General features: G+C 63.9%; 35 non-coding genes across 35 annotated transcripts; all 35 read right to left on the bottom strand.

Annotated features, from left to right (window-relative positions):
- Positions 1-1,583: 1,583 nt before the first annotated feature.
- On the bottom strand, positions 1,584-1,702 carry LOC142868568 (5S ribosomal RNA). Its single transcript, XR_012917514.1, has one exon. It is a non-coding gene; the product is annotated as a 5S ribosomal RNA (ribosomal RNA).
- Positions 1,703-5,238: 3,536 nt separating this feature from the next.
- On the bottom strand, positions 5,239-5,357 carry LOC142868567 (5S ribosomal RNA). Its single transcript, XR_012917513.1, has one exon. It is a non-coding gene; the product is annotated as a 5S ribosomal RNA (ribosomal RNA).
- A 3,536-nt stretch (positions 5,358-8,893) lies between these two features.
- LOC142868566 (5S ribosomal RNA) lies at positions 8,894-9,012 on the bottom strand. The gene has a single exon (XR_012917512.1). It is a non-coding gene; the product is annotated as a 5S ribosomal RNA (ribosomal RNA).
- A 3,545-nt stretch (positions 9,013-12,557) lies between these two features.
- LOC142868565 (5S ribosomal RNA) lies at positions 12,558-12,676 on the bottom strand. Its single transcript, XR_012917511.1, has one exon. It is a non-coding gene; the product is annotated as a 5S ribosomal RNA (ribosomal RNA).
- Positions 12,677-16,207: 3,531 nt separating this feature from the next.
- LOC142868564 (5S ribosomal RNA) lies at positions 16,208-16,326 on the bottom strand. The gene has a single exon (XR_012917510.1). It is a non-coding gene; the product is annotated as a 5S ribosomal RNA (ribosomal RNA).
- A 3,512-nt stretch (positions 16,327-19,838) lies between these two features.
- LOC142868563 (5S ribosomal RNA) lies at positions 19,839-19,957 on the bottom strand. The gene has a single exon (XR_012917509.1). It is a non-coding gene; the product is annotated as a 5S ribosomal RNA (ribosomal RNA).
- Positions 19,958-23,492: 3,535 nt separating this feature from the next.
- LOC142868562 (5S ribosomal RNA) lies at positions 23,493-23,611 on the bottom strand. Its single transcript, XR_012917508.1, has one exon. It is a non-coding gene; the product is annotated as a 5S ribosomal RNA (ribosomal RNA).
- Positions 23,612-27,123: 3,512 nt separating this feature from the next.
- LOC142868561 (5S ribosomal RNA) lies at positions 27,124-27,242 on the bottom strand. Its single transcript, XR_012917507.1, has one exon. It is a non-coding gene; the product is annotated as a 5S ribosomal RNA (ribosomal RNA).
- Positions 27,243-30,787: 3,545 nt separating this feature from the next.
- LOC142868560 (5S ribosomal RNA) lies at positions 30,788-30,906 on the bottom strand. Its single transcript, XR_012917506.1, has one exon. It is a non-coding gene; the product is annotated as a 5S ribosomal RNA (ribosomal RNA).
- Positions 30,907-34,445: 3,539 nt separating this feature from the next.
- Positions 34,446-34,564, bottom strand: LOC142868559 (5S ribosomal RNA). The gene has a single exon (XR_012917505.1). It is a non-coding gene; the product is annotated as a 5S ribosomal RNA (ribosomal RNA).
- A 3,571-nt stretch (positions 34,565-38,135) lies between these two features.
- On the bottom strand, positions 38,136-38,254 carry LOC142868557 (5S ribosomal RNA). The gene has a single exon (XR_012917503.1). It is a non-coding gene; the product is annotated as a 5S ribosomal RNA (ribosomal RNA).
- Positions 38,255-41,783: 3,529 nt separating this feature from the next.
- Positions 41,784-41,902, bottom strand: LOC142868556 (5S ribosomal RNA). The gene has a single exon (XR_012917502.1). It is a non-coding gene; the product is annotated as a 5S ribosomal RNA (ribosomal RNA).
- Positions 41,903-45,417: 3,515 nt separating this feature from the next.
- On the bottom strand, positions 45,418-45,536 carry LOC142868555 (5S ribosomal RNA). The gene has a single exon (XR_012917501.1). It is a non-coding gene; the product is annotated as a 5S ribosomal RNA (ribosomal RNA).
- A 3,542-nt stretch (positions 45,537-49,078) lies between these two features.
- Positions 49,079-49,197, bottom strand: LOC142868554 (5S ribosomal RNA). The gene has a single exon (XR_012917500.1). It is a non-coding gene; the product is annotated as a 5S ribosomal RNA (ribosomal RNA).
- A 3,522-nt stretch (positions 49,198-52,719) lies between these two features.
- On the bottom strand, positions 52,720-52,838 carry LOC142868553 (5S ribosomal RNA). Its single transcript, XR_012917499.1, has one exon. It is a non-coding gene; the product is annotated as a 5S ribosomal RNA (ribosomal RNA).
- Positions 52,839-56,370: 3,532 nt separating this feature from the next.
- On the bottom strand, positions 56,371-56,489 carry LOC142868552 (5S ribosomal RNA). Its single transcript, XR_012917498.1, has one exon. It is a non-coding gene; the product is annotated as a 5S ribosomal RNA (ribosomal RNA).
- Positions 56,490-60,022: 3,533 nt separating this feature from the next.
- On the bottom strand, positions 60,023-60,141 carry LOC142868551 (5S ribosomal RNA). The gene has a single exon (XR_012917497.1). It is a non-coding gene; the product is annotated as a 5S ribosomal RNA (ribosomal RNA).
- Positions 60,142-63,671: 3,530 nt separating this feature from the next.
- Positions 63,672-63,790, bottom strand: LOC142868550 (5S ribosomal RNA). Its single transcript, XR_012917496.1, has one exon. It is a non-coding gene; the product is annotated as a 5S ribosomal RNA (ribosomal RNA).
- A 3,532-nt stretch (positions 63,791-67,322) lies between these two features.
- On the bottom strand, positions 67,323-67,441 carry LOC142868549 (5S ribosomal RNA). Its single transcript, XR_012917495.1, has one exon. It is a non-coding gene; the product is annotated as a 5S ribosomal RNA (ribosomal RNA).
- A 3,528-nt stretch (positions 67,442-70,969) lies between these two features.
- LOC142868548 (5S ribosomal RNA) lies at positions 70,970-71,088 on the bottom strand. Its single transcript, XR_012917494.1, has one exon. It is a non-coding gene; the product is annotated as a 5S ribosomal RNA (ribosomal RNA).
- Positions 71,089-74,638: 3,550 nt separating this feature from the next.
- LOC142868546 (5S ribosomal RNA) lies at positions 74,639-74,757 on the bottom strand. Its single transcript, XR_012917492.1, has one exon. It is a non-coding gene; the product is annotated as a 5S ribosomal RNA (ribosomal RNA).
- Positions 74,758-78,331: 3,574 nt separating this feature from the next.
- On the bottom strand, positions 78,332-78,450 carry LOC142868545 (5S ribosomal RNA). The gene has a single exon (XR_012917491.1). It is a non-coding gene; the product is annotated as a 5S ribosomal RNA (ribosomal RNA).
- Positions 78,451-81,966: 3,516 nt separating this feature from the next.
- Positions 81,967-82,085, bottom strand: LOC142868544 (5S ribosomal RNA). The gene has a single exon (XR_012917490.1). It is a non-coding gene; the product is annotated as a 5S ribosomal RNA (ribosomal RNA).
- Positions 82,086-85,596: 3,511 nt separating this feature from the next.
- Positions 85,597-85,715, bottom strand: LOC142868543 (5S ribosomal RNA). The gene has a single exon (XR_012917489.1). It is a non-coding gene; the product is annotated as a 5S ribosomal RNA (ribosomal RNA).
- A 3,528-nt stretch (positions 85,716-89,243) lies between these two features.
- LOC142868542 (5S ribosomal RNA) lies at positions 89,244-89,362 on the bottom strand. Its single transcript, XR_012917488.1, has one exon. It is a non-coding gene; the product is annotated as a 5S ribosomal RNA (ribosomal RNA).
- A 3,569-nt stretch (positions 89,363-92,931) lies between these two features.
- On the bottom strand, positions 92,932-93,050 carry LOC142868541 (5S ribosomal RNA). Its single transcript, XR_012917487.1, has one exon. It is a non-coding gene; the product is annotated as a 5S ribosomal RNA (ribosomal RNA).
- A 3,534-nt stretch (positions 93,051-96,584) lies between these two features.
- LOC142868540 (5S ribosomal RNA) lies at positions 96,585-96,703 on the bottom strand. Its single transcript, XR_012917486.1, has one exon. It is a non-coding gene; the product is annotated as a 5S ribosomal RNA (ribosomal RNA).
- A 3,536-nt stretch (positions 96,704-100,239) lies between these two features.
- Positions 100,240-100,358, bottom strand: LOC142868539 (5S ribosomal RNA). Its single transcript, XR_012917485.1, has one exon. It is a non-coding gene; the product is annotated as a 5S ribosomal RNA (ribosomal RNA).
- Positions 100,359-103,887: 3,529 nt separating this feature from the next.
- LOC142868538 (5S ribosomal RNA) lies at positions 103,888-104,006 on the bottom strand. Its single transcript, XR_012917484.1, has one exon. It is a non-coding gene; the product is annotated as a 5S ribosomal RNA (ribosomal RNA).
- A 3,532-nt stretch (positions 104,007-107,538) lies between these two features.
- LOC142868532 (5S ribosomal RNA) lies at positions 107,539-107,657 on the bottom strand. The gene has a single exon (XR_012917478.1). It is a non-coding gene; the product is annotated as a 5S ribosomal RNA (ribosomal RNA).
- Positions 107,658-111,193: 3,536 nt separating this feature from the next.
- LOC142868580 (5S ribosomal RNA) lies at positions 111,194-111,312 on the bottom strand. The gene has a single exon (XR_012917526.1). It is a non-coding gene; the product is annotated as a 5S ribosomal RNA (ribosomal RNA).
- Positions 111,313-114,857: 3,545 nt separating this feature from the next.
- On the bottom strand, positions 114,858-114,976 carry LOC142868569 (5S ribosomal RNA). The gene has a single exon (XR_012917515.1). It is a non-coding gene; the product is annotated as a 5S ribosomal RNA (ribosomal RNA).
- Positions 114,977-118,507: 3,531 nt separating this feature from the next.
- LOC142868558 (5S ribosomal RNA) lies at positions 118,508-118,626 on the bottom strand. The gene has a single exon (XR_012917504.1). It is a non-coding gene; the product is annotated as a 5S ribosomal RNA (ribosomal RNA).
- A 3,512-nt stretch (positions 118,627-122,138) lies between these two features.
- Positions 122,139-122,257, bottom strand: LOC142868547 (5S ribosomal RNA). The gene has a single exon (XR_012917493.1). It is a non-coding gene; the product is annotated as a 5S ribosomal RNA (ribosomal RNA).
- Positions 122,258-125,792: 3,535 nt separating this feature from the next.
- LOC142868526 (5S ribosomal RNA) lies at positions 125,793-125,911 on the bottom strand. The gene has a single exon (XR_012917472.1). It is a non-coding gene; the product is annotated as a 5S ribosomal RNA (ribosomal RNA).
- Positions 125,912-128,831: the final 2,920 nt, after the last annotated feature.

Below are 128,831 nucleotides of genomic sequence, written 5' to 3'. Positions count from 1 at the left end.
TTTTCGGATGTTTTTGCCACTCTAAGGACCCGCAGGCCAGCTGGGCCTTCTGGCAGGACAGAGAGCCCCGGAATCCGACGTGGAGAGCTGGGTGTACGTCCCCACGAGGAGGCGGTCCCCACCTCCGCGGCTCTCCCCTTGCGGGGGGGAAAAGCAGCCACGGGGCCTCAGAGAAGACACCAGGCTGGGCGCCCGCCCCACAGTGGGGGCACGTCCCCCGCAGGCCACTTAGCGACGGCCGCCGGCCGGCGGACGGTTGGGTGGCGCGAGACGCTGCGGCCGCCCTGCTACCGGGTTCCTGGGAGGGCGTCCTGGAACCAGCGTCCACACCAAGCCCTTGGAAGGCCCAGGCGACGGAGGAGCCCCGTCAGGCAGGGGCCGAGGACGGTGACGGCCCGGGCGGGGAGGAGCGTGTCAGGCAGGGGCAGAGGACGGTGACAGGTGACAGGCCGGGCGGGAAGGAGTCAGTCAGGCAGGGGCCGAGGAGGAGACGGGGCTGGGTAAGGGTTAGGGTTAGAGTCAGGGCACAAGTCACAATCGCAAAGACCTGGAAGCGACCCGAGTGCCCATCGACCCACGAGTGCGTAAATGAAATGTGGCGCGTGGACACCACGGAGTGCTATTCAGCTAGGAGGAGCAGCGGTGAGAGGGCACCTCTCGTGGTTCTCCTGGCCAGAGCTGGAACCCGTTCCAGTAAGCCAGGTAGCCCAAGAATGGACACACGAGCACCACGTGCTCGCGCTCACCAGCAAATGGGTACGAACCGACGGACACCCAAGTGGACACAGAGGAATCACCTTCATCGGGTGGGTGTCGGGCGGGTGGGGGGAGGGGATGGGCATACACCTCCATTAGGAATGGGGTGGGTGCGCACCGACTGGGGGATGGGCGCACTTGAGGCTCTGACCCGAGGGGGGAGGCTGGGAGAGGGCAACGTACCCGACCTTAACATTGGTACCCCCACAATACGCTGGAACAACATCAGAGGTTAATGAATAAGAACACAGGGGGGAGGGGGGCACGGGCAACACATGTCACCTTAATACTTGGACTCCCATCATCTGCTTGAAAAGAGAGAGAAAAGAAAATGCAATCATAGAGATAAGGGACACTTTTTAAACATAATGAATCCGAAGAGAAAAGTAAAAGGAGGCCTGTGGAGCAGGTCTGGGTGTGACTCCGGATCCCCCAACATCAGGTGCCACCACCAAAGATTCCTACGTGTAGCCCATAGAACCCCAAAAGCAACGGGACGAGTTCTGGTCACATACTCCCTCAAAATGACATCCTGGCCTTCTTCTGGAACTCCCTCCCCTCTCAGACTCTCAAGGTTTCCTCCAGCGTGTCGGTTCCCACAGAGCAGACCTTTGGTCTGAGACCTGACAGTCCAGAAGCCACGCATGCTGCCGCGTGACGGCGGTGTCGCGGCTTGGGACAAGAGGAGGCCCCACGGTGCGGGCTGGGGCGCCAGGCACCGCGGCGGGCGCTGAGGGTGGGGGTGACCCCCGCCCGGGGCCGCCGCCTCGCTCCCAGAGAGGGGACAGAACAAGAGGCAAAACAAAAAAAAAAAAAAAAAAAAAAGAAGCCTACGGCACCCGGTATTCCCAGGCGGTCTCCCATCCAAGTACTAACCAGGCCCGACCCTGCTTAGCTTCCGAGACCAGACGAGATCGGGCGCGTTCAGGGTGGTGTGGCCCTAGACGGCGGAGGGCGCCCCTGCCCCGCTCAAGAAGCCGAGCCTCTCTGCGCTTCCCCGCCGCCTCCTCCCGCCCCAGGCCCCGCGCCGGCGCTGACCCGCACCGGGCGGGCCTGTTGAGTTCACCGGCCGGGTCCGGCGGGCTCCGAGGGACGGGGGTGACAGGCGGGGCGGGGCGGGGCGGGCAGGGAGCGGCGGGCCGGGGTGGGGGGCTGTCTCTCTATACACACACACACACACACACACACACACACTCACACTCACTCACTCACACTCACACAAGATGCGCCTCCACGGCTGGACTCGCCAAGGTGGAGACCTTCCAGCCCCCTTCCTCTCCTCGCCTGGCCCACCCCCAGCTCGTGGCCGCCCCCGCCGCCGCCGCCGCCGCCGCCGCCGCCGCCGCCGCCGCCGCCGATTGCGCACGCGCGGGTCGCCCGCCCTTTGACCCCAGGCAGGGGCCGCCCTCCCCGACAACCCCTTTCAGCTGCGCCCCCCACCCTGTGGGTGGGCTGCCGCCTATTCCCCCGGGCCCGGGCTGGGGCACAGCGCATGGGGGAGGGGAGCGAGTGTATGGGGCGTCTCTCTCTCTCTCTTGGGATGTGTCCCATGGGTGGGGTGGCGTGGTTAGTGGGGCGCTGAAGAAATCAGTCCCCTCCATCTCCTACCTCTGGAAAACGCCCAAGCCCTTGGAGAACTGCCGGCAACGCGACCGTGGGGGCCGGGACCCTCCTCTGTGTCCTCCTGTGGCCCAGTCCAAGGGGCCTGGGCCTGGCCGGGGCTGCATTGGACCCCGACCCCCCTGGCGTGTGGACTCGCTAAAAATCGGCGATTAGATATTGGATTCCAGCTTCATTGAGGTCATTTCACTAATGAGTGCACCGGAAAGAGTTTCCTAATCCATCTGTGAGGGTGGCAACTGAAAGAGAATTTTAAAGCTGACAGAATAGGCGAGGAAAGGCATAGGAGATTTCCACACCCAGTAAGGAAGCCTTTCCCGAAATGGAAGAAAGAAACGAGCAAACAGAGACACGGGTAGCCCGCCAGGATCAGAGTCTGCCCCCGAGAGAAAGTACCCTGACCAGGTTCACCCGTGGGTGGGTGGCGAGCTAGCGGCATTCAGAAGAGCGAGGCCCGCAGTCTGTGCAGAAGACACCTGCACTCGGGTGTGTGTGGCGGCACGATTCACAAGCAGCTCCAGATGTTAAGCCAAGGAGAAGCCAGGGAGTTCCCAACGCCCCAGGTGTCCTCAGCCCACGACTGGCTGCTGGGGGAATGCGAAGCCCGGCTCCTTGTCTCAGAGCGGGACAACCAGGAGGTGTGACGTACACCCCGGGGTTCCCAGGAGGATCAGGCTGAAGCTGGGACTTGGCCTCAAAGTGTCCCCTCGCACGGCCACCCCCTTCCCCTTCCTGCTCCTCTACTCCTGGTGCCCCTCCATCCAGGGGCCAGACCTTAAAGAGTCACCCGCAAGAGAATCCTGGTCCCAAAGGAGCCTTCTGGGGGACCCGTGCTGAGAGAGGTTGTGGGCATGGCCCGCTGGGGCTCTGCCCGACCCAGGGCTGAGAGATGCAACCTCCCAGCTCTGGGTCCCTGCAGGGGAAGCGTTGGCAAGCACAGGGCCAGTCCTCCAAAGGCCCAGGTGCAGGGAGCCCAGGCCAAGCAGCCTGTGGAAGAAGCCACCCCGGGAACACGACTGCAGGCCACGGCCCTTCCCACCTCCTCCTCCTCCTCCTCCTCCTGCTCCTCCACCCCCCCCACGACCTCCCACCCCCACCCCCGACATGGCGCAGGGCTCAGAGACACCTCAGACACTTGCTACCCAAAGTGCAAAGGGCATCAGTTGCTCCTCCAAACCCCCCCCCCCCGCCCAGCAGACCGCGTTGTCCAGCCAGCCCCCGGGCCTCCCTGGGGTGCCCAGCACAAAAGTGCAGACAACCACCGGACCCTCAATCTCAGTTTTCGGATGTTTTTGCCACTCTAAGGACCCGCAGGCCAGCTGGGCCTTCTGGCAGGACAGAGAGCCCCGGAATCCGACGTGGAGAGCTGGGTGTACGTCCCCACGAGGAGGCGGTCCCCACCTCCGCGGCTCTCCCCTTGCGGGGGGGAAAAGCAGCCACGGGGCCTCAGAGAAGACACCAGGCTGGGCGCCCGCCCCACAGTGGGGGCACGTCCCCCGCAGGCCACTTAGCGACGGCCGCCGGCCGGCGGACGGTTGGGTGGCGCGAGACGCTGCGGCCGCCCTGCTACCAGGTTCCTGGGAGGGCGTCCTGGAACCAGCGTCCACACCAAGCCCTTGGAAGGCCCAGGCGACGGAGGAGCCCCGTCAGGCAGGGGCCGAGGACGGTGACGGCCCGGGCGGGGAGGAGCGTGTCAGGCAGGGGCAGAGGACGGTGACAGGTGACAGGCCGGGCGGGAAGGAGTCAGTCAGGCAGGGGCCGAGGAGGAGACGGGGCTGGGTAAGGGTTAGGGTTAGAGTCAGGGCACAAGTCACAATCGCAAAGACCTGGAAGCGACCCGAGTGCCCATCGACCCACGAGTGCGTAAATGAAATGTGGCGCGTGGACACCACGGAGTGCTATTCAGCTAGGAGGAGCAGCGGTGAGAGGGCACCTCTCGTGGTTCTCCTGGCCAGAGCTGGAACCCGTTCCAGTAAGCCAGGTAGCCCAAGAATGGACACACGAGCACCACGTGCTCGCGCTCACCAGCAAATGGGTACGAACCGACGGACACCCAAGTGGACACAGAGGAATCACCTTCATCGGGTGGGTGTCGGGCGGGTGGGGGGAGGGGATGGGCATACACCTCCATTAGGAATGGGGTGGGTGCGCACCGACTGGGGGATGGGCGCACTTGAGGCTCTGACCCGAGGGGGGAGGCTGGGAGAGGGCAACGTACCCGACCTTAACATTGGTACCCCCACAATACGCTGGAACAACATCAGAGGTTAATGAATAAGAACACAGGGGGGAGGGGGGCACGGGCAACACATGTCACCTTAATACTTGGACTCCCATCATCTGCTTGAAAAGAGAGAGAAAAGAAAATGCAATCATAGAGATAAGGGACACTTTTTAAACATAATGAATCCGAAGAGAAAAGTAAAAGGAGGCCTGTGGAGCAGGTCTGGGTGTGACTCCGGATCCCCCAACATCAGGTGCCACCACCAAAGATTCCTACGTGTAGCCCATAGAACCCCAAAAGCAACGGGACGAGTTCTGGTCACATACTCCCTCAAAATGACATCCTGGCCTTCTTCTGGAACTCCCTCCCCTCTCAGACTCTCAAGGTTTCCTCCAGCGTGTCGGTTCCCACAGAGCAGACCTTTGGTCTGAGACCTGACAGTCCAGAAGCCACGCATGCTGCCGCGTGACGGCGGTGTCGCGGCTTGGGACAAGAGGAGGCCCCACGGTGCGGGCTGGGGCGCCAGGCACCGCGGCGGGCGCTGAGGGTGGGGGTGACCCCCGCCCGGGGCCGCCGCCTCGCTCCCAGAGAGGGGACAGAACAAGAGGCAAAACAAAAAAAAAAAAAAAAAAAAAAGAAGCCTACGGCACCCGGTATTCCCAGGCGGTCTCCCATCCAAGTACTAACCAGGCCCGACCCTGCTTAGCTTCCGAGACCAGACGAGATCGGGCGCGTTCAGGGTGGTGTGGCCCTAGACGGCGGAGGGCGCCCCTGCCCCGCTCAAGAAGCCGAGCCTCTCTGCGCTTCCCCGCCGCCTCCTCCCGCCCCAGGCCCCGCGCCGGCGCTGACCCGCACCGGGCGGGCCTGTTGAGTTCACCGGCCGGGTCCGGCGGGCTCCGAGGGACGGGGGTGACAGGCGGGGCGGGGCGGGGCGGGCAGGGAGCGGCGGGCCGGGGTGGGGGGCTGTCTCTCTATACACACACACACACACACACACACACACACTCACACTCACTCACTCACACTCACACAAGATGCGCCTCCACGGCTGGACTCGCCAAGGTGGAGACCTTCCAGCCCCCTTCCTCTCCTCGCCTGGCCCACCCCCAGCTCGTGGCCGCCCCCGCCGCCGCCGCCGCCGCCGCCGCCGCCGCCGCCGCCGCCGCCGATTGCGCACGCGCGGGTCGCCCGCCCTTTGACCCCAGGCAGGGGCCGCCCTCCCCGACAACCCCTTTCAGCTGCGCCCCCCACCCTGTGGGTGGGCTGCCGCCTATTCCCCCGGGCCCGGGCTGGGGCACAGCGCATGGGGGAGGGGAGCGAGTGTATGGGGCGTCTCTCTCTCTCTCTTGGGATGTGTCCCATGGGTGGGGTGGCGTGGTTAGTGGGGCGCTGAAGAAATCAGTCCCCTCCATCTCCTACCTCTGGAAAACGCCCAAGCCCTTGGAGAACTGCCGGCAACGCGACCGTGGGGGCCGGGACCCTCCTCTGTGTCCTCCTGTGGCCCAGTCCAAGGGGCCTGGGCCTGGCCGGGGCTGCATTGGACCCCGACCCCCCTGGCGTGTGGACTCGCTAAAAATCGGCGATTAGATATTGGATTCCAGCTTCATTGAGGTCATTTCACTAATGAGTGCACCGGAAAGAGTTTCCTAATCCATCTGTGAGGGTGGCAACTGAAAGAGAATTTTAAAGCTGACAGAATAGGCGAGGAAAGGCATAGGAGATTTCCACACCCAGTAAGGAAGCCTTTCCCGAAATGGAAGAAAGAAACGAGCAAACAGAGACACCGGTAGCCCGCCAGGATCAGAGTCTGCCCCCGAGAGAAAGTACCCTGACCAGGTTCACCCGTGGGTGGGTGGCGAGCTAGCGGCATTCAGAAGAGCGAGGCCCGCAGTCTGTGCAGAAGACACCTGCACTCGGGTGTGTGTGGCGGCACGATTCACAAGCAGCTCCAGATGTTAAGCCAAGGAGAAGCCAGGGAGTTCCCAACGCCCCAGGTGTCCTCAGCCCACGACTGGCTGCTGGGGGAATGCGAAGCCCGGCTCCTTGTCTCAGAGCGGGACAACCAGGAGGTGTGACGTACACCCCGGGGTTCCCAGGAGGATCAGGCTGAAGCTGGGACTTGGCCTCAAAGTGTCCCCTCGCACGGCCACCCCCTTCCCCTTCCTGCTCCTCTACTCCTGGTGCCCCTCCATCCAGGGGCCAGACCTTAAAGAGTCACCCGCAAGAGAATCCTGGTCCCAAAGGAGCCTTCTGGGGGACCCGTGCTGAGAGAGGTTGTGGGCATGGCCCGCTGGGGCTCTGCCCGACCCAGGGCTGAGAGATGCAACCTCCCAGCTCTGGGTCCCTGCAGGGGAAGCGTTGGCAAGCACAGGGCCAGTCCTCCAAAGGCCCAGGTGCAGGGAGCCCAGGCCAAGCAGCCTGTGGAAGAAGCCACCCCGGGAACACGACTGCAGGCCACGGCCCTTCCCACCTCCTCCTCCTCCTCCTCCTCCTGCTCCTCCACCCCCCCCACGACCTCCCACCCCCACCCCCGACATGGCGCAGGGCTCAGAGACACCTCAGACACTTGCTACCCAAAGTGCAAAGGGCATCAGTTGCTCCTCCAAACCCCCCCCCCCCGCCCAGCAGACCGCGTTGTCCAGCCAGCCCCCGGGCCTCCCTGGGGTGCCCAGCACAAAAGTGCAGACAACCACCGGACCCTCAATCTCAGTTTTCGGATGTTTTTGCCACTCTAAGGACCCGCAGGCCAGCTGGGCCTTCTGGCAGGACAGAGAGCCCCGGAATCCGACGTGGAGAGCTGGGTGTACGTCCCCACGAGGAGGCGGTCCCCACCTCCGCGGCTCTCCCCTTGCGGGGGGGAAAAGCAGCCACGGGGCCTCAGAGAAGACACCAGGCTGGGCGCCCGCCCCACAGTGGGGGCACGTCCCCCGCAGGCCACTTAGCGACGGCCGCCGGCCGGCGGACGGTTGGGTGGCGCGAGACGCTGCGGCCGCCCTGCTACCAGGTTCCTGGGAGGGCGTCCTGGAACCAGCGTCCACACCAAGCCCTTGGAAGGCCCAGGCGACGGAGGAGCCCCGTCAGGCAGGGGCCGAGGACGGTGACGGCCCGGGCGGGGAGGAGCGTGTCAGGCAGGGGCAGAGGACGGTGACAGGTGACAGGCCGGGCGGGAAGGAGTCAGTCAGGCAGGGGCCGAGGAGGAGACGGGGCTGGGTAAGGGTTAGGGTTAGAGTCAGGGCACAAGTCACAATCGCAAAGACCTGGAAGCGACCCGAGTGCCCATCGACCCACGAGTGCGTAAATGAAATGTGGCGCGTGGACACCACGGAGTGCTATTCAGCTAGGAGGAGCAGCGGTGAGAGGGCACCTCTCGTGGTTCTCCTGGCCAGAGCTGGAACCCGTTCCAGTAAGCCAGGTAGCCCAAGAATGGACACACGAGCACCACGTGCTCGCGCTCACCAGCAAATGGGTACGAACCGACGGACACCCAAGTGGACACAGAGGAATCACCTTCATCGGGTGGGTGTCGGGCGGGTGGGGGGAGGGGATGGGCATACACCTCCATTAGGAATGGGGTGGGTGCGCACCGACTGGGGGATGGGCGCACTTGAGGCTCTGACCCGAGGGGGGAGGCTGGGAGAGGGCAACGTACCCGACCTTAACATTGGTACCCCCACAATACGCTGGAACAACATCAGAGGTTAATGAATAAGAACACAGGGGGGAGGGGGGCACGGGCAACACATGTCACCTTAATACTTGGACTCCCATCATCTGCTTGAAAAGAGAGAGAAAAGAAAATGCAATCATAGAGATAAGGGACACTTTTTAAACATAATGAATCCGAAGAGAAAAGTAAAAGGAGGCCTGTGGAGCAGGTCTGGGTGTGACTCCGGATCCCCCAACATCAGGTGCCACCACCAAAGATTCCTACGTGTAGCCCATAGAACCCCAAAAGCAACGGGACGAGTTCTGGTCACATACTCCCTCAAAATGACATCCTGGCCTTCTTCTGGAACTCCCTCCCCTCTCAGACTCTCAAGGTTTCCTCCAGCGTGTCGGTTCCCACAGAGCAGACCTTTGGTCTGAGACCTGACAGTCCAGAAGCCACGCATGCTGCCGCGTGACGGCGGTGTCGCGGCTTGGGACAAGAGGAGGCCCCACGGTGCGGGCTGGGGCGCCAGGCACCGCGGCGGGCGCTGAGGGTGGGGGTGACCCCCGCCCGGGGCCGCCGCCTCGCTCCCAGAGAGGGGACAGAACAAGAGGCAAAACAAAAAAAAAAAAAAAAAAAAAAGAAGCCTACGGCACCCGGTATTCCCAGGCGGTCTCCCATCCAAGTACTAACCAGGCCCGACCCTGCTTAGCTTCCGAGACCAGACGAGATCGGGCGCGTTCAGGGTGGTGTGGCCCTAGACGGCGGAGGGCGCCCCTGCCCCGCTCAAGAAGCCGAGCCTCTCTGCGCTTCCCCGCCGCCTCCTCCCGCCCCAGGCCCCGCGCCGGCGCTGACCCGCACCGGGCGGGCCTGTTGAGTTCACCGGCCGGGTCCGGCGGGCTCCGAGGGACGGGGGTGACAGGCGGGGCGGGGCGGGGCGGGCAGGGAGCGGCGGGCCGGGGTGGGGGGCTGTCTCTCTATACACACACACACACACACACACACACACACTCACACTCACTCACTCACACTCACACAAGATGCGCCTCCACGGCTGGACTCGCCAAGGTGGAGACCTTCCAGCCCCCTTCCTCTCCTCGCCTGGCCCACCCCCAGCTCGTGGCCGCCCCCGCCGCCGCCGCCGCCGCCGCCGCCGCCGCCGCCGCCGCCGCCGCCGCCGCCGCCGATTGCGCACGCGCGGGTCGCCCGCCCTTTGACCCCAGGCAGGGGCCGCCCTCCCCGACAACCCCTTTCAGCTGCGCCCCCCACCCTGTGGGTGGGCTGCCGCCTATTCCCCCGGGCCCGGGCTGGGGCACAGCGCATGGGGGAGGGGAGCGAGTGTATGGGGCGTCTCTCTCTCTCTCTTGGGATGTGTCCCATGGGTGGGGTGGCGTGGTTAGTGGGGCGCTGAAGAAATCAGTCCCCTCCATCTCCTACCTCTGGAAAACGCCCAAGCCCTTGGAGAACTGCCGGCAACGCGACCGTGGGGGCCGGGACCCTCCTCTGTGTCCTCCTGTGGCCCAGTCCAAGGGGCCTGGGCCTGGCCGGGGCTGCATTGGACCCCGACCCCCCTGGCGTGTGGACTCGCTAAAAATCGGCGATTAGATATTGGATTCCAGCTTCATTGAGGTCATTTCACTAATGAGTGCACCGGAAAGAGTTTCCTAATCCATCTGTGAGGGTGGCAACTGAAAGAGAATTTTAAAGCTGACAGAATAGGCGAGGAAAGGCATAGGAGATTTCCACACCCAGTAAGGAAGCCTTTCCCGAAATGGAAGAAAGAAACGAGCAAACAGAGACACCGGTAGCCCGCCAGGATCAGAGTCTGCCCCCGAGAGAAAGTACCCTGACCAGGTTCACCCGTGGGTGGGTGGCGAGCTAGCGGCATTCAGAAGAGCGAGGCCCGCAGTCTGTGCAGAAGACACCTGCACTCGGGTGTGTGTGGCGGCACGATTCACAAGCAGCTCCAGATGTTAAGCCAAGGAGAAGCCAGGGAGTTCCCAACGCCCCAGGTGTCCTCAGCCCACGACTGGCTGCTGGGGGAATGCGAAGCCCGGCTCCTTGTCTCAGAGCGGGACAACCAGGAGGTGTGACGTACACCCCGGGGTTCCCAGGAGGATCAGGCTGAAGCTGGGACTTGGCCTCAAAGTGTCCCCTCGCACGGCCACCCCCTTCCCCTTCCTGCTCCTCTACTCCTGGTGCCCCTCCATCCAGGGGCCAGACCTTAAAGAGTCACCCGCAAGAGAATCCTGGTCCCAAAGGAGCCTTCTGGGGGACCCGTGCTGAGAGAGGTTGTGGGCATGGCCCGCTGGGGCTCTGCCCGACCCAGGGCTGAGAGATGCAACCTCCCAGCTCTGGGTCCCTGCAGGGGAAGCGTTGGCAAGCACAGGGCCAGTCCTCCAAAGGCCCAGGTGCAGGGAGCCCAGGCCAAGCAGCCTGTGGAAGAAGCCACCCCGGGAACACGACTGCAGGCCACGGCCCTTCCCACCTCCTCCTCCTCCTCCTCCTCCTGCTCCTCCACCCCCCCCGACCTCCCACCCCCACCCCCGACATGGCGCAGGGCTCAGAGACACCTCAGACACTTGCTACCCAAAGTGCAAAGGGCATCAGTTGCTCCTCCAAACCCCCCCCCCCGCCCAGCAGACCGCGTTGTCCAGCCAGCCCCCGGGCCTCCCTGGGGTGCCCAGCACAAAAGTGCAGACAACCACCGGACCCTCAATCTCAGTTTTCGGATGTTTTTGCCACTCTAAGGACCCGCAGGCCAGCTGGGCCTTCTGGCAGGACAGAGAGCCCCGGAATCCGACGTGGAGAGCTGGGTGTACGTCCCCACGAGGAGGCGGTCCCCACCTCCGCGGCTCTCCCCTTGCGGGGGGGAAAAGCAGCCACGGGGCCTCAGAGAAGACACCAGGCTGGGCGCCCGCCCCACAGTGGGGGCACGTCCCCCGCAGGCCACTTAGCGACGGCCGCCGGCCGGCGGACGGTTGGGTGGCGCGAGACGCTGCGGCCGCCCTGCTACCGGGTTCCTGGGAGGGCGTCCTGGAACCAGCGTCCACACCAAGCCCTTGGAAGGCCCAGGCGACGGAGGAGCCCCGTCAGGCAGGGGCCGAGGACGGTGACGGCCCGGGCGGGGAGGAGCGTGTCAGGCAGGGGCAGAGGACGGTGACAGGTGACAGGCCGGGCGGGAAGGAGTCAGTCAGGCAGGGGCCGAGGAGGAGACGGGGCTGGGTAAGGGTTAGGGTTAGAGTCAGGGCACAAGTCACAATCGCAAAGACCTGGAAGCGACCCGAGTGCCCATCGACCCACGAGTGCGTAAATGAAATGTGGCGCGTGGACACCACGGAGTGCTATTCAGCTAGGAGGAGCAGCGGTGAGAGGGCACCTCTCGTGGTTCTCCTGGCCAGAGCTGGAACCCGTTCCAGTAAGCCAGGTAGCCCAAGAATGGACACACGAGCACCACGTGCTCGCGCTCACCAGCAAATGGGTACGAACCGACGGACACCCAAGTGGACACAGAGGAATCACCTTCATCGGGTGGGTGTCGGGCGGGTGGGGGGAGGGGATGGGCATACACCTCCATTAGGAATGGGGTGGGTGCGCACCGACTGGGGGATGGGCGCACTTGAGGCTCTGACCCGAGGGGGGAGGCTGGGAGAGGGCAACGTACCCGACCTTAACATTGGTACCCCCACAATACGCTGGAACAACATCAGAGGTTAATGAATAAGAACACAGGGGGGAGGGGGGCACGGGCAACACATGTCACCTTAATACTTGGACTCCCATCATCTGCTTGAAAAGAGAGAGAAAAGAAAATGCAATCATAGAGATAAGGGACACTTTTTAAACATAATGAATCCGAAGAGAAAAGTAAAAGGAGGCCTGTGGAGCAGGTCTGGGTGTGACTCCGGATCCCCCAACATCAGGTGCCACCACCAAAGATTCCTACGTGTAGCCCATAGAACCCCAAAAGCAACGGGACGAGTTCTGGTCACATACTCCCTCAAAATGACATCCTGGCCTTCTTCTGGAACTCCCTCCCCTCTCAGACTCTCAAGGTTTCCTCCAGCGTGTCGGTTCCCACAGAGCAGACCTTTGGTCTGAGACCTGACAGTCCAGAAGCCACGCATGCTGCCGCGTGACGGCGGTGTCGCGGCTTGGGACAAGAGGAGGCCCCACGGTGCGGGCTGGGGCGCCAGGCACCGCGGCGGGCGCTGAGGGTGGGGGTGACCCCCGCCCGGGGCCGCCGCCTCGCTCCCAGAGAGGGGACAGAACAAGAGGCAAAACAAAAAAAAAAAAAAAAAAAAAAGAAGCCTACGGCACCCGGTATTCCCAGGCGGTCTCCCATCCAAGTACTAACCAGGCCCGACCCTGCTTAGCTTCCGAGACCAGACGAGATCGGGCGCGTTCAGGGTGGTGTGGCCCTAGACGGCGGAGGGCGCCCCTGCCCCGCTCAAGAAGCCGAGCCTCTCTGCGCTTCCCCGCCGCCTCCTCCCGCCCCAGGCCCCGCGCCGGCGCTGACCCGCACCGGGCGGGCCTGTTGAGTTCACCGGCCGGGTCCGGCGGGCTCCGAGGGACGGGGGTGACAGGCGGGGCGGGGCGGGGCGGGCAGGGAGCGGCGGGCCGGGGTGGGGGGCTGTCTCTCTATACACACACACACACACACACACACACACACTCACACTCACTCACTCACACTCACACAAGATGCGCCTCCACGGCTGGACTCGCCAAGGTGGAGACCTTCCAGCCCCCTTCCTCTCCTCGCCTGGCCCACCCCCAGCTCGTGGCCGCCCCCGCCGCCGCCGCCGCCGCCGCCGCCGCCGCCGCCGCCGCCGATTGCGCACGCGCGGGTCGCCCGCCCTTTGACCCCAGGCAGGGGCCGCCCTCCCCGACAACCCCTTTCAGCTGCGCCCCCCACCCTGTGGGTGGGCTGCCGCCTATTCCCCCGGGCCCGGGCTGGGGCACAGCGCATGGGGGAGGGGAGCGAGTGTATGGGGCGTCTCTCTCTCTCTCTTGGGATGTGTCCCATGGGTGGGGTGGCGTGGTTAGTGGGGCGCTGAAGAAATCAGTCCCCTCCATCTCCTACCTCTGGAAAACGCCCAAGCCCTTGGAGAACTGCCGGCAACGCGACCGTGGGGGCCGGGACCCTCCTCTGTGTCCTCCTGTGGCCCAGTCCAAGGGGCCTGGGCCTGGCCGGGGCTGCATTGGACCCCGACCCCCCTGGCGTGTGGACTCGCTAAAAATCGGCGATTAGATATTGGATTCCAGCTTCATTGAGGTCATTTCACTAATGAGTGCACCGGAAAGAGTTTCCTAATCCATCTGTGAGGGTGGCAACTGAAAGAGAATTTTAAAGCTGACAGAATAGGCGAGGAAAGGCATAGGAGATTTCCACACCCAGTAAGGAAGCCTTTCCCGAAATGGAAGAAAGAAACGAGCAAACAGAGACACCGGTAGCCCGCCAGGATCAGAGTCTGCCCCCGAGAGAAAGTACCCTGACCAGGTTCACCCGTGGGTGGGTGGCGAGCTAGCGGCATTCAGAAGAGCGAGGCCCGCAGTCTGTGCAGAAGACACCTGCACTCGGGTGTGTGTGGCGGCACGATTCACAAGCAGCTCCAGATGTTAAGCCAAGGAGAAGCCAGGGAGTTCCCAACGCCCCAGGTGTCCTCAGCCCACGACTGGCTGCTGGGGGAATGCGAAGCCCGGCTCCTTGTCTCAGAGCGGGACAACCAGGAGGTGTGACGTACACCCCGGGGTTCCCAGGAGGATCAGGCTGAAGCTGGGACTTGGCCTCAAAGTGTCCCCTCGCACGGCCACCCCCTTCCCCTTCCTGCTCCTCTACTCCTGGTGCCCCTCCATCCAGGGGCCAGACCTTAAAGAGTCACCCGCAAGAGAATCCTGGTCCCAAAGGAGCCTTCTGGGGGACCCGTGCTGAGAGAGGTTGTGGGCATGGCCCGCTGGGGCTCTGCCCGACCCAGGGCTGAGAGATGCAACCTCCCAGCTCTGGGTCCCTGCAGGGGAAGCGTTGGCAAGCACAGGGCCAGTCCTCCAAAGGCCCAGGTGCAGGGAGCCCAGGCCAAGCAGCCTGTGGAAGAAGCCACCCCGGGAACACGACTGCAGGCCACGGCCCTTCCCACCTCCTCCTCCTCCTCCTCCTCCTGCTCCTCCACCCCCCCCGACCTCCCACCCCCACCCCCGACATGGCGCAGGGCTCAGAGACACCTCAGACACTTGCTACCCAAAGTGCAAAGGGCATCAGTTGCTCCTCCAAACCCCCCCCCCCGCCCAGCAGACCGCGTTGTCCAGCCAGCCCCCGGGCCTCCCTGGGGTGCCCAGCACAAAAGTGCAGACAACCACCGGACCCTCAATCTCAGTTTTCGGATGTTTTTGCCACTCTAAGGACCCGCAGGCCAGCTGGGCCTTCTGGCAGGACAGAGAGCCCCGGAATCCGACGTGGAGAGCTGGGTGTACGTCCCCACGAGGAGGCGGTCCCCACCTCCGCGGCTCTCCCCTTGCGGGGGGGAAAAGCAGCCACGGGGCCTCAGAGAAGACACCAGGCTGGGCGCCCGCCCCACAGTGGGGGCACGTCCCCCGCAGGCCACTTAGCGACGGCCGCCGGCCGGCGGACGGTTGGGTGGCGCGAGACGCTGCGGCCGCCCTGCTACCGGGTTCCTGGGAGGGCGTCCTGGAACCAGCGTCCACACCAAGCCCTTGGAAGGCCCAGGCGACGGAGGAGCCCCGTCAGGCAGGGGCCGAGGACGGTGACGGCCCGGGCGGGGAGGAGCGTGTCAGGCAGGGGCAGAGGACGGTGACAGGTGACAGGCCGGGCGGGAAGGAGTCAGTCAGGCAGGGGCCGAGGAGGAGACGGGGCTGGGTAAGGGTTAGGGTTAGAGTCAGGGCACAAGTCACAATCGCAAAGACCTGGAAGCGACCCGAGTGCCCATCGACCCACGAGTGCGTAAATGAAATGTGGCGCGTGGACACCACGGAGTGCTATTCAGCTAGGAGGAGCAGCGGTGAGAGGGCACCTCTCGTGGTTCTCCTGGCCAGAGCTGGAACCCGTTCCAGTAAGCCAGGTAGCCCAAGAATGGACACACGAGCACCACGTGCTCGCGCTCACCAGCAAATGGGTACGAACCGACGGACACCCAAGTGGACACAGAGGAATCACCTTCATCGGGTGGGTGTCGGGCGGGTGGGGGGAGGGGATGGGCATACACCTCCATTAGGAATGGGGTGGGTGCGCACCGACTGGGGGATGGGCGCACTTGAGGCTCTGACCCGAGGGGGGAGGCTGGGAGAGGGCAACGTACCCGACCTTAACATTGGTACCCCCACAATACGCTGGAACAACATCAGAGGTTAATGAATAAGAACACAGGGGGGAGGGGGGCACGGGCAACACATGTCACCTTAATACTTGGACTCCCATCATCTGCTTGAAAAGAGAGAGAAAAGAAAATGCAATCATAGAGATAAGGGACACTTTTTAAACATAATGAATCCGAAGAGAAAAGTAAAAGGAGGCCTGTGGAGCAGGTCTGGGTGTGACTCCGGATCCCCCAACATCAGGTGCCACCACCAAAGATTCCTACGTGTAGCCCATAGAACCCCAAAAGCAACGGGACGAGTTCTGGTCACATACTCCCTCAAAATGACATCCTGGCCTTCTTCTGGAACTCCCTCCCCTCTCAGACTCTCAAGGTTTCCTCCAGCGTGTCGGTTCCCACAGAGCAGACCTTTGGTCTGAGACCTGACAGTCCAGAAGCCACGCATGCTGCCGCGTGACGGCGGTGTCGCGGCTTGGGACAAGAGGAGGCCCCACGGTGCGGGCTGGGGCGCCAGGCACCGCGGCGGGCGCTGAGGGTGGGGGTGACCCCCGCCCGGGGCCGCCGCCTCGCTCCCAGAGAGGGGACAGAACAAGAGGCAAAACAAAAAAAAAAAAAAAAAAAAAAAGAAGCCTACGGCACCCGGTATTCCCAGGCGGTCTCCCATCCAAGTACTAACCAGGCCCGACCCTGCTTAGCTTCCGAGACCAGACGAGATCGGGCGCGTTCAGGGTGGTGTGGCCCTAGACGGCGGAGGGCGCCCCTGCCCCGCTCAAGAAGCCGAGCCTCTCTGCGCTTCCCCGCCGCCTCCTCCCGCCCCAGGCCCCGCGCCGGCGCTGACCCGCACCGGGCGGGCCTGTTGAGTTCACCGGCCGGGTCCGGCGGGCTCCGAGGGACGGGGGTGACAGGCGGGGCGGGGCGGGGCGGGCAGGGAGCGGCGGGCCGGGGTGGGGGGCTGTCTCTCTATACACACACACACACACACACACACACACACTCACACTCACTCACTCACACTCACACAAGATGCGCCTCCACGGCTGGACTCGCCAAGGTGGAGACCTTCCAGCCCCCTTCCTCTCCTCGCCTGGCCCACCCCCAGCTCGTGGCCGCCACCGCCGCCGCCGCCGCCGCCGATTGCGCACGCGCGGGTCGCCCGCCCTTTGACCCCAGGCAGGGGCCGCCCTCCCCGACAACCCCTTTCAGCTGCGCCCCCCACCCTGTGGGTGGGCTGCCGCCTATTCCCCCGGGCCCGGGCTGGGGCACAGCGCATGGGGGAGGGGAGCGAGTGTATGGGGCGTCTCTCTCTCTCTCTTGGGATGTGTCCCATGGGTGGGGTGGCGTGGTTAGTGGGGCGCTGAAGAAATCAGTCCCCTCCATCTCCTACCTCTGGAAAACGCCCAAGCCCTTGGAGAACTGCCGGCAACGCGACCGTGGGGGCCGGGACCCTCCTCTGTGTCCTCCTGTGGCCCAGTCCAAGGGGCCTGGGCCTGGCCGGGGCTGCATTGGACCCCGACCCCCCTGGCGTGTGGACTCGCTAAAAATCGGCGATTAGATATTGGATTCCAGCTTCATTGAGGTCATTTCACTAATGAGTGCACCGGAAAGAGTTTCCTAATCCATCTGTGAGGGTGGCAACTGAAAGAGAATTTTAAAGCTGACAGAATAGGCGAGGAAAGGCATAGGAGATTTCCACACCCAGTAAGGAAGCCTTTCCCGAAATGGAAGAAAGAAACGAGCAAACAGAGACACCGGTAGCCCGCCAGGATCAGAGTCTGCCCCCGAGAGAAAGTACCCTGACCAGGTTCACCCGTGGGTGGGTGGCGAGCTAGCGGCATTCAGAAGAGCGAGGCCCGCAGTCTGTGCAGAAGACACCTGCACTCGGGTGTGTGTGGCGGCACGATTCACAAGCAGCTCCAGATGTTAAGCCAAGGAGAAGCCAGGGAGTTCCCAACGCCCCAGGTGTCCTCAGCCCACGACTGGCTGCTGGGGGAATGCGAAGCCCGGCTCCTTGTCTCAGAGCGGGACAACCAGGAGGTGTGACGTACACCCCGGGGTTCCCAGGAGGATCAGGCTGAAGCTGGGACTTGGCCTCAAAGTGTCCCCTCGCACGGCCACCCCCTTCCCCTTCCTGCTCCTCTACTCCTGGTACCCCTCCATCCAGGGGCCAGACCTTAAAGAGTCACCCGCAAGAGAATCCTGGTCCCAAAGGAGCCTTCTGGGGGACCCGTGCTGAGAGAGGTTGTGGGCATGGCCCGCTGGGGCTCTGCCCGACCCAGGGCTGAGAGATGCAACCTCCCAGCTCTGGGTCCCTGCAGGGGAAGCGTTGGCAAGCACAGGGCCAGTCCTCCAAAGGCCCAGGTGCAGGGAGCCCAGGCCAAGCAGCCTGTGGAAGAAGCCACCCCGGGAACACGACTGCAGGCCACGGCCCTTCCCACCTCCTCCTCCTCCTCCTCCTCCTGCTCCTCCACCCCCCCCACGACCTCCCACCCCCACCCCCGACATGGCGCAGGGCTCAGAGACACCTCAGACACTTGCTACCCAAAGTGCAAAGGGCATCAGTTGCTCCTCCAAACCCCCCCCCCCCGCCCAGCAGACCGCGTTGTCCAGCCAGCCCCCGGGCCTCCCTGGGGTGCCCAGCACAAAAGTGCAGACAACCACCGGACCCTCAATCTCAGTTTTCGGATGTTTTTGCCACTCTAAGGACCCGCAGGCCAGCTGGGCCTTCTGGCAGGACAGAGAGCCCCGGAATCCGACGTGGAGAGCTGGGTGTACGTCCCCACGAGGAGGCGGTCCCCACCTCCGCGGCTCTCCCCTTGCGGGGGGGAAAAGCAGCCACGGGGCCTCAGAGAAGACACCAGGCTGGGCGCCCGCCCCACAGTGGGGGCACGTCCCCCGCAGGCCACTTAGCGACGGCCGCCGGCCGGCGGACGGTTGGGTGGCGCGAGACGCTGCGGCCGCCCTGCTACCGGGTTCCTGGGAGGGCGTCCTGGAACCAGCGTCCACACCAAGCCCTTGGAAGGCCCAGGCGACGGAGGAGCCCCGTCAGGCAGGGGCCGAGGACGGTGACGGCCCGGGCGGGGAGGAGCGTGTCAGGCAGGGGCAGAGGACGGTGACAGGTGACAGGCCGGGCGGGAAGGAGTCAGTCAGGCAGGGGCCGAGGAGGAGACGGGGCTGGGTAAGGGTTAGGGTTAGAGTCAGGGCACAAGTCACAATCGCAAAGACCTGGAAGCGACCCGAGTGCCCATCGACCCACGAGTGCGTAAATGAAATGTGGCGCGTGGACACCACGGAGTGCTATTCAGCTAGGAGGAGCAGCGGTGAGAGGGCACCTCTCGTGGTTCTCCTGGCCAGAGCTGGAACCCGTTCCAGTAAGCCAGGTAGCCCAAGAATGGACACACGAGCACCACGTGCTCGCGCTCACCAGCAAATGGGTACGAACCGACGGACACCCAAGTGGACACAGAGGAATCACCTTCATCGGGTGGGTGTCGGGCGGGTGGGGGGAGGGGATGGGCATACACCTCCATTAGGAATGGGGTGGGTGCGCACCGACTGGGGGATGGGCGCACTTGAGGCTCTGACCCGAGGGGGGAGGCTGGGAGAGGGCAACGTACCCGACCTTAACATTGGTACCCCCACAATACGCTGGAACAACATCAGAGGTTAATGAATAAGAACACAGGGGGGAGGGGGGCACGGGCAACACATGTCACCTTAATACTTGGACTCCCATCATCTGCTTGAAAAGAGAGAGAAAAGAAAATGCAATCATAGAGATAAGGGACACTTTTTAAACATAATGAATCCGAAGAGAAAAGTAAAAGGAGGCCTGTGGAGCAGGTCTGGGTGTGACTCCGGATCCCCCAACATCAGGTGCCACCACCAAAGATTCCTACGTGTAGCCCATAGAACCCCAAAAGCAACGGGACGAGTTCTGGTCACATACTCCCTCAAAATGACATCCTGGCCTTCTTCTGGAACTCCCTCCCCTCTCAGACTCTCAAGGTTTCCTCCAGCGTGTCGGTTCCCACAGAGCAGACCTTTGGTCTGAGACCTGACAGTCCAGAAGCCACGCATGCTGCCGCGTGACGGCGGTGTCGCGGCTTGGGACAAGAGGAGGCCCCACGGTGCGGGCTGGGGCGCCAGGCACCGCGGCGGGCGCTGAGGGTGGGGGTGACCCCCGCCCGGGGCCGCCGCCTCGCTCCCAGAGAGGGGACAGAACAAGAGGCAAAACAAAAAAAAAAAAAAAAAAAAAAGAAGCCTACGGCACCCGGTATTCCCAGGCGGTCTCCCATCCAAGTACTAACCAGGCCCGACCCTGCTTAGCTTCCGAGACCAGACGAGATCGGGCGCGTTCAGGGTGGTGTGGCCCTAGACGGCGGAGGGCGCCCCTGCCCCGCTCAAGAAGCCGAGCCTCTCTGCGCTTCCCCGCCGCCTCCTCCCGCCCCAGGCCCCGCGCCGGCGCTGACCCGCACCGGGCGGGCCTGTTGAGTTCACCGGCCGGGTCCGGCGGGCTCCGAGGGACGGGGGTGACAGGCGGGGCGGGGCGGGGCGGGCAGGGAGCGGCGGGCCGGGGTGGGGGGCTGTCTCTCTATACACACACACACACACACACACACACACACTCACACTCACTCACTCACACTCACACAAGATGCGCCTCCACGGCTGGACTCGCCAAGGTGGAGACCTTCCAGCCCCCTTCCTCTCCTCGCCTGGCCCACCCCCAGCTCGTGGCCGCCCCCGCCGCCGCCGCCGCCGCCGCCGCCGCCGCCGCCGCCGCCGATTGCGCACGCGCGGGTCGCCCGCCCTTTGACCCCAGGCAGGGGCCGCCCTCCCCGACAACCCCTTTCAGCTGCGCCCCCCACCCTGTGGGTGGGCTGCCGCCTATTCCCCCGGGCCCGGGCTGGGGCACAGCGCATGGGGGAGGGGAGCGAGTGTATGGGGCGTCTCTCTCTCTCTCTTGGGATGTGTCCCATGGGTGGGGTGGCGTGGTTAGTGGGGCGCTGAAGAAATCAGTCCCCTCCATCTCCTACCTCTGGAAAACGCCCAAGCCCTTGGAGAACTGCCGGCAACGCGACCGTGGGGGCCGGGACCCTCCTCTGTGTCCTCCTGTGGCCCAGTCCAAGGGGCCTGGGCCTGGCCGGGGCTGCATTGGACCCCGACCCCCCTGGCGTGTGGACTCGCTAAAAATCGGCGATTAGATATTGGATTCCAGCTTCATTGAGGTCATTTCACTAATGAGTGCACCGGAAAGAGTTTCCTAATCCATCTGTGAGGGTGGCAACTGAAAGAGAATTTTAAAGCTGACAGAATAGGCGAGGAAAGGCATAGGAGATTTCCACACCCAGTAAGGAAGCCTTTCCCGAAATGGAAGAAAGAAACGAGCAAACAGAGACACCGGTAGCCCGCCAGGATCAGAGTCTGCCCCCGAGAGAAAGTACCCTGACCAGGTTCACCCGTGGGTGGGTGGCGAGCTAGCGGCATTCAGAAGAGCGAGGCCCGCAGTCTGTGCAGAAGACACCTGCACTCGGGTGTGTGTGGCGGCACGATTCACAAGCAGCTCCAGATGTTAAGCCAAGGAGAAGCCAGGGAGTTCCCAACGCCCCAGGTGTCCTCAGCCCACGACTGGCTGCTGGGGGAATGCGAAGCCCGGCTCCTTGTCTCAGAGCGGGACAACCAGGAGGTGTGACGTACACCCCGGGGTTCCCAGGAGGATCAGGCTGAAGCTGGGACTTGGCCTCAAAGTGTCCCCTCGCACGGCCACCCCCTTCCCCTTCCTGCTCCTCTACTCCTGGTGCCCCTCCATCCAGGGGCCAGACCTTAAAGAGTCACCCGCAAGAGAATCCTGGTCCCAAAGGAGCCTTCTGGGGGACCCGTGCTGAGAGAGGTTGTGGGCATGGCCCGCTGGGGCTCTGCCCGACCCAGGGCTGAGAGATGCAACCTCCCAGCTCTGGGTCCCTGCAGGGGAAGCGTTGGCAAGCACAGGGCCAGTCCTCCAAAGGCCCAGGTGCAGGGAGCCCAGGCCAAGCAGCCTGTGGAAGAAGCCACCCCGGGAACACGACTGCAGGCCACGGCCCTTCCCACCTCCTCCTCCTCCTCCTCCTCCTGCTCCTCCACCCCCCCCCCGACCTCCCACCCCCACCCCCGACATGGCGCAGGGCTCAGAGACACCTCAGACACTTGCTACCCAAAGTGCAAAGGGCATCAGTTGCTCCTCCAAACCCCCCCCCCCCCCGCCCAGCAGACCGCGTTGTCCAGCCAGCCCCCGGGCCTCCCTGGGGTGCCCAGCACAAAAGTGCAGACAACCACCGGACCCTCAATCTCAGTTTTCGGATGTTTTTGCCACTCTAAGGACCCGCAGGCCAGCTGGGCCTTCTGGCAGGACAGAGAGCCCCGGAATCCGACGTGGAGAGCTGGGTGTACGTCCCCACGAGGAGGCGGTCCCCACCTCCGCGGCTCTCCCCTTGCGGGGGGGAAAAGCAGCCACGGGGCCTCAGAGAAGACACCAGGCTGGGCGCCCGCCCCACAGTGGGGGCACGTCCCCCGCAGGCCACTTAGCGACGGCCGCCGGCCGGCGGACGGTTGGGTGGCGCGAGACGCTGCGGCCGCCCTGCTACCGGGTTCCTGGGAGGGCGTCCTGGAACCAGCGTCCACACCAAGCCCTTGGAAGGCCCAGGCGACGGAGGAGCCCCGTCAGGCAGGGGCCGAGGACGGTGACGGCCCGGGCGGGGAGGAGCGTGTCAGGCAGGGGCAGAGGACGGTGACAGGTGACAGGCCGGGCGGGAAGGAGTCAGTCAGGCAGGGGCCGAGGAGGAGACGGGGCTGGGTAAGGGTTAGGGTTAGAGTCAGGGCACAAGTCACAATCGCAAAGACCTGGAAGCGACCCGAGTGCCCATCGACCCACGAGTGCGTAAATGAAATGTGGCGCGTGGACACCACGGAGTGCTATTCAGCTAGGAGGAGCAGCGGTGAGAGGGCACCTCTCGTGGTTCTCCTGGCCAGAGCTGGAACCCGTTCCAGTAAGCCAGGTAGCCCAAGAATGGACACACGAGCACCACGTGCTCGCGCTCACCAGCAAATGGGTACGAACCGACGGACACCCAAGTGGACACAGAGGAATCACCTTCATCGGGTGGGTGTCGGGCGGGTGGGGGGAGGGGATGGGCATACACCTCCATTAGGAATGGGGTGGGTGCGCACCGACTGGGGGATGGGCGCACTTGAGGCTCTGACCCGAGGGGGGAGGCTGGGAGAGGGCAACGTACCCGACCTTAACATTGGTACCCCCACAATACGCTGGAACAACATCAGAGGTTAATGAATAAGAACACAGGGGGGAGGGGGGCACGGGCAACACATGTCACCTTAATACTTGGACTCCCATCATCTGCTTGAAAAGAGAGAGAAAAGAAAATGCAATCATAGAGATAAGGGACACTTTTTAAACATAATGAATCCGAAGAGAAAAGTAAAAGGAGGCCTGTGGAGCAGGTCTGGGTGTGACTCCGGATCCCCCAACATCAGGTGCCACCACCAAAGATTCCTACGTGTAGCCCATAGAACCCCAAAAGCAACGGGACGAGTTCTGGTCACATACTCCCTCAAAATGACATCCTGGCCTTCTTCTGGAACTCCCTCCCCTCTCAGACTCTCAAGGTTTCCTCCAGCGTGTCGGTTCCCACAGAGCAGACCTTTGGTCTGAGACCTGACAGTCCAGAAGCCACGCATGCTGCCGCGTGACGGCGGTGTCGCGGCTTGGGACAAGAGGAGGCCCCACGGTGCGGGCTGGGGCGCCAGGCACCGCGGCGGGCGCTGAGGGTGGGGGTGACCCCCGCCCGGGGCCGCCGCCTCGCTCCCAGAGAGGGGACAGAACAAGAGGCAAAACAAAAAAAAAAAAAAAAAAAAAAGAAGCCTACGGCACCCGGTATTCCCAGGCGGTCTCCCATCCAAGTACTAACCAGGCCCGACCCTGCTTAGCTTCCGAGACCAGACGAGATCGGGCGCGTTCAGGGTGGTGTGGCCCTAGACGGCGGAGGGCGCCCCTGCCCCGCTCAAGAAGCCGAGCCTCTCTGCGCTTCCCCGCCGCCTCCTCCCGCCCCAGGCCCCGCGCCGGCGCTGACCCGCACCGGGCGGGCCTGTTGAGTTCACCGGCCGGGTCCGGCGGGCTCCGAGGGACGGGGGTGACAGGCGGGGCGGGGCGGGGCGGGCAGGGAGCGGCGGGCCGGGGTGGGGGGCTGTCTCTCTATACACACACACACACACACACACACACACACTCACACTCACTCACTCACACTCACACAAGATGCGCCTCCACGGCTGGACTCGCCAAGGTGGAGACCTTCCAGCCCCCTTCCTCTCCTCGCCTGGCCCACCCCCAGCTCGTGGCCGCCACCGCCGCCGCCGCCGCCGCCGATTGCGCACGCGCGGGTCGCCCGCCCTTTGACCCCAGGCAGGGGCCGCCCTCCCCGACAACCCCTTTCAGCTGCGCCCCCCACCCTGTGGGTGGGCTGCCGCCTATTCCCCCGGGCCCGGGCTGGGGCACAGCGCATGGGGGAGGGGAGCGAGTGTATGGGGCGTCTCTCTCTCTCTCTTGGGATGTGTCCCATGGGTGGGGTGGCGTGGTTAGTGGGGCGCTGAAGAAATCAGTCCCCTCCATCTCCTACCTCTGGAAAACGCCCAAGCCCTTGGAGAACTGCCGGCAACGCGACCGTGGGGGCCGGGACCCTCCTCTGTGTCCTCCTGTGGCCCAGTCCAAGGGGCCTGGGCCTGGCCGGGGCTGCATTGGACCCCGACCCCCCTGGCGTGTGGACTCGCTAAAAATCGGCGATTAGATATTGGATTCCAGCTTCATTGAGGTCATTTCACTAATGAGTGCACCGGAAAGAGTTTCCTAATCCATCTGTGAGGGTGGCAACTGAAAGAGAATTTTAAAGCTGACAGAATAGGCGAGGAAAGGCATAGGAGATTTCCACACCCAGTAAGGAAGCCTTTCCCGAAATGGAAGAAAGAAACGAGCAAACAGAGACACCGGTAGCCCGCCAGGATCAGAGTCTGCCCCCGAGAGAAAGTACCCTGACCAGGTTCACCCGTGGGTGGGTGGCGAGCTAGCGGCATTCAGAAGAGCGAGGCCCGCAGTCTGTGCAGAAGACACCTGCACTCGGGTGTGTGTGGCGGCACGATTCACAAGCAGCTCCAGATGTTAAGCCAAGGAGAAGCCAGGGAGTTCCCAACGCCCCAGGTGTCCTCAGCCCACGACTGGCTGCTGGGGGAATGCGAAGCCCGGCTCCTTGTCTCAGAGCGGGACAACCAGGAGGTGTGACGTACACCCCGGGGTTCCCAGGAGGATCAGGCTGAAGCTGGGACTTGGCCTCAAAGTGTCCCCTCGCACGGCCACCCCCTTCCCCTTCCTGCTCCTCTACTCCTGGTGCCCCTCCATCCAGGGGCCAGACCTTAAAGAGTCACCCGCAAGAGAATCCTGGTCCCAAAGGAGCCTTCTGGGGGACCCGTGCTGAGAGAGGTTGTGGGCATGGCCCGCTGGGGCTCTGCCCGACCCAGGGCTGAGAGATGCAACCTCCCAGCTCTGGGTCCCTGCAGGGGAAGCGTTGGCAAGCACAGGGCCAGTCCTCCAAAGGCCCAGGTGCAGGGAGCCCAGGCCAAGCAGCCTGTGGAAGAAGCCACCCCGGGAACACGACTGCAGGCCACGGCCCTTCCCACCTCCTCCTCCTCCTCCTCCTCCTGCTCCTCCACCCCCCCCACGACCTCCCACCCCCACCCCCGACATGGCGCAGGGCTCAGAGACACCTCAGACACTTGCTACCCAAAGTGCAAAGGGCATCAGTTGCTCCTCCAAACCCCCCCCCCCCGCCCAGCAGACCGCGTTGTCCAGCCAGCCCCCGGGCCTCCCTGGGGTGCCCAGCACAAAAGTGCAGACAACCACCGGACCCTCAATCTCAGTTTTCGGATGTTTTTGCCACTCTAAGGACCCGCAGGCCAGCTGGGCCTTCTGGCAGGACAGAGAGCCCCGGAATCCGACGTGGAGAGCTGGGTGTACGTCCCCACGAGGAGGCGGTCCCCACCTCCGCGGCTCTCCCCTTGCGGGGGGGAAAAGCAGCCACGGGGCCTCAGAGAAGACACCAGGCTGGGCGCCCGCCCCACAGTGGGGGCACGTCCCCCGCAGGCCACTTAGCGACGGCCGCCGGCCGGCGGACGGTTGGGTGGCGCGAGACGCTGCGGCCGCCCTGCTACCGGGTTCCTGGGAGGGCGTCCTGGAACCAGCGTCCACACCAAGCCCTTGGAAGGCCCAGGCGACGGAGGAGCCCCGTCAGGCAGGGGCCGAGGACGGTGACGGCCCGGGCGGGGAGGAGCGTGTCAGGCAGGGGCAGAGGACGGTGACAGGTGACAGGCCGGGCGGGAAGGAGTCAGTCAGGCAGGGGCCGAGGAGGAGACGGGGCTGGGTAAGGGTTAGGGTTAGAGTCAGGGCACAAGTCACAATCGCAAAGACCTGGAAGCGACCCGAGTGCCCATCGACCCACGAGTGCGTAAATGAAATGTGGCGCGTGGACACCACGGAGTGCTATTCAGCTAGGAGGAGCAGCGGTGAGAGGGCACCTCTCGTGGTTCTCCTGGCCAGAGCTGGAACCCGTTCCAGTAAGCCAGGTAGCCCAAGAATGGACACACGAGCACCACGTGCTCGCGCTCACCAGCAAATGGGTACGAACCGACGGACACCCAAGTGGACACAGAGGAATCACCTTCATCGGGTGGGTGTCGGGCGGGTGGGGGGAGGGGATGGGCATACACCTCCATTAGGAATGGGGTGGGTGCGCACCGACTGGGGGATGGGCGCACTTGAGGCTCTGACCCGAGGGGGGAGGCTGGGAGAGGGCAACGTACCCGACCTTAACATTGGTACCCCCACAATACGCTGGAACAACATCAGAGGTTAATGAATAAGAACACAGGGGGGAGGGGGGCACGGGCAACACATGTCACCTTAATACTTGGACTCCCATCATCTGCTTGAAAAGAGAGAGAAAAGAAAATGCAATCATAGAGATAAGGGACACTTTTTAAACATAATGAATCCGAAGAGAAAAGTAAAAGGAGGCCTGTGGAGCAGGTCTGGGTGTGACTCCGGATCCCCCAACATCAGGTGCCACCACCAAAGATTCCTACGTGTAGCCCATAGAACCCCAAAAGCAACGGGACGAGTTCTGGTCACATACTCCCTCAAAATGACATCCTGGCCTTCTTCTGGAACTCCCTCCCCTCTCAGACTCTCAAGGTTTCCTCCAGCGTGTCGGTTCCCACAGAGCAGACCTTTGGTCTGAGACCTGACAGTCCAGAAGCCACGCATGCTGCCGCGTGACGGCGGTGTCGCGGCTTGGGACAAGAGGAGGCCCCACGGTGCGGGCTGGGGCGCCAGGCACCGCGGCGGGCGCTGAGGGTGGGGGTGACCCCCGCCCGGGGCCGCCGCCTCGCTCCCAGAGAGGGGACAGAACAAGAGGCAAAACAAAAAAAAAAAAAAAAAAAAAAGAAGCCTACGGCACCCGGTATTCCCAGGCGGTCTCCCATCCAAGTACTAACCAGGCCCGACCCTGCTTAGCTTCCGAGACCAGACGAGATCGGGCGCGTTCAGGGTGGTGTGGCCCTAGACGGCGGAGGGCGCCCCTGCCCCGCTCAAGAAGCCGAGCCTCTCTGCGCTTCCCCGCCGCCTCCTCCCGCCCCAGGCCCCGCGCCGGCGCTGACCCGCACCGGGCGGGCCTGTTGAGTTCACCGGCCGGGTCCGGCGGGCTCCGAGGGACGGGGGTGACAGGCGGGGCGGGGCGGGGCGGGCAGGGAGCGGCGGGCCGGGGTGGGGGGCTGTCTCTCTATACACACACACACACACACACACACACACACTCACACTCACTCACTCACACTCACACAAGATGCGCCTCCACGGCTGGACTCGCCAAGGTGGAGACCTTCCAGCCCCCTTCCTCTCCTCGCCTGGCCCACCCCCAGCTCGTGGCCGCCCCCGCCGCCGCCGCCGCCGCCGCCGCCGCCGCCGCCGCCGCCGCCGCCGCCGATTGCGCACGCGCGGGTCGCCCGCCCTTTGACCCCAGGCAGGGGCCGCCCTCCCCGACAACCCCTTTCAGCTGCGCCCCCCACCCTGTGGGTGGGCTGCCGCCTATTCCCCCGGGCCCGGGCTGGGGCACAGCGCATGGGGGAGGGGAGCGAGTGTATGGGGCGTCTCTCTCTCTCTCTTGGGATGTGTCCCATGGGTGGGGTGGCGTGGTTAGTGGGGCGCTGAAGAAATCAGTCCCCTCCATCTCCTACCTCTGGAAAACGCCCAAGCCCTTGGAGAACTGCCGGCAACGCGACCGTGGGGGCCGGGACCCTCCTCTGTGTCCTCCTGTGGCCCAGTCCAAGGGGCCTGGGCCTGGCCGGGGCTGCATTGGACCCCGACCCCCCTGGCGTGTGGACTCGCTAAAAATCGGCGATTAGATATTGGATTCCAGCTTCATTGAGGTCATTTCACTAATGAGTGCACCGGAAAGAGTTTCCTAATCCATCTGTGAGGGTGGCAACTGAAAGAGAATTTTAAAGCTGACAGAATAGGCGAGGAAAGGCATAGGAGATTTCCACACCCAGTAAGGAAGCCTTTCCCGAAATGGAAGAAAGAAACGAGCAAACAGAGACACCGGTAGCCCGCCAGGATCAGAGTCTGCCCCCGAGAGAAAGTACCCTGACCAGGTTCACCCGTGGGTGGGTGGCGAGCTAGCGGCATTCAGAAGAGCGAGGCCCGCAGTCTGTGCAGAAGACACCTGCACTCGGGTGTGTGTGGCGGCACGATTCACAAGCAGCTCCAGATGTTAAGCCAAGGAGAAGCCAGGGAGTTCCCAACGCCCCAGGTGTCCTCAGCCCACGACTGGCTGCTGGGGGAATGCGAAGCCCGGCTCCTTGTCTCAGAGCGGGACAACCAGGAGGTGTGACGTACACCCCGGGGTTCCCAGGAGGATCAGGCTGAAGCTGGGACTTGGCCTCAAAGTGTCCCCTCGCACGGCCACCCCCTTCCCCTTCCTGCTCCTCTACTCCTGGTGCCCCTCCATCCAGGGGCCAGACCTTAAAGAGTCACCCGCAAGAGAATCCTGGTCCCAAAGGAGCCTTCTGGGGGACCCGTGCTGAGAGAGGTTGTGGGCATGGCCCGCTGGGGCTCTGCCCGACCCAGGGCTGAGAGATGCAACCTCCCAGCTCTGGGTCCCTGCAGGGGAAGCGTTGGCAAGCACAGGGCCAGTCCTCCAAAGGCCCAGGTGCAGGGAGCCCAGGCCAAGCAGCCTGTGGAAGAAGCCACCCCGGGAACACGACTGCAGGCCACGGCCCTTCCCACCTCCTCCTCCTCCTCCTCCTCCTGCTCCTCCACCCCCCCCCCCGACCTCCCACCCCCACCCCCGACATGGCGCAGGGCTCAGAGACACCTCAGACACTTGCTACCCAAAGTGCAAAGGGCATCAGTTGCTCCTCCAAACCCCCCCCCCCCCGCCCAGCAGACCGCGTTGTCCAGCCAGCCCCCGGGCCTCCCTGGGGTGCCCAGCACAAAAGTGCAGACAACCACCGGACCCTCAATCTCAGTTTTCGGATGTTTTTGCCACTCTAAGGACCCGCAGGCCAGCTGGGCCTTCTGGCAGGACAGAGAGCCCCGGAATCCGACGTGGAGAGCTGGGTGTACGTCCCCACGAGGAGGCGGTCCCCACCTCCGCGGCTCTCCCCTTGCGGGGGGGAAAAGCAGCCACGGGGCCTCAGAGAAGACACCAGGCTGGGCGCCCGCCCCACAGTGGGGGCACGTCCCCCGCAGGCCACTTAGCGACGGCCGCCGGCCGGCGGACGGTTGGGTGGCGCGAGACGCTGCGGCCGCCCTGCTACCGGGTTCCTGGGAGGGCGTCCTGGAACCAGCGTCCACACCAAGCCCTTGGAAGGCCCAGGCGACGGAGGAGCCCCGTCAGGCAGGGGCCGAGGACGGTGACGGCCCGGGCGGGGAGGAGCGTGTCAGGCAGGGGCAGAGGACGGTGACAGGTGACAGGCCGGGCGGGAAGGAGTCAGTCAGGCAGGGGCCGAGGAGGAGACGGGGCTGGGTAAGGGTTAGGGTTAGAGTCAGGGCACAAGTCACAATCGCAAAGACCTGGAAGCGACCCGAGTGCCCATCGACCCACGAGTGCGTAAATGAAATGTGGCGCGTGGACACCACGGAGTGCTATTCAGCTAGGAGGAGCAGCGGTGAGAGGGCACCTCTCGTGGTTCTCCTGGCCAGAGCTGGAACCCGTTCCAGTAAGCCAGGTAGCCCAAGAATGGACACACGAGCACCACGTGCTCGCGCTCACCAGCAAATGGGTACGAACCGACGGACACCCAAGTGGACACAGAGGAATCACCTTCATCGGGTGGGTGTCGGGCGGGTGGGGGGAGGGGATGGGCATACACCTCCATTAGGAATGGGGTGGGTGCGCACCGACTGGGGGATGGGCGCACTTGAGGCTCTGACCCGAGGGGGGAGGCTGGGAGAGGGCAACGTACCCGACCTTAACATTGGTACCCCCACAATACGCTGGAACAACATCAGAGGTTAATGAATAAGAACACAGGGGGGAGGGGGGCACGGGCAACACATGTCACCTTAATACTTGGACTCCCATCATCTGCTTGAAAAGAGAGAGAAAAGAAAATGCAATCATAGAGATAAGGGACACTTTTTAAACATAATGAATCCGAAGAGAAAAGTAAAAGGAGGCCTGTGGAGCAGGTCTGGGTGTGACTCCGGATCCCCCAACATCAGGTGCCACCACCAAAGATTCCTACGTGTAGCCCATAGAACCCCAAAAGCAACGGGACGAGTTCTGGTCACATACTCCCTCAAAATGACATCCTGGCCTTCTTCTGGAACTCCCTCCCCTCTCAGACTCTCAAGGTTTCCTCCAGCGTGTCGGTTCCCACAGAGCAGACCTTTGGTCTGAGACCTGACAGTCCAGAAGCCACGCATGCTGCCGCGTGACGGCGGTGTCGCGGCTTGGGACAAGAGGAGGCCCCACGGTGCGGGCTGGGGCGCCAGGCACCGCGGCGGGCGCTGAGGGTGGGGGTGACCCCCGCCCGGGGCCGCCGCCTCGCTCCCAGAGAGGGGACAGAACAAGAGGCAAAACAAAACAAAAAAAAAAAAAAAAAAGAAGCCTACGGCACCCGGTATTCCCAGGCGGTCTCCCATCCAAGTACTAACCAGGCCCGACCCTGCTTAGCTTCCGAGACCAGACGAGATCGGGCGCGTTCAGGGTGGTGTGGCCCTAGACGGCGGAGGGCGCCCCTGCCCCGCTCAAGAAGCCGAGCCTCTCTGCGCTTCCCCGCCGCCTCCTCCCGCCCCAGGCCCCGCGCCGGCGCTGACCCGCACCGGGCGGGCCTGTTGAGTTCACCGGCCGGGTCCGGCGGGCTCCGAGGGACGGGGGTGACAGGCGGGGCGGGGCGGGGCGGGCAGGGAGCGGCGGGCCGGGGTGGGGGGCTGTCTCTCTATACACACACACACACACACACACACACACACTCACACTCACTCACTCACTCACACTCACACAAGATGCGCCTCCACGGCTGGACTCGCCAAGGTGGAGACCTTCCAGCCCCCTTCCTCTCCTCGCCTGGCCCACCCCCAGCTCGTGGCCGCCCCCGCCGCCGCCGCCGCCGCCGCCGCCGCCGCCGCCGCCGCCGCCGATTGCGCACGCGCGGGTCGCCCGCCCTTTGACCCCAGGCAGGGGCCGCCCTCCCCGACAACCCCTTTCAGCTGCGCCCCCCACCCTGTGGGTGGGCTGCCGCCTATTCCCCCGGGCCGGGCTGGGGCACAGCGCATGGGGGAGGGGAGCGAGTGTATGGGGCGTCTCTCTCTCTCTCTTGGGATGTGTCCCATGGGTGGGGTGGCGTGGTTAGTGGGGCGCTGAAGAAATCAGTCCCCTCCATCTCCTACCTCTGGAAAACGCCCAAGCCCTTGGAGAACTGCCGGCAACGCGACCGTGGGGGCCGGGACCCTCCTCTGTGTCCTCCTGTGGCCCAGTCCAAGGGGCCTGGGCCTGGCCGGGGCTGCATTGGACCCCGACCCCCCTGGCGTGTGGACTCGCTAAAAATCGGCGATTAGATATTGGATTCCAGCTTCATTGAGGTCATTTCACTAATGAGTGCACCGGAAAGAGTTTCCTAATCCATCTGTGAGGGTGGCAACTGAAAGAGAATTTTAAAGCTGACAGAATAGGCGAGGAAAGGCATAGGAGATTTCCACACCCAGTAAGGAAGCCTTTCCCGAAATGGAAGAAAGAAACGAGCAAACAGAGACACCGGTAGCCCGCCAGGATCAGAGTCTGCCCCCGAGAGAAAGTACCCTGACCAGGTTCACCCGTGGGTGGGTGGCGAGCTAGCGGCATTCAGAAGAGCGAGGCCCGCAGTCTGTGCAGAAGACACCTGCACTCGGGTGTGTGTGGCGGCACGATTCACAAGCAGCTCCAGATGTTAAGCCAAGGAGAAGCCAGGGAGTTCCCAACGCCCCAGGTGTCCTCAGCCCACGACTGGCTGCTGGGGGAATGCGAAGCCCGGCTCCTTGTCTCAGAGCGGGACAACCAGGAGGTGTGACGTACACCCCGGGGTTCCCAGGAGGATCAGGCTGAAGCTGGGACTTGGCCTCAAAGTGTCCCCTCGCACGGCCACCCCCTTCCCCTTCCTGCTCCTCTACTCCTGGTGCCCCTCCATCCAGGGGCCAGACCTTAAAGAGTCACCCGCAAGAGAATCCTGGTCCCAAAGGAGCCTTCTGGGGGACCCGTGCTGAGAGAGGTTGTGGGCATGGCCCGCTGGGGCTCTGCCCGACCCAGGGCTGAGAGATGCAACCTCCCAGCTCTGGGTCCCTGCAGGGGAAGCGTTGGCAAGCACAGGGCCAGTCCTCCAAAGGCCCAGGTGCAGGGAGCCCAGGCCAAGCAGCCTGTGGAAGAAGCCACCCCGGGAACACGACTGCAGGCCACGGCCCTTCCCACCTCCTCCTCCTCCTCCTCCTCCTGCTCCTCCACCCCCCCCCGACCTCCCACCCCCACCCCCGACATGGCGCAGGGCTCAGAGACACCTCAGACACTTGCTACCCAAAGTGCAAAGGGCATCAGTTGCTCCTCCAAACCCCCCCCCCCCCGCCCAGCAGACCGCGTTGTCCAGCCAGCCCCCGGGCCTCCCTGGGGTGCCCAGCACAAAAGTGCAGACAACCACCGGACCCTCAATCTCAGTTTTCGGATGTTTTTGCCACTCTAAGGACCCGCAGGCCAGCTGGGCCTTCTGGCAGGACAGAGAGCCCCGGAATCCGACGTGGAGAGCTGGGTGTACGTCCCCACGAGGAGGCGGTCCCCACCTCCGCGGCTCTCCCCTTGCGGGGGGGAAAAGCAGCCACGGGGCCTCAGAGAAGACACCAGGCTGGGCGCCCGCCCCACAGTGGGGGCACGTCCCCCGCAGGCCACTTAGCGACGGCCGCCGGCCGGCGGACGGTTGGGTGGCGCGAGACGCTGCGGCCGCCCTGCTACCGGGTTCCTGGGAGGGCGTCCTGGAACCAGCGTCCACACCAAGCCCTTGGAAGGCCCAGGCGACGGAGGAGCCCCGTCAGGCAGGGGCCGAGGACGGTGACGGCCCGGGCGGGGAGGAGCGTGTCAGGCAGGGGCAGAGGACGGTGACAGGTGACAGGCCGGGCGGGAAGGAGTCAGTCAGGCAGGGGCCGAGGAGGAGACGGGGCTGGGTAAGGGTTAGGGTTAGAGTCAGGGCACAAGTCACAATCGCAAAGACCTGGAAGCGACCCGAGTGCCCATCGACCCACGAGTGCGTAAATGAAATGTGGCGCGTGGACACCACGGAGTGCTATTCAGCTAGGAGGAGCAGCGGTGAGAGGGCACCTCTCGTGGTTCTCCTGGCCAGAGCTGGAACCCGTTCCAGTAAGCCAGGTAGCCCAAGAATGGACACACGAGCACCACGTGCTCGCGCTCACCAGCAAATGGGTACGAACCGACGGACACCCAAGTGGACACAGAGGAATCACCTTCATCGGGTGGGTGTCGGGCGGGTGGGGGGAGGGGATGGGCATACACCTCCATTAGGAATGGGGTGGGTGCGCACCGACTGGGGGATGGGCGCACTTGAGGCTCTGACCCGAGGGGGGAGGCTGGGAGAGGGCAACGTACCCGACCTTAACATTGGTACCCCCACAATACGCTGGAACAACATCAGAGGTTAATGAATAAGAACACAGGGGGGAGGGGGGCACGGGCAACACATGTCACCTTAATACTTGGACTCCCATCATCTGCTTGAAAAGAGAGAGAAAAGAAAATGCAATCATAGAGATAAGGGACACTTTTTAAACATAATGAATCCGAAGAGAAAAGTAAAAGGAGGCCTGTGGAGCAGGTCTGGGTGTGACTCCGGATCCCCCAACATCAGGTGCCACCACCAAAGATTCCTACGTGTAGCCCATAGAACCCCAAAAGCAACGGGACGAGTTCTGGTCACATACTCCCTCAAAATGACATCCTGGCCTTCTTCTGGAACTCCCTCCCCTCTCAGACTCTCAAGGTTTCCTCCAGCGTGTCGGTTCCCACAGAGCAGACCTTTGGTCTGAGACCTGACAGTCCAGAAGCCACGCATGCTGCCGCGTGACGGCGGTGTCGCGGCTTGGGACAAGAGGAGGCCCCACGGTGCGGGCTGGGGCGCCAGGCACCGCGGCGGGCGCTGAGGGTGGGGGTGACCCCCGCCCGGGGCCGCCGCCTCGCTCCCAGAGAGGGGACAGAACAAGAGGCAAAACAAAAAAAAAAAAAAAAAAAAAAGAAGCCTACGGCACCCGGTATTCCCAGGCGGTCTCCCATCCAAGTACTAACCAGGCCCGACCCTGCTTAGCTTCCGAGACCAGACGAGATCGGGCGCGTTCAGGGTGGTGTGGCCCTAGACGGCGGAGGGCGCCCCTGCCCCGCTCAAGAAGCCGAGCCTCTCTGCGCTTCCCCGCCGCCTCCTCCCGCCCCAGGCCCCGCGCCGGCGCTGACCCGCACCGGGCGGGCCTGTTGAGTTCACCGGCCGGGTCCGGCGGGCTCCGAGGGACGGGGGTGACAGGCGGGGCGGGGCGGGGCGGGCAGGGAGCGGCGGGCCGGGGTGGGGGGCTGTCTCTCTATACACACACACACACACACACACACACACACTCACACTCACTCACTCACACTCACACAAGATGCGCCTCCACGGCTGGACTCGCCAAGGTGGAGACCTTCCAGCCCCCTTCCTCTCCTCGCCTGGCCCACCCCCAGCTCGTGGCCGCCCCCGCCGCCGCCGCCGCCGCCGCCGCCGCCGCCGCCGCCGCCGCCGCCGCCGCCGCCGCCGCCGCCGCCGCCGCCGCCGATTGCGCACGCGCGGGTCGCCCGCCCTTTGACCCCAGGCAGGGGCCGCCCTCCCTGACAACCCCTTTCAGCTGCGCCCCCCACCCTGTGGGTGGGCTGCCGCCTATTCCCCCGGGCCCGGGCTGGGGCACAGCGCATGGGGGAGGGGAGCGAGTGTATGGGGCGTCTCTCTCTCTCTCTTGGGATGTGTCCCATGGGTGGGGTGGCGTGGTTAGTGGGGCGCTGAAGAAATCAGTCCCCTCCATCTCCTACCTCTGGAAAACGCCCAAGCCCTTGGAGAACTGCCGGCAACGCGACCGTGGGGGCCGGGACCCTCCTCTGTGTCCTCCTGTGGCCCAGTCCAAGGGGCCTGGGCCTGGCCGGGGCTGCATTGGACCCCGACCCCCCTGGCGTGTGGACTCGCTAAAAATCGGCGATTAGATATTGGATTCCAGCTTCATTGAGGTCATTTCACTAATGAGTGCACCGGAAAGAGTTTCCTAATCCATCTGTGAGGGTGGCAACTGAAAGAGAATTTTAAAGCTGACAGAATAGGCGAGGAAAGGCATAGGAGATTTCCACACCCAGTAAGGAAGCCTTTCCCGAAATGGAAGAAAGAAACGAGCAAACAGAGACACCGGTAGCCCGCCAGGATCAGAGTCTGCCCCCGAGAGAAAGTACCCTGACCAGGTTCACCCGTGGGTGGGTGGCGAGCTAGCGGCATTCAGAAGAGCGAGGCCCGCAGTCTGTGCAGAAGACACCTGCACTCGGGTGTGTGTGGCGGCACGATTCACAAGCAGCTCCAGATGTTAAGCCAAGGAGAAGCCAGGGAGTTCCCAACGCCCCAGGTGTCCTCAGCCCACGACTGGCTGCTGGGGGAATGCGAAGCCCGGCTCCTTGTCTCAGAGCGGGACAACCAGGAGGTGTGACGTACACCCCGGGGTTCCCAGGAGGATCAGGCTGAAGCTGGGACTTGGCCTCAAAGTGTCCCCTCGCACGGCCACCCCCTTCCCCTTCCTGCTCCTCTACTCCTGGTGCCCCTCCATCCAGGGGCCAGACCTTAAAGAGTCACCCGCAAGAGAATCCTGGTCCCAAAGGAGCCTTCTGGGGGACCCGTGCTGAGAGAGGTTGTGGGCATGGCCCGCTGGGGCTCTGCCCGACCCAGGGCTGAGAGATGCAACCTCCCAGCTCTGGGTCCCTGCAGGGGAAGCGTTGGCAAGCACAGGGCCAGTCCTCCAAAGGCCCAGGTGCAGGGAGCCCAGGCCAAGCAGCCTGTGGAAGAAGCCACCCCGGGAACACGACTGCAGGCCACGGCCCTTCCCACCTCCTCCTCCTCCTCCTCCTCCTGCTCCTCCACCCCCCCCCCGACCTCCCACCCCCACCCCCGACATGGCGCAGGGCTCAGAGACACCTCAGACACTTGCTACCCAAAGTGCAAAGGGCATCAGTTGCTCCTCCAAACCCCCCCCCCCCCGCCCAGCAGACCGCGTTGTCCAGCCAGCCCCCGGGCCTCCCTGGGGTGCCCAGCACAAAAGTGCAGACAACCACCGGACCCTCAATCTCAGTTTTCGGATGTTTTTGCCACTCTAAGGACCCGCAGGCCAGCTGGGCCTTCTGGCAGGACAGAGAGCCCCGGAATCCGACGTGGAGAGCTGGGTGTACGTCCCCACGAGGAGGCGGTCCCCACCTCCGCGGCTCTCCCCTTGCGGGGGGGAAAAGCAGCCACGGGGCCTCAGAGAAGACACCAGGCTGGGCGCCCGCCCCACAGTGGGGGCACGTCCCCCGCAGGCCACTTAGCGACGGCCGCCGGCCGGCGGACGGTTGGGTGGCGCGAGACGCTGCGGCCGCCCTGCTACCGGGTTCCTGGGAGGGCGTCCTGGAACCAGCGTCCACACCAAGCCCTTGGAAGGCCCAGGCGACGGAGGAGCCCCGTCAGGCAGGGGCCGAGGACGGTGACGGCCCGGGCGGGGAGGAGCGTGTCAGGCAGGGGCAGAGGACGGTGACAGGTGACAGGCCGGGCGGGAAGGAGTCAGTCAGGCAGGGGCCGAGGAGGAGACGGGGCTGGGTAAGGGTTAGGGTTAGAGTCAGGGCACAAGTCACAATCGCAAAGACCTGGAAGCGACCCGAGTGCCCATCGACCCACGAGTGCGTAAATGAAATGTGGCGCGTGGACACCACGGAGTTCTATTCAGCTAGGAGGAGCAGCGGTGAGAGGGCACCTCTCGTGGTTCTCCTGGCCAGAGCTGGAACCCGTTCCAGTAAGCCAGGTAGCCCAAGAATGGACACACGAGCACCACGTGCTCGCGCTCACCAGCAAATGGGTACGAACCGACGGACACCCAAGTGGACACAGAGGAATCACCTTCATCGGGTGGGTGTCGGGCGGGTGGGGGGAGGGGATGGGCATACACCTCCATTAGGAATGGGGTGGGTGCGCACCGACTGGGGGATGGGCGCACTTGAGGCTCTGACCCGAGGGGGGAGGCTGGGAGAGGGCAACGTACCCGACCTTAACATTGGTACCCCCACAATACGCTGGAACAACATCAGAGGTTAATGAATAAGAACACAGGGGGGAGGGGGGCACGGGCAACACATGTCACCTTAATACTTGGACTCCCATCATCTGCTTGAAAAGAGAGAGAAAAGAAAATGCAATCATAGAGATAAGGGACACTTTTTAAACATAATGAATCCGAAGAGAAAAGTAAAAGGAGGCCTGTGGAGCAGGTCTGGGTGTGACTCCGGATCCCCCAACATCAGGTGCCACCACCAAAGATTCCTACGTGTAGCCCATAGAACCCCAAAAGCAACGGGACGAGTTCTGGTCACATACTCCCTCAAAATGACATCCTGGCCTTCTTCTGGAACTCCCTCCCCTCTCAGACTCTCAAGGTTTCCTCCAGCGTGTCGGTTCCCACAGAGCAGACCTTTGGTCTGAGACCTGACAGTCCAGAAGCCACGCATGCTGCCGCGTGACGGCGGTGTCGCGGCTTGGGACAAGAGGAGGCCCCACGGTGCGGGCTGGGGCGCCAGGCACCGCGGCGGGCGCTGAGGGTGGGGGTGACCCCCGCCCGGGGCCGCCGCCTCGCTCCCAGAGAGGGGACAGAACAAGAGGCAAAACAAAACAAAAAAAAAAAAAAAAAAGAAGCCTACGGCACCCGGTATTCCCAGGCGGTCTCCCATCCAAGTACTAACCAGGCCCGACCCTGCTTAGCTTCCGAGACCAGACGAGATCGGGCGCGTTCAGGGTGGTGTGGCCCTAGACGGCGGAGGGCGCCCCTGCCCCGCTCAAGAAGCCGAGCCTCTCTGCGCTTCCCCGCCGCCTCCTCCCGCCCCAGGCCCCGCGCCGGCGCTGACCCGCACCGGGCGGGCCTGTTGAGTTCACCGGCCGGGTCCGGCGGGCTCCGAGGGACGGGGGTGACAGGCGGGGCGGGGCGGGGCGGGCAGGGAGCGGCGGGCCGGGGTGGGGGGCTGTCTCTCTATACACACACACACACACACACACACACACACACTCACACTCACTCACTCACACTCACACAAGATGCGCCTCCACGGCTGGACTCGCCAAGGTGGAGACCTTCCAGCCCCCTTCCTCTCCTCGCCTGGCCCACCCCCAGCTCGTGGCCGCCCCCGCCGCCGCCGCCGCCGCCGCCGCCGCCGCCGCCGATTGCGCACGCGCGGGTCGCCCGCCCTTTGACCCCAGGCAGGGGCCGCCCTCCCCGACAACCCCTTTCAGCTGCGCCCCCCACCCTGTGGGTGGGCTGCCGCCTATTCCCCCGGGCCCGGGCTGGGGCACAGCGCATGGGGGAGGGGAGCGAGTGTATGGGGCGTCTCTCTCTCTCTCTTGGGATGTGTCCCATGGGTGGGGTGGCGTGGTTAGTGGGGCGCTGAAGAAATCAGTCCCCTCCATCTCCTACCTCTGGAAAACGCCCAAGCCCTTGGAGAACTGCCGGCAACGCGACCGTGGGGGCCGGGACCCTCCTCTGTGTCCTCCTGTGGCCCAGTCCAAGGGGCCTGGGCCTGGCCGGGGCTGCATTGGACCCCGACCCCCCTGGCGTGTGGACTCGCTAAAAATCGGCGATTAGATATTGGATTCCAGCTTCATTGAGGTCATTTCACTAATGAGTGCACCGGAAAGAGTTTCCTAATCCATCTGTGAGGGTGGCAACTGAAAGAGAATTTTAAAGCTGACAGAATAGGCGAGGAAAGGCATAGGAGATTTCCACACCCAGTAAGGAAGCCTTTCCCGAAATGGAAGAAAGAAACGAGCAAACAGAGACACCGGTAGCCCGCCAGGATCAGAGTCTGCCCCCGAGAGAAAGTACCCTGACCAGGTTCACCCGTGGGTGGGTGGCGAGCTAGCGGCATTCAGAAGAGCGAGGCCCGCAGTCTGTGCAGAAGACACCTGCACTCGGGTGTGTGTGGCGGCACGATTCACAAGCAGCTCCAGATGTTAAGCCAAGGAGAAGCCAGGGAGTTCCCAACGCCCCAGGTGTCCTCAGCCCACGACTGGCTGCTGGGGGAATGCGAAGCCCGGCTCCTTGTCTCAGAGCGGGACAACCAGGAGGTGTGACGTACACCCCGGGGTTCCCAGGAGGATCAGGCTGAAGCTGGGACTTGGCCTCAAAGTGTCCCCTCGCACGGCCACCCCCTTCCCCTTCCTGCTCCTCTACTCCTGGTGCCCCTCCATCCAGGGGCCAGACCTTAAAGAGTCACCCGCAAGAGAATCCTGGTCCCAAAGGAGCCTTCTGGGGGACCCGTGCTGAGAGAGGTTGTGGGCATGGCCCGCTGGGGCTCTGCCCGACCCAGGGCTGAGAGATGCAACCTCCCAGCTCTGGGTCCCTGCAGGGGAAGCGTTGGCAAGCACAGGGCCAGTCCTCCAAAGGCCCAGGTGCAGGGAGCCCAGGCCAAGCAGCCTGTGGAAGAAGCCACCCCGGGAACACGACTGCAGGCCACGGCCCTTCCCACCTCCTCCTCCTCCTCCTCCTCCTGCTCCTCCACCCCCCCCCCCCGACCTCCCACCCCCACCCCCGACATGGCGCAGGGCTCAGAGACACCTCAGACACTTGCTACCCAAAGTGCAAAGGGCATCAGTTGCTCCTCCAAACCCCCCCCCCGCCCAGCAGACCGCGTTGTCCAGCCAGCCCCCGGGCCTCCCTGGGGTGCCCAGCACAAAAGTGCAGACAACCACCGGACCCTCAATCTCAGTTTTCGGATGTTTTTGCCACTCTAAGGACCCGCAGGCCAGCTGGGCCTTCTGGCAGGACAGAGAGCCCCGGAATCCGACGTGGAGAGCTGGGTGTACGTCCCCACGAGGAGGCGGTCCCCACCTCCGCGGCTCTCCCCTTGCGGGGGGGAAAAGCAGCCACGGGGCCTCAGAGAAGACACCAGGCTGGGCGCCCGCCCCACAGTGGGGGCACGTCCCCCGCAGGCCACTTAGCGACGGCCGCCGGCCGGCGGACGGTTGGGTGGCGCGAGACGCTGCGGCCGCCCTGCTACCGGGTTCCTGGGAGGGCGTCCTGGAACCAGCGTCCACACCAAGCCCTTGGAAGGCCCAGGCGACGGAGGAGCCCCGTCAGGCAGGGGCCGAGGACGGTGACGGCCCGGGCGGGGAGGAGCGTGTCAGGCAGGGGCAGAGGACGGTGACAGGTGACAGGCCGGGCGGGAAGGAGTCAGTCAGGCAGGGGCCGAGGAGGAGACGGGGCTGGGTAAGGGTTAGGGTTAGAGTCAGGGCACAAGTCACAATCGCAAAGACCTGGAAGCGACCCGAGTGCCCATCGACCCACGAGTGCGTAAATGAAATGTGGCGCGTGGACACCACGGAGTGCTATTCAGCTAGGAGGAGCAGCGGTGAGAGGGCACCTCTCGTGGTTCTCCTGGCCAGAGCTGGAACCCGTTCCAGTAAGCCAGGTAGCCCAAGAATGGACACACGAGCACCACGTGCTCGCGCTCACCAGCAAATGGGTACGAACCGACGGACACCCAAGTGGACACAGAGGAATCACCTTCATCGGGTGGGTGTCGGGCGGGTGGGGGGAGGGGATGGGCATACACCTCCATTAGGAATGGGGTGGGTGCGCACCGACTGGGGGATGGGCGCACTTGAGGCTCTGACCCGAGGGGGGAGGCTGGGAGAGGGCAACGTACCCGACCTTAACATTGGTACCCCCACAATACGCTGGAACAACATCAGAGGTTAATGAATAAGAACACAGGGGGGAGGGGGGCACGGGCAACACATGTCACCTTAATACTTGGACTCCCATCATCTGCTTGAAAAGAGAGAGAAAAGAAAATGCAATCATAGAGATAAGGGACACTTTTTAAACATAATGAATCCGAAGAGAAAAGTAAAAGGAGGCCTGTGGAGCAGGTCTGGGTGTGACTCCGGATCCCCCAACATCAGGTGCCACCACCAAAGATTCCTACGTGTAGCCCATAGAACCCCAAAAGCAACGGGACGAGTTCTGGTCACATACTCCCTCAAAATGACATCCTGGCCTTCTTCTGGAACTCCCTCCCCTCTCAGACTCTCAAGGTTTCCTCCAGCGTGTCGGTTCCCACAGAGCAGACCTTTGGTCTGAGACCTGACAGTCCAGAAGCCACGCATGCTGCCGCGTGACGGCGGTGTCGCGGCTTGGGACAAGAGGAGGCCCCACGGTGCGGGCTGGGGCGCCAGGCACCGCGGCGGGCGCTGAGGGTGGGGGTGACCCCCGCCCGGGGCCGCCGCCTCGCTCCCAGAGAGGGGACAGAACAAGAGGCAAAACAAAAAAAAAAAAAAAAAAAAAAGAAGCCTACGGCACCCGGTATTCCCAGGCGGTCTCCCATCCAAGTACTAACCAGGCCCGACCCTGCTTAGCTTCCGAGACCAGACGAGATCGGGCGCGTTCAGGGTGGTGTGGCCCTAGACGGCGGAGGGCGCCCCTGCCCCGCTCAAGAAGCCGAGCCTCTCTGCGCTTCCCCGCCGCCTCCTCCCGCCCCAGGCCCCGCGCCGGCGCTGACCCGCACCGGGCGGGCCTGTTGAGTTCACCGGCCGGGTCCGGCGGGCTCCGAGGGACGGGGGTGACAGGCGGGGCGGGGCGGGGCGGGCAGGGAGCGGCGGGCCGGGGTGGGGGGCTGTCTCTCTATACACACACACACACACACACACACACACACTCACACTCACTCACTCACACTCACACAAGATGCGCCTCCACGGCTGGACTCGCCAAGGTGGAGACCTTCCAGCCCCCTTCCTCTCCTCGCCTGGCCCACCCCCAGCTCGTGGCCGCCCCCGCCGCCGCCGCCGCCGCCGCCGATTGCGCACGCGCGGGTCGCCCGCCCTTTGACCCCAGGCAGGGGCCGCCCTCCCCGACAACCCCTTTCAGCTGCGCCCCCCACCCTGTGGGTGGGCTGCCGCCTATTCCCCCGGGCCCGGGCTGGGGCACAGCGCATGGGGGAGGGGAGCGAGTGTATGGGGCGTCTCTCTCTCTCTCTTGGGATGTGTCCCATGGGTGGGGTGGCGTGGTTAGTGGGGCGCTGAAGAAATCAGTCCCCTCCATCTCCTACCTCTGGAAAACGCCCAAGCCCTTGGAGAACTGCCGGCAACGCGACCGTGGGGGCCGGGACCCTCCTCTGTGTCCTCCTGTGGCCCAGTCCAAGGGGCCTGGGCCTGGCCGGGGCTGCATTGGACCCCGACCCCCCTGGCGTGTGGACTCGCTAAAAATCGGCGATTAGATATTGGATTCCAGCTTCATTGAGGTCATTTCACTAATGAGTGCACCGGAAAGAGTTTCCTAATCCATCTGTGAGGGTGGCAACTGAAAGAGAATTTTAAAGCTGACAGAATAGGCGAGGAAAGGCATAGGAGATTTCCACACCCAGTAAGGAAGCCTTTCCCGAAATGGAAGAAAGAAACGAGCAAACAGAGACACCGGTAGCCCGCCAGGATCAGAGTCTGCCCCCGAGAGAAAGTACCCTGACCAGGTTCACCCGTGGGTGGGTGGCGAGCTAGCGGCATTCAGAAGAGCGAGGCCCGCAGTCTGTGCAGAAGACACCTGCACTCGGGTGTGTGTGGCGGCACGATTCACAAGCAGCTCCAGATGTTAAGCCAAGGAGAAGCCAGGGAGTTCCCAACGCCCCAGGTGTCCTCAGCCCACGACTGGCTGCTGGGGGAATGCGAAGCCCGGCTCCTTGTCTCAGAGCGGGACAACCAGGAGGTGTGACGTACACCCCGGGGTTCCCAGGAGGATCAGGCTGAAGCTGGGACTTGGCCTCAAAGTGTCCCCTCGCACGGCCACCCCCTTCCCCTTCCTGCTCCTCTACTCCTGGTGCCCCTCCATCCAGGGGCCAGACCTTAAAGAGTCACCCGCAAGAGAATCCTGGTCCCAAAGGAGCCTTCTGGGGGACCCGTGCTGAGAGAGGTTGTGGGCATGGCCCGCTGGGGCTCTGCCCGACCCAGGGCTGAGAGATGCAACCTCCCAGCTCTGGGTCCCTGCAGGGGAAGCGTTGGCAAGCACAGGGCCAGTCCTCCAAAGGCCCAGGTGCAGGGAGCCCAGGCCAAGCAGCCTGTGGAAGAAGCCACCCCGGGAACACGACTGCAGGCCACGGCCCTTCCCACCTCCTCCTCCTCCTCCTCCTCCTGCTCCTCCACCCCCCCCCCCCGACCTCCCACCCCCACCCCCGACATGGCGCAGGGCTCAGAGACACCTCAGACACTTGCTACCCAAAGTGCAAAGGGCATCAGTTGCTCCTCCAAACCCCCCCCCCGCCCAGCAGACCGCGTTGTCCAGCCAGCCCCCGGGCCTCCCTGGGGTGCCCAGCACAAAAGTGCAGACAACCACCGGACCCTCAATCTCAGTTTTCGGATGTTTTTGCCACTCTAAGGACCCGCAGGCCAGCTGGGCCTTCTGGCAGGACAGAGAGCCCCGGAATCCGACGTGGAGAGCTGGGTGTACGTCCCCACGAGGAGGCGGTCCCCACCTCCGCGGCTCTCCCCTTGCGGGGGGGAAAAGCAGCCACGGGGCCTCAGAGAAGACACCAGGCTGGGCGCCCGCCCCACAGTGGGGGCACGTCCCCCGCAGGCCACTTAGCGACGGCCGCCGGCCGGCGGACGGTTGGGTGGCGCGAGACGCTGCGGCCGCCCTGCTACCGGGTTCCTGGGAGGGCGTCCTGGAACCAGCGTCCACACCAAGCCCTTGGAAGGCCCAGGCGACGGAGGAGCCCCGTCAGGCAGGGGCCGAGGACGGTGACGGCCCGGGCGGGGAGGAGCGTGTCAGGCAGGGGCAGAGGACGGTGACAGGTGACAGGCCGGGCGGGAAGGAGTCAGTCAGGCAGGGGCCGAGGAGGAGACGGGGCTGGGTAAGGGTTAGGGTTAGAGTCAGGGCACAAGTCACAATCGCAAAGACCTGGAAGCGACCCGAGTGCCCATCGACCCACGAGTGCGTAAATGAAATGTGGCGCGTGGACACCACGGAGTGCTATTCAGCTAGGAGGAGCAGCGGTGAGAGGGCACCTCTCGTGGTTCTCCTGGCCAGAGCTGGAACCCGTTCCAGTAAGCCAGGTAGCCCAAGAATGGACACACGAGCACCACGTGCTCGCGCTCACCAGCAAATGGGTACGAACCGACGGACACCCAAGTGGACACAGAGGAATCACCTTCATCGGGTGGGTGTCGGGCGGGTGGGGGGAGGGGATGGGCATACACCTCCATTAGGAATGGGGTGGGTGCGCACCGACTGGGGGATGGGCGCACTTGAGGCTCTGACCCGAGGGGGGAGGCTGGGAGAGGGCAACGTACCCGACCTTAACATTGGTACCCCCACAATACGCTGGAACAACATCAGAGGTTAATGAATAAGAACACAGGGGGGAGGGGGGCACGGGCAACACATGTCACCTTAATACTTGGACTCCCATCATCTGCTTGAAAAGAGAGAGAAAAGAAAATGCAATCATAGAGATAAGGGACACTTTTTAAACATAATGAATCCGAAGAGAAAAGTAAAAGGAGGCCTGTGGAGCAGGTCTGGGTGTGACTCCGGATCCCCCAACATCAGGTGCCACCACCAAAGATTCCTACGTGTAGCCCATAGAACCCCAAAAGCAACGGGACGAGTTCTGGTCACATACTCCCTCAAAATGACATCCTGGCCTTCTTCTGGAACTCCCTCCCCTCTCAGACTCTCAAGGTTTCCTCCAGCGTGTCGGTTCCCACAGAGCAGACCTTTGGTCTGAGACCTGACAGTCCAGAAGCCACGCATGCTGCCGCGTGACGGCGGTGTCGCGGCTTGGGACAAGAGGAGGCCCCACGGTGCGGGCTGGGGCGCCAGGCACCGCGGCGGGCGCTGAGGGTGGGGGTGACCCCCGCCCGGGGCCGCCGCCTCGCTCCCAGAGAGGGGACAGAACAAGAGGCAAAACAAAAAAAAAAAAAAAAAAAAAAGAAGCCTACGGCACCCGGTATTCCCAGGCGGTCTCCCATCCAAGTACTAACCAGGCCCGACCCTGCTTAGCTTCCGAGACCAGACGAGATCGGGCGCGTTCAGGGTGGTGTGGCCCTAGACGGCGGAGGGCGCCCCTGCCCCGCTCAAGAAGCCGAGCCTCTCTGCGCTTCCCCGCCGCCTCCTCCCGCCCCAGGCCCCGCGCCGGCGCTGACCCGCACCGGGCGGGCCTGTTGAGTTCACCGGCCGGGTCCGGCGGGCTCCGAGGGACGGGGGTGACAGGCGGGGCGGGGCGGGGCGGGCAGGGAGCGGCGGGCCGGGGTGGGGGGCTGTCTCTCTATACACACACACACACACACACACACACACACTCACACTCACTCACTCACACTCACACAAGATGCGCCTCCACGGCTGGACTCGCCAAGGTGGAGACCTTCCAGCCCCCTTCCTCTCCTCGCCTGGCCCACCCCCAGCTCGTGGCCGCCCCCGCCGCCGCCGCCGCCGCCGCCGCCGCCGCCGCCGCCGCCGCCGCCGATTGCGCACGCGCGGGTCGCCCGCCCTTTGACCCCAGGCAGGGGCCGCCCTCCCCGACAACCCCTTTCAGCTGCGCCCCCCACCCTGTGGGTGGGCTGCCGCCTATTCCCCCGGGCCCGGGCTGGGGCACAGCGCATGGGGGAGGGGAGCGAGTGTATGGGGCGTCTCTCTCTCTCTCTTGGGATGTGTCCCATGGGTGGGGTGGCGTGGTTAGTGGGGCGCTGAAGAAATCAGTCCCCTCCATCTCCTACCTCTGGAAAACGCCCAAGCCCTTGGAGAACTGCCGGCAACGCGACCGTGGGGGCCGGGACCCTCCTCTGTGTCCTCCTGTGGCCCAGTCCAAGGGGCCTGGGCCTGGCCGGGGCTGCATTGGACCCCGACCCCCCTGGCGTGTGGACTCGCTAAAAATCGGCGATTAGATATTGGATTCCAGCTTCATTGAGGTCATTTCACTAATGAGTGCACCGGAAAGAGTTTCCTAATCCATCTGTGAGGGTGGCAACTGAAAGAGAATTTTAAAGCTGACAGAATAGGCGAGGAAAGGCATAGGAGATTTCCACACCCAGTAAGGAAGCCTTTCCCGAAATGGAAGAAAGAAACGAGCAAACAGAGACACCGGTAGCCCGCCAGGATCAGAGTCTGCCCCCGAGAGAAAGTACCCTGACCAGGTTCACCCGTGGGTGGGTGGCGAGCTAGCGGCATTCAGAAGAGCGAGGCCCGCAGTCTGTGCAGAAGACACCTGCACTCGGGTGTGTGTGGCGGCACGATTCACAAGCAGCTCCAGATGTTAAGCCAAGGAGAAGCCAGGGAGTTCCCAACGCCCCAGGTGTCCTCAGCCCACGACTGGCTGCTGGGGGAATGCGAAGCCCGGCTCCTTGTCTCAGAGCGGGACAACCAGGAGGTGTGACGTACACCCCGGGGTTCCCAGGAGGATCAGGCTGAAGCTGGGACTTGGCCTCAAAGTGTCCCCTCGCACGGCCACCCCCTTCCCCTTCCTGCTCCTCTACTCCTGGTGCCCCTCCATCCAGGGGCCAGACCTTAAAGAGTCACCCGCAAGAGAATCCTGGTCCCAAAGGAGCCTTCTGGGGGACCCGTGCTGAGAGAGGTTGTGGGCATGGCCCGCTGGGGCTCTGCCCGACCCAGGGCTGAGAGATGCAACCTCCCAGCTCTGGGTCCCTGCAGGGGAAGCGTTGGCAAGCACAGGGCCAGTCCTCCAAAGGCCCAGGTGCAGGGAGCCCAGGCCAAGCAGCCTGTGGAAGAAGCCACCCCGGGAACACGACTGCAGGCCACGGCCCTTCCCACCTCCTCCTCCTCCTCCTCCTCCTGCTCCTCCACCCCCCCCCCCCCCGACCTCCCACCCCCACCCCCGACATGGCGCAGGGCTCAGAGACACCTCAGACACTTGCTACCCAAAGTGCAAAGGGCATCAGTTGCTCCTCCAAACCCCCCCCCCGCCCAGCAGACCGCGTTGTCCAGCCAGCCCCCGGGCCTCCCTGGGGTGCCCAGCACAAAAGTGCAGACAACCACCGGACCCTCAATCTCAGTTTTCGGATGTTTTTGCCACTCTAAGGACCCGCAGGCCAGCTGGGCCTTCTGGCAGGACAGAGAGCCCCGGAATCCGACGTGGAGAGCTGGGTGTACGTCCCCACGAGGAGGCGGTCCCCACCTCCGCGGCTCTCCCCTTGCGGGGGGGAAAAGCAGCCACGGGGCCTCAGAGAAGACACCAGGCTGGGCGCCCGCCCCACAGTGGGGGCACGTCCCCCGCAGGCCACTTAGCGACGGCCGCCGGCCGGCGGACGGTTGGGTGGCGCGAGACGCTGCGGCCGCCCTGCTACCGGGTTCCTGGGAGGGCGTCCTGGAACCAGCGTCCACACCAAGCCCTTGGAAGGCCCAGGCGACGGAGGAGCCCCGTCAGGCAGGGGCCGAGGACGGTGACGGCCCGGGCGGGGAGGAGCGTGTCAGGCAGGGGCAGAGGACGGTGACAGGTGACAGGCCGGGCGGGAAGGAGTCAGTCAGGCAGGGGCCGAGGAGGAGACGGGGCTGGGTAAGGGTTAGGGTTAGAGTCAGGGCACAAGTCACAATCGCAAAGACCTGGAAGCGACCCGAGTGCCCATCGACCCACGAGTGCGTAAATGAAATGTGGCGCGTGGACACCACGGAGTGCTATTCAGCTAGGAGGAGCAGCGGTGAGAGGGCACCTCTCGTGGTTCTCCTGGCCAGAGCTGGAACCCGTTCCAGTAAGCCAGGTAGCCCAAGAATGGACACACGAGCACCACGTGCTCGCGCTCACCAGCAAATGGGTACGAACCGACGGACACCCAAGTGGACACAGAGGAATCACCTTCATCGGGTGGGTGTCGGGCGGGTGGGGGGAGGGGATGGGCATACACCTCCATTAGGAATGGGGTGGGTGCGCACCGACTGGGGGATGGGCGCACTTGAGGCTCTGACCCGAGGGGGGAGGCTGGGAGAGGGCAACGTACCCGACCTTAACATTGGTACCCCCACAATACGCTGGAACAACATCAGAGGTTAATGAATAAGAACACAGGGGGGAGGGGGGCACGGGCAACACATGTCACCTTAATACTTGGACTCCCATCATCTGCTTGAAAAGAGAGAGAAAAGAAAATGCAATCATAGAGATAAGGGACACTTTTTAAACATAATGAATCCGAAGAGAAAAGTAAAAGGAGGCCTGTGGAGCAGGTCTGGGTGTGACTCCGGATCCCCCAACATCAGGTGCCACCACCAAAGATTCCTACGTGTAGCCCATAGAACCCCAAAAGCAACGGGACGAGTTCTGGTCACATACTCCCTCAAAATGACATCCTGGCCTTCTTCTGGAACTCCCTCCCCTCTCAGACTCTCAAGGTTTCCTCCAGCGTGTCGGTTCCCACAGAGCAGACCTTTGGTCTGAGACCTGACAGTCCAGAAGCCACGCATGCTGCCGCGTGACGGCGGTGTCGCGGCTTGGGACAAGAGGAGGCCCCACGGTGCGGGCTGGGGCGCCAGGCACCGCGGCGGGCGCTGAGGGTGGGGGTGACCCCCGCCCGGGGCCGCCGCCTCGCTCCCAGAGAGGGGACAGAACAAGAGGCAAAACAAAACAAAAAAAAAAAAAAAAAAGAAGCCTACGGCACCCGGTATTCCCAGGCGGTCTCCCATCCAAGTACTAACCAGGCCCGACCCTGCTTAGCTTCCGAGACCAGACGAGATCGGGCGCGTTCAGGGTGGTGTGGCCCTAGACGGCGGAGGGCGCCCCTGCCCCGCTCAAGAAGCCGAGCCTCTCTGCGCTTCCCCGCCGCCGCCTCCCGCCCCAGGCCCCGCGCCGGCGCTGACCCGCACCGGGCGGGCCTGTTGAGTTCACCGGCCGGGTCCGGCGGGCTCCGAGGGACGGGGGTGACAGGCGGGGCGGGGCGGGCAGGGAGCGGCGGGCCGGGGTGGGGGGCTGTCTCTCTATACACACACACACACACACACACACACACACTCACACTCACTCACTCACACTCACACAAGATGCGCCTCCACGGCTGGACTCGCCAAGGTGGAGACCTTCCAGCCCCCTTCCTCTCCTCGCCTGGCCCACCCCCAGCTCGTGGCCGCCCCCGCCGCCGCCGCCGCCGCCGCCGCCGCCGCCGCCGCCGATTGCGCACGCGCGGGTCGCCCGCCCTTTGACCCCAGGCAGGGGCCGCCCTCCCCGACAACCCCTTTCAGCTGCGCCCCCCACCCTGTGGGTGGGCTGCCGCCTATTCCCCCGGGCCGGGCTGGGGCACAGCGCATGGGGGAGGGGAGCGAGTGTATGGGGCGTCTCTCTCTCTCTCTTGGGATGTGTCCCATGGGTGGGGTGGCGTGGTTAGTGGGGCGCTGAAGAAATCAGTCCCCTCCATCTCCTACCTCTGGAAAACGCCCAAGCCCTTGGAGAACTGCCGGCAACGCGACCGTGGGGGCCGGGACCCTCCTCTGTGTCCTCCTGTGGCCCAGTCCAAGGGGCCTGGGCCTGGCCGGGGCTGCATTGGACCCCGACCCCCCTGGCGTGTGGACTCGCTAAAAATCGGCGATTAGATATTGGATTCCAGCTTCATTGAGGTCATTTCACTAATGAGTGCACCGGAAAGAGTTTCCTAATCCATCTGTGAGGGTGGCAACTGAAAGAGAATTTTAAAGCTGACAGAATAGGCGAGGAAAGGCATAGGAGATTTCCACACCCAGTAAGGAAGCCTTTCCCGAAATGGAAGAAAGAAACGAGCAAACAGAGACACCGGTAGCCCGCCAGGATCAGAGTCTGCCCCCGAGAGAAAGTACCCTGACCAGGTTCACCCGTGGGTGGGTGGCGAGCTAGCGGCATTCAGAAGAGCGAGGCCCGCAGTCTGTGCAGAAGACACCTGCACTCGGGTGTGTGTGGCGGCACGATTCACAAGCAGCTCCAGATGTTAAGCCAAGGAGAAGCCAGGGAGTTCCCAACGCCCCAGGTGTCCTCAGCCCACGACTGGCTGCTGGGGGAATGCGAAGCCCGGCTCCTTGTCTCAGAGCGGGACAACCAGGAGGTGTGACGTACACCCCGGGGTTCCCAGGAGGATCAGGCTGAAGCTGGGACTTGGCCTCAAAGTGTCCCCTCGCACGGCCACCCCCTTCCCCTTCCTGCTCCTCTACTCCTGGTGCCCCTCCATCCAGGGGCCAGACCTTAAAGAGTCACCCGCAAGAGAATCCTGGTCCCAAAGGAGCCTTCTGGGGGACCCGTGCTGAGAGAGGTTGTGGGCATGGCCCGCTGGGGCTCTGCCCGACCCAGGGCTGAGAGATGCAACCTCCCAGCTCTGGGTCCCTGCAGGGGAAGCGTTGGCAAGCACAGGGCCAGTCCTCCAAAGGCCCAGGTGCAGGGAGCCCAGGCCAAGCAGCCTGTGGAAGAAGCCACCCCGGGAACACGACTGCAGGCCACGGCCCTTCCCACCTCCTCCTCCTCCTCCTCCTCCTGCTCCTCCACCCCCCCCCGACCTCCCACCCCCACCCCCGACATGGCGCAGGGCTCAGAGACACCTCAGACACTTGCTACCCAAAGTGCAAAGGGCATCAGTTGCTCCTCCAAACCCCCCCCCCCGCCCAGCAGACCGCGTTGTCCAGCCAGCCCCCGGGCCTCCCTGGGGTGCCCAGCACAAAAGTGCAGACAACCACCGGACCCTCAATCTCAGTTTTCGGATGTTTTTGCCACTCTAAGGACCCGCAGGCCAGCTGGGCCTTCTGGCAGGACAGAGAGCCCCGGAATCCGACGTGGAGAGCTGGGTGTACGTCCCCACGAGGAGGCGGTCCCCACCTCCGCGGCTCTCCCCTTGCGGGGGGGAAAAGCAGCCACGGGGCCTCAGAGAAGACACCAGGCTGGGCGCCCGCCCCACAGTGGGGGCACGTCCCCCGCAGGCCACTTAGCGACGGCCGCCGGCCGGCGGACGGTTGGGTGGCGCGAGACGCTGCGGCCGCCCTGCTACCGGGTTCCTGGGAGGGCGTCCTGGAACCAGCGTCCACACCAAGCCCTTGGAAGGCCCAGGCGACGGAGGAGCCCCGTCAGGCAGGGGCCGAGGACGGTGACGGCCCGGGCGGGGAGGAGCGTGTCAGGCAGGGGCAGAGGACGGTGACAGGTGACAGGCCGGGCGGGAAGGAGTCAGTCAGGCAGGGGCCGAGGAGGAGACGGGGCTGGGTAAGGGTTAGGGTTAGAGTCAGGGCACAAGTCACAATCGCAAAGACCTGGAAGCGACCCGAGTGCCCATCGACCCACGAGTGCGTAAATGAAATGTGGCGCGTGGACACCACGGAGTGCTATTCAGCTAGGAGGAGCAGCGGTGAGAGGGCACCTCTCGTGGTTCTCCTGGCCAGAGCTGGAACCCGTTCCAGTAAGCCAGGTAGCCCAAGAATGGACACACGAGCACCACGTGCTCGCGCTCACCAGCAAATGGGTACGAACCGACGGACACCCAAGTGGACACAGAGGAATCACCTTCATCGGGTGGGTGTCGGGCGGGTGGGGGGAGGGGATGGGCATACACCTCCATTAGGAATGGGGTGGGTGCGCACCGACTGGGGGATGGGCGCACTTGAGGCTCTGACCCGAGGGGGGAGGCTGGGAGAGGGCAACGTACCCGACCTTAACATTGGTACCCCCACAATACGCTGGAACAACATCAGAGGTTAATGAATAAGAACACAGGGGGGAGGGGGGCACGGGCAACACATGTCACCTTAATACTTGGACTCCCATCATCTGCTTGAAAAGAGAGAGAAAAGAAAATGCAATCATAGAGATAAGGGACACTTTTTAAACATAATGAATCCGAAGAGAAAAGTAAAAGGAGGCCTGTGGAGCAGGTCTGGGTGTGACTCCGGATCCCCCAACATCAGGTGCCACCACCAAAGATTCCTACGTGTAGCCCATAGAACCCCAAAAGCAACGGGACGAGTTCTGGTCACATACTCCCTCAAAATGACATCCTGGCCTTCTTCTGGAACTCCCTCCCCTCTCAGACTCTCAAGGTTTCCTCCAGCGTGTCGGTTCCCACAGAGCAGACCTTTGGTCTGAGACCTGACAGTCCAGAAGCCACGCATGCTGCCGCGTGACGGCGGTGTCGCGGCTTGGGACAAGAGGAGGCCCCACGGTGCGGGCTGGGGCGCCAGGCACCGCGGCGGGCGCTGAGGGTGGGGGTGACCCCCGCCCGGGGCCGCCGCCTCGCTCCCAGAGAGGGGACAGAACAAGAGGCAAAACAAAAAAAAAAAAAAAAAAAAAAGAAGCCTACGGCACCCGGTATTCCCAGGCGGTCTCCCATCCAAGTACTAACCAGGCCCGACCCTGCTTAGCTTCCGAGACCAGACGAGATCGGGCGCGTTCAGGGTGGTGTGGCCCTAGACGGCGGAGGGCGCCCCTGCCCCGCTCAAGAAGCCGAGCCTCTCTGCGCTTCCCCGCCGCCTCCTCCCGCCCCAGGCCCCGCGCCGGCGCTGACCCGCACCGGGCGGGCCTGTTGAGTTCACCGGCCGGGTCCGGCGGGCTCCGAGGGACGGGGGTGACAGGCGGGGCGGGGCGGGGCGGGCAGGGAGCGGCGGGCCGGGGTGGGGGGCTGTCTCTCTATACACACACACACACACACACACACACACACTCACACTCACTCACTCACACTCACACAAGATGCGCCTCCACGGCTGGACTCGCCAAGGTGGAGACCTTCCAGCCCCCTTCCTCTCCTCGCCTGGCCCACCCCCAGCTCGTGGCCGCCGCCGCCGCCGCCGCCGCCGCCGCCGCCGCCGCCGCCGCCGCCGATTGCGCACGCGCGGGTCGCCCGCCCTTTGACCCCAGGCAGGGGCCGCCCTCCCCGACAACCCCTTTCAGCTGCGCCCCCCACCCTGTGGGTGGGCTGCCGCCTATTCCCCCGGGCCCGGGCTGGGGCACAGCGCATGGGGGAGGGGAGCGAGTGTATGGGGCGTCTCTCTCTCTCTCTTGGGATGTGTCCCATGGGTGGGGTGGCGTGGTTAGTGGGGCGCTGAAGAAATCAGTCCCCTCCATCTCCTACCTCTGGAAAACGCCCAAGCCCTTGGAGAACTGCCGGCAACGCGACCGTGGGGGCCGGGACCCTCCTCTGTGTCCTCCTGTGGCCCAGTCCAAGGGGCCTGGGCCTGGCCGGGGCTGCATTGGACCCCGACCCCCCTGGCGTGTGGACTCGCTAAAAATCGGCGATTAGATATTGGATTCCAGCTTCATTGAGGTCATTTCACTAATGAGTGCACCGGAAAGAGTTTCCTAATCCATCTGTGAGGGTGGCAACTGAAAGAGAATTTTAAAGCTGACAGAATAGGCGAGGAAAGGCATAGGAGATTTCCACACCCAGTAAGGAAGCCTTTCCCGAAATGGAAGAAAGAAACGAGCAAACAGAGACACCGGTAGCCCGCCACGATCAGAGTCTGCCCCCGAGAGAAAGTACCCTGACCAGGTTCACCCGTGGGTGGGTGGCGAGCTAGCGGCATTCAGAAGAGCGAGGCCCGCAGTCTGTGCAGAAGACACCTGCACTCGGGTGTGTGTGGCGGCACGATTCACAAGCAGCTCCAGATGTTAAGCCAAGGAGAAGCCAGGGAGTTCCCAACGCCCCAGGTGTCCTCAGCCCACGACTGGCTGCTGGGGGAATGCGAAGCCCGGCTCCTTGTCTCAGAGCGGGACAACCAGGAGGTGTGACGTACACCCCGGGGTTCCCAGGAGGATCAGGCTGAAGCTGGGACTTGGCCTCAAAGTGTCCCCTCGCACGGCCACCCCCTTCCCCTTCCTGCTCCTCTACTCCTGGTGCCCCTCCATCCAGGGGCCAGACCTTAAAGAGTCACCCGCAAGAGAATCCTGGTCCCAAAGGAGCCTTCTGGGGGACCCGTGCTGAGAGAGGTTGTGGGCATGGCCCGCTGGGGCTCTGCCCGACCCAGGGCTGAGAGATGCAACCTCCCAGCTCTGGGTCCCTGCAGGGGAAGCGTTGGCAAGCACAGGGCCAGTCCTCCAAAGGCCCAGGTGCAGGGAGCCCAGGCCAAGCAGCCTGTGGAAGAAGCCACCCCGGGAACACGACTGCAGGCCACGGCCCTTCCCACCTCCTCCTCCTCCTCCTCCTCCTGCTCCTCCACCCCCCCCCGACCTCCCACCCCCACCCCCGACATGGCGCAGGGCTCAGAGACACCTCAGACACTTGCTACCCAAAGTGCAAAGGGCATCAGTTGCTCCTCCAAACCCCCCCCCCCCGCCCAGCAGACCGCGTTGTCCAGCCAGCCCCCGGGCCTCCCTGGGGTGCCCAGCACAAAAGTGCAGACAACCACCGGACCCTCAATCTCAGTTTTCGGATGTTTTTGCCACTCTAAGGACCCGCAGGCCAGCTGGGCCTTCTGGCAGGACAGAGAGCCCCGGAATCCGACGTGGAGAGCTGGGTGTACGTCCCCACGAGGAGGCGGTCCCCACCTCCGCGGCTCTCCCCTTGCGGGGGGGAAAAGCAGCCACGGGGCCTCAGAGAAGACACCAGGCTGGGCGCCCGCCCCACAGTGGGGGCACGTCCCCCGCAGGCCACTTAGCGACGGCCGCCGGCCGGCGGACGGTTGGGTGGCGCGAGACGCTGCGGCCGCCCTGCTACCGGGTTCCTGGGAGGGCGTCCTGGAACCAGCGTCCACACCAAGCCCTTGGAAGGCCCAGGCGACGGAGGAGCCCCGTCAGGCAGGGGCCGAGGACGGTGACGGCCCGGGCGGGGAGGAGCGTGTCAGGCAGGGGCAGAGGACGGTGACAGGTGACAGGCCGGGCGGGAAGGAGTCAGTCAGGCAGGGGCCGAGGAGGAGACGGGGCTGGGTAAGGGTTAGGGTTAGAGTCAGGGCACAAGTCACAATCGCAAAGACCTGGAAGCGACCCGAGTGCCCATCGACCCACGAGTGCGTAAATGAAATGTGGCGCGTGGACACCACGGAGTGCTATTCAGCTAGGAGGAGCAGCGGTGAGAGGGCACCTCTCGTGGTTCTCCTGGCCAGAGCTGGAACCCGTTCCAGTAAGCCAGGTAGCCCAAGAATGGACACACGAGCACCACGTGCTCGCGCTCACCAGCAAATGGGTACGAACCGACGGACACCCAAGTGGACACAGAGGAATCACCTTCATCGGGTGGGTGTCGGGCGGGTGGGGGGAGGGGATGGGCATACACCTCCATTAGGAATGGGGTGGGTGCGCACCGACTGGGGGATGGGCGCACTTGAGGCTCTGACCCGAGGGGGGAGGCTGGGAGAGGGCAACGTACCCGACCTTAACATTGGTACCCCCACAATACGCTGGAACAACATCAGAGGTTAATGAATAAGAACACAGGGGGGAGGGGGGCACGGGCAACACATGTCACCTTAATACTTGGACTCCCATCATCTGCTTGAAAAGAGAGAGAAAAGAAAATGCAATCATAGAGATAAGGGACACTTTTTAAACATAATGAATCCGAAGAGAAAAGTAAAAGGAGGCCTGTGGAGCAGGTCTGGGTGTGACTCCGGATCCCCCAACATCAGGTGCCACCACCAAAGATTCCTACGTGTAGCCCATAGAACCCCAAAAGCAACGGGACGAGTTCTGGTCACATACTCCCTCAAAATGACATCCTGGCCTTCTTCTGGAACTCCCTCCCCTCTCAGACTCTCAAGGTTTCCTCCAGCGTGTCGGTTCCCACAGAGCAGACCTTTGGTCTGAGACCTGACAGTCCAGAAGCCACGCATGCTGCCGCGTGACGGCGGTGTCGCGGCTTGGGACAAGAGGAGGCCCCACGGTGCGGGCTGGGGCGCCAGGCACCGCGGCGGGCGCTGAGGGTGGGGGTGACCCCCGCCCGGGGCCGCCGCCTCGCTCCCAGAGAGGGGACAGAACAAGAGGCAAAACAAAAAAAAAAAAAAAAAAAAAAGAAGCCTACGGCACCCGGTATTCCCAGGCGGTCTCCCATCCAAGTACTAACCAGGCCCGACCCTGCTTAGCTTCCGAGACCAGACGAGATCGGGCGCGTTCAGGGTGGTGTGGCCCTAGACGGCGGAGGGCGCCCCTGCCCCGCTCAAGAAGCCGAGCCTCTCTGCGCTTCCCCGCCGCCTCCTCCCGCCCCAGGCCCCGCGCCGGCGCTGACCCGCACCGGGCGGGCCTGTTGAGTTCACCGGCCGGGTCCGGCGGGCTCCGAGGGACGGGGGTGACAGGCGGGGCGGGGCGGGGCGGGCAGGGAGCGGCGGGCCGGGGTGGGGGGCTGTCTCTCTATACACACACACACACACACACACACACACACTCACACTCACTCACTCACACTCACACAAGATGCGCCTCCACGGCTGGACTCGCCAAGGTGGAGACCTTCCAGCCCCCTTCCTCTCCTCGCCTGGCCCACCCCCAGCTCGTGGCCGCCCCCGCCGCCGCCGCCGCCGCCGCCGCCGCCGCCGCCGCCGCCGATTGCGCACGCGCGGGTCGCCCGCCCTTTGACCCCAGGCAGGGGCCGCCCTCCCCGACAACCCCTTTCAGCTGCGCCCCCCACCCTGTGGGTGGGCTGCCGCCTATTCCCCCGGGCCCGGGCTGGGGCACAGCGCATGGGGGAGGGGAGCGAGTGTATGGGGCGTCTCTCTCTCTCTCTTGGGATGTGTCCCATGGGTGGGGTGGCGTGGTTAGTGGGGCGCTGAAGAAATCAGTCCCCTCCATCTCCTACCTCTGGAAAACGCCCAAGCCCTTGGAGAACTGCCGGCAACGCGACCGTGGGGGCCGGGACCCTCCTCTGTGTCCTCCTGTGGCCCAGTCCAAGGGGCCTGGGCCTGGCCGGGGCTGCATTGGACCCCGACCCCCCTGGCGTGTGGACTCGCTAAAAATCGGCGATTAGATATTGGATTCCAGCTTCATTGAGGTCATTTCACTAATGAGTGCACCGGAAAGAGTTTCCTAATCCATCTGTGAGGGTGGCAACTGAAAGAGAATTTTAAAGCTGACAGAATAGGCGAGGAAAGGCATAGGAGATTTCCACACCCAGTAAGGAAGCCTTTCCCGAAATGGAAGAAAGAAACGAGCAAACAGAGACACCGGTAGCCCGCCAGGATCAGAGTCTGCCCCCGAGAGAAAGTACCCTGACCAGGTTCACCCGTGGGTGGGTGGCGAGCTAGCGGCATTCAGAAGAGCGAGGCCCGCAGTCTGTGCAGAAGACACCTGCACTCGGGTGTGTGTGGCGGCACGATTCACAAGCAGCTCCAGATGTTAAGCCAAGGAGAAGCCAGGGAGTTCCCAACGCCCCAGGTGTCCTCAGCCCACGACTGGCTGCTGGGGGAATGCGAAGCCCGGCTCCTTGTCTCAGAGCGGGACAACCAGGAGGTGTGACGTACACCCCGGGGTTCCCAGGAGGATCAGGCTGAAGCTGGGACTTGGCCTCAAAGTGTCCCCTCGCACGGCCACCCCCTTCCCCTTCCTGCTCCTCTACTCCTGGTGCCCCTCCATCCAGGGGCCAGACCTTAAAGAGTCACCCGCAAGAGAATCCTGGTCCCAAAGGAGCCTTCTGGGGGACCCGTGCTGAGAGAGGTTGTGGGCATGGCCCGCTGGGGCTCTGCCCGACCCAGGGCTGAGAGATGCAACCTCCCAGCTCTGGGTCCCTGCAGGGGAAGCGTTGGCAAGCACAGGGCCAGTCCTCCAAAGGCCCAGGTGCAGGGAGCCCAGGCCAAGCAGCCTGTGGAAGAAGCCACCCCGGGAACACGACTGCAGGCCACGGCCCTTCCCACCTCCTCCTCCTCCTCCTCCTCCTGCTCCTCCACCCCCCCCCGACCTCCCACCCCCACCCCCGACATGGCGCAGGGCTCAGAGACACCTCAGACACTTGCTACCCAAAGTGCAAAGGGCATCAGTTGCTCCTCCAAACCCCCCCCCCCCCGCCCAGCAGACCGCGTTGTCCAGCCAGCCCCCGGGCCTCCCTGGGGTGCCCAGCACAAAAGTGCAGACAACCACCGGACCCTCAATCTCAGTTTTCGGATGTTTTTGCCACTCTAAGGACCCGCAGGCCAGCTGGGCCTTCTGGCAGGACAGAGAGCCCCGGAATCCGACGTGGAGAGCTGGGTGTACGTCCCCACGAGGAGGCGGTCCCCACCTCCGCGGCTCTCCCCTTGCGGGGGGGAAAAGCAGCCACGGGGCCTCAGAGAAGACACCAGGCTGGGCGCCCGCCCCACAGTGGGGGCACGTCCCCCGCAGGCCACTTAGCGACGGCCGCCGGCCGGCGGACGGTTGGGTGGCGCGAGACGCTGCGGCCGCCCTGCTACCGGGTTCCTGGGAGGGCGTCCTGGAACCAGCGTCCACACCAAGCCCTTGGAAGGCCCAGGCGACGGAGGAGCCCCGTCAGGCAGGGGCCGAGGACGGTGACGGCCCGGGCGGGGAGGAGCGTGTCAGGCAGGGGCAGAGGACGGTGACAGGTGACAGGCCGGGCGGGAAGGAGTCAGTCAGGCAGGGGCCGAGGAGGAGACGGGGCTGGGTAAGGGTTAGGGTTAGAGTCAGGGCACAAGTCACAATCGCAAAGACCTGGAAGCGACCCGAGTGCCCATCGACCCACGAGTGCGTAAATGAAATGTGGCGCGTGGACACCACGGAGTGCTATTCAGCTAGGAGGAGCAGCGGTGAGAGGGCACCTCTCGTGGTTCTCCTGGCCAGAGCTGGAACCCGTTCCAGTAAGCCAGGTAGCCCAAGAATGGACACACGAGCACCACGTGCTCGCGCTCACCAGCAAATGGGTACGAACCGACGGACACCCAAGTGGACACAGAGGAATCACCTTCATCGGGTGGGTGTCGGGCGGGTGGGGGGAGGGGATGGGCATACACCTCCATTAGGAATGGGGTGGGTGCGCACCGACTGGGGGATGGGCGCACTTGAGGCTCTGACCCGAGGGGGGAGGCTGGGAGAGGGCAACGTACCCGACCTTAACATTGGTACCCCCACAATACGCTGGAACAACATCAGAGGTTAATGAATAAGAACACAGGGGGGAGGGGGGCACGGGCAACACATGTCACCTTAATACTTGGACTCCCATCATCTGCTTGAAAAGAGAGAGAAAAGAAAATGCAATCATAGAGATAAGGGACACTTTTTAAACATAATGAATCCGAAGAGAAAAGTAAAAGGAGGCCTGTGGAGCAGGTCTGGGTGTGACTCCGGATCCCCCAACATCAGGTGCCACCACCAAAGATTCCTACGTGTAGCCCATAGAACCCCAAAAGCAACGGGACGAGTTCTGGTCACATACTCCCTCAAAATGACATCCTGGCCTTCTTCTGGAACTCCCTCCCCTCTCAGACTCTCAAGGTTTCCTCCAGCGTGTCGGTTCCCACAGAGCAGACCTTTGGTCTGAGACCTGACAGTCCAGAAGCCACGCATGCTGCCGCGTGACGGCGGTGTCGCGGCTTGGGACAAGAGGAGGCCCCACGGTGCGGGCTGGGGCGCCAGGCACCGCGGCGGGCGCTGAGGGTGGGGGTGACCCCCGCCCGGGGCCGCCGCCTCGCTCCCAGAGAGGGGACAGAACAAGAGGCAAAACAAAAAAAAAAAAAAAAAAAAAAGAAGCCTACGGCACCCGGTATTCCCAGGCGGTCTCCCATCCAAGTACTAACCAGGCCCGACCCTGCTTAGCTTCCGAGACCAGACGAGATCGGGCGCGTTCAGGGTGGTGTGGCCCTAGACGGCGGAGGGCGCCCCTGCCCCGCTCAAGAAGCCGAGCCTCTCTGCGCTTCCCCGCCGCCTCCTCCCGCCCCAGGCCCCGCGCCGGCGCTGACCCGCACCGGGCGGGCCTGTTGAGTTCACCGGCCGGGTCCGGCGGGCTCCGAGGGACGGGGGTGACAGGCGGGGCGGGGCGGGGCGGGCAGGGAGCGGCGGGCCGGGGTGGGGGGCTGTCTCTCTATACACACACACACACACACACACACACACACTCACACTCACTCACTCACACTCACACAAGATGCGCCTCCACGGCTGGACTCGCCAAGGTGGAGACCTTCCAGCCCCCTTCCTCTCCTCGCCTGGCCCACCCCCAGCTCGTGGCCGCCGCCGCCGCCGCCGCCGCCGCCGCCGCCGCCGCCGCCGCCGCCGATTGCGCACGCGCGGGTCGCCCGCCCTTTGACCCCAGGCAGGGGCCGCCCTCCCCGACAACCCCTTTCAGCTGCGCCCCCCACCCTGTGGGTGGGCTGCCGCCTATTCCCCCGGGCCCGGGCTGGGGCACAGCGCATGGGGGAGGGGAGCGAGTGTATGGGGCGTCTCTCTCTCTCTCTTGGGATGTGTCCCATGGGTGGGGTGGCGTGGTTAGTGGGGCGCTGAAGAAATCAGTCCCCTCCATCTCCTACCTCTGGAAAACGCCCAAGCCCTTGGAGAACTGCCGGCAACGCGACCGTGGGGGCCGGGACCCTCCTCTGTGTCCTCCTGTGGCCCAGTCCAAGGGGCCTGGGCCTGGCCGGGGCTGCATTGGACCCCGACCCCCCTGGCGTGTGGACTCGCTAAAAATCGGCGATTAGATATTGGATTCCAGCTTCATTGAGGTCATTTCACTAATGAGTGCACCGGAAAGAGTTTCCTAATCCATCTGTGAGGGTGGCAACTGAAAGAGAATTTTAAAGCTGACAGAATAGGCGAGGAAAGGCATAGGAGATTTCCACACCCAGTAAGGAAGCCTTTCCCGAAATGGAAGAAAGAAACGAGCAAACAGAGACACCGGTAGCCCGCCAGGATCAGAGTCTGCCCCCGAGAGAAAGTACCCTGACCAGGTTCACCCGTGGGTGGGTGGCGAGCTAGCGGCATTCAGAAGAGCGAGGCCCGCAGTCTGTGCAGAAGACACCTGCACTCGGGTGTGTGTGGCGGCACGATTCACAAGCAGCTCCAGATGTTAAGCCAAGGAGAAGCCAGGGAGTTCCCAACGCCCCAGGTGTCCTCAGCCCACGACTGGCTGCTGGGGGAATGCGAAGCCCGGCTCCTTGTCTCAGAGCGGGACAACCAGGAGGTGTGACGTACACCCCGGGGTTCCCAGGAGGATCAGGCTGAAGCTGGGACTTGGCCTCAAAGTGTCCCCTCGCACGGCCACCCCCTTCCCCTTCCTGCTCCTCTACTCCTGGTGCCCCTCCATCCAGGGGCCAGACCTTAAAGAGTCACCCGCAAGAGAATCCTGGTCCCAAAGGAGCCTTCTGGGGGACCCGTGCTGAGAGAGGTTGTGGGCATGGCCCGCTGGGGCTCTGCCCGACCCAGGGCTGAGAGATGCAACCTCCCAGCTCTGGGTCCCTGCAGGGGAAGCGTTGGCAAGCACAGGGCCAGTCCTCCAAAGGCCCAGGTGCAGGGAGCCCAGGCCAAGCAGCCTGTGGAAGAAGCCACCCCGGGAACACGACTGCAGGCCACGGCCCTTCCCACCTCCTCCTCCTCCTCCTCCTCCTGCTCCTCCACCCCCCCCCGACCTCCCACCCCCACCCCCGACATGGCGCAGGGCTCAGAGACACCTCAGACACTTGCTACCCAAAGTGCAAAGGGCATCAGTTGCTCCTCCAAACCCCCCCCCCGCCCAGCAGACCGCGTTGTCCAGCCAGCCCCCGGGCCTCCCTGGGGTGCCCAGCACAAAAGTGCAGACAACCACCGGACCCTCAATCTCAGTTTTCGGATGTTTTTGCCACTCTAAGGACCCGCAGGCCAGCTGGGCCTTCTGGCAGGACAGAGAGCCCCGGAATCCGACGTGGAGAGCTGGGTGTACGTCCCCACGAGGAGGCGGTCCCCACCTCCGCGGCTCTCCCCTTGCGGGGGGGAAAAGCAGCCACGGGGCCTCAGAGAAGACACCAGGCTGGGCGCCCGCCCCACAGTGGGGGCACGTCCCCCGCAGGCCACTTAGCGACGGCCGCCGGCCGGCGGACGGTTGGGTGGCGCGAGACGCTGCGGCCGCCCTGCTACCGGGTTCCTGGGAGGGCGTCCTGGAACCAGCGTCCACACCAAGCCCTTGGAAGGCCCAGGCGACGGAGGAGCCCCGTCAGGCAGGGGCCGAGGACGGTGACGGCCCGGGCGGGGAGGAGCGTGTCAGGCAGGGGCAGAGGATGGTGACAGGTGACAGGCCGGGCGGGAAGGAGTCAGTCAGGCAGGGGCCGAGGAGGAGACGGGGCTGGGTAAGGGTTAGGGTTAGAGTCAGGGCACAAGTCACAATCGCAAAGACCTGGAAGCGACCCGAGTGCCCATCGACCCACGAGTGCGTAAATGAAATGTGGCGCGTGGACACCACGGAGTGCTATTCAGCTAGGAGGAGCAGCGGTGAGAGGGCACCTCTCGTGGTTCTCCTGGCCAGAGCTGGAACCCGTTCCAGTAAGCCAGGTAGCCCAAGAATGGACACACGAGCACCACGTGCTCGCGCTCACCAGCAAATGGGTACGAACCGACGGACACCCAAGTGGACACAGAGGAATCACCTTCATCGGGTGGGTGTCGGGCGGGTGGGGGGAGGGGATGGGCATACACCTCCATTAGGAATGGGGTGGGTGCGCACCGACTGGGGGATGGGCGCACTTGAGGCTCTGACCCGAGGGGGGAGGCTGGGAGAGGGCAACGTACCCGACCTTAACATTGGTACCCCCACAATACGCTGGAACAACATCAGAGGTTAATGAATAAGAACACAGGGGGGAGGGGGGCACGGGCAACACATGTCACCTTAATACTTGGACTCCCATCATCTGCTTGAAAAGAGAGAGAAAAGAAAATGCAATCATAGAGATAAGAGACACTTTTTAAACATAATGAATCCGAAGAGAAAAGTAAAAGGAGGCCTGTGGAGCAGGTCTGGGTGTGACTCCGGATCCCCCAACATCAGGTGCCACCACCAAAGATTCCTACGTGTAGCCCATAGAACCCCAAAAGCAACGGGACGAGTTCTGGTCACATACTCCCTCAAAATGACATCCTGGCCTTCTTCTGGAACTCCCTCCCCTCTCAGACTCTCAAGGTTTCCTCCAGCGTGTCGGTTCCCACAGAGCAGACCTTTGGTCTGAGACCTGACAGTCCAGAAGCCACGCATGCTGCCGCGTGACGGCGGTGTCGCGGCTTGGGACAAGAGGAGGCCCCACGGTGCGGGCTGGGGCGCCAGGCACCGCGGCGGGCGCTGAGGGTGGGGGTGACCCCCGCCCGGGGCCGCCGCCTCGCTCCCAGAGAGGGGACAGAACAAGAGGCAAAACAAAAAAAAAAAAAAAAAAAAAAGAAGCCTACGGCACCCGGTATTCCCAGGCGGTCTCCCATCCAAGTACTAACCAGGCCCGACCCTGCTTAGCTTCCGAGACCAGACGAGATCGGGCGCGTTCAGGGTGGTGTGGCCCTAGACGGCGGAGGGCGCCCCTGCCCCGCTCAAGAAGCCGAGCCTCTCTGCGCTTCCCCGCCGCCTCCTCCCGCCCCAGGCCCCGCGCCGGCGCTGACCCGCACCGGGCGGGCCTGTTGAGTTCACCGGCCGGGTCCGGCGGGCTCCGAGGGACGGGGGTGACAGGCGGGGCGGGGCGGGGCGGGCAGGGAGCGGCGGGCCGGGGTGGGGGGCTGTCTCTCTATACACACACACACACACACACACACACACACTCACACTCACTCACTCACACTCACACAAGATGCGCCTCCACGGCTGGACTCGCCAAGGTGGAGACCTTCCAGCCCCCTTCCTCTCCTCGCCTGGCCCACCCCCAGCTCGTGGCCGCCGCCGCCGCCGCCGCCGCCGCCGCCGCCGCCGCCGCCGCCGCCGATTGCGCACGCGCGGGTCGCCCGCCCTTTGACCCCAGGCAGGGGCCGCCCTCCCCGACAACCCCTTTCAGCTGCGCCCCCCACCCTGTGGGTGGGCTGCCGCCTATTCCCCCGGGCCCGGGCTGGGGCACAGCGCATGGGGGAGGGGAGCGAGTGTATGGGGCGTCTCTCTCTCTCTCTTGGGATGTGTCCCATGGGTGGGGTGGCGTGGTTAGTGGGGCGCTGAAGAAATCAGTCCCCTCCATCTCCTACCTCTGGAAAACGCCCAAGCCCTTGGAGAACTGCCGGCAACGCGACCGTGGGGGCCGGGACCCTCCTCTGTGTCCTCCTGTGGCCCAGTCCAAGGGGCCTGGGCCTGGCCGGGGCTGCATTGGACCCCGACCCCCCTGGCGTGTGGACTCGCTAAAAATCGGCGATTAGATATTGGATTCCAGCTTCATTGAGGTCATTTCACTAATGAGTGCACCGGAAAGAGTTTCCTAATCCATCTGTGAGGGTGGCAACTGAAAGAGAATTTTAAAGCTGACAGAATAGGCGAGGAAAGGCATAGGAGATTTCCACACCCAGTAAGGAAGCCTTTCCCGAAATGGAAGAAAGAAACGAGCAAACAGAGACACCGGTAGCCCGCCAGGATCAGAGTCTGCCCCCGAGAGAAAGTACCCTGACCAGGTTCACCCGTGGGTGGGTGGCGAGCTAGCGGCATTCAGAAGAGCGAGGCCCGCAGTCTGTGCAGAAGACACCTGCACTCGGGTGTGTGTGGCGGCACGATTCACAAGCAGCTCCAGATGTTAAGCCAAGGAGAAGCCAGGGAGTTCCCAACGCCCCAGGTGTCCTCAGCCCACGACTGGCTGCTGGGGGAATGCGAAGCCCGGCTCCTTGTCTCAGAGCGGGACAACCAGGAGGTGTGACGTACACCCCGGGGTTCCCAGGAGGATCAGGCTGAAGCTGGGACTTGGCCTCAAAGTGTCCCCTCGCACGGCCACCCCCTTCCCCTTCCTGCTCCTCTACTCCTGGTGCCCCTCCATCCAGGGGCCAGACCTTAAAGAGTCACCCGCAAGAGAATCCTGGTCCCAAAGGAGCCTTCTGGGGGACCCGTGCTGAGAGAGGTTGTGGGCATGGCCCGCTGGGGCTCTGCCCGACCCAGGGCTGAGAGATGCAACCTCCCAGCTCTGGGTCCCTGCAGGGGAAGCGTTGGCAAGCACAGGGCCAGTCCTCCAAAGGCCCAGGTGCAGGGAGCCCAGGCCAAGCAGCCTGTGGAAGAAGCCACCCCGGGAACACGACTGCAGGCCACGGCCCTTCCCACCTCCTCCTCCTCCTCCTCCTCCTGCTCCTCCACCCCCCCCCGACCTCCCACCCCCACCCCCGACATGGCGCAGGGCTCAGAGACACCTCAGACACTTGCTACCCAAAGTGCAAAGGGCATCAGTTGCTCCTCCAAACCCCCCCCCCCGCCCAGCAGACCGCGTTGTCCAGCCAGCCCCCGGGCCTCCCTGGGGTGCCCAGCACAAAAGTGCAGACAACCACCGGACCCTCAATCTCAGTTTTCGGATGTTTTTGCCACTCTAAGGACCCGCAGGCCAGCTGGGCCTTCTGGCAGGACAGAGAGCCCCGGAATCCGACGTGGAGAGCTGGGTGTACGTCCCCACGAGGAGGCGGTCCCCACCTCCGCGGCTCTCCCCTTGCGGGGGGGAAAAGCAGCCACGGGGCCTCAGAGAAGACACCAGGCTGGGCGCCCGCCCCACAGTGGGGGCACGTCCCCCGCAGGCCACTTAGCGACGGCCGCCGGCCGGCGGACGGTTGGGTGGCGCGAGACGCTGCGGCCGCCCTGCTACCGGGTTCCTGGGAGGGCGTCCTGGAACCAGCGTCCACACCAAGCCCTTGGAAGGCCCAGGCGACGGAGGAGCCCCGTCAGGCAGGGGCCGAGGACGGTGACGGCCCGGGCGGGGAGGAGCGTGTCAGGCAGGGGCAGAGGACGGTGACAGGTGACAGGCCGGGCGGGAAGGAGTCAGTCAGGCAGGGGCCGAGGAGGAGACGGGGCTGGGTAAGGGTTAGGGTTAGAGTCAGGGCACAAGTCACAATCGCAAAGACCTGGAAGCGACCCGAGTGCCCATCGACCCACGAGTGCGTAAATGAAATGTGGCGCGTGGACACCACGGAGTGCTATTCAGCTAGGAGGAGCAGCGGTGAGAGGGCACCTCTCGTGGTTCTCCTGGCCAGAGCTGGAACCCGTTCCAGTAAGCCAGGTAGCCCAAGAATGGACACACGAGCACCACGTGCTCGCGCTCACCAGCAAATGGGTACGAACCGACGGACACCCAAGTGGACACAGAGGAATCACCTTCATCGGGTGGGTGTCGGGCGGGTGGGGGGAGGGGATGGGCATACACCTCCATTAGGAATGGGGTGGGTGCGCACCGACTGGGGGATGGGCGCACTTGAGGCTCTGACCCGAGGGGGGAGGCTGGGAGAGGGCAACGTACCCGACCTTAACATTGGTACCCCCACAATACGCTGGAACAACATCAGAGGTTAATGAATAAGAACACAGGGGGGAGGGGGGCACGGGCAACACATGTCACCTTAATACTTGGACTCCCATCATCTGCTTGAAAAGAGAGAGAAAAGAAAATGCAATCATAGAGATAAGGGACACTTTTTAAACATAATGAATCCGAAGAGAAAAGTAAAAGGAGGCCTGTGGAGCAGGTCTGGGTGTGACTCCGGATCCCCCAACATCAGGTGCCACCACCAAAGATTCCTACGTGTAGCCCATAGAACCCCAAAAGCAACGGGACGAGTTCTGGTCACATACTCCCTCAAAATGACATCCTGGCCTTCTTCTGGAACTCCCTCCCCTCTCAGACTCTCAAGGTTTCCTCCAGCGTGTCGGTTCCCACAGAGCAGACCTTTGGTCTGAGACCTGACAGTCCAGAAGCCACGCATGCTGCCGCGTGACGGCGGTGTCGCGGCTTGGGACAAGAGGAGGCCCCACGGTGCGGGCTGGGGCGCCAGGCACCGCGGCGGGCGCTGAGGGTGGGGGTGACCCCCGCCCGGGGCCGCCGCCTCGCTCCCAGAGAGGGGACAGAACAAGAGGCAAAACAAAAAAAAAAAAAAAAAAAAAAAGAAGCCTACGGCACCCGGTATTCCCAGGCGGTCTCCCATCCAAGTACTAACCAGGCCCGACCCTGCTTAGCTTCCGAGACCAGACGAGATCGGGCGCGTTCAGGGTGGTGTGGCCCTAGACGGCGGAGGGCACCCCTGCCCCGCTCAAGAAGCCGAGCCTCTCTGCGCTTCCCCGCCGCCTCCTCCCGCCCCAGGCCCCGCGCCGGCGCTGACCCGCACCGGGCGGGCCTGTTGAGTTCACCGGCCGGGTCCGGCGGGCTCCGAGGGACGGGGGTGACAGGCGGGGCGGGGCGGGGCGGGCAGGGAGCGGCGGGCCGGGGTGGGGGGCTGTCTCTCTATACACACACACACACACACACACACACACACTCACACTCACTCACTCACACTCACACAAGATGCGCCTCCACGGCTGGACTCGCCAAGGTGGAGACCTTCCAGCCCCCTTCCTCTCCTCGCCTGGCCCACCCCCAGCTCGTGGCCGCCCCCGCCGCCGCCGCCGCCGCCGCCGCCGCCGCCGCCGCCGATTGCGCACGCGCGGGTCGCCCGCCCTTTGACCCCAGGCAGGGGCCGCCCTCCCCGACAACCCCTTTCAGCTGCGCCCCCCACCCTGTGGGTGGGCTGCCGCCTATTCCCCCGGGCCCGGGCTGGGGCACAGCGCATGGGGGAGGGGAGCGAGTGTATGGGGCGTCTCTCTCTCTCTCTTGGGATGTGTCCCATGGGTGGGGTGGCGTGGTTAGTGGGGCGCTGAAGAAATCAGTCCCCTCCATCTCCTACCTCTGGAAAACGCCCAAGCCCTTGGAGAACTGCCGGCAACGCGACCGTGGGGGCCGGGACCCTCCTCTGTGTCCTCCTGTGGCCCAGTCCAAGGGGCCTGGGCCTGGCCGGGGCTGCATTGGACCCCGACCCCCCTGGCGTGTGGACTCGCTAAAAATCGGCGATTAGATATTGGATTCCAGCTTCATTGAGGTCATTTCACTAATGAGTGCACCGGAAAGAGTTTCCTAATCCATCTGTGAGGGTGGCAACTGAAAGAGAATTTTAAAGCTGACAGAATAGGCGAGGAAAGGCATAGGAGATTTCCACACCCAGTAAGGAAGCCTTTCCCGAAATGGAAGAAAGAAACGAGCAAACAGAGACACCGGTAGCCCGCCAGGATCAGAGTCTGCCCCCGAGAGAAAGTACCCTGACCAGGTTCACCCGTGGGTGGGTGGCGAGCTAGCGGCATTCAGAAGAGCGAGGCCCGCAGTCTGTGCAGAAGACACCTGCACTCGGGTGTGTGTGGCGGCACGATTCACAAGCAGCTCCAGATGTTAAGCCAAGGAGAAGCCAGGGAGTTCCCAACGCCCCAGGTGTCCTCAGCCCACGACTGGCTGCTGGGGGAATGCGAAGCCCGGCTCCTTGTCTCAGAGCGGGACAACCAGGAGGTGTGACGTACACCCCGGGGTTCCCAGGAGGATCAGGCTGAAGCTGGGACTTGGCCTCAAAGTGTCCCCTCGCACGGCCACCCCCTTCCCCTTCCTGCTCCTCTACTCCTGGTGCCCCTCCATCCAGGGGCCAGACCTTAAAGAGTCACCCGCAAGAGAATCCTGGTCCCAAAGGAGCCTTCTGGGGGACCCGTGCTGAGAGAGGTTGTGGGCATGGCCCGCTGGGGCTCTGCCCGACCCAGGGCTGAGAGATGCAACCTCCCAGCTCTGGGTCCCTGCAGGGGAAGCGTTGGCAAGCACAGGGCCAGTCCTCCAAAGGCCCAGGTGCAGGGAGCCCAGGCCAAGCAGCCTGTGGAAGAAGCCACCCCGGGAACACGACTGCAGGCCACGGCCCTTCCCACCTCCTCCTCCTCCTCCTCCTCCTGCTCCTCCACCCCCCCCCCGACCTCCCACCCCCACCCCCGACATGGCGCAGGGCTCAGAGACACCTCAGACACTTGCTACCCAAAGTGCAAAGGGCATCAGTTGCTCCTCCAAACCCCCCCCCCGCCCAGCAGACCGCGTTGTCCAGCCAGCCCCCGGGCCTCCCTGGGGTGCCCAGCACAAAAGTGCAGACAACCACCGGACCCTCAATCTCAGTTTTCGGATGTTTTTGCCACTCTAAGGACCCGCAGGCCAGCTGGGCCTTCTGGCAGGACAGAGAGCCCCGGAATCCGACGTGGAGAGCTGGGTGTACGTCCCCACGAGGAGGCGGTCCCCACCTCCGCGGCTCTCCCCTTGCGGGGGGGAAAAGCAGCCACGGGGCCTCAGAGAAGACACCAGGCTGGGCGCCCGCCCCACAGTGGGGGCACGTCCCCCGCAGGCCACTTAGCGACGGCCGCCGGCCGGCGGACGGTTGGGTGGCGCGAGACGCTGCGGCCGCCCTGCTACCGGGTTCCTGGGAGGGCGTCCTGGAACCAGCGTCCACACCAAGCCCTTGGAAGGCCCAGGCGACGGAGGAGCCCCGTCAGGCAGGGGCCGAGGACGGTGACGGCCCGGGCGGGGAGGAGCGTGTCAGGCAGGGGCAGAGGATGGTGACAGGTGACAGGCCGGGCGGGAAGGAGTCAGTCAGGCAGGGGCCGAGGAGGAGACGGGGCTGGGTAAGGGTTAGGGTTAGAGTCAGGGCACAAGTCACAATCGCAAAGACCTGGAAGCGACCCGAGTGCCCATCGACCCACGAGTGCGTAAATGAAATGTGGCGCGTGGACACCACGGAGTGCTATTCAGCTAGGAGGAGCAGCGGTGAGAGGGCACCTCTCGTGGTTCTCCTGGCCAGAGCTGGAACCCGTTCCAGTAAGCCAGGTAGCCCAAGAATGGACACACGAGCACCACGTGCTCGCGCTCACCAGCAAATGGGTACGAACCGACGGACACCCAAGTGGACACAGAGGAATCACCTTCATCGGGTGGGTGTCGGGCGGGTGGGGGGAGGGGATGGGCATACACCTCCATTAGGAATGGGGTGGGTGCGCACCGACTGGGGGATGGGCGCACTTGAGGCTCTGACCCGAGGGGGGAGGCTGGGAGAGGGCAACGTACCCGACCTTAACATTGGTACCCCCACAATACGCTGGAACAACATCAGAGGTTAATGAATAAGAACACAGGGGGGAGGGGGGCACGGGCAACACATGTCACCTTAATACTTGGACTCCCATCATCTGCTTGAAAAGAGAGAGAAAAGAAAATGCAATCATAGAGATAAGAGACACTTTTTAAACATAATGAATCCGAAGAGAAAAGTAAAAGGAGGCCTGTGGAGCAGGTCTGGGTGTGACTCCGGATCCCCCAACATCAGGTGCCACCACCAAAGATTCCTACGTGTAGCCCATAGAACCCCAAAAGCAACGGGACGAGTTCTGGTCACATACTCCCTCAAAATGACATCCTGGCCTTCTTCTGGAACTCCCTCCCCTCTCAGACTCTCAAGGTTTCCTCCAGCGTGTCGGTTCCCACAGAGCAGACCTTTGGTCTGAGACCTGACAGTCCAGAAGCCACGCATGCTGCCGCGTGACGGCGGTGTCGCGGCTTGGGACAAGAGGAGGCCCCACGGTGCGGGCTGGGGCGCCAGGCACCGCGGCGGGCGCTGAGGGTGGGGGTGACCCCCGCCCGGGGCCGCCGCCTCGCTCCCAGAGAGGGGACAGAACAAGAGGCAAAACAAAAAAAAAAAAAAAAAAAAAAGAAGCCTACGGCACCCGGTATTCCCAGGCGGTCTCCCATCCAAGTACTAACCAGGCCCGACCCTGCTTAGCTTCCGAGACCAGACGAGATCGGGCGCGTTCAGGGTGGTGTGGCCCTAGACGGCGGAGGGCGCCCCTGCCCCGCTCAAGAAGCCGAGCCTCTCTGCGCTTCCCCGCCGCCTCCTCCCGCCCCAGGCCCCGCGCCGGCGCTGACCCGCACCGGGCGGGCCTGTTGAGTTCACCGGCCGGGTCCGGCGGGCTCCGAGGGACGGGGGTGACAGGCGGGGCGGGGCGGGGCGGGCAGGGAGCGGCGGGCCGGGGTGGGGGGCTGTCTCTCTATACACACACACACACACACACACACACACACACTCACACTCACTCACTCACACTCACACAAGATGCGCCTCCACGGCTGGACTCGCCAAGGTGGAGACCTTCCAGCCCCCGTCCTCTCCTCGCCTGGCCCACCCCCAGCTCGTGGCCGCCCCCGCCGCCGCCGCCGCCGCCGCCGCCGCCGCCGCCGCCGCCGCCGCCGCCGCCGCCGATTGCGCACGCGCGGGTCGCCCGCCCTTTGACCCCAGGCAGGGGCCGCCCTCCCCGACAACCCCTTTCAGCTGCGCCCCCCACCCTGTGGGTGGGCTGCCGCCTATTCCCCCGGGCCCGGGCTGGGGCACAGCGCATGGGGGAGGGGAGCGAGTGTATGGGGCGTCTCTCTCTCTCTCTTGGGATGTGTCCCATGGGTGGGGTGGCGTGGTTAGTGGGGCGCTGAAGAAATCAGTCCCCTCCATCTCCTACCTCTGGAAAACGCCCAAGCCCTTGGAGAACTGCCGGCAACGCGACCGTGGGGGCCGGGACCCTCCTCTGTGTCCTCCTGTGGCCCAGTCCAAGGGGCCTGGGCCTGGCCGGGGCTGCATTGGACCCCGACCCCCCTGGCGTGTGGACTCGCTAAAAATCGGCGATTAGATATTGGATTCCAGCTTCATTGAGGTCATTTCACTAATGAGTGCACCGGAAAGAGTTTCCTAATCCATCTGTGAGGGTGGCAACTGAAAGAGAATTTTAAAGCTGACAGAATAGGCGAGGAAAGGCATAGGAGATTTCCACACCCAGTAAGGAAGCCTTTCCCGAAATGGAAGAAAGAAACGAGCAAACAGAGACACCGGTAGCCCGCCAGGATCAGAGTCTGCCCCCGAGAGAAAGTACCCTGACCAGGTTCACCCGTGGGTGGGTGGCGAGCTAGCGGCATTCAGAAGAGCGAGGCCCGCAGTCTGTGCAGAAGACACCTGCACTCGGGTGTGTGTGGCGGCACGATTCACAAGCAGCTCCAGATGTTAAGCCAAGGAGAAGCCAGGGAGTTCCCAACGCCCCAGGTGTCCTCAGCCCACGACTGGCTGCTGGGGGAATGCGAAGCCCGGCTCCTTGTCTCAGAGCGGGACAACCAGGAGGTGTGACGTACACCCCGGGGTTCCCAGGAGGATCAGGCTGAAGCTGGGACTTGGCCTCAAAGTGTCCCCTCGCACGGCCACCCCCTTCCCCTTCCTGCTCCTCTACTCCTGGTGCCCCTCCATCCAGGGGCCAGACCTTAAAGAGTCACCCGCAAGAGAATCCTGGTCCCAAAGGAGCCTTCTGGGGGACCCGTGCTGAGAGAGGTTGTGGGCATGGCCCGCTGGGGCTCTGCCCGACCCAGGGCTGAGAGATGCAACCTCCCAGCTCTGGGTCCCTGCAGGGGAAGCGTTGGCAAGCACAGGGCCAGTCCTCCAAAGGCCCAGGTGCAGGGAGCCCAGGCCAAGCAGCCTGTGGAAGAAGCCACCCCGGGAACACGACTGCAGGCCACGGCCCTTCCCACCTCCTCCTCCTCCTCCTCCTCCTGCTCCTCCACCCCCCCCCCCCGACCTCCCACCCCCACCCCCGACATGGCGCAGGGCTCAGAGACACCTCAGACACTTGCTACCCAAAGTGCAAAGGGCATCAGTTGCTCCTCCAAACCCCCCCCCCGCCCAGCAGACCGCGTTGTCCAGCCAGCCCCCGGGCCTCCCTGGGGTGCCCAGCACAAAAGTGCAGACAACCACCGGACCCTCAATCTCAGTTTTCGGATGTTTTTGCCACTCTAAGGACCCGCAGGCCAGCTGGGCCTTCTGGCAGGACAGAGAGCCCCGGAATCCGACGTGGAGAGCTGGGTGTACGTCCCCACGAGGAGGCGGTCCCCACCTCCGCGGCTCTCCCCTTGCGGGGGGGAAAAGCAGCCACGGGGCCTCAGAGAAGACACCAGGCTGGGCGCCCGCCCCACAGTGGGGGCACGTCCCCCGCAGGCCACTTAGCGACGGCCGCCGGCCGGCGGACGGTTGGGTGGCGCGAGACGCTGCGGCCGCCCTGCTACCGGGTTCCTGGGAGGGCGTCCTGGAACCAGCGTCCACACCAAGCCCTTGGAAGGCCCAGGCGACGGAGGAGCCCCATCAGGCAGGGGCCGAGGACGGTGACGGCCCGGGCGGGGAGGAGCGTGTCAGGCAGGGGCAGAGGACGGTGACAGGTGACAGGCCGGGCGGGAAGGAGTCAGTCAGGCAGGGGCCGAGGAGGAGACGGGGCTGGGTAAGGGTTAGGGTTAGAGTCAGGGCACAAGTCACAATCGCAAAGACCTGGAAGCGACCCGAGTGCCCATCGACCCACGAGTGCGTAAATGAAATGTGGCGCGTGGACACCACGGAGTGCTATTCAGCTAGGAGGAGCAGCGGTGAGAGGGCACCTCTCGTGGTTCTCCTGGCCAGAGCTGGAACCCGTTCCAGTAAGCCAGGTAGCCCAAGAATGGACACACGAGCACCACGTGCTCGCGCTCACCAGCAAATGGGTACGAACCGACGGACACCCAAGTGGACACAGAGGAATCACCTTCATCGGGTGGGTGTCGGGCGGGTGGGGGGAGGGGATGGGCATACACCTCCATTAGGAATGGGGTGGGTGCGCACCGACTGGGGGATGGGCGCACTTGAGGCTCTGACCCGAGGGGGGAGGCTGGGAGAGGGCAACGTACCCGACCTTAACATTGGTACCCCCACAATACGCTGGAACAACATCAGAGGTTAATGAATAAGAACACAGGGGGGAGGGGGGCACGGGCAACACATGTCACCTTAATACTTGGACTCCCATCATCTGCTTGAAAAGAGAGAGAAAAGAAAATGCAATCATAGAGATAAGGGACACTTTTTAAACATAATGAATCCGAAGAGAAAAGTAAAAGGAGGCCTGTGGAGCAGGTCTGGGTGTGACTCCGGATCCCCCAACATCAGGTGCCACCACCAAAGATTCCTACGTGTAGCCCATAGAACCCCAAAAGCAACGGGACGAGTTCTGGTCACATACTCCCTCAAAATGACATCCTGGCCTTCTTCTGGAACTCCCTCCCCTCTCAGACTCTCAAGGTTTCCTCCAGCGTGTCGGTTCCCACAGAGCAGACCTTTGGTCTGAGACCTGACAGTCCAGAAGCCACGCATGCTGCCGCGTGACGGCGGTGTCGCGGCTTGGGACAAGAGGAGGCCCCACGGTGCGGGCTGGGGCGCCAGGCACCGCGGCGGGCGCTGAGGGTGGGGGTGACCCCCGCCCGGGGCCGCCGCCTCGCTCCCAGAGAGGGGACAGAACAAGAGGCAAAACAAAAAAAAAAAAAAAAAAAAAAGAAGCCTACGGCACCCGGTATTCCCAGGCGGTCTCCCATCCAAGTACTAACCAGGCCCGACCCTGCTTAGCTTCCGAGACCAGACGAGATCGGGCGCGTTCAGGGTGGTGTGGCCCTAGACGGCGGAGGGCGCCCCTGCCCCGCTCAAGAAGCCGAGCCTCTCTGCGCTTCCCCGCCGCCTCCTCCCGCCCCAGGCCCCGCGCCGGCGCTGACCCGCACCGGGCGGGCCTGTTGAGTTCACCGGCCGGGTCCGGCGGGCTCCGAGGGACGGGGGTGACAGGCGGGGCGGGGCGGGGCGGGCAGGGAGCGGCGGGCCGGGGTGGGGGGCTGTCTCTCTATACACATACACACACACACACACACACACACACACACTCACACTCACTCACTCACACTCACACAAGATGCGCCTCCACGGCTGGACTCGCCAAGGTGGAGACCTTCCAGCCCCCTTCCTCTCCTCGCCTGGCCCACCCCCAGCTCGTGGCCGCCCCCGCCGCCGCCGCCGCCGCCGCCGCCGCCGCCGCCGCCGCCGCCGCCGCCGCCGCCGCCGCCGCCGCCGCCGCCGATTGCGCACGCGCGGGTCGCCCGCCCTTTGACCCCAGGCAGGGGCCGCCCTCCCCGACAACCCCTTTCAGCTGCGCCCCCCACCCTGTGGGTGGGCTGCCGCCTATTCCCCCGGGCCCGGGCTGGGGCACAGCGCATGGGGGAGGGGAGCGAGTGTATGGGGCGTCTCTCTCTCTCTCTTGGGATGTGTCCCATGGGTGGGGTGGCGTGGTTAGTGGGGCGCTGAAGAAATCAGTCCCCTCCATCTCCTACCTCTGGAAAACGCCCAAGCCCTTGGAGAACTGCCGGCAACGCGACCGTGGGGGCCGGGACCCTCCTCTGTGTCCTCCTGTGGCCCAGTCCAAGGGGCCTGGGCCTGGCCGGGGCTGCATTGGACCCCGACCCCCCTGGCGTGTGGACTCGCTAAAAATCGGCGATTAGATATTGGATTCCAGCTTCATTGAGGTCATTTCACTAATGAGTGCACCGGAAAGAGTTTCCTAATCCATCTGTGAGGGTGGCAACTGAAAGAGAATTTTAAAGCTGACAGAATAGGCGAGGAAAGGCATAGGAGATTTCCACACCCAGTAAGGAAGCCTTTCCCGAAATGGAAGAAAGAAACGAGCAAACAGAGACACCGGTAGCCCGCCAGGATCAGAGTCTGCCCCCGAGAGAAAGTACCCTGACCAGGTTCACCCGTGGGTGGGTGGCGAGCTAGCGGCATTCAGAAGAGCGAGGCCCGCAGTCTGTGCAGAAGACACCTGCACTCGGGTGTGTGTGGCGGCACGATTCACAAGCAGCTCCAGATGTTAAGCCAAGGAGAAGCCAGGGAGTTCCCAACGCCCCAGGTGTCCTCAGCCCACGACTGGCTGCTGGGGGAATGCGAAGCCCGGCTCCTTGTCTCAGAGCGGGACAACCAGGAGGTGTGACGTACACCCCGGGGTTCCCAGGAGGATCAGGCTGAAGCTGGGACTTGGCCTCAAAGTGTCCCCTCGCACGGCCACCCCCTTCCCCTTCCTGCTCCTCTACTCCTGGTGCCCCTCCATCCAGGGGCCAGACCTTAAAGAGTCACCCGCAAGAGAATCCTGGTCCCAAAGGAGCCTTCTGGGGGACCCGTGCTGAGAGAGGTTGTGGGCATGGCCCGCTGGGGCTCTGCCCGACCCAGGGCTGAGAGATGCAACCTCCCAGCTCTGGGTCCCTGCAGGGGAAGCGTTGGCAAGCACAGGGCCAGTCCTCCAAAGGCCCAGGTGCAGGGAGCCCAGGCCAAGCAGCCTGTGGAAGAAGCCACCCCGGGAACACGACTGCAGGCCACGGCCCTTCCCACCTCCTCCTCCTCCTCCTCCTCCTGCTCCTCCACCCCCCCCCCGACCTCCCACCCCCACCCCCGACATGGCGCAGGGCTCAGAGACACCTCAGACACTTGCTACCCAAAGTGCAAAGGGCATCAGTTGCTCCTCCAAACCCCCCCCCCCCCCGCCCAGCAGACCGCGTTGTCCAGCCAGCCCCCGGGCCTCCCTGGGGTGCCCAGCACAAAAGTGCAGACAACCACCGGACCCTCAATCTCAGTTTTCGGATGTTTTTGCCACTCTAAGGACCCGCAGGCCAGCTGGGCCTTCTGGCAGGACAGAGAGCCCCGGAATCCGACGTGGAGAGCTGGGTGTACGTCCCCACGAGGAGGCGGTCCCCACCTCCGCGGCTCTCCCCTTGCGGGGGGGAAAAGCAGCCACGGGGCCTCAGAGAAGACACCAGGCTGGGCGCCCGCCCCACAGTGGGGGCACGTCCCCCGCAGGCCACTTAGCGACGGCCGCCGGCCGGCGGACGGTTGGGTGGCGCGAGACGCTGCGGCCGCCCTGCTACCGGGTTCCTGGGAGGGCGTCCTGGAACCAGCGTCCACACCAAGCCCTTGGAAGGCCCAGGCGACGGAGGAGCCCCGTCAGGCAGGGGCCGAGGACGGTGACGGCCCGGGCGGGGAGGAGCGTGTCAGGCAGGGGCAGAGGACGGTGACAGGTGACAGGCCGGGCGGGAAGGAGTCAGTCAGGCAGGGGCCGAGGAGGAGACGGGGCTGGGTAAGGGTTAGGGTTAGAGTCAGGGCACAAGTCACAATCGCAAAGACCTGGAAGCGACCCGAGTGCCCATCGACCCACGAGTGCGTAAATGAAATGTGGCGCGTGGACACCACGGAGTGCTATTCAGCTAGGAGGAGCAGCGGTGAGAGGGCACCTCTCGTGGTTCTCCTGGCCAGAGCTGGAACCCGTTCCAGTAAGCCAGGTAGCCCAAGAATGGACACACGAGCACCACGTGCTCGCGCTCACCAGCAAATGGGTACGAACCGACGGACACCCAAGTGGACACAGAGGAATCACCTTCATCGGGTGGGTGTCGGGCGGGTGGGGGGAGGGGATGGGCATACACCTCCATTAGGAATGGGGTGGGTGCGCACCGACTGGGGGATGGGCGCACTTGAGGCTCTGACCCGAGGGGGGAGGCTGGGAGAGGGCAACGTACCCGACCTTAACATTGGTACCCCCACAATACGCTGGAACAACATCAGAGGTTAATGAATAAGAACACAGGGGGGAGGGGGGCACGGGCAACACATGTCACCTTAATACTTGGACTCCCATCATCTGCTTGAAAAGAGAGAGAAAAGAAAATGCAATCATAGAGATAAGGGACACTTTTTAAACATAATGAATCCGAAGAGAAAAGTAAAAGGAGGCCTGTGGAGCAGGTCTGGGTGTGACTCCGGATCCCCCAACATCAGGTGCCACCACCAAAGATTCCTACGTGTAGCCCATAGAACCCCAAAAGCAACGGGACGAGTTCTGGTCACATACTCCCTCAAAATGACATCCTGGCCTTCTTCTGGAACTCCCTCCCCTCTCAGACTCTCAAGGTTTCCTCCAGCGTGTCGGTTCCCACAGAGCAGACCTTTGGTCTGAGACCTGACAGTCCAGAAGCCACGCATGCTGCCGCGTGACGGCGGTGTCGCGGCTTGGGACAAGAGGAGGCCCCACGGTGCGGGCTGGGGCGCCAGGCACCGCGGCGGGCGCTGAGGGTGGGGGTGACCCCCGCCCGGGGCCGCCGCCTCGCTCCCAGAGAGGGGACAGAACAAGAGGCAAAACAAAAAAAAAAAAAAAAAAAAAAGAAGCCTACGGCACCCGGTATTCCCAGGCGGTCTCCCATCCAAGTACTAACCAGGCCCGACCCTGCTTAGCTTCCGAGACCAGACGAGATCGGGCGCGTTCAGGGTGGTGTGGCCCTAGACGGCGGAGGGCGCCCCTGCCCCGCTCAAGAAGCCGAGCCTCTCTGCGCTTCCCCGCCGCCTCCTCCCGCCCCAGGCCCCGCGCCGGCGCTGACCCGCACCGGGCGGGCCTGTTGAGTTCACCGGCCGGGTCCGGCGGGCTCCGAGGGACGGGGGTGACAGGCGGGGCGGGGCGGGGCGGGCAGGGAGCGGCGGGCCGGGGTGGGGGGCTGTCTCTCTATACACACACACACACACACACACACACACACTCACACTCACTCACTCACACTCACACAAGATGCGCCTCCACGGCTGGACTCGCCAAGGTGGAGACCTTCCAGCCCCCTTCCTCTCCTCGCCTGGCCCACCCCCAGCTCGTGGCCGCCCCCGCCGCCGCCGCCGCCGCCGCCGCCGATTGCGCACGCGCGGGTCGCCCGCCCTTTGACCCCAGGCAGGGGCCGCCCTCCCCGACAACCCCTTTCAGCTGCGCCCCCCACCCTGTGGGTGGGCTGCCGCCTATTCCCCCGGGCCCGGGCTGGGGCACAGCGCATGGGGGAGGGGAGCGAGTGTATGGGGCGTCTCTCTCTCTCTCTTGGGATGTGTCCCATGGGTGGGGTGGCGTGGTTAGTGGGGCGCTGAAGAAATCAGTCCCCTCCATCTCCTACCTCTGGAAAACGCCCAAGCCCTTGGAGAACTGCCGGCAACGCGACCGTGGGGGCCGGGACCCTCCTCTGTGTCCTCCTGTGGCCCAGTCCAAGGGGCCTGGGCCTGGCCGGGGCTGCATTGGACCCCGACCCCCCTGGCGTGTGGACTCGCTAAAAATCGGCGATTAGATATTGGATTCCAGCTTCATTGAGGTCATTTCACTAATGAGTGCACCGGAAAGAGTTTCCTAATCCATCTGTGAGGGTGGCAACTGAAAGAGAATTTTAAAGCTGACAGAATAGGCGAGGAAAGGCATAGGAGATTTCCACACCCAGTAAGGAAGCCTTTCCCGAAATGGAAGAAAGAAACGAGCAAACAGAGACACCGGTAGCCCGCCAGGATCAGAGTCTGCCCCCGAGAGAAAGTACCCTGACCAGGTTCACCCGTGGGTGGGTGGCGAGCTAGCGGCATTCAGAAGAGCGAGGCCCGCAGTCTGTGCAGAAGACACCTGCACTCGGGTGTGTGTGGCGGCACGATTCACAAGCAGCTCCAGATGTTAAGCCAAGGAGAAGCCAGGGAGTTCCCAACGCCCCAGGTGTCCTCAGCCCACGACTGGCTGCTGGGGGAATGCGAAGCCCGGCTCCTTGTCTCAGAGCGGGACAACCAGGAGGTGTGACGTACACCCCGGGGTTCCCAGGAGGATCAGGCTGAAGCTGGGACTTGGCCTCAAAGTGTCCCCTCGCACGGCCACCCCCTTCCCCTTCCTGCTCCTCTACTCCTGGTGCCCCTCCATCCAGGGGCCAGACCTTAAAGAGTCACCCGCAAGAGAATCCTGGTCCCAAAGGAGCCTTCTGGGGGACCCGTGCTGAGAGAGGTTGTGGGCATGGCCCGCTGGGGCTCTGCCCGACCCAGGGCTGAGAGATGCAACCTCCCAGCTCTGGGTCCCTGCAGGGGAAGCGTTGGCAAGCACAGGGCCAGTCCTCCAAAGGCCCAGGTGCAGGGAGCCCAGGCCAAGCAGCCTGTGGAAGAAGCCACCCCGGGAACACGACTGCAGGCCACGGCCCTTCCCACCTCCTCCTCCTCCTCCTCCTCCTGCTCCTCCACCCCCCCCCCGACCTCCCACCCCCACCCCCGACATGGCGCAGGGCTCAGAGACACCTCAGACACTTGCTACCCAAAGTGCAAAGGGCATCAGTTGCTCCTCCAAACCCCCCCCCCGCCCAGCAGACCGCGTTGTCCAGCCAGCCCCCGGGCCTCCCTGGGGTGCCCAGCACAAAAGTGCAGACAACCACCGGACCCTCAATCTCAGTTTTCGGATGTTTTTGCCACTCTAAGGACCCGCAGGCCAGCTGGGCCTTCTGGCAGGACAGAGAGCCCCGGAATCCGACGTGGAGAGCTGGGTGTACGTCCCCACGAGGAGGCGGTCCCCACCTCCGCGGCTCTCCCCTTGCGGGGGGGAAAAGCAGCCACGGGGCCTCAGAGAAGACACCAGGCTGGGCGCCCGCCCCACAGTGGGGGCACGTCCCCCGCAGGCCACTTAGCGACGGCCGCCGGCCGGCGGACGGTTGGGTGGCGCGAGACGCTGCGGCCGCCCTGCTACCGGGTTCCTGGGAGGGCGTCCTGGAACCAGCGTCCACACCAAGCCCTTGGAAGGCCCAGGCGACGGAGGAGCCCCGTCAGGCAGGGGCCGAGGACGGTGACGGCCCGGGCGGGGAGGAGCGTGTCAGGCAGGGGCAGAGGATGGTGACAGGTGACAGGCCGGGCGGGAAGGAGTCAGTCAGGCAGGGGCCGAGGAGGAGACGGGGCTGGGTAAGGGTTAGGGTTAGAGTCAGGGCACAAGTCACAATCGCAAAGACCTGGAAGCGACCCGAGTGCCCATCGACCCACGAGTGCGTAAATGAAATGTGGCGCGTGGACACCACGGAGTGCTATTCAGCTAGGAGGAGCAGCGGTGAGAGGGCACCTCTCGTGGTTCTCCTGGCCAGAGCTGGAACCCGTTCCAGTAAGCCAGGTAGCCCAAGAATGGACACACGAGCACCACGTGCTCGCGCTCACCAGCAAATGGGTACGAACCGACGGACACCCAAGTGGACACAGAGGAATCACCTTCATCGGGTGGGTGTCGGGCGGGTGGGGGGAGGGGATGGGCATACACCTCCATTAGGAATGGGGTGGGTGCGCACCGACTGGGGGATGGGCGCACTTGAGGCTCTGACCCGAGGGGGGAGGCTGGGAGAGGGCAACGTACCCGACCTTAACATTGGTACCCCCACAATACGCTGGAACAACATCAGAGGTTAATGAATAAGAACACAGGGGGGAGGGGGGCACGGGCAACACATGTCACCTTAATACTTGGACTCCCATCATCTGCTTGAAAAGAGAGAGAAAAGAAAATGCAATCATAGAGATAAGGGACACTTTTTAAACATAATGAATCCGAAGAGAAAAGTAAAAGGAGGCCTGTGGAGCAGGTCTGGGTGTGACTCCGGATCCCCCAACATCAGGTGCCACCACCAAAGATTCCTACGTGTAGCCCATAGAACCCCAAAAGCAACGGGACGAGTTCTGGTCACATACTCCCTCAAAATGACATCCTGGCCTTCTTCTGGAACTCCCTCCCCTCTCAGACTCTCAAGGTTTCCTCCAGCGTGTCGGTTCCCACAGAGCAGACCTTTGGTCTGAGACCTGACAGTCCAGAAGCCACGCATGCTGCCGCGTGACGGCGGTGTCGCGGCTTGGGACAAGAGGAGGCCCCACGGTGCGGGCTGGGGCGCCAGGCACCGCGGCGGGCGCTGAGGGTGGGGGTGACCCCCGCCCGGGGCCGCCGCCTCGCTCCCAGAGAGGGGACAGAACAAGAGGCAAAACAAAAAAAAAAAAAAAAAAAAAAGAAGCCTACGGCACCCGGTATTCCCAGGCGGTCTCCCATCCAAGTACTAACCAGGCCCGACCCTGCTTAGCTTCCGAGACCAGACGAGATCGGGCGCGTTCAGGGTGGTGTGGCCCTAGACGGCGGAGGGCGCCCCTGCCCCGCTCAAGAAGCCGAGCCTCTCTGCGCTTCCCCGCCGCCTCCTCCCGCCCCAGGCCCCGCGCCGGCGCTGACCCGCACCGGGCGGGCCTGTTGAGTTCACCGGCCGGGTCCGGCGGGCTCCGAGGGACGGGGGTGACAGGCGGGGCGGGGCGGGGCGGGCAGGGAGCGGCGGGCCGGGGTGGGGGGCTGTCTCTCTATACACACACACACACACACACACACACACACTCACACTCACTCACTCACACTCACACAAGATGCGCCTCCACGGCTGGACTCGCCAAGGTGGAGACCTTCCAGCCCCCTTCCTCTCCTCGCCTGGCCCACCCCCAGCTCGTGGCCGCCACCGCCGCCGCCGCCGCCGCCGATTGCGCACGCGCGGGTCGCCCGCCCTTTGACCCCAGGCAGGGGCCGCCCTCCCCGACAACCCCTTTCAGCTGCGCCCCCCACCCTGTGGGTGGGCTGCCGCCTATTCCCCCGGGCCCGGGCTGGGGCACAGCGCATGGGGGAGGGGAGCGAGTGTATGGGGCGTCTCTCTCTCTCTCTTGGGATGTGTCCCATGGGTGGGGTGGCGTGGTTAGTGGGGCGCTGAAGAAATCAGTCCCCTCCATCTCCTACCTCTGGAAAACGCCCAAGCCCTTGGAGAACTGCCGGCAACGCGACCGTGGGGGCCGGGACCCTCCTCTGTGTCCTCCTGTGGCCCAGTCCAAGGGGCCTGGGCCTGGCCGGGGCTGCATTGGACCCCGACCCCCCTGGCGTGTGGACTCGCTAAAAATCGGCGATTAGATATTGGATTCCAGCTTCATTGAGGTCATTTCACTAATGAGTGCACCGGAAAGAGTTTCCTAATCCATCTGTGAGGGTGGCAACTGAAAGAGAATTTTAAAGCTGACAGAATAGGCGAGGAAAGGCATAGGAGATTTCCACACCCAGTAAGGAAGCCTTTCCCGAAATGGAAGAAAGAAACGAGCAAACAGAGACACCGGTAGCCCGCCAGGATCAGAGTCTGCCCCCGAGAGAAAGTACCCTGACCAGGTTCACCCGTGGGTGGGTGGCGAGCTAGCGGCATTCAGAAGAGCGAGGCCCGCAGTCTGTGCAGAAGACACCTGCACTCGGGTGTGTGTGGCGGCACGATTCACAAGCAGCTCCAGATGTTAAGCCAAGGAGAAGCCAGGGAGTTCCCAACGCCCCAGGTGTCCTCAGCCCACGACTGGCTGCTGGGGGAATGCGAAGCCCGGCTCCTTGTCTCAGAGCGGGACAACCAGGAGGTGTGACGTACACCCCGGGGTTCCCAGGAGGATCAGGCTGAAGCTGGGACTTGGCCTCAAAGTGTCCCCTCGCACGGCCACCCCCTTCCCCTTCCTGCTCCTCTACTCCTGGTGCCCCTCCATCCAGGGGCCAGACCTTAAAGAGTCACCCGCAAGAGAATCCTGGTCCCAAAGGAGCCTTCTGGGGGACCCGTGCTGAGAGAGGTTGTGGGCATGGCCCGCTGGGGCTCTGCCCGACCCAGGGCTGAGAGATGCAACCTCCCAGCTCTGGGTCCCTGCAGGGGAAGCGTTGGCAAGCACAGGGCCAGTCCTCCAAAGGCCCAGGTGCAGGGAGCCCAGGCCAAGCAGCCTGTGGAAGAAGCCACCCCGGGAACACGACTGCAGGCCACGGCCCTTCCCACCTCCTCCTCCTCCTCCTCCTCCTGCTCCTCCACCCCCCCCCCCGACCTCCCACCCCCACCCCCGACATGGCGCAGGGCTCAGAGACACCTCAGACACTTGCTACCCAAAGTGCAAAGGGCATCAGTTGCTCCTCCAAACCCCCCCCCCGCCCAGCAGACCGCGTTGTCCAGCCAGCCCCCGGGCCTCCCTGGGGTGCCCAGCACAAAAGTGCAGACAACCACCGGACCCTCAATCTCAGTTTTCGGATGTTTTTGCCACTCTAAGGACCCGCAGGCCAGCTGGGCCTTCTGGCAGGACAGAGAGCCCCGGAATCCGACGTGGAGAGCTGGGTGTACGTCCCCACGAGGAGGCGGTCCCCACCTCCGCGGCTCTCCCCTTGCGGGGGGGAAAAGCAGCCACGGGGCCTCAGAGAAGACACCAGGCTGGGCGCCCGCCCCACAGTGGGGGCACGTCCCCCGCAGGCCACTTAGCGACGGCCGCCGGCCGGCGGACGGTTGGGTGGCGCGAGACGCTGCGGCCGCCCTGCTACCGGGTTCCTGGGAGGGCGTCCTGGAACCAGCGTCCACACCAAGCCCTTGGAAGGCCCAGGCGACGGAGGAGCCCCGTCAGGCAGGGGCCGAGGACGGTGACGGCCCGGGCGGGGAGGAGCGTGTCAGGCAGGGGCAGAGGATGGTGACAGGTGACAGGCCGGGCGGGAAGGAGTCAGTCAGGCAGGGGCCGAGGAGGAGACGGGGCTGGGTAAGGGTTAGGGTTAGAGTCAGGGCACAAGTCACAATCGCAAAGACCTGGAAGCGACCCGAGTGCCCATCGACCCACGAGTGCGTAAATGAAATGTGGCGCGTGGACACCACGGAGTGCTATTCAGCTAGGAGGAGCAGCGGTGAGAGGGCACCTCTCGTGGTTCTCCTGGCCAGAGCTGGAACCCGTTCCAGTAAGCCAGGTAGCCCAAGAATGGACACACGAGCACCACGTGCTCGCGCTCACCAGCAAATGGGTACGAACCGACGGACACCCAAGTGGACACAGAGGAATCACCTTCATCGGGTGGGTGTCGGGCGGGTGGGGGGAGGGGATGGGCATACACCTCCATTAGGAATGGGGTGGGTGCGCACCGACTGGGGGATGGGCGCACTTGAGGCTCTGACCCGAGGGGGGAGGCTGGGAGAGGGCAACGTACCCGACCTTAACATTGGTACCCCCACAATACGCTGGAACAACATCAGAGGTTAATGAATAAGAACACAGGGGGGAGGGGGGCACGGGCAACACATGTCACCTTAATACTTGGACTCCCATCATCTGCTTGAAAAGAGAGAGAAAAGAAAATGCAATCATAGAGATAAGGGACACTTTTTAAACATAATGAATCCGAAGAGAAAAGTAAAAGGAGGCCTGTGGAGCAGGTCTGGGTGTGACTCCGGATCCCCCAACATCAGGTGCCACCACCAAAGATTCCTACGTGTAGCCCATAGAACCCCAAAAGCAACGGGACGAGTTCTGGTCACATACTCCCTCAAAATGACATCCTGGCCTTCTTCTGGAACTCCCTCCCCTCTCAGACTCTCAAGGTTTCCTCCAGCGTGTCGGTTCCCACAGAGCAGACCTTTGGTCTGAGACCTGACAGTCCAGAAGCCACGCATGCTGCCGCGTGACGGCGGTGTCGCGGCTTGGGACAAGAGGAGGCCCCACGGTGCGGGCTGGGGCGCCAGGCACCGCGGCGGGCGCTGAGGGTGGGGGTGACCCCCGCCCGGGGCCGCCGCCTCGCTCCCAGAGAGGGGACAGAACAAGAGGCAAAACAAAAAAAAAAAAAAAAAAAAAAGAAGCCTACGGCACCCGGTATTCCCAGGCGGTCTCCCATCCAAGTACTAACCAGGCCCGACCCTGCTTAGCTTCCGAGACCAGACGAGATCGGGCGCGTTCAGGGTGGTGTGGCCCTAGACGGCGGAGGGCGCCCCTGCCCCGCTCAAGAAGCCGAGCCTCTCTGCGCTTCCCCGCCGCCTCCTCCCGCCCCAGGCCCCGCGCCGGCGCTGACCCGCACCGGGCGGGCCTGTTGAGTTCACCGGCCGGGTCCGGCGGGCTCCGAGGGACGGGGGTGACAGGCGGGGCGGGGCGGGGCGGGCAGGGAGCGGCGGGCCGGGGTGGGGGGCTGTCTCTCTATACACACACACACACACACACACACACACACTCACACTCACTCACTCACACTCACACAAGATGCGCCTCCACGGCTGGACTCGCCAAGGTGGAGACCTTCCAGCCCCCTTCCTCTCCTCGCCTGGCCCACCCCCAGCTCGTGGCCGCCCCCGCCGCCGCCGCCGCCGCCGCCGCCGCCGCCGCCGCCGATTGCGCACGCGCGGGTCGCCCGCCCTTTGACCCCAGGCAGGGGCCGCCCTCCCCGACAACCCCTTTCAGCTGCGCCCCCCACCCTGTGGGTGGGCTGCCGCCTATTCCCCCGGGCCCGGGCTGGGGCACAGCGCATGGGGGAGGGGAGCGAGTGTATGGGGCGTCTCTCTCTCTCTCTTGGGATGTGTCCCATGGGTGGGGTGGCGTGGTTAGTGGGGCGCTGAAGAAATCAGTCCCCTCCATCTCCTACCTCTGGAAAACGCCCAAGCCCTTGGAGAACTGCCGGCAACGCGACCGTGGGGGCCGGGACCCTCCTCTGTGTCCTCCTGTGGCCCAGTCCAAGGGGCCTGGGCCTGGCCGGGGCTGCATTGGACCCCGACCCCCCTGGCGTGTGGACTCGCTAAAAATCGGCGATTAGATATTGGATTCCAGCTTCATTGAGGTCATTTCACTAATGAGTGCACCGGAAAGAGTTTCCTAATCCATCTGTGAGGGTGGCAACTGAAAGAGAATTTTAAAGCTGACAGAATAGGCGAGGAAAGGCATAGGAGATTTCCACACCCAGTAAGGAAGCCTTTCCCGAAATGGAAGAAAGAAACGAGCAAACAGAGACACCGGTAGCCCGCCAGGATCAGAGTCTGCCCCCGAGAGAAAGTACCCTGACCAGGTTCACCCGTGGGTGGGTGGCGAGCTAGCGGCATTCAGAAGAGCGAGGCCCGCAGTCTGTGCAGAAGACACCTGCACTCGGGTGTGTGTGGCGGCACGATTCACAAGCAGCTCCAGATGTTAAGCCAAGGAGAAGCCAGGGAGTTCCCAACGCCCCAGGTGTCCTCAGCCCACGACTGGCTGCTGGGGGAATGCGAAGCCCGGCTCCTTGTCTCAGAGCGGGACAACCAGGAGGTGTGACGTACACCCCGGGGTTCCCAGGAGGATCAGGCTGAAGCTGGGACTTGGCCTCAAAGTGTCCCCTCGCACGGCCACCCCCTTCCCCTTCCTGCTCCTCTACTCCTGGTGCCCCTCCATCCAGGGGCCAGACCTTAAAGAGTCACCCGCAAGAGAATCCTGGTCCCAAAGGAGCCTTCTGGGGGACCCGTGCTGAGAGAGGTTGTGGGCATGGCCCGCTGGGGCTCTGCCCGACCCAGGGCTGAGAGATGCAACCTCCCAGCTCTGGGTCCCTGCAGGGGAAGCGTTGGCAAGCACAGGGCCAGTCCTCCAAAGGCCCAGGTGCAGGGAGCCCAGGCCAAGCAGCCTGTGGAAGAAGCCACCCCGGGAACACGACTGCAGGCCACGGCCCTTCCCACCTCCTCCTCCTCCTCCTCCTCCTGCTCCTCCACCCCCCCCCCGACCTCCCACCCCCACCCCCGACATGGCGCAGGGCTCAGAGACACCTCAGACACTTGCTACCCAAAGTGCAAAGGGCATCAGTTGCTCCTCCAAACCCCCCCCCCGCCCAGCAGACCGCGTTGTCCAGCCAGCCCCCGGGCCTCCCTGGGGTGCCCAGCACAAAAGTGCAGACAACCACCGGACCCTCAATCTCAGTTTTCGGATGTTTTTGCCACTCTAAGGACCCGCAGGCCAGCTGGGCCTTCTGGCAGGACAGAGAGCCCCGGAATCCGACGTGGAGAGCTGGGTGTACGTCCCCACGAGGAGGCGGTCCCCACCTCCGCGGCTCTCCCCTTGCGGGGGGGAAAAGCAGCCACGGGGCCTCAGAGAAGACACCAGGCTGGGCGCCCGCCCCACAGTGGGGGCACGTCCCCCGCAGGCCACTTAGCGACGGCCGCCGGCCGGCGGACGGTTGGGTGGCGCGAGACGCTGCGGCCGCCCTGCTACCGGGTTCCTGGGAGGGCGTCCTGGAACCAGCGTCCACACCAAGCCCTTGGAAGGCCCAGGCGACGGAGGAGCCCCGTCAGGCAGGGGCCGAGGACGGTGACGGCCCGGGCGGGGAGGAGCGTGTCAGGCAGGGGCAGAGGACGGTGACAGGTGACAGGCCGGGCGGGAAGGAGTCAGTCAGGCAGGGGCCGAGGAGGAGACGGGGCTGGGTAAGGGTTAGGGTTAGAGTCAGGGCACAAGTCACAATCGCAAAGACCTGGAAGCGACCCGAGTGCCCATCGACCCACGAGTGCGTAAATGAAATGTGGCGCGTGGACACCACGGAGTGCTATTCAGCTAGGAGGAGCAGCGGTGAGAGGGCACCTCTCGTGGTTCTCCTGGCCAGAGCTGGAACCCGTTCCAGTAAGCCAGGTAGCCCAAGAATGGACACACGAGCACCACGTGCTCGCGCTCACCAGCAAATGGGTACGAACCGACGGACACCCAAGTGGACACAGAGGAATCACCTTCATCGGGTGGGTGTCGGGCGGGTGGGGGGAGGGGATGGGCATACACCTCCATTAGGAATGGGGTGGGTGCGCACCGACTGGGGGATGGGCGCACTTGAGGCTCTGACCCGAGGGGGGAGGCTGGGAGAGGGCAACGTACCCGACCTTAACATTGGTACCCCCACAATACGCTGGAACAACATCAGAGGTTAATGAATAAGAACACAGGGGGGAGGGGGGCACGGGCAACACATGTCACCTTAATACTTGGACTCCCATCATCTGCTTGAAAAGAGAGAGAAAAGAAAATGCAATCATAGAGATAAGGGACACTTTTTAAACATAATGAATCCGAAGAGAAAAGTAAAAGGAGGCCTGTGGAGCAGGTCTGGGTGTGACTCCGGATCCCCCAACATCAGGTGCCACCACCAAAGATTCCTACGTGTAGCCCATAGAACCCCAAAAGCAACGGGACGAGTTCTGGTCACATACTCCCTCAAAATGACATCCTGGCCTTCTTCTGGAACTCCCTCCCCTCTCAGACTCTCAAGGTTTCCTCCAGCGTGTCGGTTCCCACAGAGCAGACCTTTGGTCTGAGACCTGACAGTCCAGAAGCCACGCATGCTGCCGCGTGACGGCGGTGTCGCGGCTTGGGACAAGAGGAGGCCCCACGGTGCGGGCTGGGGCGCCAGGCACCGCGGCGGGCGCTGAGGGTGGGGGTGACCCCCGCCCGGGGCCGCCGCCTCGCTCCCAGAGAGGGGACAGAACAAGAGGCAAAACAAAAAAAAAAAAAAAAAAAAAAGAAGCCTACGGCACCCGGTATTCCCAGGCGGTCTCCCATCCAAGTACTAACCAGGCCCGACCCTGCTTAGCTTCCGAGACCAGACGAGATCGGGCGCGTTCAGGGTGGTGTGGCCCTAGACGGCGGAGGGCGCCCCTGCCCCGCTCAAGAAGCCGAGCCTCTCTGCGCTTCCCCGCCGCCTCCTCCCGCCCCAGGCCCCGCGCCGGCGCTGACCCGCACCGGGCGGGCCTGTTGAGTTCACCGGCCGGGTCCGGCGGGCTCCGAGGGACGGGGGTGACAGGCGGGGCGGGGCGGGGCGGGCAGGGAGCGGCGGGCCGGGGTGGGGGGCTGTCTCTCTATACACACACACACACACACACACACACACACTCACACTCACTCACTCACACTCACACAAGATGCGCCTCCACGGCTGGACTCGCCAAGGTGGAGACCTTCCAGCCCCCTTCCTCTCCTCGCCTGGCCCACCCCCAGCTCGTGGCCGCCCCCGCCGCCGCCGCCGCCGCCGCCGCCGCCGCCGCCGCCGCCGCCGCCGCCGCCGCCGCCGCCGCCGCCGCCGCCGCCGATTGCGCACGCGCGGGTCGCCCGCCCTTTGACCCCAGGCAGGGGCCGCCCTCCCCGACAACCCCTTTCAGCTGCGCCCCCCACCCTGTGGGTGGGCTGCCGCCTATTCCCCCGGGCCCGGGCTGGGGCACAGCGCATGGGGGAGGGGAGCGAGTGTATGGGGCGTCTCTCTCTCTCTCTTGGGATGTGTCCCATGGGTGGGGTGGCGTGGTTAGTGGGGCGCTGAAGAAATCAGTCCCCTCCATCTCCTACCTCTGGAAAACGCCCAAGCCCTTGGAGAACTGCCGGCAACGCGACCGTGGGGGCCGGGACCCTCCTCTGTGTCCTCCTGTGGCCCAGTCCAAGGGGCCTGGGCCTGGCCGGGGCTGCATTGGACCCCGACCCCCCTGGCGTGTGGACTCGCTAAAAATCGGCGATTAGATATTGGATTCCAGCTTCATTGAGGTCATTTCACTAATGAGTGCACCGGAAAGAGTTTCCTAATCCATCTGTGAGGGTGGCAACTGAAAGAGAATTTTAAAGCTGACAGAATAGGCGAGGAAAGGCATAGGAGATTTCCACACCCAGTAAGGAAGCCTTTCCCGAAATGGAAGAAAGAAACGAGCAAACAGAGACACCGGTAGCCCGCCAGGATCAGAGTCTGCCCCCGAGAGAAAGTACCCTGACCAGGTTCACCCGTGGGTGGGTGGCGAGCTAGCGGCATTCAGAAGAGCGAGGCCCGCAGTCTGTGCAGAAGACACCTGCACTCGGGTGTGTGTGGCGGCACGATTCACAAGCAGCTCCAGATGTTAAGCCAAGGAGAAGCCAGGGAGTTCCCAACGCCCCAGGTGTCCTCAGCCCACGACTGGCTGCTGGGGGAATGCGAAGCCCGGCTCCTTGTCTCAGAGCGGGACAACCAGGAGGTGTGACGTACACCCCGGGGTTCCCAGGAGGATCAGGCTGAAGCTGGGACTTGGCCTCAAAGTGTCCCCTCGCACGGCCACCCCCTTCCCCTTCCTGCTCCTCTACTCCTGGTGCCCCTCCATCCAGGGGCCAGACCTTAAAGAGTCACCCGCAAGAGAATCCTGGTCCCAAAGGAGCCTTCTGGGGGACCCGTGCTGAGAGAGGTTGTGGGCATGGCCCGCTGGGGCTCTGCCCGACCCAGGGCTGAGAGATGCAACCTCCCAGCTCTGGGTCCCTGCAGGGGAAGCGTTGGCAAGCACAGGGCCAGTCCTCCAAAGGCCCAGGTGCAGGGAGCCCAGGCCAAGCAGCCTGTGGAAGAAGCCACCCCGGGAACACGACTGCAGGCCACGGCCCTTCCCACCTCCTCCTCCTCCTCCTCCTCCTGCTCCTCCACCCCCCCCCGACCTCCCACCCCCACCCCCGACATGGCGCAGGGCTCAGAGACACCTCAGACACTTGCTACCCAAAGTGCAAAGGGCATCAGTTGCTCCTCCAAACCCCCCCCCCCCCGCCCAGCAGACCGCGTTGTCCAGCCAGCCCCCGGGCCTCCCTGGGGTGCCCAGCACAAAAGTGCAGACAACCACCGGACCCTCAATCTCAGTTTTCGGATGTTTTTGCCACTCTAAGGACCCGCAGGCCAGCTGGGCCTTCTGGCAGGACAGAGAGCCCCGGAATCCGACGTGGAGAGCTGGGTGTACGTCCCCACGAGGAGGCGGTCCCCACCTCCGCGGCTCTCCCCTTGCGGGGGGGAAAAGCAGCCACGGGGCCTCAGAGAAGACACCAGGCTGGGCGCCCGCCCCACAGTGGGGGCACGTCCCCCGCAGGCCACTTAGCGACGGCCGCCGGCCGGCGGACGGTTGGGTGGCGCGAGACGCTGCGGCCGCCCTGCTACCGGGTTCCTGGGAGGGCGTCCTGGAACCAGCGTCCACACCAAGCCCTTGGAAGGCCCAGGCGACGGAGGAGCCCCGTCAGGCAGGGGCCGAGGACGGTGACGGCCCGGGCGGGGAGGAGCGTGTCAGGCAGGGGCAGAGGACGGTGACAGGTGACAGGCCGGGCGGGAAGGAGTCAGTCAGGCAGGGGCCGAGGAGGAGACGGGGCTGGGTAAGGGTTAGGGTTAGAGTCAGGGCACAAGTCACAATCGCAAAGACCTGGAAGCGACCCGAGTGCCCATCGACCCACGAGTGCGTAAATGAAATGTGGCGCGTGGACACCACGGAGTGCTATTCAGCTAGGAGGAGCAGCGGTGAGAGGGCACCTCTCGTGGTTCTCCTGGCCAGAGCTGGAACCCGTTCCAGTAAGCCAGGTAGCCCAAGAATGGACACACGAGCACCACGTGCTCGCGCTCACCAGCAAATGGGTACGAACCGACGGACACCCAAGTGGACACAGAGGAATCACCTTCATCGGGTGGGTGTCGGGCGGGTGGGGGGAGGGGATGGGCATACACCTCCATTAGGAATGGGGTGGGTGCGCACCGACTGGGGGATGGGCGCACTTGAGGCTCTGACCCGAGGGGGGAGGCTGGGAGAGGGCAACGTACCCGACCTTAACATTGGTACCCCCACAATACGCTGGAACAACATCAGAGGTTAATGAATAAGAACACAGGGGGGAGGGGGGCACGGGCAACACATGTCACCTTAATACTTGGACTCCCATCATCTGCTTGAAAAGAGAGAGAAAAGAAAATGCAATCATAGAGATAAGGGACACTTTTTAAACATAATGAATCCGAAGAGAAAAGTAAAAGGAGGCCTGTGGAGCAGGTCTGGGTGTGACTCCGGATCCCCCAACATCAGGTGCCACCACCAAAGATTCCTACGTGTAGCCCATAGAACCCCAAAAGCAACGGGACGAGTTCTGGTCACATACTCCCTCAAAATGACATCCTGGCCTTCTTCTGGAACTCCCTCCCCTCTCAGACTCTCAAGGTTTCCTCCAGCGTGTCGGTTCCCACAGAGCAGACCTTTGGTCTGAGACCTGACAGTCCAGAAGCCACGCATGCTGCCGCGTGACGGCGGTGTCGCGGCTTGGGACAAGAGGAGGCCCCACGGTGCGGGCTGGGGCGCCAGGCACCGCGGCGGGCGCTGAGGGTGGGGGTGACCCCCGCCCGGGGCCGCCGCCTCGCTCCCAGAGAGGGGACAGAACAAGAGGCAAAACAAAAAAAAAAAAAAAAAAAAAAGAAGCCTACGGCACCCGGTATTCCCAGGCGGTCTCCCATCCAAGTACTAACCAGGCCCGACCCTGCTTAGCTTCCGAGACCAGACGAGATCGGGCGCGTTCAGGGTGGTGTGGCCCTAGACGGCGGAGGGCGCCCCTGCCCCGCTCAAGAAGCCGAGCCTCTCTGCGCTTCCCCGCCGCCTCCTCCCGCCCCAGGCCCCGCGCCGGCGCTGACCCGCACCGGGCGGGCCTGTTGAGTTCACCGGCCGGGTCCGGCGGGCTCCGAGGGACGGGGGTGACAGGCGGGGCGGGGCGGGGCGGGTAGGGAGCGGCGGGCCGGGGTGGGGGGCTGTCTCTCTATACACACACACACACACACACACACACACACTCACACTCACTCACTCACACTCACACAAGATGCGCCTCCACGGCTGGACTCGCCAAGGTGGAGACCTTCCAGCCCCCTTCCTCTCCTCGCCTGGCCCACCCCCAGCTCGTGGCCGCCCCCGCCGCCGCCGCCGCCGCCGCCGCCGCCGCCGCCGCCGCCGCCGATTGCGCACGCGCGGGTCGCCCGCCCTTTGACCCCAGGCAGGGGCCGCCCTCCCCGACAACCCCTTTCAGCTGCGCCCCCCACCCTGTGGGTGGGCTGCCGCCTATTCCCCCGGGCCCGGGCTGGGGCACAGCGCATGGGGGAGGGGAGCGAGTGTATGGGGCGTCTCTCTCTCTCTCTTGGGATGTGTCCCATGGGTGGGGTGGCGTGGTTAGTGGGGCGCTGAAGAAATCAGTCCCCTCCATCTCCTACCTCTGGAAAACGCCCAAGCCCTTGGAGAACTGCCGGCAACGCGACCGTGGGGGCCGGGACCCTCCTCTGTGTCCTCCTGTGGCCCAGTCCAAGGGGCCTGGGCCTGGCCGGGGCTGCATTGGACCCCGACCCCCCTGGCGTGTGGACTCGCTAAAAATCGGCGATTAGATATTGGATTCCAGCTTCATTGAGGTCATTTCACTAATGAGTGCACCGGAAAGAGTTTCCTAATCCATCTGTGAGGGTGGCAACTGAAAGAGAATTTTAAAGCTGACAGAATAGGCGAGGAAAGGCATAGGAGATTTCCACACCCAGTAAGGAAGCCTTTCCCGAAATGGAAGAAAGAAACGAGCAAACAGAGACACCGGTAGCCCGCCAGGATCAGAGTCTGCCCCCGAGAGAAAGTACCCTGACCAGGTTCACCCGTGGGTGGGTGGCGAGCTAGCGGCATTCAGAAGAGCGAGGCCCGCAGTCTGTGCAGAAGACACCTGCACTCGGGTGTGTGTGGCGGCACGATTCACAAGCAGCTCCAGATGTTAAGCCAAGGAGAAGCCAGGGAGTTCCCAACGCCCCAGGTGTCCTCAGCCCACGACTGGCTGCTGGGGGAATGCGAAGCCCGGCTCCTTGTCTCAGAGCGGGACAACCAGGAGGTGTGACGTACACCCCGGGGTTCCCAGGAGGATCAGGCTGAAGCTGGGACTTGGCCTCAAAGTGTCCCCTCGCACGGCCACCCCCTTCCCCTTCCTGCTCCTCTACTCCTGGTGCCCCTCCATCCAGGGGCCAGACCTTAAAGAGTCACCCGCAAGAGAATCCTGGTCCCAAAGGAGCCTTCTGGGGGACCCGTGCTGAGAGAGGTTGTGGGCATGGCCCGCTGGGGCTCTGCCCGACCCAGGGCTGAGAGATGCAACCTCCCAGCTCTGGGTCCCTGCAGGGGAAGCGTTGGCAAGCACAGGGCCAGTCCTCCAAAGGCCCAGGTGCAGGGAGCCCAGGCCAAGCAGCCTGTGGAAGAAGCCACCCCGGGAACACGACTGCAGGCCACGGCCCTTCCCACCTCCTCCTCCTCCTCCTCCTCCTGCTCCTCCACCCCCCCCCCGACCTCCCACCCCCACCCCCGACATGGCGCAGGGCTCAGAGACACCTCAGACACTTGCTACCCAAAGTGCAAAGGGCATCAGTTGCTCCTCCAAACCCCCCCCCCGCCCTGCAGACCGCGTTGTCCAGCCAGCCCCCGGGCCTCCCTGGGGTGCCCAGCACAAAAGTGCAGACAACCACCGGACCCTCAATCTCAGTTTTCGGATGTTTTTGCCACTCTAAGGACCCGCAGGCCAGCTGGGCCTTCTGGCAGGACAGAGAGCCCCGGAATCCGACGTGGAGAGCTGGGTGTACGTCCCCACGAGGAGGCGGTCCCCACCTCCGCGGCTCTCCCCTTGCGGGGGGGAAAAGCAGCCACGGGGCCTCAGAGAAGACACCAGGCTGGGCGCCCGCCCCACAGTGGGGGCACGTCCCCCGCAGGCCACTTAGCGACGGCCGCCGGCCGGCGGACGGTTGGGTGGCGCGAGACGCTGCGGCCGCCCTGCTACCGGGTTCCTGGGAGGGCGTCCTGGAACCAGCGTCCACACCAAGCCCTTGGAAGGCCCAGGCGACGGAGGAGCCCCGTCAGGCAGGGGCCGAGGACGGTGACGGCCCGGGCGGGGAGGAGCGTGTCAGGCAGGGGCAGAGGACGGTGACAGGTGACAGGCCGGGCGGGAAGGAGTCAGTCAGGCAGGGGCCGAGGAGGAGACGGGGCTGGGTAAGGGTTAGGGTTAGAGTCAGGGCACAAGTCACAATCGCAAAGACCTGGAAGCGACCCGAGTGCCCATCGACCCACGAGTGCGTAAATGAAATGTGGCGCGTGGACACCACGGAGTGCTATTCAGCTAGGAGGAGCAGCGGTGAGAGGGCACCTCTCGTGGTTCTCCTGGCCAGAGCTGGAACCCGTTCCAGTAAGCCAGGTAGCCCAAGAATGGACACACGAGCACCACGTGCTCGCGCTCACCAGCAAATGGGTACGAACCGACGGACACCCAAGTGGACACAGAGGAATCACCTTCATCGGGTGGGTGTCGGGCGGGTGGGGGGAGGGGATGGGCATACACCTCCATTAGGAATGGGGTGGGTGCGCACCGACTGGGGGATGGGCGCACTTGAGGCTCTGACCCGAGGGGGGAGGCTGGGAGAGGGCAACGTACCCGACCTTAACATTGGTACCCCCACAATACGCTGGAACAACATCAGAGGTTAATGAATAAGAACACAGGGGGGAGGGGGGCACGGGCAACACATGTCACCTTAATACTTGGACTCCCATCATCTGCTTGAAAAGAGAGAGAAAAGAAAATGCAATCATAGAGATAAGGGACACTTTTTAAACATAATGAATCCGAAGAGAAAAGTAAAAGGAGGCCTGTGGAGCAGGTCTGGGTGTGACTCCGGATCCCCCAACATCAGGTGCCACCACCAAAGATTCCTACGTGTAGCCCATAGAACCCCAAAAGCAACGGGACGAGTTCTGGTCACATACTCCCTCAAAATGACATCCTGGCCTTCTTCTGGAACTCCCTCCCCTCTCAGACTCTCAAGGTTTCCTCCAGCGTGTCGGTTCCCACAGAGCAGACCTTTGGTCTGAGACCTGACAGTCCAGAAGCCACGCATGCTGCCGCGTGACGGCGGTGTCGCGGCTTGGGACAAGAGGAGGCCCCACGGTGCGGGCTGGGGCGCCAGGCACCGCGGCGGGCGCTGAGGGTGGGGGTGACCCCCGCCCGGGGCCGCCGCCTCGCTCCCAGAGAGGGGACAGAACAAGAGGCAAAACAAAAAAAAAAAAAAAAAAAAAAGAAGCCTACGGCACCCGGTATTCCCAGGCGGTCTCCCATCCAAGTACTAACCAGGCCCGACCCTGCTTAGCTTCCGAGACCAGACGAGATCGGGCGCGTTCAGGGTGGTGTGGCCCTAGACGGCGGAGGGCGCCCCTGCCCCGCTCAAGAAGCCGAGCCTCTCTGCGCTTCCCCGCCGCCTCCTCCCGCCCCAGGCCCCGCGCCGGCGCTGACCCGCACCGGGCGGGCCTGTTGAGTTCACCGGCCGGGTCCGGCGGGCTCCGAGGGACGGGGGTGACAGGCGGGGCGGGGCGGGGCGGGCAGGGAGCGGCGGGCCGGGGTGGGGGGCTGTCTCTCTATACACACACACACACACACACACACACACACACTCACACTCACTCACTCACACTCACACAAGATGCGCCTCCACGGCTGGACTCGCCAAGGTGGAGACCTTCCAGCCCCCTTCCTCTCCTCGCCTGGCCCACCCCCAGCTCGTGGCCGCCCCCGCCGCCGCCGCCGCCGCCGCCGCCGCCGCCGCCGCCGCCGCCGATTGCGCACGCGCGGGTCGCCCGCCCTTTGACCCCAGGCAGGGGCCGCCCTCCCCGACAACCCCTTTCAGCTGCGCCCCCCACCCTGTGGGTGGGCTGCCGCCTATTCCCCCGGGCCCGGGCTGGGGCACAGCGCATGGGGGAGGGGAGCGAGTGTATGGGGCGTCTCTCTCTCTCTCTTGGGATGTGTCCCATGGGTGGGGTGGCGTGGTTAGTGGGGCGCTGAAGAAATCAGTCCCCTCCATCTCCTACCTCTGGAAAACGCCCAAGCCCTTGGAGAACTGCCGGCAACGCGACCGTGGGGGCCGGGACCCTCCTCTGTGTCCTCCTGTGGCCCAGTCCAAGGGGCCTGGGCCTGGCCGGGGCTGCATTGGACCCCGACCCCCCTGGCGTGTGGACTCGCTAAAAATCGGCGATTAGATATTGGATTCCAGCTTCATTGAGGTCATTTCACTAATGAGTGCACCGGAAAGAGTTTCCTAATCCATCTGTGAGGGTGGCAACTGAAAGAGAATTTTAAAGCTGACAGAATAGGCGAGGAAAGGCATAGGAGATTTCCACACCCAGTAAGGAAGCCTTTCCCGAAATGGAAGAAAGAAACGAGCAAACAGAGACACCGGTAGCCCGCCACGATCAGAGTCTGCCCCCGAGAGAAAGTACCCTGACCAGGTTCACCCGTGGGTGGGTGGCGAGCTAGCGGCATTCAGAAGAGCGAGGCCCGCAGTCTGTGCAGAAGACACCTGCACTCGGGTGTGTGTGGCGGCACGATTCACAAGCAGCTCCAGATGTTAAGCCAAGGAGAAGCCAGGGAGTTCCCAACGCCCCAGGTGTCCTCAGCCCACGACTGGCTGCTGGGGGAATGCGAAGCCCGGCTCCTTGTCTCAGAGCGGGACAACCAGGAGGTGTGACGTACACCCCGGGGTTCCCAGGAGGATCAGGCTGAAGCTGGGACTTGGCCTCAAAGTGTCCCCTCGCACGGCCACCCCCTTCCCCTTCCTGCTCCTCTACTCCTGGTGCCCCTCCATCCAGGGGCCAGACCTTAAAGAGTCACCCGCAAGAGAATCCTGGTCCCAAAGGAGCCTTCTGGGGGACCCGTGCTGAGAGAGGTTGTGGGCATGGCCCGCTGGGGCTCTGCCCGACCCAGGGCTGAGAGATGCAACCTCCCAGCTCTGGGTCCCTGCAGGGGAAGCGTTGGCAAGCACAGGGCCAGTCCTCCAAAGGCCCAGGTGCAGGGAGCCCAGGCCAAGCAGCCTGTGGAAGAAGCCACCCCGGGAACACGACTGCAGGCCACGGCCCTTCCCACCTCCTCCTCCTCCTCCTCCTCCTGCTCCTCCACCCCCCCCCGACCTCCCACCCCCACCCCCGACATGGCGCAGGGCTCAGAGACACCTCAGACACTTGCTACCCAAAGTGCAAAGGGCATCAGTTGCTCCTCCAAACCCCCCCCCCGCCCAGCAGACCGCGTTGTCCAGCCAGCCCCCGGGCCTCCCTGGGGTGCCCAGCACAAAAGTGCAGACAACCACCGGACCCTCAATCTCAGTTTTCGGATGTTTTTGCCACTCTAAGGACCCGCAGGCCAGCTGGGCCTTCTGGCAGGACAGAGAGCCCCGGAATCCGACGTGGAGAGCTGGGTGTACGTCCCCACGAGGAGGCGGTCCCCACCTCCGCGGCTCTCCCCTTGCGGGGGGGGAAAAGCAGCCACGGGGCCTCAGAGAAGACACCAGGCTGGGCGCCCGCCCCACAGTGGGGGCACGTCCCCCGCAGGCCACTTAGCGACGGCCGCCGGCCGGCGGACGGTTGGGTGGCGCGAGACGCTGCGGCCGCCCTGCTACCGGGTTCCTGGGAGGGCGTCCTGGAACCAGCGTCCACACCAAGCCCTTGGAAGGCCCAGGCGACGGAGGAGCCCCGTCAGGCAGGGGCCGAGGACGGTGACGGCCCGGGCGGGGAGGAGCGTGTCAGGCAGGGGCAGAGGACGGTGACAGGTGACAGGCCGGGCGGGAAGGAGTCAGTCAGGCAGGGGCCGAGGAGGAGACGGGGCTGGGTAAGGGTTAGGGTTAGAGTCAGGGCACAAGTCACAATCGCAAAGACCTGGAAGCGACCCGAGTGCCCATCGACCCACGAGTGCGTAAATGAAATGTGGCGCGTGGACACCACGGAGTGCTATTCAGCTAGGAGGAGCAGCGGTGAGAGGGCACCTCTCGTGGTTCTCCTGGCCAGAGCTGGAACCCGTTCCAGTAAGCCAGGTAGCCCAAGAATGGACACACGAGCACCACGTGCTCGCGCTCACCAGCAAATGGGTACGAACCGACGGACACCCAAGTGGACACAGAGGAATCACCTTCATCGGGTGGGTGTCGGGCGGGTGGGGGGAGGGGATGGGCATACACCTCCATTAGGAATGGGGTGGGTGCGCACCGACTGGGGGATGGGCGCACTTGAGGCTCTGACCCGAGGGGGGAGGCTGGGAGAGGGCAACGTACCCGACCTTAACATTGGTACCCCCACAATACGCTGGAACAACATCAGAGGTTAATGAATAAGAACACAGGGGGGAGGGGGGCACGGGCAACACATGTCACCTTAATACTTGGACTCCCATCATCTGCTTGAAAAGAGAGAGAAAAGAAAATGCAATCATAGAGATAAGGGACACTTTTTAAACATAATGAATCCGAAGAGAAAAGTAAAAGGAGGCCTGTGGAGCAGGTCTGGGTGTGACTCCGGATCCCCCAACATCAGGTGCCACCACCAAAGATTCCTACGTGTAGCCCATAGAACCCCAAAAGCAACGGGACGAGTTCTGGTCACATACTCCCTCAAAATGACATCCTGGCCTTCTTCTGGAACTCCCTCCCCTCTCAGACTCTCAAGGTTTCCTCCAGCGTGTCGGTTCCCACAGAGCAGACCTTTGGTCTGAGACCTGACAGTCCAGAAGCCACGCATGCTGCCGCGTGACGGCGGTGTCGCGGCTTGGGACAAGAGGAGGCCCCACGGTGCGGGCTGGGGCGCCAGGCACCGCGGCGGGCGCTGAGGGTGGGGGTGACCCACGCCCGGGGCCGCCGCCTCGCTCCCAGAGAGGGGACAGAACAAGAGGCAAAACAAAAAAAAAAAAAAAAAAAAAAGAAGCCTACGGCACCCGGTATTCCCAGGCGGTCTCCCATCCAAGTACTAACCAGGCCCGACCCTGCTTAGCTTCCGAGACCAGACGAGATCGGGCGCGTTCAGGGTGGTGTGGCCCTAGACGGCGGAGGGCGCCCCTGCCCCGCTCAAGAAGCCGAGCCTCTCTGCGCTTCCCCGCCGCCTCCTCCCGCCCCAGGCCCCGCGCCGGCGCTGACCCGCACCGGGCGGGCCTGTTGAGTTCACCGGCCGGGTCCGGCGGGCTCCGAGGGACGGGGGTGACAGGCGGGGCGGGGCGGGGCGGGCAGGGAGCGGCGGGCCGGGGTGGGGGGCTGTCTCTCTATACACACACACACACACACACACACACACTCACACTCACTCACTCACACTCACACAAGATGCGCCTCCACGGCTGGACTCGCCAAGGTGGAGACCTTCCAGCCCCCTTCCTCTCCTCGCCTGGCCCACCCCCAGCTCGTGGCCGCCCCCGCCGCCGCCGCCGCCGCCGCCGCCGCCGCCGCCGCCGATTGCGCACGCGCGGGTCGCCCGCCCTTTGACCCCAGGCAGGGGCCGCCCTCCCCGACAACCCCTTTCAGCTGCGCCCCCCACCCTGTGGGTGGGCTGCCGCCTATTCCCCCGGGCCCGGGCTGGGGCACAGCGCATGGGGGAGGGGAGCGAGTGTATGGGGCGTCTCTCTCTCTCTCTTGGGATGTGTCCCATGGGTGGGGTGGCGTGGTTAGTGGGGCGCTGAAGAAATCAGTCCCCTCCATCTCCTACCTCTGGAAAACGCCCAAGCCCTTGGAGAACTGCCGGCAACGCGACCGTGGGGGCCGGGACCCTCCTCTGTGTCCTCCTGTGGCCCAGTCCAAGGGGCCTGGGCCTGGCCGGGGCTGCATTGGACCCCGACCCCCCTGGCGTGTGGACTCGCTAAAAATCGGCGATTAGATATTGGATTCCAGCTTCATTGAGGTCATTTCACTAATGAGTGCACCGGAAAGAGTTTCCTAATCCATCTGTGAGGGTGGCAACTGAAAGAGAATTTTAAAGCTGACAGAATAGGCGAGGAAAGGCATAGGAGATTTCCACACCCAGTAAGGAAGCCTTTCCCGAAATGGAAGAAAGAAACGAGCAAACAGAGACACCGGTAGCCCGCCAGGATCAGAGTCTGCCCCCGAGAGAAAGTACCCTGACCAGGTTCACCCGTGGGTGGGTGGCGAGCTAGCGGCATTCAGAAGAGCGAGGCCCGCAGTCTGTGCAGAAGACACCTGCACTCGGGTGTGTGTGGCGGCACGATTCACAAGCAGCTCCAGATGTTAAGCCAAGGAGAAGCCAGGGAGTTCCCAACGCCCCAGGTGTCCTCAGCCCACGACTGGCTGCTGGGGGAATGCGAAGCCCGGCTCCTTGTCTCAGAGCGGGACAACCAGGAGGTGTGACGTACACCCCGGGGTTCCCAGGAGGATCAGGCTGAAGCTGGGACTTGGCCTCAAAGTGTCCCCTCGCACGGCCACCCCCTTCCCCTTCCTGCTCCTCTACTCCTGGTGCCCCTCCATCCAGGGGCCAGACCTTAAAGAGTCACCCGCAAGAGAATCCTGGTCCCAAAGGAGCCTTCTGGGGGACCCGTGCTGAGAGAGGTTGTGGGCATGGCCCGCTGGGGCTCTGCCCGACCCAGGGCTGAGAGATGCAACCTCCCAGCTCTGGGTCCCTGCAGGGGAAGCGTTGGCAAGCACAGGGCCAGTCCTCCAAAGGCCCAGGTGCAGGGAGCCCAGGCCAAGCAGCCTGTGGAAGAAGCCACCCCGGGAACACGACTGCAGGCCACGGCCCTTCCCACCTCCTCCTCCTCCTCCTCCTCCTGCTCCTCCACCCCCCCCCCCCCGACCTCCCACCCCCACCCCCGACATGGCGCAGGGCTCAGAGACACCTCAGACACTTGCTACCCAAAGTGCAAAGGGCATCAGTTGCTCCTCCAAACCCCCCCCCCGCCCAGCAGACCGCGTTGTCCAGCCAGCCCCCGGGCCTCCCTGGGGTGCCCAGCACAAAAGTGCAGACAACCACCGGACCCTCAATCTCAGTTTTCGGATGTTTTTGCCACTCTAAGGACCCGCAGGCCAGCTGGGCCTTCTGGCAGGACAGAGAGCCCCGGAATCCGACGTGGAGAGCTGGGTGTACGTCCCCACGAGGAGGCGGTCCCCACCTCCGCGGCTCTCCCCTTGCGGGGGGGAAAAGCAGCCACGGGGCCTCAGAGAAGACACCAGGCTGGGCGCCCGCCCCACAGTGGGGGCACGTCCCCCGCAGGCCACTTAGCGACGGCCGCCGGCCGGCGGACGGTTGGGTGGCGCGAGACGCTGCGGCCGCCCTGCTACCGGGTTCCTGGGAGGGCGTCCTGGAACCAGCGTCCACACCAAGCCCTTGGAAGGCCCAGGCGACGGAGGAGCCCCGTCAGGCAGGGGCCGAGGACGGTGACGGCCCGGGCGGGGAGGAGCGTGTCAGGCAGGGGCAGAGGACGGTGACAGGTGACAGGCCGGGCGGGAAGGAGTCAGTCAGGCAGGGGCCGAGGAGGAGACGGGGCTGGGTAAGGGTTAGGGTTAGAGTCAGGGCACAAGTCACAATCGCAAAGACCTGGAAGCGACCCGAGTGCCCATCGACCCACGAGTGCGTAAATGAAATGTGGCGCGTGGACACCACGGAGTGCTATTCAGCTAGGAGGAGCAGCGGTGAGAGGGCACCTCTCGTGGTTCTCCTGGCCAGAGCTGGAACCCGTTCCAGTAAGCCAGGTAGCCCAAGAATGGACACACGAGCACCACGTGCTCGCGCTCACCAGCAAATGGGTACGAACCGACGGACACCCAAGTGGACACAGAGGAATCACCTTCATCGGGTGGGTGTCGGGCGGGTGGGGGGAGGGGATGGGCATACACCTCCATTAGGAATGGGGTGGGTGCGCACCGACTGGGGGATGGGCGCACTTGAGGCTCTGACCCGAGGGGGGAGGCTGGGAGAGGGCAACGTACCCGACCTTAACATTGGTACCCCCACAATACGCTGGAACAACATCAGAGGTTAATGAATAAGAACACAGGGGGGAGGGGGGCACGGGCAACACATGTCACCTTAATACTTGGACTCCCATCATCTGCTTGAAAAGAGAGAGAAAAGAAAATGCAATCATAGAGATAAGGGACACTTTTTAAACATAATGAATCCGAAGAGAAAAGTAAAAGGAGGCCTGTGGAGCAGGTCTGGGTGTGACTCCGGATCCCCCAACATCAGGTGCCACCACCAAAGATTCCTACGTGTAGCCCATAGAACCCCAAAAGCAACGGGACGAGTTCTGGTCACATACTCCCTCAAAATGACATCCTGGCCTTCTTCTGGAACTCCCTCCCCTCTCAGACTCTCAAGGTTTCCTCCAGCGTGTCGGTTCCCACAGAGCAGACCTTTGGTCTGAGACCTGACAGTCCAGAAGCCACGCATGCTGCCGCGTGACGGCGGTGTCGCGGCTTGGGACAAGAGGAGGCCCCACGGTGCGGGCTGGGGCGCCAGGCACCGCGGCGGGCGCTGAGGGTGGGGGTGACCCCCGCCCGGGGCCGCCGCCTCGCTCCCAGAGAGGGGACAGAACAAGAGGCAAAACAAAAAAAAAAAAAAAAAAAAAAGAAGCCTACGGCACCCGGTATTCCCAGGCGGTCTCCCATCCAAGTACTAACCAGGCCCGACCCTGCTTAGCTTCCGAGACCAGACGAGATCGGGCGCGTTCAGGGTGGTGTGGCCCTAGACGGCGGAGGGCGCCCCTGCCCCGCTCAAGAAGCCGAGCCTCTCTGCGCTTCCCCGCCGCCTCCTCCCGCCCCAGGCCCCGCGCCGGCGCTGACCCGCACCGGGCGGGCCTGTTGAGTTCACCGGCCGGGTCCGGCGGGCTCCGAGGGACGGGGGTGACAGGCGGGGCGGGGCGGGGCGGGCAGGGAGCGGCGGGCCGGGGTGGGGGGCTGTCTCTCTATACACACACACACACACACACACACACACACTCACACTCACTCACTCACACTCACACAAGATGCGCCTCCACGGCTGGACTCGCCAAGGTGGAGACCTTCCAGCCCCCTTCCTCTCCTCGCCTGGCCCACCCCCAGCTCGTGGCCGCCCCCGCCGCCGCCGCCGCCGCCGCCGCCGCCGCCGCCGCCGCCGCCGATTGCGCACGCGCGGGTCGCCCGCCCTTTGACCCCAGGCAGGGGCCGCCCTCCCCGACAACCCCTTTCAGCTGCGCCCCCCACCCTGTGGGTGGGCTGCCGCCTATTCCCCCGGGCCCGGGCTGGGGCACAGCGCATGGGGGAGGGGAGCGAGTGTATGGGGCGTCTCTCTCTCTCTCTTGGGATGTGTCCCATGGGTGGGGTGGCGTGGTTAGTGGGGCGCTGAAGAAATCAGTCCCCTCCATCTCCTACCTCTGGAAAACGCCCAAGCCCTTGGAGAACTGCCGGCAACGCGACCGTGGGGGCCGGGACCCTCCTCTGTGTCCTCCTGTGGCCCAGTCCAAGGGGCCTGGGCCTGGCCGGGGCTGCATTGGACCCCGACCCCCCTGGCGTGTGGACTCGCTAAAAATCGGCGATTAGATATTGGATTCCAGCTTCATTGAGGTCATTTCACTAATGAGTGCACCGGAAAGAGTTTCCTAATCCATCTGTGAGGGTGGCAACTGAAAGAGAATTTTAAAGCTGACAGAATAGGCGAGGAAAGGCATAGGAGATTTCCACACCCAGTAAGGAAGCCTTTCCCGAAATGGAAGAAAGAAACGAGCAAACAGAGACACCGGTAGCCCGCCAGGATCAGAGTCTGCCCCCGAGAGAAAGTACCCTGACCAGGTTCACCCGTGGGTGGGTGGCGAGCTAGCGGCATTCAGAAGAGCGAGGCCCGCAGTCTGTGCAGAAGACACCTGCACTCGGGTGTGTGTGGCGGCACGATTCACAAGCAGCTCCAGATGTTAAGCCAAGGAGAAGCCAGGGAGTTCCCAACGCCCCAGGTGTCCTCAGCCCACGACTGGCTGCTGGGGGAATGCGAAGCCCGGCTCCTTGTCTCAGAGCGGGACAACCAGGAGGTGTGACGTACACCCCGGGGTTCCCAGGAGGATCAGGCTGAAGCTGGGACTTGGCCTCAAAGTGTCCCCTCGCACGGCCACCCCCTTCCCCTTCCTGCTCCTCTACTCCTGGTGCCCCTCCATCCAGGGGCCAGACCTTAAAGAGTCACCCGCAAGAGAATCCTGGTCCCAAAGGAGCCTTCTGGGGGACCCGTGCTGAGAGAGGTTGTGGGCATGGCCCGCTGGGGCTCTGCCCGACCCAGGGCTGAGAGATGCAACCTCCCAGCTCTGGGTCCCTGCAGGGGAAGCGTTGGCAAGCACAGGGCCAGTCCTCCAAAGGCCCAGGTGCAGGGAGCCCAGGCCAAGCAGCCTGTGGAAGAAGCCACCCCGGGAACACGACTGCAGGCCACGGCCCTTCCCACCTCCTCCTCCTCCTCCTCCTCCTGCTCCTCCACCCCCCCCGACCTCCCACCCCCACCCCCGACATGGCGCAGGGCTCAGAGACACCTCAGACACTTGCTACCCAAAGTGCAAAGGGCATCAGTTGCTCCTCCAAACCCCCCCCCCGCCCAGCAGACCGCGTTGTCCAGCCAGCCCCCGGGCCTCCCTGGGGTGCCCAGCACAAAAGTGCAGACAACCACCGGACCCTCAATCTCAGTTTTCGGATGTTTTTGCCACTCTAAGGACCCGCAGGCCAGCTGGGCCTTCTGGCAGGACAGAGAGCCCCGGAATCCGACGTGGAGAGCTGGGTGTACGTCCCCACGAGGAGGCGGTCCCCACCTCCGCGGCTCTCCCCTTGCGGGGGGGAAAAGCAGCCACGGGGCCTCAGAGAAGACACCAGGCTGGGCGCCCGCCCCACAGTGGGGGCACGTCCCCCGCAGGCCACTTAGCGACGGCCGCCGGCCGGCGGACGGTTGGGTGGCGCGAGACGCTGCGGCCGCCCTGCTACCGGGTTCCTGGGAGGGCGTCCTGGAACCAGCGTCCACACCAAGCCCTTGGAAGGCCCAGGCGACGGAGGAGCCCCGTCAGGCAGGGGCCGAGGACGGTGACGGCCCGGGCGGGGAGGAGCGTGTCAGGCAGGGGCAGAGGACGGTGACAGGTGACAGGCCGGGCGGGAAGGAGTCAGTCAGGCAGGGGCCGAGGAGGAGACGGGGCTGGGTAAGGGTTAGGGTTAGAGTCAGGGCACAAGTCACAATCGCAAAGACCTGGAAGCGACCCGAGTGCCCATCGACCCACGAGTGCGTAAATGAAATGTGGCGCGTGGACACCACGGAGTGCTATTCAGCTAGGAGGAGCAGCGGTGAGAGGGCACCTCTCGTGGTTCTCCTGGCCAGAGCTGGAACCCGTTCCAGTAAGCCAGGTAGCCCAAGAATGGACACACGAGCACCACGTGCTCGCGCTCACCAGCAAATGGGTACGAACCGACGGACACCCAAGTGGACACAGAGGAATCACCTTCATCGGGTGGGTGTCGGGCGGGTGGGGGGAGGGGATGGGCATACACCTCCATTAGGAATGGGGTGGGTGCGCACCGACTGGGGGATGGGCGCACTTGAGGCTCTGACCCGAGGGGGGAGGCTGGGAGAGGGCAACGTACCCGACCTTAACATTGGTACCCCCACAATACGCTGGAACAACATCAGAGGTTAATGAATAAGAACACAGGGGGGAGGGGGGCACGGGCAACACATGTCACCTTAATACTTGGACTCCCATCATCTGCTTGAAAAGAGAGAGAAAAGAAAATGCAATCATAGAGATAAGGGACACTTTTTAAACATAATGAATCCGAAGAGAAAAGTAAAAGGAGGCCTGTGGAGCAGGTCTGGGTGTGACTCCGGATCCCCCAACATCAGGTGCCACCACCAAAGATTCCTACGTGTAGCCCATAGAACCCCAAAAGCAACGGGACGAGTTCTGGTCACATACTCCCTCAAAATGACATCCTGGCCTTCTTCTGGAACTCCCTCCCCTCTCAGACTCTCAAGGTTTCCTCCAGCGTGTCGGTTCCCACAGAGCAGACCTTTGGTCTGAGACCTGACAGTCCAGAAGCCACGCATGCTGCCGCGTGACGGCGGTGTCGCGGCTTGGGACAAGAGGAGGCCCCACGGTGCGGGCTGGGGCGCCAGGCACCGCGGCGGGCGCTGAGGGTGGGGGTGACCCCCGCCCGGGGCCGCCGCCTCGCTCCCAGAGAGGGGACAGAACAAGAGGCAAAACAAAAAAAAAAAAAAAAAAAAAAGAAGCCTACGGCACCCGGTATTCCCAGGCGGTCTCCCATCCAAGTACTAACCAGGCCCGACCCTGCTTAGCTTCCGAGACCAGACGAGATCGGGCGCGTTCAGGGTGGTGTGGCCCTAGACGGCGGAGGGCGCCCCTGCCCCGCTCAAGAAGCCGAGCCTCTCTGCGCTTCCCCGCCGCCTCCTCCCGCCCCAGGCCCCGCGCCGGCGCTGACCCGCACCGGGCGGGCCTGTTGAGTTCACCGGCCGGGTCCGGCGGGCTCCGAGGGACGGGGGTGACAGGCGGGGCGGGGCGGGGCGGGCAGGGAGCGGCGGGCCGGGGTGGGGGGCTGTCTCTCTATACACACACACACACACACACACACACACACTCACACTCACTCACTCACACTCACACAAGATGCGCCTCCACGGCTGGACTCGCCAAGGTGGAGACCTTCCAGCCCCCTTCCTCTCCTCGCCTGGCCCACCCCCAGCTCGTGGCCGCCCCCGCCGCCGCCGCCGCCGCCGCCGCCGCCGCCGCCGCCGCCGCCGATTGCGCACGCGCGGGTCGCCCGCCCTTTGACCCCAGGCAGGGGCCGCCCTCCCCGACAACCCCTTTCAGCTGCGCCCCCCACCCTGTGGGTGGGCTGCCGCCTATTCCCCCGGGCCCGGGCTGGGGCACAGCGCATGGGGGAGGGGAGCGAGTGTATGGGGCGTCTCTCTCTCTCTCTTGGGATGTGTCCCATGGGTGGGGTGGCGTGGTTAGTGGGGCGCTGAAGAAATCAGTCCCCTCCATCTCCTACCTCTGGAAAACGCCCAAGCCCTTGGAGAACTGCCGGCAACGCGACCGTGGGGGCCGGGACCCTCCTCTGTGTCCTCCTGTGGCCCAGTCCAAGGGGCCTGGGCCTGGCCGGGGCTGCATTGGACCCCGACCCCCCTGGCGTGTGGACTCGCTAAAAATCGGCGATTAGATATTGGATTCCAGCTTCATTGAGGTCATTTCACTAATGAGTGCACCGGAAAGAGTTTCCTAATCCATCTGTGAGGGTGGCAACTGAAAGAGAATTTTAAAGCTGACAGAATAGGCGAGGAAAGGCATAGGAGATTTCCACACCCAGTAAGGAAGCCTTTCCCGAAATGGAAGAAAGAAACGAGCAAACAGAGACACGGGTAGCCCGCCAGGATCAGAGTCTGCCCCCGAGAGAAAGTACCCTGACCAGGTTCACCCGTGGGTGGGTGGCGAGCTAGCGGCATTCAGAAGAGCGAGGCCCGCAGTCTGTGCAGAAGACACCTGCACTCGGGTGTGTGTGGCGGCACGATTCACAAGCAGCTCCAGATGTTAAGCCAAGGAGAAGCCAGGGAGTTCCCAACGCCCCAGGTGTCCTCAGCCCACGACTGGCTGCTGGGGGAATGCGAAGCCCGGCTCCTTGTCTCAGAGCGGGACAACCAGGAGGTGTGACGTACACCCCGGGGTTCCCAGGAGGATCAGGCTGAAGCTGGGACTTGGCCTCAAAGTGTCCCCTCGCACGGCCACCCCCTTCCCCTTCCTGCTCCTCTACTCCTGGTGCCCCTCCATCCAGGGGCCAGACCTTAAAGAGTCACCCGCAAGAGAATCCTGGTCCCAAAGGAGCCTTCTGGGGGACCCGTGCTGAGAGAGGTTGTGGGCATGGCCCGCTGGGGCTCTGCCCGACCCAGGGCTGAGAGATGCAACCTCCCAGCTCTGGGTCCCTGCAGGGGAAGCGTTGGCAAGCACAGGGCCAGTCCTCCAAAGGCCCAGGTGCAGGGAGCCCAGGCCAAGCAGCCTGTGGAAGAAGCCACCCCGGGAACACGACTGCAGGCCACGGCCCTTCCCACCTCCTCCTCCTCCTCCTCCTCCTGCTCCTCCACCCCCCCCACGACCTCCCACCCCCACCCCCGACATGGCGCAGGGCTCAGAGACACCTCAGACACTTGCTACCCAAAGTGCAAAGGGCATCAGTTGCTCCTCCAAACCCCCCCCCCCCGCCCAGCAGACCGCGTTGTCCAGCCAGCCCCCGGGCCTCCCTGGGGTGCCCAGCACAAAAGTGCAGACAACCACCGGACCCTCAATCTCAGTTTTCGGATGTTTTTGCCACTCTAAGGACCCGCAGGCCAGCTGGGCCTTCTGGCAGGACAGAGAGCCCCGGAATCCGACGTGGAGAGCTGGGTGTACGTCCCCACGAGGAGGCGGTCCCCACCTCCGCGGCTCTCCCCTTGCGGGGGGGAAAAGCAGCCACGGGGCCTCAGAGAAGACACCAGGCTGGGCGCCCGCCCCACAGTGGGGGCACGTCCCCCGCAGGCCACTTAGCGACGGCCGCCGGCCGGCGGACGGTTGGGTGGCGCGAGACGCTGCGGCCGCCCTGCTACCAGGTTCCTGGGAGGGCGTCCTGGAACCAGCGTCCACACCAAGCCCTTGGAAGGCCCAGGCGACGGAGGAGCCCCGTCAGGCAGGGGCCGAGGACGGTGACGGCCCGGGCGGGGAGGAGCGTGTCAGGCAGGGGCAGAGGACGGTGACAGGTGACAGGCCGGGCGGGAAGGAGTCAGTCAGGCAGGGGCCGAGGAGGAGACGGGGCTGGGTAAGGGTTAGGGTTAGAGTCAGGGCACAAGTCACAATCGCAAAGACCTGGAAGCGACCCGAGTGCCCATCGACCCACGAGTGCGTAAATGAAATGTGGCGCGTGGACACCACGGAGTGCTATTCAGCTAGGAGGAGCAGCGGTGAGAGGGCACCTCTCGTGGTTCTCCTGGCCAGAGCTGGAACCCGTTCCAGTAAGCCAGGTAGCCCAAGAATGGACACACGAGCACCACGTGCTCGCGCTCACCAGCAAATGGGTACGAACCGACGGACACCCAAGTGGACACAGAGGAATCACCTTCATCGGGTGGGTGTCGGGCGGGTGGGGGGAGGGGATGGGCATACACCTCCATTAGGAATGGGGTGGGTGCGCACCGACTGGGGGATGGGCGCACTTGAGGCTCTGACCCGAGGGGGGAGGCTGGGAGAGGGCAACGTACCCGACCTTAACATTGGTACCCCCACAATACGCTGGAACAACATCAGAGGTTAATGAATAAGAACACAGGGGGGAGGGGGGCACGGGCAACACATGTCACCTTAATACTTGGACTCCCATCATCTGCTTGAAAAGAGAGAGAAAAGAAAATGCAATCATAGAGATAAGGGACACTTTTTAAACATAATGAATCCGAAGAGAAAAGTAAAAGGAGGCCTGTGGAGCAGGTCTGGGTGTGACTCCGGATCCCCCAACATCAGGTGCCACCACCAAAGATTCCTACGTGTAGCCCATAGAACCCCAAAAGCAACGGGACGAGTTCTGGTCACATACTCCCTCAAAATGACATCCTGGCCTTCTTCTGGAACTCCCTCCCCTCTCAGACTCTCAAGGTTTCCTCCAGCGTGTCGGTTCCCACAGAGCAGACCTTTGGTCTGAGACCTGACAGTCCAGAAGCCACGCATGCTGCCGCGTGACGGCGGTGTCGCGGCTTGGGACAAGAGGAGGCCCCACGGTGCGGGCTGGGGCGCCAGGCACCGCGGCGGGCGCTGAGGGTGGGGGTGACCCCCGCCCGGGGCCGCCGCCTCGCTCCCAGAGAGGGGACAGAACAAGAGGCAAAACAAAAAAAAAAAAAAAAAAAAAAGAAGCCTACGGCACCCGGTATTCCCAGGCGGTCTCCCATCCAAGTACTAACCAGGCCCGACCCTGCTTAGCTTCCGAGACCAGACGAGATCGGGCGCGTTCAGGGTGGTGTGGCCCTAGACGGCGGAGGGCGCCCCTGCCCCGCTCAAGAAGCCGAGCCTCTCTGCGCTTCCCCGCCGCCTCCTCCCGCCCCAGGCCCCGCGCCGGCGCTGACCCGCACCGGGCGGGCCTGTTGAGTTCACCGGCCGGGTCCGGCGGGCTCCGAGGGACGGGGGTGACAGGCGGGGCGGGGCGGGGCGGGCAGGGAGCGGCGGGCCGGGGTGGGGGGCTGTCTCTCTATACACACACACACACACACACACACACACACTCACACTCACTCACTCACACTCACACAAGATGCGCCTCCACGGCTGGACTCGCCAAGGTGGAGACCTTCCAGCCCCCTTCCTCTCCTCGCCTGGCCCACCCCCAGCTCGTGGCCGCCCCCGCCGCCGCCGCCGCCGCCGCCGCCGCCGCCGCCGCCGCCGCCGCCGCCGCCGCCGATTGCGCACGCGCGGGTCGCCCGCCCTTTGACCCCAGGCAGGGGCCGCCCTCCCCGACAACCCCTTTCAGCTGCGCCCCCCACCCTGTGGGTGGGCTGCCGCCTATTCCCCCGGGCCCGGGCTGGGGCACAGCGCATGGGGGAGGGGAGCGAGTGTATGGGGCGTCTCTCTCTCTCTCTTGGGATGTGTCCCATGGGTGGGGTGGCGTGGTTAGTGGGGCGCTGAAGAAATCAGTCCCCTCCATCTCCTACCTCTGGAAAACGCCCAAGCCCTTGGAGAACTGCCGGCAACGCGACCGTGGGGGCCGGGACCCTCCTCTGTGTCCTCCTGTGGCCCAGTCCAAGGGGCCTGGGCCTGGCCGGGGCTGCATTGGACCCCGACCCCCCTGGCGTGTGGACTCGCTAAAAATCGGCGATTAGATATTGGATTCCAGCTTCATTGAGGTCATTTCACTAATGAGTGCACCGGAAAGAGTTTCCTAATCCATCTGTGAGGGTGGCAACTGAAAGAGAATTTTAAAGCTGACAGAATAGGCGAGGAAAGGCATAGGAGATTTCCACACCCAGTAAGGAAGCCTTTCCCGAAATGGAAGAAAGAAACGAGCAAACAGAGACACCGGTAGCCCGCCAGGATCAGAGTCTGCCCCCGAGAGAAAGTACCCTGACCAGGTTCACCCGTGGGTGGGTGGCGAGCTAGCGGCATTCAGAAGAGCGAGGCCCGCAGTCTGTGCAGAAGACACCTGCACTCGGGTGTGTGTGGCGGCACGATTCACAAGCAGCTCCAGATGTTAAGCCAAGGAGAAGCCAGGGAGTTCCCAACGCCCCAGGTGTCCTCAGCCCACGACTGGCTGCTGGGGGAATGCGAAGCCCGGCTCCTTGTCTCAGAGCGGGACAACCAGGAGGTGTGACGTACACCCCGGGGTTCCCAGGAGGATCAGGCTGAAGCTGGGACTTGGCCTCAAAGTGTCCCCTCGCACGGCCACCCCCTTCCCCTTCCTGCTCCTCTACTCCTGGTGCCCCTCCATCCAGGGGCCAGACCTTAAAGAGTCACCCGCAAGAGAATCCTGGTCCCAAAGGAGCCTTCTGGGGGACCCGTGCTGAGAGAGGTTGTGGGCATGGCCCGCTGGGGCTCTGCCCGACCCAGGGCTGAGAGATGCAACCTCCCAGCTCTGGGTCCCTGCAGGGGAAGCGTTGGCAAGCACAGGGCCAGTCCTCCAAAGGCCCAGGTGCAGGGAGCCCAGGCCAAGCAGCCTGTGGAAGAAGCCACCCCGGGAACACGACTGCAGGCCACGGCCCTTCCCACCTCCTCCTCCTCCTCCTCCTCCTGCTCCTCCACCCCCCCCGACCTCCCACCCCCACCCCCGACATGGCGCAGGGCTCAGAGACACCTCAGACACTTGCTACCCAAAGTGCAAAGGGCATCAGTTGCTCCTCCAAACCCCCCCCCCCGCCCAGCAGACCGCGTTGTCCAGCCAGCCCCCGGGCCTCCCTGGGGTGCCCAGCACAAAAGTGCAGACAACCACCGGACCCTCAATCTCAGTTTTCGGATGTTTTTGCCACTCTAAGGACCCGCAGGCCAGCTGGGCCTTCTGGCAGGACAGAGAGCCCCGGAATCCGACGTGGAGAGCTGGGTGTACGTCCCCACGAGGAGGCGGTCCCCACCTCCGCGGCTCTCCCCTTGCGGGGGGGAAAAGCAGCCACGGGGCCTCAGAGAAGACACCAGGCTGGGCGCCCGCCCCACAGTGGGGGCACGTCCCCCGCAGGCCACTTAGCGACGGCCGCCGGCCGGCGGACGGTTGGGTGGCGCGAGACGCTGCGGCCGCCCTGCTACCGGGTTCCTGGGAGGGCGTCCTGGAACCAGCGTCCACACCAAGCCCTTGGAAGGCCCAGGCGACGGAGGAGCCCCGTCAGGCAGGGGCCGAGGACGGTGACGGCCCGGGCGGGGAGGAGCGTGTCAGGCAGGGGCAGAGGACGGTGACAGGTGACAGGCCGGGCGGGAAGGAGTCAGTCAGGCAGGGGCCGAGGAGGAGACGGGGCTGGGTAAGGGTTAGGGTTAGAGTCAGGGCACAAGTCACAATCGCAAAGACCTGGAAGCGACCCGAGTGCCCATCGACCCACGAGTGCGTAAATGAAATGTGGCGCGTGGACACCACGGAGTGCTATTCAGCTAGGAGGAGCAGCGGTGAGAGGGCACCTCTCGTGGTTCTCCTGGCCAGAGCTGGAACCCGTTCCAGTAAGCCAGGTAGCCCAAGAATGGACACACGAGCACCACGTGCTCGCGCTCACCAGCAAATGGGTACGAACCGACGGACACCCAAGTGGACACAGAGGAATCACCTTCATCGGGTGGGTGTCGGGCGGGTGGGGGGAGGGGATGGGCATACACCTCCATTAGGAATGGGGTGGGTGCGCACCGACTGGGGGATGGGCGCACTTGAGGCTCTGACCCGAGGGGGGAGGCTGGGAGAGGGCAACGTACCCGACCTTAACATTGGTACCCCCACAATACGCTGGAACAACATCAGAGGTTAATGAATAAGAACACAGGGGGGAGGGGGGCACGGGCAACACATGTCACCTTAATACTTGGACTCCCATCATCTGCTTGAAAAGAGAGAGAAAAGAAAATGCAATCATAGAGATAAGGGACACTTTTTAAACATAATGAATCCGAAGAGAAAAGTAAAAGGAGGCCTGTGGAGCAGGTCTGGGTGTGACTCCGGATCCCCCAACATCAGGTGCCACCACCAAAGATTCCTACGTGTAGCCCATAGAACCCCAAAAGCAACGGGACGAGTTCTGGTCACATACTCCCTCAAAATGACATCCTGGCCTTCTTCTGGAACTCCCTCCCCTCTCAGACTCTCAAGGTTTCCTCCAGCGTGTCGGTTCCCACAGAGCAGACCTTTGGTCTGAGACCTGACAGTCCAGAAGCCACGCATGCTGCCGCGTGACGGCGGTGTCGCGGCTTGGGACAAGAGGAGGCCCCACGGTGCGGGCTGGGGCGCCAGGCACCGCGGCGGGCGCTGAGGGTGGGGGTGACCCCCGCCCGGGGCCGCCGCCTCGCTCCCAGAGAGGGGACAGAACAAGAGGCAAAACAAAAAAAAAAAAAAAAAAAAAAGAAGCCTACGGCACCCGGTATTCCCAGGCGGTCTCCCATCCAAGTACTAACCAGGCCCGACCCTGCTTAGCTTCCGAGACCAGACGAGATCGGGCGCGTTCAGGGTGGTGTGGCCCTAGACGGCGGAGGGCGCCCCTGCCCCGCTCAAGAAGCCGAGCCTCTCTGCGCTTCCCCGCCGCCTCCTCCCGCCCCAGGCCCCGCGCCGGCGCTGACCCGCACCGGGCGGGCCTGTTGAGTTCACCGGCCGGGTCCGGCGGGCTCCGAGGGACGGGGGTGACAGGCGGGGCGGGGCGGGGCGGGCAGGGAGCGGCGGGCCGGGGTGGGGGGCTGTCTCTCTATACACACACACACACACACACACACACACACTCACACTCACTCACTCACACTCACACAAGATGCGCCTCCACGGCTGGACTCGCCAAGGTGGAGACCTTCCAGCCCCCTTCCTCTCCTCGCCTGGCCCACCCCCAGCTCGTGGCCGCCCCCGCCGCCGCCGCCGCCGCCGCCGCCGCCGCCGCCGCCGCCGATTGCGCACGCGCGGGTCGCCCGCCCTTTGACCCCAGGCAGGGGCCGCCCTCCCCGACAACCCCTTTCAGCTGCGCCCCCCACCCTGTGGGTGGGCTGCCGCCTATTCCCCCGGGCCCGGGCTGGGGCACAGCGCATGGGGGAGGGGAGCGAGTGTATGGGGCGTCTCTCTCTCTCTCTTGGGATGTGTCCCATGGGTGGGGTGGCGTGGTTAGTGGGGCGCTGAAGAAATCAGTCCCCTCCATCTCCTACCTCTGGAAAACGCCCAAGCCCTTGGAGAACTGCCGGCAACGCGACCGTGGGGGCCGGGACCCTCCTCTGTGTCCTCCTGTGGCCCAGTCCAAGGGGCCTGGGCCTGGCCGGGGCTGCATTGGACCCCGACCCCCCTGGCGTGTGGACTCGCTAAAAATCGGCGATTAGATATTGGATTCCAGCTTCATTGAGGTCATTTCACTAATGAGTGCACCGGAAAGAGTTTCCTAATCCATCTGTGAGGGTGGCAACTGAAAGAGAATTTTAAAGCTGACAGAATAGGCGAGGAAAGGCATAGGAGATTTCCACACCCAGTAAGGAAGCCTTTCCCGAAATGGAAGAAAGAAACGAGCAAACAGAGACACCGGTAGCCCGCCAGGATCAGAGTCTGCCCCCGAGAGAAAGTACCCTGACCAGGTTCACCCGTGGGTGGGTGGCGAGCTAGCGGCATTCAGAAGAGCGAGGCCCGCAGTCTGTGCAGAAGACACCTGCACTCGGGTGTGTGTGGCGGCACGATTCACAAGCAGCTCCAGATGTTAAGCCAAGGAGAAGCCAGGGAGTTCCCAACGCCCCAGGTGTCCTCAGCCCACGACTGGCTGCTGGGGGAATGCGAAGCCCGGCTCCTTGTCTCAGAGCGGGACAACCAGGAGGTGTGACGTACACCCCGGGGTTCCCAGGAGGATCAGGCTGAAGCTGGGACTTGGCCTCAAAGTGTCCCCTCGCACGGCCACCCCCTTCCCCTTCCTGCTCCTCTACTCCTGGTGCCCCTCCATCCAGGGGCCAGACCTTAAAGAGTCACCCGCAAGAGAATCCTGGTCCCAAAGGAGCCTTCTGGGGGACCCGTGCTGAGAGAGGTTGTGGGCATGGCCCGCTGGGGCTCTGCCCGACCCAGGGCTGAGAGATGCAACCTCCCAGCTCTGGGTCCCTGCAGGGGAAGCGTTGGCAAGCACAGGGCCAGTCCTCCAAAGGCCCAGGTGCAGGGAGCCCAGGCCAAGCAGCCTGTGGAAGAAGCCACCCCGGGAACACGACTGCAGGCCACGGCCCTTCCCACCTCCTCCTCCTCCTCCTCCTCCTGCTCCTCCACCCCCCCCGACCTCCCACCCCCACCCCCGACATGGCGCAGGGCTCAGAGACACCTCAGACACTTGCTACCCAAAGTGCAAAGGGCATCAGTTGCTCCTCCAAACCCCCCCCCCCGCCCAGCAGACCGCGTTGTCCAGCCAGCCCCCGGGCCTCCCTGGGGTGCCCAGCACAAAAGTGCAGACAACCACCGGACCCTCAATCTCAGTTTTCGGATGTTTTTGCCACTCTAAGGACCCGCAGGCCAGCTGGGCCTTCTGGCAGGACAGAGAGCCCCGGAATCCGACGTGGAGAGCTGGGTGTACGTCCCCACGAGGAGGCGGTCCCCACCTCCGCGGCTCTCCCCTTGCGGGGGGGAAAAGCAGCCACGGGGCCTCAGAGAAGACACCAGGCTGGGCGCCCGCCCCACAGTGGGGGCACGTCCCCCGCAGGCCACTTAGCGACGGCCGCCGGCCGGCGGACGGTTGGGTGGCGCGAGACGCTGCGGCCGCCCTGCTACCGGGTTCCTGGGAGGGCGTCCTGGAACCAGCGTCCACACCAAGCCCTTGGAAGGCCCAGGCGACGGAGGAGCCCCGTCAGGCAGGGGCCGAGGACGGTGACGGCCCGGGCGGGGAGGAGCGTGTCAGGCAGGGGCAGAGGACGGTGACAGGTGACAGGCCGGGCGGGAAGGAGTCAGTCAGGCAGGGGCCGAGGAGGAGACGGGGCTGGGTAAGGGTTAGGGTTAGAGTCAGGGCACAAGTCACAATCGCAAAGACCTGGAAGCGACCCGAGTGCCCATCGACCCACGAGTGCGTAAATGAAATGTGGCGCGTGGACACCACGGAGTGCTATTCAGCTAGGAGGAGCAGCGGTGAGAGGGCACCTCTCGTGGTTCTCCTGGCCAGAGCTGGAACCCGTTCCAGTAAGCCAGGTAGCCCAAGAATGGACACACGAGCACCACGTGCTCGCGCTCACCAGCAAATGGGTACGAACCGACGGACACCCAAGTGGACACAGAGGAATCACCTTCATCGGGTGGGTGTCGGGCGGGTGGGGGGAGGGGATGGGCATACACCTCCATTAGGAATGGGGTGGGTGCGCACCGACTGGGGGATGGGCGCACTTGAGGCTCTGACCCGAGGGGGGAGGCTGGGAGAGGGCAACGTACCCGACCTTAACATTGGTACCCCCACAATACGCTGGAACAACATCAGAGGTTAATGAATAAGAACACAGGGGGGAGGGGGGCACGGGCAACACATGTCACCTTAATACTTGGACTCCCATCATCTGCTTGAAAAGAGAGAGAAAAGAAAATGCAATCATAGAGATAAGGGACACTTTTTAAACATAATGAATCCGAAGAGAAAAGTAAAAGGAGGCCTGTGGAGCAGGTCTGGGTGTGACTCCGGATCCCCCAACATCAGGTGCCACCACCAAAGATTCCTACGTGTAGCCCATAGAACCCCAAAAGCAACGGGACGAGTTCTGGTCACATACTCCCTCAAAATGACATCCTGGCCTTCTTCTGGAACTCCCTCCCCTCTCAGACTCTCAAGGTTTCCTCCAGCGTGTCGGTTCCCACAGAGCAGACCTTTGGTCTGAGACCTGACAGTCCAGAAGCCACGCATGCTGCCGCGTGACGGCGGTGTCGCGGCTTGGGACAAGAGGAGGCCCCACGGTGCGGGCTGGGGCGCCAGGCACCGCGGCGGGCGCTGAGGGTGGGGGTGACCCCCGCCCGGGGCCGCCGCCTCGCTCCCAGAGAGGGGACAGAACAAGAGGCAAAACAAAAAAAAAAAAAAAAAAAAAAAGAAGCCTACGGCACCCGGTATTCCCAGGCGGTCTCCCATCCAAGTACTAACCAGGCCCGACCCTGCTTAGCTTCCGAGACCAGACGAGATCGGGCGCGTTCAGGGTGGTGTGGCCCTAGACGGCGGAGGGCGCCCCTGCCCCGCTCAAGAAGCCGAGCCTCTCTGCGCTTCCCCGCCGCCTCCTCCCGCCCCAGGCCCCGCGCCGGCGCTGACCCGCACCGGGCGGGCCTGTTGAGTTCACCGGCCGGGTCCGGCGGGCTCCGAGGGACGGGGGTGACAGGCGGGGCGGGGCGGGGCGGGCAGGGAGCGGCGGGCCGGGGTGGGGGGCTGTCTCTCTATACACACACACACACACACACACACACACACTCACACTCACTCACTCACACTCACACAAGATGCGCCTCCACGGCTGGACTCGCCAAGGTGGAGACCTTCCAGCCCCCTTCCTCTCCTCGCCTGGCCCACCCCCAGCTCGTGGCCGCCACCGCCGCCGCCGCCGCCGCCGATTGCGCACGCGCGGGTCGCCCGCCCTTTGACCCCAGGCAGGGGCCGCCCTCCCCGACAACCCCTTTCAGCTGCGCCCCCCACCCTGTGGGTGGGCTGCCGCCTATTCCCCCGGGCCCGGGCTGGGGCACAGCGCATGGGGGAGGGGAGCGAGTGTATGGGGCGTCTCTCTCTCTCTCTTGGGATGTGTCCCATGGGTGGGGTGGCGTGGTTAGTGGGGCGCTGAAGAAATCAGTCCCCTCCATCTCCTACCTCTGGAAAACGCCCAAGCCCTTGGAGAACTGCCGGCAACGCGACCGTGGGGGCCGGGACCCTCCTCTGTGTCCTCCTGTGGCCCAGTCCAAGGGGCCTGGGCCTGGCCGGGGCTGCATTGGACCCCGACCCCCCTGGCGTGTGGACTCGCTAAAAATCGGCGATTAGATATTGGATTCCAGCTTCATTGAGGTCATTTCACTAATGAGTGCACCGGAAAGAGTTTCCTAATCCATCTGTGAGGGTGGCAACTGAAAGAGAATTTTAAAGCTGACAGAATAGGCGAGGAAAGGCATAGGAGATTTCCACACCCAGTAAGGAAGCCTTTCCCGAAATGGAAGAAAGAAACGAGCAAACAGAGACACCGGTAGCCCGCCAGGATCAGAGTCTGCCCCCGAGAGAAAGTACCCTGACCAGGTTCACCCGTGGGTGGGTGGCGAGCTAGCGGCATTCAGAAGAGCGAGGCCCGCAGTCTGTGCAGAAGACACCTGCACTCGGGTGTGTGTGGCGGCACGATTCACAAGCAGCTCCAGATGTTAAGCCAAGGAGAAGCCAGGGAGTTCCCAACGCCCCAGGTGTCCTCAGCCCACGACTGGCTGCTGGGGGAATGCGAAGCCCGGCTCCTTGTCTCAGAGCGGGACAACCAGGAGGTGTGACGTACACCCCGGGGTTCCCAGGAGGATCAGGCTGAAGCTGGGACTTGGCCTCAAAGTGTCCCCTCGCACGGCCACCCCCTTCCCCTTCCTGCTCCTCTACTCCTGGTACCCCTCCATCCAGGGGCCAGACCTTAAAGAGTCACCCGCAAGAGAATCCTGGTCCCAAAGGAGCCTTCTGGGGGACCCGTGCTGAGAGAGGTTGTGGGCATGGCCCGCTGGGGCTCTGCCCGACCCAGGGCTGAGAGATGCAACCTCCCAGCTCTGGGTCCCTGCAGGGGAAGCGTTGGCAAGCACAGGGCCAGTCCTCCAAAGGCCCAGGTGCAGGGAGCCCAGGCCAAGCAGCCTGTGGAAGAAGCCACCCCGGGAACACGACTGCAGGCCACGGCCCTTCCCACCTCCTCCTCCTCCTCCTCCTCCTGCTCCTCCACCCCCCCCACGACCTCCCACCCCCACCCCCGACATGGCGCAGGGCTCAGAGACACCTCAGACACTTGCTACCCAAAGTGCAAAGGGCATCAGTTGCTCCTCCAAACCCCCCCCCCCCGCCCAGCAGACCGCGTTGTCCAGCCAGCCCCCGGGCCTCCCTGGGGTGCCCAGCACAAAAGTGCAGACAACCACCGGACCCTCAATCTCAGTTTTCGGATGTTTTTGCCACTCTAAGGACCCGCAGGCCAGCTGGGCCTTCTGGCAGGACAGAGAGCCCCGGAATCCGACGTGGAGAGCTGGGTGTACGTCCCCACGAGGAGGCGGTCCCCACCTCCGCGGCTCTCCCCTTGCGGGGGGGAAAAGCAGCCACGGGGCCTCAGAGAAGACACCAGGCTGGGCGCCCGCCCCACAGTGGGGGCACGTCCCCCGCAGGCCACTTAGCGACGGCCGCCGGCCGGCGGACGGTTGGGTGGCGCGAGACGCTGCGGCCGCCCTGCTACCGGGTTCCTGGGAGGGCGTCCTGGAACCAGCGTCCACACCAAGCCCTTGGAAGGCCCAGGCGACGGAGGAGCCCCGTCAGGCAGGGGCCGAGGACGGTGACGGCCCGGGCGGGGAGGAGCGTGTCAGGCAGGGGCAGAGGACGGTGACAGGTGACAGGCCGGGCGGGAAGGAGTCAGTCAGGCAGGGGCCGAGGAGGAGACGGGGCTGGGTAAGGGTTAGGGTTAGAGTCAGGGCACAAGTCACAATCGCAAAGACCTGGAAGCGACCCGAGTGCCCATCGACCCACGAGTGCGTAAATGAAATGTGGCGCGTGGACACCACGGAGTGCTATTCAGCTAGGAGGAGCAGCGGTGAGAGGGCACCTCTCGTGGTTCTCCTGGCCAGAGCTGGAACCCGTTCCAGTAAGCCAGGTAGCCCAAGAATGGACACACGAGCACCACGTGCTCGCGCTCACCAGCAAATGGGTACGAACCGACGGACACCCAAGTGGACACAGAGGAATCACCTTCATCGGGTGGGTGTCGGGCGGGTGGGGGGAGGGGATGGGCATACACCTCCATTAGGAATGGGGTGGGTGCGCACCGACTGGGGGATGGGCGCACTTGAGGCTCTGACCCGAGGGGGGAGGCTGGGAGAGGGCAACGTACCCGACCTTAACATTGGTACCCCCACAATACGCTGGAACAACATCAGAGGTTAATGAATAAGAACACAGGGGGGAGGGGGGCACGGGCAACACATGTCACCTTAATACTTGGACTCCCATCATCTGCTTGAAAAGAGAGAGAAAAGAAAATGCAATCATAGAGATAAGGGACACTTTTTAAACATAATGAATCCGAAGAGAAAAGTAAAAGGAGGCCTGTGGAGCAGGTCTGGGTGTGACTCCGGATCCCCCAACATCAGGTGCCACCACCAAAGATTCCTACGTGTAGCCCATAGAACCCCAAAAGCAACGGGACGAGTTCTGGTCACATACTCCCTCAAAATGACATCCTGGCCTTCTTCTGGAACTCCCTCCCCTCTCAGACTCTCAAGGTTTCCTCCAGCGTGTCGGTTCCCACAGAGCAGACCTTTGGTCTGAGACCTGACAGTCCAGAAGCCACGCATGCTGCCGCGTGACGGCGGTGTCGCGGCTTGGGACAAGAGGAGGCCCCACGGTGCGGGCTGGGGCGCCAGGCACCGCGGCGGGCGCTGAGGGTGGGGGTGACCCCCGCCCGGGGCCGCCGCCTCGCTCCCAGAGAGGGGACAGAACAAGAGGCAAAACAAAAAAAAAAAAAAAAAAAAAAGAAGCCTACGGCACCCGGTATTCCCAGGCGGTCTCCCATCCAAGTACTAACCAGGCCCGACCCTGCTTAGCTTCCGAGACCAGACGAGATCGGGCGCGTTCAGGGTGGTGTGGCCCTAGACGGCGGAGGGCGCCCCTGCCCCGCTCAAGAAGCCGAGCCTCTCTGCGCTTCCCCGCCGCCTCCTCCCGCCCCAGGCCCCGCGCCGGCGCTGACCCGCACCGGGCGGGCCTGTTGAGTTCACCGGCCGGGTCCGGCGGGCTCCGAGGGACGGGGGTGACAGGCGGGGCGGGGCGGGGCGGGCAGGGAGCGGCGGGCCGGGGTGGGGGGCTGTCTCTCTATACACACACACACACACACACACACACACACTCACACTCACTCACTCACACTCACACAAGATGCGCCTCCACGGCTGGACTCGCCAAGGTGGAGACCTTCCAGCCCCCTTCCTCTCCTCGCCTGGCCCACCCCCAGCTCGTGGCCGCCCCCGCCGCCGCCGCCGCCGCCGCCGCCGCCGCCGCCGCCGCCGATTGCGCACGCGCGGGTCGCCCGCCCTTTGACCCCAGGCAGGGGCCGCCCTCCCCGACAACCCCTTTCAGCTGCGCCCCCCACCCTGTGGGTGGGCTGCCGCCTATTCCCCCGGGCCCGGGCTGGGGCACAGCGCATGGGGGAGGGGAGCGAGTGTATGGGGCGTCTCTCTCTCTCTCTTGGGATGTGTCCCATGGGTGGGGTGGCGTGGTTAGTGGGGCGCTGAAGAAATCAGTCCCCTCCATCTCCTACCTCTGGAAAACGCCCAAGCCCTTGGAGAACTGCCGGCAACGCGACCGTGGGGGCCGGGACCCTCCTCTGTGTCCTCCTGTGGCCCAGTCCAAGGGGCCTGGGCCTGGCCGGGGCTGCATTGGACCCCGACCCCCCTGGCGTGTGGACTCGCTAAAAATCGGCGATTAGATATTGGATTCCAGCTTCATTGAGGTCATTTCACTAATGAGTGCACCGGAAAGAGTTTCCTAATCCATCTGTGAGGGTGGCAACTGAAAGAGAATTTTAAAGCTGACAGAATAGGCGAGGAAAGGCATAGGAGATTTCCACACCCAGTAAGGAAGCCTTTCCCGAAATGGAAGAAAGAAACGAGCAAACAGAGACACCGGTAGCCCGCCAGGATCAGAGTCTGCCCCCGAGAGAAAGTACCCTGACCAGGTTCACCCGTGGGTGGGTGGCGAGCTAGCGGCATTCAGAAGAGCGAGGCCCGCAGTCTGTGCAGAAGACACCTGCACTCGGGTGTGTGTGGCGGCACGATTCACAAGCAGCTCCAGATGTTAAGCCAAGGAGAAGCCAGGGAGTTCCCAACGCCCCAGGTGTCCTCAGCCCACGACTGGCTGCTGGGGGAATGCGAAGCCCGGCTCCTTGTCTCAGAGCGGGACAACCAGGAGGTGTGACGTACACCCCGGGGTTCCCAGGAGGATCAGGCTGAAGCTGGGACTTGGCCTCAAAGTGTCCCCTCGCACGGCCACCCCCTTCCCCTTCCTGCTCCTCTACTCCTGGTGCCCCTCCATCCAGGGGCCAGACCTTAAAGAGTCACCCGCAAGAGAATCCTGGTCCCAAAGGAGCCTTCTGGGGGACCCGTGCTGAGAGAGGTTGTGGGCATGGCCCGCTGGGGCTCTGCCCGACCCAGGGCTGAGAGATGCAACCTCCCAGCTCTGGGTCCCTGCAGGGGAAGCGTTGGCAAGCACAGGGCCAGTCCTCCAAAGGCCCAGGTGCAGGGAGCCCAGGCCAAGCAGCCTGTGGAAGAAGCCACCCCGGGAACACGACTGCAGGCCACGGCCCTTCCCACCTCCTCCTCCTCCTCCTCCTCCTGCTCCTCCACCCCCCCCCCGACCTCCCACCCCCACCCCCGACATGGCGCAGGGCTCAGAGACACCTCAGACACTTGCTACCCAAAGTGCAAAGGGCATCAGTTGCTCCTCCAAACCCCCCCCCCCCCCGCCCAGCAGACCGCGTTGTCCAGCCAGCCCCCGGGCCTCCCTGGGGTGCCCAGCACAAAAGTGCAGACAACCACCGGACCCTCAATCTCAGTTTTCGGATGTTTTTGCCACTCTAAGGACCCGCAGGCCAGCTGGGCCTTCTGGCAGGACAGAGAGCCCCGGAATCCGACGTGGAGAGCTGGGTGTACGTCCCCACGAGGAGGCGGTCCCCACCTCCGCGGCTCTCCCCTTGCGGGGGGGAAAAGCAGCCACGGGGCCTCAGAGAAGACACCAGGCTGGGCGCCCGCCCCACAGTGGGGGCACGTCCCCCGCAGGCCACTTAGCGACGGCCGCCGGCCGGCGGACGGTTGGGTGGCGCGAGACGCTGCGGCCGCCCTGCTACCGGGTTCCTGGGAGGGCGTCCTGGAACCAGCGTCCACACCAAGCCCTTGGAAGGCCCAGGCGACGGAGGAGCCCCGTCAGGCAGGGGCCGAGGACGGTGACGGCCCGGGCGGGGAGGAGCGTGTCAGGCAGGGGCAGAGGACGGTGACAGGTGACAGGCCGGGCGGGAAGGAGTCAGTCAGGCAGGGGCCGAGGAGGAGACGGGGCTGGGTAAGGGTTAGGGTTAGAGTCAGGGCACAAGTCACAATCGCAAAGACCTGGAAGCGACCCGAGTGCCCATCGACCCACGAGTGCGTAAATGAAATGTGGCGCGTGGACACCACGGAGTGCTATTCAGCTAGGAGGAGCAGCGGTGAGAGGGCACCTCTCGTGGTTCTCCTGGCCAGAGCTGGAACCCGTTCCAGTAAGCCAGGTAGCCCAAGAATGGACACACGAGCACCACGTGCTCGCGCTCACCAGCAAATGGGTACGAACCGACGGACACCCAAGTGGACACAGAGGAATCACCTTCATCGGGTGGGTGTCGGGCGGGTGGGGGGAGGGGATGGGCATACACCTCCATTAGGAATGGGGTGGGTGCGCACCGACTGGGGGATGGGCGCACTTGAGGCTCTGACCCGAGGGGGGAGGCTGGGAGAGGGCAACGTACCCGACCTTAACATTGGTACCCCCACAATACGCTGGAACAACATCAGAGGTTAATGAATAAGAACACAGGGGGGAGGGGGGCACGGGCAACACATGTCACCTTAATACTTGGACTCCCATCATCTGCTTGAAAAGAGAGAGAAAAGAAAATGCAATCATAGAGATAAGGGACACTTTTTAAACATAATGAATCCGAAGAGAAAAGTAAAAGGAGGCCTGTGGAGCAGGTCTGGGTGTGACTCCGGATCCCCCAACATCAGGTGCCACCACCAAAGATTCCTACGTGTAGCCCATAGAACCCCAAAAGCAACGGGACGAGTTCTGGTCACATACTCCCTCAAAATGACATCCTGGCCTTCTTCTGGAACTCCCTCCCCTCTCAGACTCTCAAGGTTTCCTCCAGCGTGTCGGTTCCCACAGAGCAGACCTTTGGTCTGAGACCTGACAGTCCAGAAGCCACGCATGCTGCCGCGTGACGGCGGTGTCGCGGCTTGGGACAAGAGGAGGCCCCACGGTGCGGGCTGGGGCGCCAGGCACCGCGGCGGGCGCTGAGGGTGGGGGTGACCCCCGCCCGGGGCCGCCGCCTCGCTCCCAGAGAGGGGACAGAACAAGAGGCAAAACAAAAAAAAAAAAAAAAAAAAAAGAAGCCTACGGCACCCGGTATTCCCAGGCGGTCTCCCATCCAAGTACTAACCAGGCCCGACCCTGCTTAGCTTCCGAGACCAGACGAGATCGGGCGCGTTCAGGGTGGTGTGGCCCTAGACGGCGGAGGGCGCCCCTGCCCCGCTCAAGAAGCCGAGCCTCTCTGCGCTTCCCCGCCGCCTCCTCCCGCCCCAGGCCCCGCGCCGGCGCTGACCCGCACCGGGCGGGCCTGTTGAGTTCACCGGCCGGGTCCGGCGGGCTCCGAGGGACGGGGGTGACAGGCGGGGCGGGGCGGGGCGGGCAGGGAGCGGCGGGCCGGGGTGGGGGGCTGTCTCTCTATACACACACACACACACACACACACACACACTCACACTCACTCACTCACACTCACACAAGATGCGCCTCCACGGCTGGACTCGCCAAGGTGGAGACCTTCCAGCCCCCTTCCTCTCCTCGCCTGGCCCACCCCCAGCTCGTGGCCGCCACCGCCGCCGCCGCCGCCGCCGATTGCGCACGCGCGGGTCGCCCGCCCTTTGACCCCAGGCAGGGGCCGCCCTCCCCGACAACCCCTTTCAGCTGCGCCCCCCACCCTGTGGGTGGGCTGCCGCCTATTCCCCCGGGCCCGGGCTGGGGCACAGCGCATGGGGGAGGGGAGCGAGTGTATGGGGCGTCTCTCTCTCTCTCTTGGGATGTGTCCCATGGGTGGGGTGGCGTGGTTAGTGGGGCGCTGAAGAAATCAGTCCCCTCCATCTCCTACCTCTGGAAAACGCCCAAGCCCTTGGAGAACTGCCGGCAACGCGACCGTGGGGGCCGGGACCCTCCTCTGTGTCCTCCTGTGGCCCAGTCCAAGGGGCCTGGGCCTGGCCGGGGCTGCATTGGACCCCGACCCCCCTGGCGTGTGGACTCGCTAAAAATCGGCGATTAGATATTGGATTCCAGCTTCATTGAGGTCATTTCACTAATGAGTGCACCGGAAAGAGTTTCCTAATCCATCTGTGAGGGTGGCAACTGAAAGAGAATTTTAAAGCTGACAGAATAGGCGAGGAAAGGCATAGGAGATTTCCACACCCAGTAAGGAAGCCTTTCCCGAAATGGAAGAAAGAAACGAGCAAACAGAGACACCGGTAGCCCGCCAGGATCAGAGTCTGCCCCCGAGAGAAAGTACCCTGACCAGGTTCACCCGTGGGTGGGTGGCGAGCTAGCGGCATTCAGAAGAGCGAGGCCCGCAGTCTGTGCAGAAGACACCTGCACTCGGGTGTGTGTGGCGGCACGATTCACAAGCAGCTCCAGATGTTAAGCCAAGGAGAAGCCAGGGAGTTCCCAACGCCCCAGGTGTCCTCAGCCCACGACTGGCTGCTGGGGGAATGCGAAGCCCGGCTCCTTGTCTCAGAGCGGGACAACCAGGAGGTGTGACGTACACCCCGGGGTTCCCAGGAGGATCAGGCTGAAGCTGGGACTTGGCCTCAAAGTGTCCCCTCGCACGGCCACCCCCTTCCCCTTCCTGCTCCTCTACTCCTGGTGCCCCTCCATCCAGGGGCCAGACCTTAAAGAGTCACCCGCAAGAGAATCCTGGTCCCAAAGGAGCCTTCTGGGGGACCCGTGCTGAGAGAGGTTGTGGGCATGGCCCGCTGGGGCTCTGCCCGACCCAGGGCTGAGAGATGCAACCTCCCAGCTCTGGGTCCCTGCAGGGGAAGCGTTGGCAAGCACAGGGCCAGTCCTCCAAAGGCCCAGGTGCAGGGAGCCCAGGCCAAGCAGCCTGTGGAAGAAGCCACCCCGGGAACACGACTGCAGGCCACGGCCCTTCCCACCTCCTCCTCCTCCTCCTCCTCCTGCTCCTCCACCCCCCCCACGACCTCCCACCCCCACCCCCGACATGGCGCAGGGCTCAGAGACACCTCAGACACTTGCTACCCAAAGTGCAAAGGGCATCAGTTGCTCCTCCAAACCCCCCCCCCCCGCCCAGCAGACCGCGTTGTCCAGCCAGCCCCCGGGCCTCCCTGGGGTGCCCAGCACAAAAGTGCAGACAACCACCGGACCCTCAATCTCAGTTTTCGGATGTTTTTGCCACTCTAAGGACCCGCAGGCCAGCTGGGCCTTCTGGCAGGACAGAGAGCCCCGGAATCCGACGTGGAGAGCTGGGTGTACGTCCCCACGAGGAGGCGGTCCCCACCTCCGCGGCTCTCCCCTTGCGGGGGGGAAAAGCAGCCACGGGGCCTCAGAGAAGACACCAGGCTGGGCGCCCGCCCCACAGTGGGGGCACGTCCCCCGCAGGCCACTTAGCGACGGCCGCCGGCCGGCGGACGGTTGGGTGGCGCGAGACGCTGCGGCCGCCCTGCTACCGGGTTCCTGGGAGGGCGTCCTGGAACCAGCGTCCACACCAAGCCCTTGGAAGGCCCAGGCGACGGAGGAGCCCCGTCAGGCAGGGGCCGAGGACGGTGACGGCCCGGGCGGGGAGGAGCGTGTCAGGCAGGGGCAGAGGACGGTGACAGGTGACAGGCCGGGCGGGAAGGAGTCAGTCAGGCAGGGGCCGAGGAGGAGACGGGGCTGGGTAAGGGTTAGGGTTAGAGTCAGGGCACAAGTCACAATCGCAAAGACCTGGAAGCGACCCGAGTGCCCATCGACCCACGAGTGCGTAAATGAAATGTGGCGCGTGGACACCACGGAGTGCTATTCAGCTAGGAGGAGCAGCGGTGAGAGGGCACCTCTCGTGGTTCTCCTGGCCAGAGCTGGAACCCGTTCCAGTAAGCCAGGTAGCCCAAGAATGGACACACGAGCACCACGTGCTCGCGCTCACCAGCAAATGGGTACGAACCGACGGACACCCAAGTGGACACAGAGGAATCACCTTCATCGGGTGGGTGTCGGGCGGGTGGGGGGAGGGGATGGGCATACACCTCCATTAGGAATGGGGTGGGTGCGCACCGACTGGGGGATGGGCGCACTTGAGGCTCTGACCCGAGGGGGGAGGCTGGGAGAGGGCAACGTACCCGACCTTAACATTGGTACCCCCACAATACGCTGGAACAACATCAGAGGTTA

The sequence above is a fragment of the Microcebus murinus genome, unplaced genomic scaffold (genome assembly GCF_040939455.1).
Source record: "Microcebus murinus isolate Inina unplaced genomic scaffold, M.murinus_Inina_mat1.0 scaf034_hap2_Mmur4.0, whole genome shotgun sequence".
Classification (NCBI taxonomy): Eukaryota; Metazoa; Chordata; class Mammalia; order Primates; family Cheirogaleidae; genus Microcebus; species Microcebus murinus.
The sequence above is the reverse complement of the archived record's forward strand: the minus strand, read 5'-3'. Positions and strand labels throughout refer to the sequence as shown.